Raw genomic sequence first — 144,179 nt, 5'->3', positions numbered from 1 at the left:
TTACGCTGCTGCTACTCTCTCTTTATCATATATGCATAGTCACTTTAACCATATCTACATGTACATACTACCTCAATCAGACCGACTAACCGGTGCCTGTATGTAGCCTCGCTTCTGTTACAGCCTCGCTACTGTATATAGCCTTGCTACTGTTATTTTTCACTGTCTTTTTACTGTTGTTTTATTTCTTTACTTACCCATTGTTCACCGAATACCTTTTTTGCACTGTTGGTTAGAGCCTGTAAGTAAGCATTTCACTGTAAGGTCTACACCTGTTGTATTCGGCGCACCTGACAAATAAACTTTGATTTGAAATACAATCTTGTTGGTCTTAGTTGTGATCAATGTGCAGTGTCCAAATTCTTATACAAATTATTTTCAATCCCCCCAATCATTCGCTCAAACAAAAATCAGCCACCAGCTGAAACTAGTTGCTTACCCCTGATCTACAGTATGAATAAACATGTACAATTTCTTTATTATGTCTAAAGAAAATGTAGAAGATACAAAGAATGTACAGACAGGAAAATTACTAAGTTAAACTGTGGAGACTTTAGATTCAAGCAAAGAACAGATTTGATTGAGTCATTGAAAAGGGAAGCAGTTCTGAGTCACAGGGAAGCAGTTCTGAGTCACATTTAACTCACATTGGCTTTCTCCACAGATTCACCACGCTTCATCCCTTTCTTCTGAGTTGCCTGGAAGTCCTTCTCCTGCTCCTCCTGATTGTGCATCACACATAATTGAACACTACCTCAGAGGCTACACCTAACAGTTCTGTATAGTTTGTTCTTGTGCTAATCTTATCATGTCCTAAATTTGTGCTTTGACATTTAAAAACATAATTTAGGTGGGGTGCATGTTGCACAGACTGACCTGCTTCCCACATGAGGATAAACTACCAGTTAAACATAGCAGAACTGATTTTAACTGATTCTCCTCAGACTGCAGGCCAGTCCTGCTGTAAGCCAGCAGAAAACTCACCCATTGTTGTTTCTCATCTTCTCTGCTCTCAGCTTCCTGCTGCTGCTGGTACTTCCTGTTAAACAAATGGTTGTTAAAAGGGGGAAGTAGACAATGCAAACCTGTCTGTCAATAAGGTCAGCTAGATAACCAACAGCTAAGTGAACTAACCACAGTTTTACTCACTTCTGCTGGTCGATCATAGAGGCCCTTTCCTTGTCTCTCTTCTCTCTGAGAGTTGCCTCCTTGGCCTCTCGATCCTTCCTGTCTTTCTCCAGCTTCTGGCGCTCCTCGTCTGCCTTGCAGCGCTCCTCCTGTCGCCGCTTCTCCTCATCTTTCTGAGAGACACACGGGCCATGAGCACAAGGTTAGGGTAATGTAAAATGTGTCATAACGGCCGCATGACACCAGAACACACTGAGCTATGATCAAGCAAATCTAACCAGTCTGTAGAGGATCAGTGAGTCCCTGTAGTGGGAGAAAGGTGTTGAAGCTGGCTTACCTCTGCCTGCGCCCAGAAGTTGTCTTTATTGGTGCGTTTGATTTCAGACATAGCGTTGGTCTTCTGATACACAGAGCCCTGTCATATCAAAATGTGTTGTGTTAGATAACAAAAATCTCCTATGCTCCAAACAAGTTGTCATTCCTGGACACCAACTCCTACCCAGATCCAATACTGACACAGCATGTTGGTTTATTATGGGGAGTTAACAGGCTTTAAACAGCCTGCCTTGTCTGGTTTCTCTGGCTCCAGCCCTAGCCAGCAATCATGAGCCCCAACTAAGCCACTGGATTCTACTGCAGACGAGTCATTGTAAAACAACCAGCTGCACCATCACAACAACCAACACATTGGAAACTAACTCACACTGAAAAACTCATCAAATCAAATTTTATTTGTCACATGCGCTGAATACAACAGTGAAATTCATACTTACAAACCATTAACCAACAATGCAGTTAAGAAACTTTTTATTCGTTGATTTAAAATTAAGATAAGAATAACAAATAAAAGGAACAGTAAATAACAATAGTGGGGCTATATACAGGGGGTACCGGTACAGAGTCAATGCGCGGGGGCACCGGTGTTGTTGTAATTTAGGTAATATGTACATGTAGGTAGAGTTATTAAAGCAACTATGCATAGATAATAAGAGAGTAGCAGCATCGTAGAAGGGGGGGGGTAGAGGCTGTTTAGAAGCATCTTGGACCTAGACTTGGTGCTCAGGTACAGCTTGCCATCCGGTAGGAGAGAACTGTATGACTAGGGTGCCTGGAGTCCGAATTTTTAGGGCCTTCCTCTGACACCGCCTGGTATAGAGGTCCTGGATGGCAGGAAGCTTGGCCCCGGTGATATACTGAGCCGTACGCACTACCCTCCGTAGTGCCTTGCGGTCGGAGGCCGAGCAGTTGCCAATCCAGGCAGTGATGCAACCCTTCAGGATGCTCTTGATGGTACAGCTGTAAAACCTTTTGAGGATCTGAGGACCTGTTCCAAATCTTTTCAGTCTCCTGAGGGGGAAATAGGTTTCGTCGTGCCCTCTTCACGACTGTCTTGGTGTGCTTGGATCATGTTAGTTTGTTGGTGATGTTGACGCCAAGGAACTTGAAGCTCTCAACCTGCTCCACTGCAACCGCGTCGATGAGAATGGGGTGTGCTCGGTCCTCCTATTCCTGTAGTCCACAATCATCTCCTTTGTCTTGATCACTTTGAGGGAGAGGTTGTTGTCCTTGCACCACATGGTCAGGTCTCTGCCCTGCTCCCTATAGGAAGTCTTATCATTGTCAGTGATCAGGCCTACCACTGTTGTGTCATCAGCAAACTTAATGACAGTGTTGGAGTCCGGTCTGGCTGTGCAGTCATGAGTGAACAGGGAGTACAGGAGGGGGCTGAGCACGCACCCCTGAGGGGCCCCCTTGTCGAGGATCAGCGTGGTGGTTGTGCTGTTACCTACCATTACCACCTGGCAGCAGCCCGTCAGGAGGTCCAGGAACCAGATGCAGAGGGAGGTGTTTAGTCCCAGTGTCCTAAGCTTAGTGATGGGCTTTGAGGGCACTATGGTGTTGAACGCTGAGTTGTAGTCAGTGAATAGCATTCCCAAATACAGTTGAAGTCGGAAGTTTACATACACCTTAGCCAAATACATTTAAACTCAGTTTTTCACAATTCTTGACATTTAATCCTAGTAAACATTCCCCGTCTTAGGTCAGTTAGGATCACTTTATTTTATGAATGTGAAATGTCAGAATAATAGTAGAGAGAATTATTTATTTCAGCTTTCATTTCTTTCATCACATTCCCAGTGGGTCAGAAGTTTACATATACCAAATACAAATTGAGTGTCATTGCCTTTAAATTGGTTAACTTGCAAGCATCCCCCCTTTTCCTCCAAACATAACAATGGTCATTATGGCCAAACAGTTCTATTTTTGTTTCATCAGAGCAGAAGACATTTCTCGAAATAGTACCATCTTTGTCCCCATGTGCAGTTGCAAACCGTAGTCTGGCTTTTTTATGGCGGTTTTGGAGCAGTGGCTTCTTCCTTGCTGAGCGGCCTTTCAGGTTATGTCGATATAGGACTCGTTTTAATGTGGATATAGATAAGTTTTTACCTGTTTCCTCCAGCATCTTCACAAGGTCCTTTGCTGTTGTTCTGGGATTGATTTGCACTTTTTGCACCAAAGTACGTTCATCTCTAGGAGACACAACGCGTCTCCTTCCTGAGCGGTATGACGGCTGCGTGGTCCCATGGAGTTTATACTTGCGTAATATTGTTTGTACAGATGAACAAGGTACCTTCAGGCATTTGGAAATTGCTCCCAAGGATGAAGCAGACTTGTGGAGGTCTACAATTTTTTTTCGGAGGTTTTGGCTGATTTCTTTAGATTTTCCCATGATGTCAAGCAAAGAGGCACTGAGTTTGAAGGTAGCCCTTGAAATACATCCACAGGTACACCTCCAACTGACTCAAATTATGTCAAATAGCCTATCAGAAGCTTCTAAAGCCATGACATCGTTTTCTGAATTTTCCAAGCCGTTTAAAGGCAGTCAACTTAGTGTATGTAAACTTCTGACCCACTGGAATTGTGATATAGTGAATTATAAGTGAAATAATCTGTCTGTAAATTTTTTGGGAAAAATGACTTGTGTCATACACAAATTAGATGTCCTAACTGACTTGCCAAAACTATAGTTTGTTAACAAGAAATGTGTGGAGTGGTTGAAAAACAAGTTTTAATGACAGCCTAAGTGTATGTAAAGTTCCGACTTCAACTGTAGGTGTTCCTTTTGTCCAGGTGTGAAAGGGCAGTGTGGAGCGCAATGGAGATTGCATCATCTGTGGATCTGTTGGTGCAGTATGCAAATTGGAATGGGTCTAGGTTTTCTGTCATTTAGGCAGGTTACCTTAGTGTTCTTGGGCACAGGGACTATGGTGGTCTGCTTGAAACATGTTGGTATTACAGACTCAGACAGGGAAAGGTTGAAAATGTCAGTGAAGACACTTGCCAGTTGGTACATGTCCTGGTAATCCGTCTGGCCCTGCGGCCTTGTGAATGTTGACCTGTTTAAAGGCCTTACTCACGTCGCCTGCGGAGAGCGTGATCACAGTCATCCGGAACAGCTGATGCTCTCATGCATGCCTCAGTGTTACTTGCCTCAAAGACAGTATAGAAATATATATTTTTTTTAAACAGAAATTTGCATCCTGCAGTACTAACTCAAAAAAGTTCTGGGACACTGTAAAGTCCATGGAGAATAAGAGCACCTCCTCCCAGCTACCCACTGCTCTGAGGCTAGGAAACACTGTTACAACCGATAAATCCACTATAATTGAGAATTTCAATGAGCATTTCTCTACGGCTGGCCATGCTTTCCACCTGGCTACCCCGGTCAACTGCCCGGTACCCTCCACAGCAACCCGCCCAAGCCCCCACCATTTCTGCTTCACCCATATCCAGATAGCTGATGTTGTGAAAGAGCTGCAAAATATGGGCCCCTACAAATCAGCCAGGCTAGACAATCTAGACCCTCTCTTTCTAAAATTATCTGCCGAAATTGTTGCAACCCCTATTACTAGCCTGTTCAACCTCTCTTTCGTATTGATACGGAGAAAACATTTCTGAAAATGTATTGAAAATGAAATGTACTGTAAGTCGCTCTGGATAAGAGCGTCTGCTAAATGACTAAAATGTAAATGTCTGAGATTCCCAAAGATTGGAAAGCTGCTGCGGTCATCCCCCTCTTCAAAGGGGGAGACACTAGACCCAAACTGCTACAGACCTATATCTATCCTACCCTGCATCTCTAAGGTCTTCGAAAGCAAAGTTAACAAACAGATTACCGACCATTTCGAATCCCACCGTACCTTCTCCGCTATGCAATCTGGTTTCAGAGCCGGTAATGGGTGCACCTCAGCCACGCTCAAGGTCCTTAACGATATCATAACCGCCATCGATAAGAGACATTACTGTGCAGCTGTATTCATCGACCTGGCCAAGGCTTTCGACTCTGTCAATCACCACATTCTTATTGGCAGACTCAAAAGCCTTGGTTTCTCAAATGATTGCCTCGCCTGGTTCACCAACTACTTCTCTGATAGAGTTCAGTGTGTCAAATCGGAGGGCCTGTTGTCCGGACCTCTGGCAGTCTCTATGGGGGTGCCACAGGGTTCAATTCTTGGGCCGACTCTCTTCTCTGTATACATCAATGATGTCGCTCTTGCTGCTGGTGATTCTCTGATCCACCTCTACGCAGACGACACCATTCTGTATACTTCTGGCCCTTCTTTGGACACTGTGTTAACTAACCTCCAGACGAGCTTCAATGCCATACAACTCTCCTTCCGTGGCCTCCAACTGCTCTTAAACACAAATAAAACTAAATGCATGCTATTCAACCGATCATTGCCCACACCTGCCCGCCCATCCAGCATCACTACTCTGGACGGCTCTGACTTAGAATACGTGGATAACTACAAATACCTGGGTGTCTGGCTAGACTGTAAACTCTCCTTCCAGACTCATATTAAGCATCTCCAATCCAAAATTAAATCTAGAATCGGCTTCCTATATCGCAACAAAGCATCCTTCACTCATGCTGCCAAACATACCCTCGTAAAACTGACCATCCTATCGATCCTCGACTTCGGCGATGTCATCTATAAAATAGCCTCCAACACTCTACTCAACAAACTGGATGCAGTCTATCACAGTGCCATCCGTTTTGTCACCAAAGCCCCATACACTACCCACCATTGCGACCTATATGCTCTCGTTGGCTGGCCCTCACTTTATACTCGTCACCAAACCCACTGGCTACAGGTTATCTACAAGTCTCTGCTAGGTAAAGCCCCGCCTTATCTCAGCTCGCTGGTCACCATAGCAGCACCCACTCGTAGCACGCGCTCCAGCAGGTATATCTCACTGGTCACCCCCAAAGCCAATTCCTCAATTGGTCGCCTTTCCTTCCAGTTCTCAGCAGCCAATTACTGGAATGAACTGCAAAAATCTCTGAAGCTGGAGATTCCCATTTCCCTCACTAGCTTTAAGCACCAGCTGTCAGAACAGCTCACAGATCACTGCACCTGTACATAGCCCATCTGTATACAGCCCATCTATCTACCTCATCCCCATACTGTATTTATTTATTCTGCTCCTTTTGCATCCCAGTATCTCTACTTGCACATTCCATCTTTTGCATGTCTACCATTCCAGTGTTTAATTGCCATACTGTAATTACTTTGCCAGCATGGCCTATTTATTGCCTTAATTCCCTTATTTTACCTAATTTGCACTCACTGTATATAGACTTTTTGTTTTCTTTTTTCTTCTGTATTATTGACTGTATGTTTTGTTCATTCCATGTGTAACTCTGTGTTGTATGTGTCTAACTGCTATGCTTTATCTTGGCCAGGTCGCAGTTGCAAATGAGAACTTGTTCTCAACTAGCCTACCTGGTTAAATAAAGGTGGGAAAAAATAAATAAAAAATGTTGCTTGTCTGTTAGGCTCGTGTCACTGGGAAGCTCTCGGCTGTGCTTCCCTTTGTAGTCTGTAATAGTTTGCAAGCCCTGCCACACCCCACGAGCGTTAGAGCCGGTGTAGTACGATTCGATCTTAGTCCTGTATTGCCTGTTTGTTGGTTCGTCGGAGGGCATAGCGGGATTTCTTATAAGCTTCTGCGTTAGAGTCCCACTCCTTGAAAGCATCAGCTCTACCCTTCAGCTCAGTGCGAATGTTGCCTGTAATCCATGGCTTCTGGTTGGGGTATGTACGTACAGTCACTGTGGAGATGAGACGTCCTCGATGCACTTATTGATAAAGCCAGTGACTGATGTGGTGTACTCCTCAATGCCATCGGAAGAATCCCGGAACATATTCCAGTCTGTGCTAGCAAAACAGTCCTGTAGTTTAGCATCTGCTTCATCTCACCACTTTTTTTTATAGACAGAGTCACTGGTGCTTCCTGCTTAAATTTTTGCTTGTAAGCAGGAATCAGGAGGATAGAATTATGATCAGATTTGCCAAATAGAGGGCGAGGGAGAGCTTTGTACATGTCTCTGTGTGTGGAGTAAAGGCGGTCTAGAATTGTTTTCCCTCTGGGTTGCACATTTAACATGCTGATAGAAATTCGGTAAAACTGATTTAAGTTTCCCTGCATTGAAGTCCCCGGCCACTAGGAGCGCCGCCTCTGGATGAGCGTTTTCCTGTTTGCTTATGGCGGTATACAGCTCATTGAGCGCGGTTTTAGTGCCAGCATCGGTCTGTGGTGGTATGTAGACAGCTACGAAAAATACAGATGAAAACTCTCTAGGTAGATAGTGTGGTCTACAGCTTATCATGAGATACTCTACCTCAGGCGAGCAAAACTTAAGAGACTTCCTTAGATATCGTGCACCAGCTGTTGTTTACATATACACATAGGCCCCCGCCACGTGTCTTACCAGATGCGGTTCATCCGCAGGCTTGTGCAGTAAATCTAACCAAAATGTCCACAGGCAGAGAAGTTATTACCGAAACAAATGAGCTATATGAGAGCATATTATTCGACCACAACACAACTTGCCTCACCGAAAAACTTTCCAACATAATGGATGTACAGATCCTGATAAAATGATGAAACAAACTCATAATACACAACTAAAATGTTTTAATCTCTAAAAAGGATAAGATGCTGTATTTGGTACATACCACAGGTCCCTGGGGACCAGCGTCTCGGAACTTGTTGGACTCTTTGTGGAAGCTATAGTTGGCCCCCGAGGCCTTGCCCACCTTTTGCATAATAGCCTCAGGTTCCACATCCTCCTCTGCACGGGCATTTATTGTGACATGGGCGCCCTGGAATTACAGCAGACATTTTAGCTACAAATAACACACATCACAAATTCCAGATAAGGCCATGAAAGGGCTGTCCGTAGGAGGGATATTTGATATCTGACAGCCACCACCCATAGATTTTGTTGACATGCAGTTAGCAAGGTGACTTTCATGATAACAACTAATAACTGAGACAACTTCAAGAGCCGATTTAGAAACCACAACTTCACCCAAAGCGGCCAACAACTGCTGCTGCTTAACTCAAACTAGGGCTGTCAAACGATTAAAATAATTGAGTTAATGGCATTAATGGCGATTAATCAAAATGTTTGGATTTGCTCAAATTCGGCCCTAACGATTTGGGCCTTTTTCCATTTAAAAAACAGTGCATTAAGTTACAGGCATACTACGCTTTGATTGTCAGAGACGGAAACACAAACACTATATGAGAATGTTTTAATAGCTTAACGGCGTCAAAAAACATTGTGCCAATAAACATGTCATGCATTAACTTTGACCGCCCTCTCTTAAACACCAACATGCTATTACTGGCACTTAAAGGGGTGTCTATTCCTTTCCTGCAATAGCTATACATTTCATATCCTGTTGAGGCCAGTGTTGCAAGTGTATACACAAAAAGTTGCATCCAATGGATTTTCTTCCTTAGCTAAACACAAGTTGTCTGTGTGGAGAAAATGTCTATACTATGCCAAATGAAATACCTTAAGAAAATTTGCCATGGAGCTGACATGATTGGCACATAGTCCTTTCCGGGCATCTTTCACACCTTCTCCAGTCTGAAACACAAATACTCATGAGCATCATTCAATTTAAATTTCAAAATACAGAGGAGTGCCACCTTCAGAAGAAAAGGGAGCGTAGCACAGCACTCACCCAGTTGATGAGGACATACTTGCACAGGCCAGAGTTTGGGTCCTGGACACGACAGAACGCGTACATGATTTTCCCGCTGCTAAGTTCCTCCACCAGTTCCTCCAGTCCACCATCTGAAACAGTATCGTAATGTTGTCACATTGTAGAACGTATGTTCTATGCAAAGTAATGTACATTACTGTGTAAAGCTTACATTTTGTATAGAATACGGTTACATGGCAAACAATACTGCTGTAGGCACATTCAACATGTTCCGTTTTTGACAGGGTATGTGCTGTAAGATTCTTCCTGCATTATACATGCTTTCTTTGCTACCTATCTTTTCACATATGAAAATTGTTCTTATTGAAACAATAAAAGACGCACCTACAGCAAACTACTTACTACCTTTGCTGTCATCTTTTAAATTGTCTTACTGTGCTTTGATAGCAATTCAGTGGCACACCATAAGTTAAGGTGATGATGATCTCAGACAACATTGCAGACTCGATTCCAAACGGAAAACATTTAAATGTTGGAGCCTTTCTAAGATCCGGTGTACCACACTCACCTCCCTTCTCTGCCAATCGGATATCATTAGTGTTCCCCTCGTAGGTGTACAATGCCCTGCAGAGAAGAATGCCAGGTTACAGGATCACACTAGCATTGAAAATAGTAGATTGTTGTTTACACTGCTTGTTAGGCTACCATACTGTCAACATCATTGTTCACAAACATGTAACACTTAGCCACTGCTTAAAAGGTTATTGCAGAATAGCATCCTGGTTAGGTGATGTGCACTGATCAAACACAAACATGACACTGGGTTGAACTGCATAACTTTGGAGCAGACCATTAACGTGAGCAACTGAGATCCTGTAATAGTGTACTATGTAATTATATGGTTAAAAAAAAACACTTCTGAGAGTCTGGTCCCCATTCAGCAACAGGAAGTGTGCTAAGAATGAAACTCTCTGGGTTTGATAAACCTCTTGAGAGGTAAACCAAGTTAATTAATTAATTCAGGTCATCTTGATCTTTAAACACTTCCATCAACAGGTTTCATTTGAACCTCAAATGACGTGTGAAATCATTTGCTCCAAGTACTTTTCTTTTGCTAAAATTTGCTGACTAACGTTAAGTGCATGCAATATTTAGGCATTGCAATGACCTAAGAAATCAACAAAATAAAAAAACACAAACAGCTAACGTAACTACTAATGTTATCTAGCATCCTCCTTACTTAGCAAACTTGCAAGCTAAAACGCTAAGGAAATTGGCAGGCATGACATGGTCATCCGATTTGTATAATTGGCTACTGTACGAACATGGCAATAATAATTATACTGTTTCGCTGATACAAAATGCGTTTTCATTGCACAACAAGCAAGCCAGCTAACTTACTTACATGATATGCAAGGGAAATTAAATGCTGTTAACTAAGGAGCTAACATAGCTAGCTAACTAAAAATAGCGGATGCACCATTTTATGGCGATGCAATTAGATAGCTAGCTAACGTTAGCGAGCTTTACTGCGATGCTACCGTCCTTACCAATTGGTGTTGGATTTCTCATCTACCACCTCTTTGTAGGCATTTGTCAGGGCAATGCCGTTTTTGCTTAGGTTCACTGCCATCGTTCAGTCACTGAAACAGTTGTGTGTAGCCGTGATAAGCCCGTCCTACTCGCGGAGGAGAGGCGGTAAAACCGAATCGAATTGACTTCTGATTGAGATCTCAGCACACAGGAAGCTCTCGCCTTCCAGCAGCACAAACGATGACGTCACTCGTACGGTAATGAAGAAAGCTTCCAAATAAAAGCCCACATTTCAAAACATTACAATGTAGATAACTCATTCAAATATATTAAAATAAAAAATGGGAAAAAAATATGGTTTTAAAAAACATTTATCTACCACCAGTAATGAATGAATGCAATGTTAACACTGATATGTTGAGAATATTTGGCTGTAGAGAGAAAACTATTCTTCCATTTTCAGCTAAAGTGAGGTCGGAAATACTCAGTAGGGTCTCTACTAACCAAATATGTGTGGTTTTTGGAGGCAGACTGTGTCCTACATACCCAGCAGCACTTCGTTCTCTGCCCACTCTATAGTGCCTAATGCATTATACTGTAATAGACTGTACATGGGGTACATATTGGCTTGTAGAGAGAAAACTGTTATACCTGTCTCACTTACCAAACACTTACCAAATAACGTTATGTGTAGTTTTGGAGAGGGACTGTGTTATAGACATATGCATTTAGTCCTATACATTATAGTCATTCCAAAACAATACATGAATGTACTGTTGTGTTTAATATCAGTTGTAAAGACAAAACACTTTAATCTTTTTTTTGCCTACCCTGTTTGCTTCCAGTGTGAAATGAAATGTACACAAAGACAGACACAATGTAAACAATGATGGACTGGCATACCTTTCAACAACCTAGATTAACCTAATGGTGATGGTAATGAGGGCACGTTTACACATTTAAATCAGCCTAATATGAGGATTAAATAAATGTTTCATCAGTTTTATACTTGATAAAATAATGGTTGTTTTAACTTGCGCTCCTTCCAACCTCCCAATTGCTGGGTAGCATTTCCTACAGCCTTGACAGGTCAAAAAAAAAATGCATCAGGTCGATCGCTTGGCCTGACAAATAAAGTCATTTTTGGCAGTATTCTGGTAAAATCATGTTGCTATTGGTTTATACAGTGCATTTGGAAAGTATTCAGACCCCTTGACTTTTTATACATTTTGTTACATTACAGCATTATTCTAAAATGTATTAAATTGTCCCCCCTCATCAAACTTAACACAATACCCCATAATGACAAAGCAAAAACTGGTTTAGAAATTTTAGCAAATTTATACAAATTAAAAACTGAAATATTACGTTTACATAAGTATTCAGATCCTTTACTTAGTACTTTGTTGAATCACTGACAGCAATTACAGCCTCGAGTCTTCTTGGGTATGACACTACAAGCTTGGCACACCTGTATTTGGGGAGTTTTTCCCATTCTTCTCTGCAGATCCTCTCAAGCTCTGTCAGGGTGGATGGGAAGCGTTGCTGCACAGCTATTTCAGGTCTCTCCAGAGATGTTTTATCGGGTTCAAGTCTCGGATCTGACTGGGCCACTCAAGGACATTCAGAGACTGGTCCCAAAGCCACTCCTCCCTTGTCTTGGCTGTGTACTTAGGGTCGTTGACCTGTAGGAAGGTGAACCTTAGCCCCAGTCTGAGGTCATGAGCGCTCTGGAGCAGGATTTCATCAAGGATCTCTCTGTACTTTTCTCCATTCATCTTTCCCACAATCCTGACTAGTCTGCCAGTCCCTGCCGCTGAAAAACATCCCCACAGCATGATGCTGCCACCACCATGCTTCACCGTAGGGATGGTGCCAGGCTTCCTCCAGATGTGACGCTTGGCATTCAGGCAAAATAATTAAATCTTGGTTTCATCAGACCAGAGACAATCTGAAACTTTTTGTCCAAAAATCATGAAGAAAAGATAATCCATGCTTGTATCACTTCTAGAGTAGACTACTGCAATGCTGTACTCTCTGGCTACCCGGATAAAGCACGAAATAAACTTCAGTTAGTGCTAAACATAGCTGTTAAGGCTAGGGCTGATTTCAAGGTTTTACTGCTAAACTACAAAGCATTACATGGGCTTGCCCCTATCACTCTGATTTGGTCCTGCCGTGCATACCTACACGTACGCTACGGTAACAAGACGCAGGCCTCCTTATTGTCCTTTGAATTTCTAAGCAAACAGCTGGAGTCAGGGCTTTCTCCTGTAGAGCTCAATTTTTATGGAATGGTCTGCCTACCCATGTGAGAGACGCAGACTCGGTCTCAACCTTTAAGTCTTTATTGAAGACTCATCTCTTCAGTAGGTCCTATGATTGAGTGTAGTCTGGCCCAGGGGTGCGAAGGTGAACGGCAAGGAGCTGGAGCGACAACCTGCCCTGGCTGTCTCTGCCTGGCCAGCTCCTCTCCACTGTGAATCTCTGCCTCTGACGCAATAATGGGGGCTGAGTCACTGGCTTACTAGTGCTCTTCCATGCCATCCCTAAGAGGGGTTCGTCAATTCAGTGGGTTGAGTCACAGACGTGATCTTCCTGTCTGGTTTTGCGGTCCCTCGGGCTTGTGCTGTGGAGGAGATCTTCGTGGGCTATACTCAGCCTTGTCTCAGGGTAGTAAGTTGGTGGTCTGTTGATATCGTTCTCGTGGTGTGGGGGCAGTGCTTTGGCAAAGTGGGTGGGGTTACATCCTGCCTGGTTGGCCCTGTCCAGGTGTATCGTCAGACGGGGCCACAGTGTCCCCCGACCCCCCGTCTCAGCCTCCTGTATCTACGCTGCAATAGTCTATGTGCTGGAGTCAGTCTGTTATATCTGGTGTCCTGTGTGAATTTAAGTATGCTCCCTCTAATTCTCTCTCCCTCCCCTCCCAGAGGATCTGAACCCTAGGACAATGCCTCAGGACTACCTGGTGTGATGAATCCTGGCTGTCCCCAGTCCACCTGGTAGTGCTGCTGCTCCATTTTCAACTATTCTGCCTGTGGCTATGGAACCCTGATCTGTTCACCAAACGTGCTAGCTTGTCCCGGACCTGCTGTTTTCAACTCTCTCTCTCTCTCTCCATACTGCACCTGCTGTCTCGACCTCTGAATGCTTGGCTATGAAAAGCCAACTGACATTTACTCCTGAGGTACTGACCTGTTGCACCCTCTACAACCCTGCTGGTCATCTATGAACGTTTGAACATTTTTAAGAACAATCGAGCCTTAATGGCCACATACTCTTATAATCTCCACCTGGCACAGCCAGAAGAGGACTGGCCACCCCTCAGAGCCTGGTTTCTCTCAAGGTTTCTTCCTAGGTTCCTGCCTTTCTAGGGAGTTTTTCCTAGCCACTGTGCTTCTACATCTGCTTTGCTTGCTGTTTGGGGTTTTAGGCTGGGTTTCTGTGTAGCACTTTGTGACATCTACTGATGTAAAAAGGGCTTTATAAATACATTTGATTGATTGATTAAATCTTGTTTCTCATGGTCTGAGAGTCCTTATGGTGCCTTTTGGCAAACTCCAAGCGGGCTGTCATGTGCCTTTAACTGAGTAGTGGCTTCCGTCTAGCCACTCTACCATAAAGGCCTGATCGGTGGAGTCCTGCAGAGATGGGAGAAACTTCCAGAAGGACATCCATCTCCACAGAGGAACTTTTGAGCTCTGTCAGAGTGACCATCGGGTTTTTGGTCACCCCCTACCAAGGCCCTTCTCCCCCGATTGCTCAGTTTGGCCAAGCAGCCAGCTCTAGGAAGTGTCTTAGTGGTTCCAAACTTCTTCCATTTAAGAATGATGTGTGTTCTTGGGGTCCTTCAATGCTGCAGAAATGTTTTGGTGCTCTTCCCCAGATCTGTGCTTCGACACAATCCTGTCGTGGAGCTCTACGGACAATTCCGTCGACATCATGACTTGGTTTTTGCTCTGATATGCACTGTCAACTGTGATACCTTCTATAGACAGGTGTGTGCCTTTCCAAATCATGTCCAATCAATTGAATTTACCACAAGTGGACTTCAATCAAGTTGTAGAAACATCTCAAAGATAATCAATGGAAACTTTGAGTCTCATAGCAAAGGGTCTGAATACTTATTTAAATAAAGGTATTTCTGTAATTCCAAAAATGTTTTTTTTAAAAACTGTTTTCGCTTTGTCATTATGGGGTATTGTGTGTAGATTGATGAGAACTTTTAATTATTTAATCAATTTTCCAACACATACCAGGAAGCTGAGAGTAGGGAGAAGGGAATTGGTCGCTGAGGTCTGGTGTTGGTGGAGGGACTGGAGGGGGCAGGCAGTAGGGTAGGGTCAGGCAGTGGTCAGACTCTACAAGCCAATATGTATCCCATGTTGTCTATTACAGTATTTTGCATTGGGCGCTATAGAGGGGGGGGACGAAGTGTTGCTGGGTATGTACAACACAGTCACAGTAGAGACCCTACTGAGTATTTCCCACCCCACTTTAGCTGAGACAGGTAGAAAAGTTCTCTACAAGCCAATAAGTATCCCATATACCATGTATTGCGTTTCATTGAAAGGAGTGGGTGGAGTAAGGAGTAACTAGTACTCTGTATTAAACCCATTGCCCAGCACAAGAGACCCATTTATGTTTTGAAGTCTTAAAAGTGTATTTCTTTAAATATAGCCTACACAATAGCTTTCAACATACCAGTCTTTGAGTAAAGTTAAAAAATAAATGCTGTATAAATAATACAATATTAAAATACGTCAAACTTTCCATAATTTTTTTCAGATGTGATTGCAATGCTGTGAAAAACAGTTGTACTGCACTAGGGGCTGCACACAACTGCTGGCTGCACTAGGGGCTGCACACAACTGCTGGCTGCACTAGGGGCTGCACACAACTGCTGGCTGCACTAAGGGCTGCACACAACTGCTGGCTGCACTAGGGGCTGCACACAACTGCTGGCTGCACTAGGGGCTGCACACAACTGCTGGCTGCACTAGGGGCTGCACACAACTGCTGGCTGCACTAAGGGCTGCACACAACTGCTGGCTGCACTAGGGGCTGCACACAACTGCTGGCTGCACTAGGAGCTGCACACAACTGCTGGCTGCACTAGGAGCTGCACACAACTGCTGGCTGCACTAGGGGCTGCACACAACTGCTGGCTGCACTAGGGGCTCTTATTATTATTATTTTTATCTGCGATCGTGCAGCCAGCATAATATCCTGCTGCTAAGAGAACGGTAATCAATTCGCCACATCATGAAGAGAACATTCCAATCCTCCACTCTTCCCATTAGGGATGAAGAAAAAATACAATGACCATGCTCCCTCTTCTGGAGGATTGAAGTGAATGTGGCCATAGGGACCAAGGGAGACTGGACATCTTCTTCGTGTAGCTTTCCGGCAGACTAGACGCTATATTGCATATTGCTGCCTTTCAGTTTGGAAAGTGCATAACACATTTGTTCACAAAAAAAGGCAAAGGGGAAATGGGTAAAAAAGGATACTGCACCTCCATCTACACTGAGTTTAGAAAACATTAGCAACACCTTCCTCATATTGTGTTGCACCCCCTTTTGTCCTCAGAACAGCCTCAATTCATCAGGCATGGACTACAAAGTGTCAAAAGCGTTCCACAGGGATGCTGGCCCATGTAGACTTCAATGCTTCCTACAGTTGTGTCAAGTTGGGTGGTGGACCATTCTTGATACACAGAGGAAACTGTTGAGTGAAAAAAAACTGCAGCGTTGCAGTTCTTGACACATTCAAACCGGTGCGCCTGGCACCTACTTCCATACCCCGTTCAAAGGCACTTATATCTTTTATCTTGCCCATTCATCCTCTGAATGGCACACATACACAATCCATGTCGCAATTGTTTTAAGGCTTAAAAATCATTCTTTAACCTGTCTCCTCCCCTCCAACTACACTGATTGAAGTGGATTTAACAGGTGACATCAATAAGGGATCATAGCTTTCACCTGTATTTACCTGGCCAGTCGATGTCACGGAAAGAGCAGGTTCTCCTAATGTTTTGTACACTCAGTGTATATACCACTATCCCCAACACATCGGGGAGAGAATGGTAATCATTCCCACTACTTTCCCACTACTTTGGCCCCAACAGAACCTACTCCAGGCCATCAGCCTAGGAGGCTGGAACCCCTTCTCTCAAAACCAAACCACCTGTAGTTCTTCTGCACTAAAATCTCTGATACCCAAAAACATATCTGCTACCAATTCAATCTTCTGGGATTTCCTTTCCATCTGTGATGTTCAATGAATAACCATAGCAATAAACGGCAACAAGCCAACCTTACAAACTGTTCAGGTCACTCTGTACTTGCCTACTTCTCACAGGGATCTTCTCAGGCTCCCTCACCCTTTGCCCACCATCCTCTACTTTCCTTACTGCCTCAGCATGACACTTTCTGCACTGCCCTCACCCTGGAAACTTAAATCTGTCTTACTTGCACAGGACATTTCTGATCCCCAGCAACATGGCCACCCCCACAATTGAAACGCTCCATCTTTTCCAACAAAACAACACACTTCTCACACCTCGCAATCTCCCTACTACATACTGCTGCAACATAACCATGAACTTGGCACATGAAACACAAGGTGGGTTCGGAACAAAATCTCTCACGGGATAACTTAAATACAGTGGAGGCTGCTGAGGGGAGGACGGCTCATAAGGTCTGGAATGGAGTCAATGGAATGGTATCAAACACGTCAAAGATGAGGTTTCCATGTGATTGATAACATTCCATTGACTCCATTCCAGACATTATTATGAGCCGTCCTCCCGTCAGCAGCCTCCAATGTTATATACCCTACCATGACTTTATCCAGCAAGCACATTAAAACTTAAAAGAACAGACAGGTTCTCCTCAGTCTCGCGCTCACCACCGCACCGGGTCTGCGTCGCACCAAAGGCGGGGATCCCCAACTTCAGTTGATCCACCTTAACACTCAACCCCACCCTTCATCACTCCTTCAGCGCTCTGCTCCGGAGAGCAAAGCAGAACACCACTTTCATCCCGAGTCTCGAAACATGCAGCGTCCTCTCCCACTGAGCAGCAGATACGCAGAAACTCTACACAAGTCCATCTCTGGATACTTTGACCGAATTGACAGAACCCAACTCCTTCTTTACCCAGCCTGATACAACAAACAGATCGGCCAAAAGGGATGGATCCACTTTCTCTATGAATCTTACTCGCACTGGGTCAAGGTCCTCTCTGGCATTTTCCTGATCATTGGGGTGAGGTTATGAAACCTTCACCTCACCTGATACAGGTTCTTTCTCCTCACTTTTGTCAGGATCAATTTCAAGTTCACTATCCATCGACTGCTTAGTGCATTCTGGCACGTAACATGCATTTTTCCTCTCCTGCACTTGTCTCGGCAAGGAGAAAGTACTTAGCTTGTCTATCAGTTGGTTTGGGTTAGCACCTCGTGCCGTTTTTCCTGTCTTGCTTCTTCTCGCCCGTTCCTATATCGCCCCTGCTGCCATGCCACAGGTCAGCTAGCTCAATTAACTTAATACCATGGCATTGTTGAATACTTGTTTCTAATTGGCTTGAATGGCATTCTAGAGTGCATTCTTTCCCTATAATGCATGGTATATTTGCACGGTAGAATACAATGGTTTTGAAAGAAAACGTCGTATTGAAAAGATTCACATTGTTGAATTTGATTTTCAAAATAGCAAGAAAGGACTGATGGTTTGGTTAGCTAAATGAACTACTGTAGGTATCTAGTAATCTTGCTAACTAATGCAGTGGATGTTTAACACATTTCTAGTGGCAAATGTGTTAAATTATAGGCATCGTAAAAAAGGCATATCCAACTCGGGGCTCTATGCATTCTCTGGAAAATGCAACTCCATGGAAGGTCAGTTCTACGTCATTCATTGTTTTCCATAGAACACAAAGCACATTTTCCAAGTCTTCATACTGTTTGTGTTTCGTGAAATCCACCGACTTGTTTCTGAAAAAATTGACAATACAACATCACCTTCAGCTGGTTCTCTTTGGCCATACTCTTTCTTAACCGTCTTGTCTGCACCGTATATGCAACCATGAAGTAGAAATCTGAACTCCCTAATCTCTGATATTTCATTATTTGTTACAAAGTTGATAAAACCCTGATAACAGCCCGTCAGACCAGACATGGAGAAAAAAATATACACTGAAAACTACACAGATGAGGTAACGGATATTTTACAATAGTTTTAGATGAGGCAAGAAATGAGTATGGAATTAATTTCAGAAACATAAAACAAAAAGGAGTTTTATTTTTCTTTAATTGACAACCCAATTGTTATTTTCTGTCATGTGTATGCAAGGGGAGATAATTGGTTATGGGAAGTCTTAATGACATACCTAGAAATTTGAGATGCATTTATTTATGAAGGCTGGTCCTGAATTTCAAGTTAGCAAGGCTGTACATTAAAAAAATTAGTTGTCCAATTTACATATTAATTGCAAGTCTCTAATGATATAATGAAATTGATTTCCATTTAGGGGAAAACAAGCCCTGATAGCAATTTACAGTATCTATACACAAAATGATGGTTAAGGCTAAGATTTTGTCAGAGGTGTCAGGCAAATGAAATGTAAAGAAATCCCTGATATCTGACAAATGGTTGTGAAAATGTTCTCCAGAGTACAAAGCATGCCAAGCTGCCTATCATGACCTCCATTGAGAACCCATTGGACCAATGAGATCATTCAGTTTGTATCTCTTTGGATCAAACCAGGATGTCATACTGAAAGAAACATTTGATGGATTGATGCTGACTGCACACAAAACGGACAACTGGAAGACAGATTACAAAAATAAATAACCAAACAAACAAAGCAATATACGGAGCAAAATCAAGCAAGCTGAAGAAATACGTTTTGTCCAGTGGCATTACTCACTGCCTCAGTCTTTTTAAGAAATGGTTTGACTGGCAGATGATTGACTGTATTCAGTGGATATTCAATTCGTTGCTGCTAAATTGTAGAACAATTGTGAAAAAGCATTGTGTCAAAATCATAGCCTCATGACCAATTCTAAATGTAATTCATAATGACAGTATGTATCGGGCTCCTAAATCAAACCAGGCTACAGTGTAGACTAGAGTAGAACCTCTTTTCCACCCCAATCAACCTAAATGATCTTTCACTAAATCCATGAAGCGTTTCGATGACCAAATTCCTCATATTATCCCCACCCAATACGTTTTATTCCCATTCCATGGCAACAGACAATTTATAGCTCAAGACAGATGCAGTCTAACTAGTCCAGCACCTCCACTGGATTATGTTTACTTCAAATTTGATATTACTAATGCCAGATTAATCACAACGGTGGTCATTTTAGTGGCATAAAAAAAACTACAATCAAGCTTGCAGAATACTAGGTTACAAATGTATTGCCTATGTGCACTATTGCAGACCCTCTAAAAATAAAGAGAAAGTAAAGTTCCAATGATAAGAACAAAATCAAGACCTGCGCTATAACAAATATGCAGCTGGCACGACCCAGGTTACAGCTCATGTTATGTTAAGATGTAAAAGGCATGGGAAACATTTGTGAAACACCTAATGAAACTTCACAATAAACAAAGATGAGTTCAAGTTACCCACTTGAACAAAACAAAAAAAACATGTTCATTCATAGATCTGCAACAGCTGTCATTAAAGAATGTATTTTTAAGCTCCCATCTAAATTAAAAATGACTCCAGTTTTAACCAATGGCATATTCAAAGCAATAGCATGTATGAACAAAAACTGTTTGAAAACATTCACATCATAGTGTTGTACAGTAAAACAATCTGTGATAACGGCAAGAAGTTGAGTAGGGAAAGCTAATGAATGACCCATGTCAGATAAAGTCTCCAAAGACAACTTCTGGATTAAAGCAGCATGTCAGTGTGCAACACAGATCTGGTCATTTTCATCACAACATAGGTCACTACAGTGCCCTTTCAGACAGGTGAGTTCAATATATACCTGAGCTACTGTATTTACAGGGTGGCACTCTAACGCCAGCCTCATGAACCATCCCAATCTCACAAGTTTACATTCTGTTATGCGTGTACTCAAGTGTATAGCTGGGAGTAGTTCAACTCAGAGATGAGCTTTACCAGGGTTTAAGTGCTACCTTACAGTAGGATTTTATGAAGTAAGATGCTAGCCCTGGATGGATCTAGGACAAGAAGCAGGGACGTAGACGACACAGGTGAGAGAAGTGGTGGAGGTTCCAGAACTTTCTCCCTGGTCTCTTGCCCATGAGCACAGATGCCAGTCCAACCCAGGGCAGCTCACCTTCAAAGCACCTCTCTCCAGGCTCTCCAAGGACCACCTGTCACTGCATTTGGGACATTTCCAAATACATTGACGGATAAAATTAAATTGGCTCAGGGGGATAAAGAATGACTGTCTGAATCGTCTCACATTTTGTCCGGGTGTGAGAGTTTGGGTAGAACCATCTCCAGAGTCTTAGTGAGCCATTGAACCAGGCTGCTGCATATAGCCATGCACCATTATGTGCTGAGCACTCCAACTCAATTTCACTTCTAACGTCTGAGAGGAGGTTGTTACAATAATACAGCAAGGCCACCGAATACATGAACATACAGTAATACAAGACATTCAGAGGGGCAAAGAAAGTACCTTTGAAAGGAGTGAGAACCAAGCTGCTAACTAGTCCCCTCCAAATTCAAAACCCAATGTTTCAGCATTCAGTAGAATAACACAATGATATCATTATAATAACAAGTGATCATAAGAATATGAATAGTAACACTGATGATAAGTCACAATAGAAGTAGTAATAGTTAAAGTCAGGGTGTGGTGGTCTGGACTATGGGGAGGTTCCAGTATTCCATAAGGGAGTGCTTTCAGGAGTCCCTTAGGCCTTGCTCAGCTGATCCATACAAGTCATGAAGAATGGCACATGGTAGCAGCTCGGCACTTAGCAGCCAGGTTGCACTGTCCCTTATTTTATCGCTTCCTTCTCCAACCAAAGTGTGTAGTTATGTTTCCCCTCTTGTTCATTTGCCTTGTGTTAATATTAAACATGTGTTTCTTCTTTTAGTGTTTTCATTTCACAGGCATTCTTACATTGCATACTTCTGTGTCCATTCTCTTGCTAGTCTGTTGTACCTGTAAAACAAAATGGAAGGTTTGCGCTATACCTGAAAAACACAACTAGCACACTGGTATTCTAGACCTTCACCAGGGTTGACTGAAACGTTGGTATCAAATGAAGGTCTACTGACCAAAATGTCAGCATTAAAAGATACATTTAACTGTTAGTGGAGTAGGCCCTATTCAGGAATACCAGTATGCTGGAGTTTCAAAGCAAAGGAATCAAACACTATGGCACACTCACTTTTCCCTGTCAGCTTTGTAGGTGTGTGCAATCTCTGGTACAAGAGGGTCATCTGGGTTCGGATCGCAAAGCAGAGAGCAGATTGACAAGAGAACTACAAAAAAATGGACAAAAAAATCAATATTCAATAACTACATCTGAAACCCCTCACACTGCAGACACCCACAACATGTCAATAAAAATGTTATTTTAAATATTTTATTATGCAAAAAGGAGGCCAAATACTTCTGTAACGGCTCTTAACCATGCATTTTCTTTAGGGGAACTAAGAGCCTTTAATACATCTACACACAGCTTACAGCTTTCACCCATATTGCTATGACAACAGTTGTTGTGTTGACCACCTCTTCACCTGAGAGACAAAGTGGCACATGATAACGATTTCACTTCAAGTCTAAGAATAATATATTTACTATTCTGACAACCATTTTAAGTAGAAAATAACAATGGATTGCTGAATTTGAACTAATTGTCTTGTACATTATTACCACACACACACCCATATACAGTACATTCATGATACACACATCACAACTGCTGCTACCAGACGTATTATTAAATACTGCACAATTTAAACACTTGCCCCCCAATACTCCCTTCCCAAAACACATAAATATTAGATTATAAATTGTGCCTTCCTGTACTATACTTATGCAAAAAAAAAGTGACATTCTACTGAGCAATTTACTTTATATTCGTATTCTTATCTTTTATTATTTCTTATTGTTGCATTGTCGAGAAGAAACCTGCAAGTAAACATTTTGTTGGACGGTGTATACCATGTGTATCCTTTACATACGAATAATAAAACTTAACTACCTGGAGAGACATTGACTAGGTCAAACAATTGTTTCTTAAAATGGTAAGCCTTACGGCTTGTAAACAAACCAGCTAAATGTGTATGCCTACAGTTCTAAAATAAGCATGTTTGGAGAGATATGCTGTTTCTCTGTCATTAAACAATGCTAACATTTGAAAAGGTCCTATGCATTATATTTAAATATATTTTCCCTCATCATAATAATAATAAGTTCTATTGAAGTAATCCCTGGAAATATTTAATTCCAACCTCATGTCAGATCCTATAGACTAGAGCTGGGCGATATGGACAAAAATCCATGATAAATTGACTGAATTTTCACAATAACGATAAATTGAACAATAGTTTATAGTGTGCATCGATATCAGTAAAATGTCTGAAATAATTGGTTTGATCGGTATCAATTTTCTACTCATCATCCCCAGCTCTACTGTAGACAAACATTCATAGGGGCTTACCTTTTGATACAGTGAGTGCAGGCGACCATTGAGATCTCAATATATCCAGACAAATACTTCCATTACTGTTGATATTGGGGTGGTAGATCTTTGTCGTGAACGCAACCTGCAATTGAATTGAAACATATTTTATCAACCAGTACATACTGCTAGCACTATGAATTGTTTCCTAATGTAAACTGATCTTATGTGCTTTTTAAACTCACCTTTGGTGGTTTGAAGGGGTAATCTGTAGGGAAGTGTATAGTCAAAAAGAACACCCCTCCCTGATAAGGACTGTCATTCTAAAAGAATAGAAGAAAAACATGTTTAGAAGGAGAAGAATACCCGTAAAAGCTTAATTGTTGCTAAGCTACATGTTAATAAGAGAAAAGGGAAATTAAATCACATACCGGACCCATTATTGTCGCCTGCCAGTGAAACACTAAATAAAATGTAAAATGGGTTACAATTAATACAGAACAATGCAATGTCATAGCCTAGCCCATTGCATGGGTCCCCATCAAAAGTTACCTCAATGTATGTAGTATAGGTGTGCATTTCACACTACTGAATGTCTAACAGACTGGCACAGACTGTTTTTAAAAACATGGCAAATATGTCCTTCATGTTATCAATATATAGGATTTATCACATAGTTACTTACAATCATCTCCAACTGGTCCCGCTGAGCACTGTGCAGGCGGATCCCTCTGCAAATCTGTCAGTTCCTAAAGAGATGAACAATAATAGATAAATTACCTTTTTAAGTCCACTTCTAGCCAATGTGGCGGATAAGGAAAAAAATTCTGTCATGGATATATACCTGTGTCATATGTTACAGATATACAGTACCAGTCAAAGCATGGACACACATACTCATTCTAGGATTTAGGGTTGCACATTTTGGGGAATATTCAGAGGTGGAGACTTTCCGTGGGATTTAACGGGAATACATGGGAATTAACGGAAATATATGCTAATTAATACCAAAAGATGTTTTTTGCATTGGATATATTTACCATATGGAGACAGAAACATAAACCTTTTACCTTATCATAAGTAGACAATTGCAAATGATTAAATCCTTCCAATAGAAAAAAATTTGGCAATTTAGTTATGAATTGGACTAAATGAGTTCACTCTTCACATGGGATGATTTCACTGAACAACAAAAGAAAGGGAATATTGAATGATCCCCAATGATCCATCGCATCTCCAAAAAACGTTTTCAACATACATCTGTAAAATGATAGTCTAGAAACTAAAGCTTTGGTTTTCTTCCTCTCAGGCCTCCATGTCTTCTCCCTGGACCTCCTCAATGTCAACCTCTTGAACATCAGACTGAGGCCTCATCTTCACTGTCACTTTCCAACCTTGTTGAGGATGGCTTATTGTCAGGCTCAAAAAGCCTCAAATCTGCCTGGATGGCCACCAATTTTCCAAGCCTTGTATTGGTCAGCCTGTTGCGTGCTTTGGTGTGTGTGTGTTCCCAAACAAGGAGCAGTTGCGCTCTGAGGCGGCTGATGTTGGTTGGATTTGGAGGATGATGGAGGCAACAGGGGAAAGAGCCTCAGATCCACAAAGTCCCTTCCACCAGGTGGCTGATGAGATATGTTGGCACGACTGCCATATTGCGTCTCCATCCCAAGCCCTTGCTTGGAAGTGTACTTCGCCAGACTGCCAAGAACTTTGCCCTCATCCAGGCCAGGGTGGCGAGACACAGTAGTGATGACACCATAGGCCTTGTTGATCTCTGCACCAGACAGGATGCTCGTGCCAGCATACTTGGGATCCAACATGTACGCGGAGGCGTGTGTGGGCTTCAGGCAGAAGTCTTCACGCTTTTTGATGTATTTCAGAACTGCAGTTTCCTCTGCTTGGAGTAACAGTGAAGTGGGCAGGACAGTATGGATTTCTTCTCTTACATCTGCAAGCGGAGTCTGAACATCAGACAGGATGGCATTGTCTCCCCAACCCATGCAATGGCTACTGCTATAGGTTTCAGGAGTTTCAGGCTGCTTACCACTCTTTCCCCAAATACATCATCCAGGAGGAACATGAAGGCTGCTTGGTCGAAAGTGGAGGAATCCTACCCTCACATCACACCCATTGGCTGTGCTGCTCATGCATTGAATCTGCTCCTCAAGGACATCATGGTAGTGAAAACAATGGATACACTATACAAGCGAGCCAAGGAAATGGTTAGGTATGCAAAGGGTCATAAAGTTATAGCAGTAGTCCATATCAGCAAACTTGATATGGCCATTTCTTGGAGACTCCTTCCCCTCCAGGAGACTGTCAAACATGATGACAACACCACCCCAACGGGTATTGCTGGGCAGCTTCAATGTGGTGCTCTTATTCTTCACACATTGCTTGGTGAGGTAGATTGCTGCTATAACTTTATGACCCTTTGCATACCTAACCGTTTCCTTGGCTCTCTTGTATTGAGACTATTAAAACCTTCCCTAACCAGAAACCGTGGATTGATGGCAGCATTCGCGCAAAACATTTAAACGTGTTAATCCTCGCAAGGCTGCCGGCCCAGACTACATCCCTAGCCGCGTCCTCAGAGCATGCGCAGACCAGCTGGCTGGTGTGTTTACAGAAATATTCAATCAATCCCTATCCCAATCTGCTGTCCCCACATGCTTCAAGATGGCCACCATTGTTCCTGTTCCCAAGAAACCTAAGGTAACTGAACTAAATGACTATCGCCCCGTAGCACTCACTTCTGTCATCATGAAGTGCTTTGATAGACTAGTCAAGGATCATATCACGTCCACCCTACCTGATACCCTAGGCCCAATCCAATTTGCTTACCACCCCAATAGGTCCACAGATGTCGCAATCGCCATCACACTGCCCTATCCCATCTGGACAAGAGGAATACCTATGTAAAAATGCTGTTCATTGACTATAGCTCAGCATTTAACACCATATAGTACCCTCCAAACATGTCATTAAGCTTGAGACCCCGGGTATCGACCCCGCCCTGTGCAACTGGGTCCTGGACTTTGATGGGCCGCCCCCAGGTGGTGAAGGTAGGAAACAACACCTCCACCCCGCAGATCCTCAACACTGGGGCCCCACAAGGGTGCGTTCTCAGCCCTCTCATGTACTCCCTGTTCACCCATGACTGCATGGCCATGCACGCCTCCAACTCAATCATCAAGTTTGCAGACGACACTACAGTGGTAGGCTTGATTACCAACAACAACGAGACAGCCTACAGGGAGGAGGTGAGGGCCCTCGGAGTGTGGTGTCAGGAAAATAACCTCTCACTCAACGGCAACAAAACAAAGGAGATGATCGTGGACTTCAGGAAACAGCAGAGGGAGCACCTCCCCCATCCACAGACGGGACAGCAGTGGAGAAGGTGGAAAGTTTTAAGTTCCTCGACGTACACATCACGGACAATCTGAAATGGTCCACCCACACAGACAGCAAGGTGAAGAAGACGCAACAGCACCTCTTCAACTTCAGGAGGCTGATGAAGTTTGGCTTAAACCTAAAACACCCAAACTTCTACAGATACACAATCAAGAGCATCCTGTCGGGCTGCATCACCGCCTGGTACGGCAACTGCACCGCCCTCAACCGCAAGGCTCTCCAGAGGGTAGGGCAGTCTGCACAACGCATCACCGGGGGCAAACTACCTGCCCCCCAGGTCACCTACAGCACTCGATGTCACAGGAAGGCCAAAAAGATCATCAAGGACAACAACCACCCGAGCCACTGCCTGTTCACCCCGCTATCATCTAGAAGGCAAGGTCAGTACAGGTGCATCAAAGCTGGGACCGAGAAACTGAAGAACAGCTTCTCTCTGAAGGCCATCAGACTGTAAAACAGCCATCACTAACTGAGGCTGCTGCAACAGACTCAAATCTCTGGCTACTTTATTAAATGGATTCAATAAAGGTATCACTAGTCACTTTAAATAACGCCACTTTAATAATGTTTACATATCTTACATTACTCATCTCATACGTATATACTATATTCTATACCATCTACTGCATCTTGCCTATGTCGCACAGCCATCGCTCATCCATATATTTATATGTACATATTCTTATTCATCCCTTTATATTTGTGTGTATAAGGAAGTTGTTGTGAAGTTGTTAGATTACTTGTTAGATATTACTGCACTGTCAGAACTAGAAGCATAAGCATTTCGCTGCACACGCATTAACATCTGCTAACCATGTGCATGTGACCAATAAAATGTGATTTGAGTTGCTCGTGTTTCTTGGCCCAAGCAAGTCTCTTCTTATTGGTGTCCTTTAGTAGTTTATTTTTTATATTTCACCTTTATTTAACCAGGTAGGCCAGTTGAGAACAAGTTCTCATTTACAACTGCGACCTGGCCAAGATAAAGCAAAGCAGTGTGACAAAAACAACAACACTGAGTTACACATGGGATAAACAAACCTACAGTCAATAACACAATAGAAAATATCTATATATAGTGTGTGCAAATGAGGTAAGATTAGGGAGGTAAGGCAATAAATAGGCCGTAGTGGTGAAGTAATTACAATTTCGCAATTAAACACTGGAGTGATAGATGTGCAGAAGATGAATGTGCAAGTAGAGATACTGGGGTGCAAAGGATGTAGTGTAGTGGTCTCTTTGCAGCAATATGACCATGAAGGCCTGATTCACACAGTCTACTCCGAACAGTTGACGTTGATGTGTCTAACTTGAACTCTGTGAAGCATTTATTTGGGCTGCAATTTCTGAGGCTGGTAAATCTAATGAACTTATCCTCTGCAGCAGAGGTAACTATGGGTCTTCCTATCCTGTGGCAGTCCTCACGAGAGCCAGTTTCATCATAGCGCTTGATGGTTTTTGCGACTGTACTGAAGAAACTTGCAAAGTTCTTTAAATGTTCCAGATCGACTGACCTTCATGTCTTAAAGTAATGATGTACTGTCATTTCTCTTTGCTTATTTGAGCTGTTCTTGCCATAATATGGACTTTGTATTTTACCAAATAGGGCTATCTTCTGTATACCACCCCTACCTTGTCACAACACAACTGATTAGCTGAATCGCTTTAAGGAAAGAAATTCCACAAATTAACTTTTAACAAGGCACACCTGTTAATTGAAACGCATTCCAGGTGACTACCTCATGAAGCTTGTTGAGAGAATGTCAAGAGTGTGCAGAGCTGTCAAGGCAAGGGTGGCTACTTGGAAGAATCTCAAATATAAAATATATTTTGATTTGTTTAACACTTTTTTGGTTACTACATGATTCCATGTGTTATTTCATAGTTTTGATGTCTTCACTATTATTCTACAATGTAGAAAATAGTAAGAATAGAGAAAAACTCTGGAATGAGTAGATGTCCAAACTTTTGACAAGTACTGTATATTTTTTCTAAACAGGCTGCTGTTGTCTCTGCAATTCTGCATATCTTGGAGAAAAAAAAACTTGGCATAGGTAGTCACATCTGGGTTCACTCGGTCGTATTATTGGACTGGTAGTCCCTACCTGTTTCGGTCTGTTCTCTTCTGTTTGTTTTATAGTGAATACGACCCTGATTCAGACAGTCACACACTGACTGAGGAAATTGATGTAACAAATTATTCAGATATTGTGAAATAGGCTACACCACATCGTTTGACAACGGTTGTCTGGTTGAGCACTGAGTTGGGGTGAAGGGTGTAACAGCAACATTAACTATCAGAGCCTCTTCTCAAATTTGACATTTAGGCTAACATGACCAATTACTACACAGGCCCCGTCTGTACCATACTGTGAAGTGATGATAATGTTACACCCTACAAATTGTATTACTTTGATTACAGTGAGAATAGAGACAAAATGAAAAACAGACCACTGTTTCAATTGTTTGCCAAATTTACTAAACTAATATCCCTACTAATGAAAACTTGTATTACAGTGAGAATACAAACAAAATAAAAACAGCCCACTGCAGTTTAAATTGTTCACCAAAGTCACGTTAGCAGTTATGGTGTTTACTAGCGGTGTACCATTTGAGTTTATATGGTATGACATCACTGTTATTGTTGTACAAAAATCAGTACACTAGTTAGTTAACTATTTATGCAAACGCTGTCCATTCTGTTATAAATACACTTGCCTGCCCCAGTGCCCCATTTGCCATTCCATATATGGCAACATTGACATTGGGGTTCAGTATTTGGCAACCTGCAAACAGCTGTCATATGTCACGCGTGCGCATTAGTTTCCAGCACACTCATTCATGATGGGGCAAAGATGGCAAAAGATAGCTACCGCTAGCTAGCATTAGCAAGCTAGCCCTAAATTGTACTCTCACCGGGTTCGTCTGACAAATAAATGACTAGCTAACTAGTGATTAAAAAAGAAAATACACACAATGTAGTTATATTACTTGTACCCCAACCAAATGTAATGGGAACAGGCCCCTTTACATTATCTAACGTTAACTAGATTGGAGGACCGCTAACTAGCAACAAAAAAAAAAATACTGTCCTGCTAAGCTAACGTTAGCTAGCTAACAGCTTACTAGCATGCAATGCGTCAATTGCAAAAGGCCACCATTGGTTACTCGTCTTTGTCTATATGTGAAGTATTCAAGGGGGGCTCAAATAAGTGTGTTACATGAAATGTGGAGAACTATAACGTTACTGATCGTAAGCATAACTATTTAGTTGACTAACGTTACCGTTAGTTGCAACGCAGGATGACAGGAAGAAATAAGCAAACAATAACAAACACTCACCTTTTGAATTCTTTTCAACGCCATTGCTCGTTTAATTAGATGTCTCTCTAATACACTGGTACAGATAATTTGGGTTAAATTACGATGTTTTTCAAACCAGTTACTTTGTGTATATAAATAATGCAACTATCGTGGGATCTTTCGAATATAACAGTAGTATCCACCGTAGAAGGTTGGCTAGCTTTCTCACCCACTGAGGTAAAATATAAGAACGTTCTCACCCCCTCTCTCCTTAGACTGCTGCTGGAGAGGAGTTCCGGAATATCGCGAGACGAGAAATGCATTGGACAGCTGACCCTAACCAGACAGGAAGAAGCGAAGCGAGCGGGATAACAGGGCCCAAATATCATAATGTTAGCAGTGTGGTTAGGTTTATGTTTAAAATCACATTTTCAGAAGATAAATTGTAGAAATAGGCGGGTTTTATGACTTTGTGGCTGTAATAACTAGTGACGACCAGGCACAACGCCGATATAGTGTTTTTTTCTCAAGGTTGGCGGGATAACAACCTATATCAGTACACTCTTTACAACCTAATCATTACAAAACGTATATTTGATCAAATAAGCCCACGTATCAAATAAGCTATTCAATGTTTTTTTAACCAAATTAAACACTCATTGACCTCCATACAAAAACTTAGGTGCCATACGGTCTTACATCCTCCCGACTGCCGTTCCTTTTTTGAAGACATTTATTTTCATGCTTAGAGTGGCCTCTAGAGTATCTGATCAATTTAATGGATATTTGTATCGTAAACAATTTTTTATACATTCTGAAATTAAAAATCGTTTTGGGGCGTCAGATGTGGCCTTATAGCCTTTTCCAAATTATTAGGCCTACGCTTTTTGGCCTAGCTACCTATCTGACAATGAAGGCAGTTATTTTATAGACATGAGCATCGATTTATTGACTGCCCTACTTTTGTAAGTAAAGAAAATCTATATGCTTCTCCTATTTTGGTTAATATTGATTCATATTTGATTTAGGTGTGGTGCAGATTATCATTGTGTTTTAGCTGATTTTCAACATGATTTAGGGTTATTCCAAAAATAGTCTGATCCTGCCAAGATGTGGTAGGTACAAGACATTCCAATTCATTTTAATGGAGAGCTCAAAAAAATTAACATATTAAGCATACATTTACAGGGGTAATCTGCAACCATTTAGCACACAGCAGCACATACAAAACTTCATAAACCACATGTGAGCCTCTGACCACAAGATGTCCCTGTTTGACTTCAAGGATAAGCAGGGCCCACTAATCTAAGGGCCCTGCAGTAAACTCACTCAGCTGACGAATCATGCCCACCATTATCAGAAGTATACTGATAGTGCTATTAAGAAGCTCCATATTGTTTGTCAACAATATTTGTGTATATTTCAAAAGTATAGGGGTCCACTCTCACACAGTTTGACAGGGATGAGAAAAATATTTTTGGATCCCAAATTTGTGCAAGTAATTTTTCTGCAGAGTTTGCATAAACACCTTGGATTTATATTTTTTTGCCATTTATAAGCATGTAGTAGAATATATCTAAATTTCTTATTTTTCGGTGCATCTATATTCTAGATGTATTCTATTATATTTCTTCAGCATGATACAAAACAACAGTTATGCAAGTTGTTAGGTTCTAAAGAAATGTATGAAACATTTAGCCAACAATAGGCTACACTACATAGTCACGCACATTCAATAGCAGAAACTTTTAAATGTATACATTTGCTTTAAAATTGATTTTTCTATATAGCTTTGTCAAGTACAATGGTGATAGACCAAGGGATTGTTCAGTCAATATCCAATCATTGTAAAGGCGTATTCATCTGTGAGTCAGCTGCATCCTCCAATTTCTGCACAGCCTTGTCTTGCAAAGCCCTATGAGTTTCCCTTTATATGTCTTAAACAAAGGTGAAAAAAGAGCTCTCATTATTTTAGTGAGTATCTATGAATGGGTGGCAGTGTTCATCCTTCTTAAATGAATGATTCAATGTCAGGTTGATGATCCCATCGTCAATGTGACACTGAGGACCATTTTCCTTTGGAAAGCTAGAGATTCCTTAAGATAATATCTATTGTTTGCTCATCTCCGCGCTCTCAATGACCTGCCTGTCCTCAGGGCATGCCTATAATCAGATTCAGCCAGCCCAGCAGTAGAGGTAGCAGTTCAGGCCTTGTGCAGCAGGGTCCTTGCGTGCTGACTCTGCCTACTTGCTAAGAACATTCAGCATGGAGTTGTTTCCCCCACACTCTCTGTTGGCGTCAAGCCTCAGCTCGAAAAACTTCCCACAGTCATTCCACCACTGTCTCCCTCTTAGAAATTTAAATGTGCACTGTTTGGCTACTTTGGGCTTTAAACTTAGATTATCTGGGTGACTACCACTAGAGAGCCCTAACCCATCATACATCCTGCACCAATAGCCGATCTACATTCTTAAAAAAAAAGTTCCTACAGTATCTAGAACCTAAAAGGTTTCTCTGACTGTCCTCATAGGGGAAACCCTTTGAATAACTATTTTTCGTTCCAGGTAGAACCCTTTCCACAAACTCAAAAGGGTTCTACCTGGAACCAAAAAAGGGTTGTACTTGGAACCAAAAAGGGTTCTCCTATGGGGACAGATGAAAAACCCTTTTGGAACCCTTTTTTCTAAGAGTCTAGGACGGTCTGTCAGGGTGATATGGATAAAAAAAAAATACTTTCTTGGCAGAGAATAAGTACAGTTTCCTTGTTTCTTGGGTAACCCATTACTAGCGGTTAGGGAAATCCCCACCTATCCCTTGTAGTGGGGAGTTTTTAGTTACAACGTTGGTGCCCCCAGACCTAAAGTTATGTATGTGTCTTGGTGTGGATGCCCAGGGACAGGTAGGATATGGGTAGGGTGGCGGGTTGGCTGACCTCTCTCAACTGAAGACAATGTAATATAGTGGTGTAATTTGAGAGCATGGCAGTGTCTGTTTCTTATGACATGTCTCTCTCGGACCAAGAGTCTTCATCAGAGGATTGTCCCACTGTCAAGAACGAAGGGTTCTTGTCATTTCATTTCTCATACCCAAGCTATATTTTAACATGTTCCTTTATTGAGTTAGTCTCCGCCAGCACCCCAAGCTAAATCTGCTGTGACAATGCACATATGTTCACAATCATTTTCACAATCATTTCAAATGGGTCCTGCTTATGTCTGATTTATCCAATAAACACTCAACCAATTAAAGTTGAGCTCAGCCTCTGAGAGCCCCTCGAGGTGCTCTACCTTAACCAAGTCCATGGCTGTTCTCAGAGGTTGTTATATGGAACAAAGATCCATAATTCCTACTTACAGAGAGATATGTGTACACTCCCTGTATTAATGTTCTTGATTTGATTATACACTCAATTGTGTGTGCAGCCAATTCTCGTGTTTGCAGCGAAGTCAGCATCTTTGGGCACAATCCCATCCTTCTTTGACTAGGCTATTGAAAAAGGGGCATTATGTGCAGTGCAATCACTGATTCATGGCCAATTTCCTTGACTCTGATTTTATTTGGTTTGTCAACGTTTAGGTGGCAGATGATGGCCCATTGACCCAGTCTAAAGGAGGTCTGAATCAGTTCACAACTATTCCTCATGACAGTGTAAGTACTCGTGTGGATGATGTTTGCCACAACCTACCAATCCGACAAACCAAATCCTTCTCAGATTGACTAAACCTCCCTGATCTATAAAGGTTCTGACAGGTAGACCAGACTGACTAGCAAGAGTTCCATGGGCACAGTTTTTCAAAAGTTACCTATCCAAATTTCATCTATCGGATAGGATTAAAATGCATAGAAATATAATGAATAGAATGGTTCTTTATTGAGCCTGGTTCTAACCTCAACAAACCACATGGACTCAGACCAGCAATCCAAACAATAGTTTTTTTGACCAAGCAGATATATTAATAAAGACCATGGGACATCATACCACACATTACTGTGAAGTATGAAAAATGAAAATTACAAAACAATAGAACAAATATTTCCAAGGCATAGATGACAACTTTTGTGGCACTGTATATATTTTCATATATACATTTTAATGGTGCAATATAAAAGTCTACAGTAGTTACTCCCTATCTTAGACAATGGAAATTCAAACCAGCTGGTGCAGGACTAAGCATTAGCCTGCATTGGTTTGTTGTGTGAGGGGCATGTTCAAATCTTATGATACAGTGGTGTAAACATTTATGGCCTCAGGGATGTACTCATTAAATGGCATTATTTGCTTTAACAGTTACCAGAGTGAACTGCAGTGTTTAATTGGATTAATTGGTGAACAGTTGAGGGGGTGTCTCATTTAGAAGCAGGGGTCCTTGCCCAATAACGCCTCATTTATTTGTTTACCTGATTAACATAGTTAAAAGCCCAGGATCCCAGACATGCCATTTATAGACATAACTCAGGGGTGAGACCTGCTATCTGCCCCTGGTATTTTCATAGTTTCAGCGGGACTGCTCCCCCTATAGGAGTGGGGGTATATTATTTACTTTGGAGATTCCAATATGGACATTTCTTAAGAAGGCTTTTCATTAATTCTTGTGCTTACCATTTCCTAATTGGATCAATCAAAAGCATTCCGATAACTTTTTAAAGTAACACTTTCTTCCAACCGCCTTTGTATAATGAATCTATATTGCGTTCTACTGCACCCATATTGCACTACAATGTAAGACTTCTTATAACAAATCATAACAACTCATGGCCTTTTATAATATGGCAATGCATTACACATTGGTAGTTCAAAGTGTTACAAATATGTTATGCAAAAAACAACTAGCCTACACACCGTTTGCTTGAAAGGTATAATCTATAACACCGTAACTGACAATGTGAAGAAGGGGATGTGCAGAAGAGGAGGTGGGCCAAGTCAAACAAGGCCATCAGAAACAATTTTAGCACCTTTTTGTTAAATAAGAGCCCATTGTCCTCTACAGGATTACATCAGCATGTTCATCAGGGAGACCATTGTAGCAACAATTAGAGCAGCCAGCCGCCCCACCCTCCCCCAAGATTATTTGACAGACCCTCATAGTCTCAGACAGACATGAGTACCCATCCCCCCAAGGAGCTATGCACATTACGGCCCTACACAGACCTCCTAGACATTGGATGAGACATTGGATGAGGAGAGAGGGAGCCAAATCCTCTCTATATACACTGCTGTTGAAAAGTTTGGGGTCACTTAGAAATGTCCTTGTTTTTTAAAGAAAAGCAAATTTTATGTCCATTAAAATGAAGGAAAAAGGAAACTTCACACAGCTCTTGATAGTATCACTGATATTTAATAAGCTTACGTTTCGGCCTCACGGCCTTCGTCAGAGCTTTTGTGAATTTTTTGAAAATAGCATCAAATTGATCAGAAATACAGTGTAGACATTGTTAATGTTGTAAATGACTATTGTAGCTGGAAACGGCTGATTTTTAATAGAATATCTACATAGACGTACAGAGGCCCATTATCAGCAACCTTCACTCCTGTGTTCCAATGACACGTTGTGTTAGCTAATCCAAGTTTATAATTTTAAAAGGCTAATTGATCATTAGAAAACCATTTTGCAATTATGTTAGCACAGCTGAAAACTGTTGTGGTGATTAAAGAAGCAATAAAACTTGCCTTCTTTAGATTAGTTGAGTATCTGGAGCATCAGCATTTGTGGGTTCGATTACAGGCTCAAAATGGCCAGAACCAAAGACCTTTCTTCTGAAATTTTTCAGTCTATTCTTGTTCTGAGAAATGAAGGCTATTCCATGCAAGACATTGTCAAGAAACTGAAGATCTCGTACAAAGCTGTGTACTACTCCCTTCACAGAACAGCGCAAACTGGCACTAACCAGGATAGAAAGAGGAGTGGGAGGCCCCGGTGCACAACTGAGCAAGAGGACAAGTACATTAGAGTGTCTAGTTTGAGAAACAGACCCCTCACAAGTCCTCAACTGGCAACGTCAACAGTGGAGAGGCGACTCCGGGATGCTTGTCTTCTAGGCAGAGTTGCAAAGAAAAAGTCATATCGCAGACTGGCCAATAAAAATAAAATATTAAGATGGGCAAAAGAACACATACACTGGACAGAGGAACTCTGCCTAGTAGGTCAGCATCACAGGGTCACCTCTTCACTGTTGACACTGAGACTGGTGTTTTGCGGGTACTATTTAATGAAGCTGCCAGTTGAGGACTTGTGAGGCGTCTGTTTCTCAAACTAAACACTCTAATGTACTTGTCCTCTTGCTCAGTTGTGCACCGGCTCCTCCCACTCCTCTTTCTATTCTGGTTAGAGCCAGTTTGCACTGTTCTGTGAAGGGAGTAGTACACATCGTTGTACATGATCTTTAGTTTCTTGGCAATTTCTCGTATGGAATAGCCGTAATTTCTCAGAACAAGAATAGACTGACGAGTTTCAAAAGAAAGGTCTTTGTTTCTGGACATTTTGAGCCTGTAATCAAACCCACAAATGCTGATGCTCCAGATACTCAACTTGTCTAAAGAAGGCCAGTTTTATTGCTTCTTTAATCACCACTACAGTTTTCAACTGTGCTAACATAATTGCAAAATGCTTTTCTAATGATCAATTAGCCTTTTAAAATTATGAACTTGGATTAGCTAACACAACTTGCCATTGGAACACAGGAGTGACAGTTGCTGATAATGGGCCTCTGTACGGCTATGTAGATATTCCATTAAAAATCTGCCGTTTCCAGCTACAATAGTCATTTACAACATTAACAATGTCTACACTGTATTTCTGATACATTTGATGTTATTTTAATGGACAAAAAATGTGCTTTTCTTTAAAAAACAAGGACATTTCTAAGTGACCCCAAACTTTTGAATGGTAGTTTATGTTGATATTCAACCCACCACATGCAGACTTTGAGCATGTTGAGAAAGGAGGAAAACTTGAAACACACTCAACCATAGCCAGTGATCCTTGGGGGGTTAAGCATTTTAGGGAGGAGCCTTGTTGTACCCCCTGTGTCTGTCTTTCTGTCTGTCTTTAACTGCAAAGCTGACAACGTGCCTGCTGGAAAAGTTGTTTTACTACACTGCCCTTGCTATGAGTAGTCTCCAGAGCCTTAGGTAAGGTATAGTCCTTAGCATTAACTAACACAGTTTTTGCTGTATCTGGAACAATCACAGCCTGAGCATTAGTAAATGCTTTCCAGCCGTTTGACTTCTGATGACTTATTCAGGTTCTCATTTCGCTAAGCTTCCTTGAGAAACAAAGAAGGGATTTCCTCTCAAACAGACAGACGGTGGCAGTACCAAGTGCTAGTCTAATCAGAAAAAACATCAGTCAGAGATGTAAACGGTTGACTACCTGAACCAACCCAGCCACGTGATAATAAAAAAATCTGTAACATGGGACCAGACTACATCTCATCTTCGTTTTCTCAGGCATGTTTTGGTGTTAGGCAGAAAGAAGGCGGTACTAGTACACTTTTCCGTGTGTTTATTGACACCATGCTGCCGCTCTCACCTTCCATTCTGAGAAGAAGATCTGTTTCTGAATACTACCACCACACAAGTGTGGAATTTGGAAGATTCTATTTACTTCTTTACTCGTATTTCCTATAGATGATGTATATATTCTTTCTAAAGGGTGGACAGAATTTTTGATATATGCATTGGCCGTTGTATTCGTCAACTTATTCAAATGTAGTGCTTGGACAAATGTAGTTCCCAACTGGATATATTCTATATGAACTAGGGGGGTTGGTAAGAAAAGGCACTTTATTTCTCCACAAAAGAAGTACCCTCTCTATTGACTGTGTCCATGACAGAGGGCTTTTTATGTCTTATTGAATAAAAACAACAAAAGATAGAAAGTCCAATTACTTCATGAGTCAACCTTAAAAAAAGGGCACAGTCAACCTATACAAAAAGAAAGGCAAAAGGCAAACAAAAAAGAAAATAACAAAAGTCCTTACATTTGTTTAGATGATGCACTCTGACGGATGCAATCTTTTGTGAGCAGAGACAAAATGGTCTTCCCTAGCCATGTCCTCATCTACTAACATCTCTCTCTCTCTCTCTCTCTCTCTCTCTCTCTCTCTCTCTCTCTCTCTCTCTCTCTCTCTCTCTCTCTCTCTCTCTCTCTCTCTCCCTCCCTCTCTCCCTCCTACACACTCCTTACCAGGGACCATCCCCCACATGAGCAGACACTGAATCCCACAGATAAGTGACGGGCGTATCCCTATTTAGTGTAACAATAGCACATCAAAACATGAAGTAATCTATAGCTAATTTCAGAGCAGCAGGTTTGGACGGTGCATACATCAGCTGACAAGACGTGTGGAGCTGTTCTTGCATTTTATGAATCAACAGGAGGCATTTGTGAGTGTGTATGTATGTGAGCATGTGTGTGTGTGTGTGTGTGTGTGTGTGTGTGTGTGTGTGTGTGTGTGTGTGTACGGGTTTGTGTGAAAGTAAGTGAGGGCCCTGTCCATCCTGTCGCACAATAAACAGTTTGTTTCCCAGGAGCACCCCTCATGTTCCTGTTGTTGGCTACGTCGCTGCTCACTGGGAAACGTCCTGGCCTCTATTGTCCAGGGGTCAGGGGTCACAGGATGCTTCTAAAGGCCCAAAGGGGGAGGTGAGAGGTTGGATGTGAAGCATGATAAAGAGCCTTCCCCTCTAGAGAAAAGAAAACATTAAAATGTACTCTTCTTGCTCTCGTCTTTCTCTCTTTTATTCTGAAACACCGTTATTTCAAGAGTTTTGTCGAACTAAAGTAGAGTTTCTGGTTAGAATAGAACGTCCGACTATTTCTTAATAAACTTCCTGACTTTACTGCCTTTAGTTATTTTTTCATCTGAGTAGACCACTCTTCCCTCTTCGCGTTCTATGTATGTCTTAATTAGGTACTTCAATATAGTGATTTCCTTCAAAGGGGGACATAGAATGGGAATTACATTTTGACCAAATTGGGGGTAACGCAGATCATTAAATAGAAAAAACAACTAAGAAAGGACTGCTTGTGTCTTGGGTTCTCTAGCATACAATGCTGCTTATACCTCAGCTACAGAACGACAGGCCTGGCAAAGTCTATACTGGAAGGTCCTGTCTGAAAATCATGCTGAATAGTTGATAAATTAACAGCTTTATCAACAGAATATTAAATACAATTGTGTGACATTGTGTATACAAAGCTAGTTTTTGAATCTCATAGTACGACTTGGAATTTTACATACAAAGAAGAAGCAGACATCCATTACAAAAATCGGAGAAATGTCTCAGACTTGCGCTCTCTTGAAACTGTTATGCTTTGAAAAATGAAGGTTGATGCACAGCAGCTGACCGTGACTGCTTGCGGTCATGCATACCTATATACAGTATGATAATGTAATGATCTCTCCCAATAATTAGCATTTATCTAAACAATAACGCATCATCCTCCCAGACCTTTCTTCAAGCTGAGGCGTATGCTAACGCTATTATGCTTGCACTCAACTGAAGTGTACAGGGGGATAGAAGTGCATAGGAGCTTTTTAGCCACAGTGGGTACCTGTGGGCACCTCAGGTAAAATTGGAATAATGGAAGCCAAGTATACAAGGGTAAGAGTCATTTTCTAAAGAGTAACAGAAGTGGCAGAAGTGTATGACAGCCAGAGGGGTTGTGGTGCAGAGGTTTAAGAATACATCTAAATCAGTAGAGTACAATGTTTAAATAGTTTATCGTAAATTGTTGTGCATATCCTAATCTAAATTAGTTTGATGTGGGATTCAAATGCCCTGCTTGCTTTACAGGGGAATAAGTGAATTATTTCTCTATTGCTCAGTGTACACATGCTCTTTCCCTTGAGCTTAGTGCACTTTAACCAAAGAGAGATTTAAGACCTCCAGTCTGTCCTCAAACCTTGTGTCTTGAGGGATTTGGACGAGTCTATGTGCGGTCTCTGGACATTCTCAGAGACACATCCATATTTTTTTATGGTACTAGGACTTGAGCTTTCTGTGATATTCCAGATGCTCTTTGGCCAGGATATTGTCAGGTTACTGCATGTTTATCTTGACATGTTATCTGTTGTGTCATCAACACACAGGTTGTTCTAGTACATTACAGTAAATTATAAAGATGCAAAATAGTTTGTTAACAGTATTTGTGTAATAATACTGCAGCTTTCAAAGTCCTTAAAGCTCTGACTGCTATGAACCAATTGCTACTCAATAGATTGAAATTCTACTTCGAACAAGCATTCAAACTTTTTGCAAACAGAAAATGATTCTGAGTGCTTTGTAGTTGTATCTGTGTGAAGGCTTAAAGTTATATGCAACTGAAATATGATTCAGTGTAGGTGTTACACGTGGCTTGTTTTTCATCCAACAGCGATTCGGAGCATAGTACTTGTAGTTTGAGTTACATATCTTGTATTTTCCTTGAGTCTCAACCCTCACCCCTTCTTGCCCTAATGGTATCAGATTGAAACTATTGGAGGGGGAGGTGACAGCTGGAAATGCATTCTTTTGGGGTCCATGGATAGTTTATTTTCATATCAGGCTGCAGGAAATGGATCTTGGAGACATGTAACTATTGGTTTCAGTACTTTGTCAAATGTTTTATGAGACAAACAACACTGTCATTGATGTCACTATTATAAAACCCGTATTTCTGCATGTTATCTGTTCTACACTGATAACAAACCCAGAGTAGTATTCATCATCATGAGTGGTCTGTGCTATCTGCCTAAAATCTCCAGGTATGCTAGTAATGTGCCACTATCTGAGCTGATTAGTCTATGTATGGTTTGAATATTCTGGGTGCACTTTGACCCCTCAGAATACATTTCCTGGCCCGTTGTGTTTCTTGTCTACAACTGGGTCTGGCATGACTTGGTTTCCCACTTCCCCAGCCCCTTCAGATGGTGGGGTGCTTTTACTCTCTTTATGACCAAATAAATCTGACCGGTGCCAAAGAACAAAAAAAACATGGGATTAAAATTCCCCTTTTGCTGTGTCTTGAAGAGCCCAGCTGCACGGCACTGTTTGTTTTTCAGAGCACGGTGCAGCTGCACAGCCAAGCATTTAAAAGTAAGTAGGCCAGTGCTAAGCAGAAATGACTTGTTTTTATTGGCACATACGATCCCTTTCACTAAGTGATAATTGCGTTGCAGAATTAGTGGAGAAAAGAACAAGTCTGGCTAAGACAATTTTAATGTGCGCAAATATGTCTTCTGTTTTGGAGTATTTTGTGCTGTTAGTATATATATATATATATATATATATATTTTTTTTTATATTTTTTTTTTACAGTAGCTCTTTTTAACACAACAGTGTGACCTTCACTATCAACTATTACTGTGGGGTGATTGGTCAGTGTGTCCATCATCAGATAAAGACAGAACGTGGTGAAGTAGTGGGAGGTATTGCGATGCATGTGTGATTCCTAAACACAAAGAAGGAATGTGGAGCAGCAGGTAGGACTATCTTCCATGCGATTGGTCAGACGGTTCAGACAGGTTGAATGTGAATGAGCATGACCGCTCAGCAGGTTTATGAGTACCTTCACATCTGAATGCACCCTCTCAATACTTGGCAAGGCCTTGGGAAGGACTGATCCGTCACAGAGGGAAAGGGGGTCAGCCTTTCATTGAATATCCTGGTTTGCTTTTTACCAAAACAGAATATCTATGCCAGCCCTAAAACACTGAAAAATAAAAACAAGTTGTCCATTCAAACATGATGACCTCGACATTTGAAGAGAGCCTTCAGTATAATTCCACATCACCAGAAAATAACCCCTGTATCTATTTTTCACCTAGAGTGTTTTCTCTCTGAGCTAATAAATAAAGATACTGTATTATCGTAGATCAGCATACAGAGATTTTTCCTGTGCCCATTAGTATAGTCTCACCGACGGTGGAGAGAAAAGCCTAGAAATAACATGGGCCTATTTTTCCACAACATTCATTCCTTCCACACCCAAATCACAGCTGTAGACACACGGTTGGTACCCAGGAGCACGAGGCAAATGCCTGAAGAAGGTTGCGTAGTAATTTTATGGTCCAGAGCTTTACACACTAACACATAAAAATGATGGCTTCCAGACTGTCCATTATATTGGACAGGATCTTATGTGAAAAAGGGAAAGAAAAAAAACTATAAAAAGTAATCCATGAGAGAAATGAAAGATCCTATAAACTGGGAATAACTGCAACTTCTCCTGTGGATTCATTCTGAGAAAAACAGCTCGGACACTAAAAATATGCAAAAGACTTGTGGTGCAGTTTCCCAAGGACAGAGAAAGGAAATAGTCTGACAGTTTCTCCCTGACCTTTTACTACCCCTGTAACCTCTAAACAACCCCCACGGGGGATCCTGTCTCTATGTGTAAAACAGACAGTCAAAAAGCATCCTGGAAACTCTAAACCCAAAAGAATCAGGGGACATGAGGAAGGCCAGTAAGCCTGTACATAGCAGGGCTCAGTCAAGAGATAATCCGTGGCCCACACAGACCAGGCGCCCAGTTTATGGTGTTGTAGTATGGCCTTGGCCATTCTACAGCAGAGCACCATGGTTATTGTTGTCTTTGCAAAGTCAGCAACTTTAGTGAGGGCAGTGGTGTGAAAACCATCTCTCTACTTCAGTGTCTGCTCCAGTCCCCTGTGCTGACATACAGGACAGGTGCAGCTGCTCTCTCGAACCCTATCAACTAACCCCCCTCAATACACACACACACACACACACACACACACACACACACACACACACACACACACACACACACACAGAGCTTGGATGTCACAAGATGCGGGTTTATGTGGACAAAGACATTTTCTTAAATATCTCTGCAACAATCAGCAAGGCATTGCTGGGTTAACACAGGGCCCACAGAGATGAAAACAATGGGTGAATTCTTCTTGGTTGAGGATGGCTATGGGAAATGGCAGGGATGCCAGTAGTGATAAGTGACTGAGAGTCTCGAGTTACTTCCAGCTGTCTACAGCTATGCATGCCTCTGCTCAACGTATGGTTCATGCATAATGAAAACCATCTCATACACGTAAAACTCCTCAAATCTGGTGGACATATTAAATAAAGTCAACATTCTTTCACTTGTATAGGGTTTACATCACAGGAAAGGACCTCCAATCCTCCAAGGAGCTCTGCTGTGCATCCTCAGCTGACAAAACACCAGACAGTTAAAAAGTGCTTGCCTTGCTAACTGGATCAATAAAATGTGTGATGGCAGAATGGGAGAGACTCAATTTATTTTGCACAGTCCAATACAGGGGACAATAGAGTATATTACATTTTTAACAGTGATTTAGGTAAATTACAGTAATCTTGCGTTGGCATGCCAACTGCACTAATTGGGAATAAACTAGCCAGAGGGTATAGTTGATACTACTGTAACTTTACATTTTGTACTGGATTGTAAAACTTAACATTGTGTACCAGAGCTTTTTTCCGTTTTTAAAATAATGAATTGCTTCAAGCAAATGTGGAAAGCATCAAGTAATTTTTACAGGGTAGTTAGTAAAATTGTTGTCATGCATGGCACTCTTCCCTTTTCAGTTTTCATTAGAGTGAAAATAGAGTTAATCTAGAATTGTATATGAATGATCTTAATAGTGCTGAGTACTGTACTGGCTCAGTCACCGGGGACAAACAGGGTTATGTGGAAAACAAGCGCTGCACTGCATTAACATTACCTCAATACCAGCGAGTGCCTCTTCCTGTCCATTTGGAAAATATAAGGATGTTTTTAAGAGGAGAGGAGAGTGCATTTGGCAGGCTTTGAAGTTCTCGGTAATAATGCTCCTTAAAAGAAACCTCTGCATTACAGAGAACACAAAAAGGTATTACAATCAAAGGACTGGGCACAATTTTAGGGAGCCATGTAAACCGTAAACACACAATGGAAGATGCACTGATACACGTTTCCTCTTTTTCCTCTTGACCGTGTTTTTGGGGAGTCTTATAAAGCAGAACTGTATAATGTATGACAGGATTATCAGTATGAACAATTAAAATGTGCTCATGTGAGCATTAAAACCGGCTAAATTGGGATTATATTCAGTGTTAAGATTCACTGAATTTAGACAGAGATAATGTGAATCTTGCGTGTGAACAAAGCACAGTTTGAATCAAATGTAGAAATAAACACCTTACTGTATCTTGAAAATATAGCTTTTGAAAATGAATACTTAAAGTGCAACACAAGAGAAACTGAATGAATAAAACGCTGAAACAGTATTTTATTTTCTCTTCTTTGCACAGTTTAGTGTTTCAGTTACACCCTCTTGGCAGAAAAAACTGTCATCTAATATAGTGTCATCATACAGTCTTAACTACCACGTACGCCCTACCAGCTTGAAAAAGGGGCCTTTCTTTAGACAAAACGGATATGAAGTTATTTAATAAAACATATGATTGCATGAGGCACTCCCACTAAAAGTCAGAGTGCTGTCTGTGGAGGAGATAGGAGGGGGAGTTAGACAAATAAATAAACATGGGGACATGGCTGTATGAGTTGCGGGTAGCCCTGTCAATCAACAAAACATCAGAAAACATTCTCAATGAAGTGGAAAAAATATGTGGTTGCCTCTGAATAACAAAGGGAAAATGCTTGAGTAACTTCCGGGCAACAATTCTAATAAACAAGATCTTTGAATAACAATAAAGGTGTTACGGAAAAATCCCACTTGAAGAGGGAACTTGTACGTTCTGAAGTATATCAAATCAAAGATCAGTATGACAGAAAAGAACAACTTATTATTTTTCCACCTGTGAAACCAGCTGAATAAGTTCAACCTGCTTTATATTCACAGTTGCTAACTGGCTTCATTGTTCAATTTGTGACACACTGAATGGCCCTAAGGGATAATAAAATGTGTCATGTTCATGTGTGGATCTACATGTACATTTAGGCAAGCTTTGAAGTTGTGGACAGTGGAGTGAGACTTGAACCTGTAAGGACTGAGATAGAGGGGACAGCCAGTGTGGAGTCGGACATGTCTCTATCCAGCCATATATAAATGTCACAGCGACTACGTGGGCTCTCATAATGTGCCCAACATAACACTGCAGATCAGAGCAGAGAAAAGAACACCTAGAAAACAGTGAGGCAAATTCTTGACTAGGAGGCTGGAATTAGCTCTGAATTAAACATTACTTTGATGGAAAACTGATTGAGTGAAGATCGGCAAAACATAAAAGAATGACCTTGAATTTGCTTAAGCAAGGATGGATAGGCGCAGAGTATCCCACCCCTTCTCTCTCTCCCTCTCTCGTACACACACACACACACACACACAAAATTGTTCTATTTCTCTCTTTTTGCTCGCTCTCTCTCTTCAGAAAGGAAAAATGGGCATAAAGTCACGTAAGACAAGCCAGAGTTGAGAGAACAACTTCAAAGTAAGGCAGATGCAGGGACAGCACCATCTGAATACATTTTCTGGCCACCAGTCGATCTGCCCTCAGGCTAAGATTGTGGCTGTTCGCATCTCTCCTGACCCCTCATGAGCTCCCAGTTAAAACGAATCGCTCACTAACAAGGAAGACATGGAGAAAATGAGAGATAGAATAACATGATAAGAGTGGATATTTAGAAGAGAGAGGGATTCTATTATCAACTGTAGAAGTGCTGTAATGGGTTAAACAGCCTTCAATTTTATTCAAGAATATATAGTACGTATTAATGAAGCACTACTGTATTAATCATTACCTTGCTGTATACTCCCTTGAGTTTTCACTTCATCATTCAGGTATAAGTGCTATGTCGCAGTGTGTTGCTTTTGGTTCTTACGTGTATAACCGCATGTTTTTCAGCAGTAGTACTTCATAGCTCAGTGACATTGATGCATCCATGAGAATTGTCAGTGTGTTGGAGATTTTTGGTTCAGGAGGATCTAAGACCTAAAATCTATGTCGTTGTAATTAATTTATTTTATATTTGATTTGGGTAAATTCTTCATAAGTGTGTGGTGTGTGAATGAGGGTAATTATGTCTACTGGGACACAGGATCAAAATCACATACACACATTCATTCACGCTTGGTCAACCCCCCCCACACACACACACACCACACACCACACACACACCACACACTCTGGAAGTAGTCAAAGGACTATTATGTAATGTGATGCAAGGTGCCCTTCAATTAGAAATTGAAATCCTTGAAAATAATTGAACAAAACAAAGAAAATCATTTGTACCTTTCCTCATGATAATTGACTTGTGTAAAATAATCTATGCCTGAAAAATTGTGTAAGCGCCAACAGTCGGTAGGAGTAAGTATTGTGGTTGTGGTTAGGTTATCCATTTGGACATACAATAGAGCAGAAGTTTCCTGTGCATCATGGGGAAAAGGTTTTGTGTAAGGTGCTGGGCATGCAGTAGGGCAAGAAGACACTGGGATGTAGCCCTTGGGGCAAAAATGAATCTGCGTGTGTGGAACTCTAAGCTGGGTCTATTGTTCATGATCACCATACCTGCAATTCATAGTGATATGGTACGCATGTGCAAAACGCGCACTCACACACACACACACGGGGGACTCTAATGAGGCCCTTGGAGACTGCTGGATTGTCAATCAAGCCTCTGCATGCTGACACGCGGTCGACAACATCAATGATATTTTTCCCAAACAGATAAAAGCCTGTCAGATTGCATCAGAAGAGAAGGGGATCAGAAGTCCATAGGAGTTTCAGTGAGAAAGACGAAGAGGGAGGGCTGAGAGAGGACATGAGGAAAGAAGAGTAAAAGCAAAAGGAAAGAGGGCAAGAGTAAAAATGAATAAGAGAAAAAAATGAATGAAAAGAAATTGTGGGCATGGAAGAGAAGATGATGGTGAAACTTTTCTTCCCTCCAAATGTACACTATACAGTATAGGAAAAAGTATGTGGCCACCCCTTCAAATTAGTGGATTCGGCTATTTCAGTCACACCCATTGCTGATTGGTATATAAAATCAACCACACAGCCATGTAATCTCCATAGACAAACATTGGCAGTAGAATGACCTTACTGAAGAGCTCAGTGACTTTTAAGTTGGCACCGTCATAGGATGCCACCCTTCCAACTAGTCAGTAGAGCTGTAAGTGCTGTTATTGTGAAGTGGAAACGTCTAGGAGCAACAACGGCTCAGCCGTGAAGCAGTAGGCCACACAAGCTCACAGAACGAGACCGCCGAGTGCTGCCTGTAGCGTGTTAAAATCGTCTGTCCTCGGTTGTAACACTCACTAGCGAGTTCCAAACTGCCTCTGGAGCAACGTCAGCACAATAACTGTTCGTTGGGAGCTTCATGAAATGGGTTTCCATGGCCGAGCAGCAGCACACAAGCCTAAAATCACCATGCGCAATGCCAAACGTTGGCTGGAGTGGTGTAAAGCTCGCTGCCATTGGACTCTGGAAACACATTCTCTGGAGTGATGAATCATGCTTCACCATCTTGCAGTCTGATGGACGAATCTGGGCCACTGGATTCCAGGAGAACGCTACCTGCCCAAATGTATAGTGCCAACTGTAAGGTTTGGTAGAGGAGGCTGTATTTCATGATCCAGGCTAGGCTCCTTAGTTCCAGTGAAGGGAAATCTTAATACTACAGCATACAATGACATTCTAGAGCAGGCCTGGGCAACTACAGTCCTCAGGGGTCTGATTGGTGTCACACTTTTGCCCCAACCCCAGCTAACACACCTGACTCAAATAATAAACTATTCACCTTTATTTAACTAGGCAAGTCAGTTAAGAAAAAATTCTTATTTTCAATGACAGCGGCCTAGGAACAGTGGCCTAGGAACAGTGGGTTAACTGCCTTGTTCAGGGGCAGAACAACAGATTTGTACCTTGTCAGCTCGGGGATTTCAACTTGCAACCTTTCAGTTACTAGCCCAAAACTAATGCAATTAGTTTCAATCAGGTGTGTTTGCTAGGGATGGGGGAAAAGTGTGACACCAGTCAGGCCCCCGAGGACTGGAATTGCCCAGGCCTGTTCTAGAGGATTATGTACCTCCAACTTTGTGGCAATAGTTTGGGGAATACCCTTTCCTGTTTCAGCATGACATTGCCCCATGCACAAAGCGAGGTCCATACAGAAATGGTTTGTCGAGATCGGTGTGGAAAAACTTGACTGGCCTGCACAGAGCTCTGACCTCAACCTCATTGAACACCTTTGGGTTGAATTGAAACGCCAACTGCGATCCAGGCCTAATCGCCCAACATCAGTGCCCGACCTCACTAATGTTCTTGTGGCTGAATGGAAGCAAGTCCCTACAGCAATGTTCCAACATCTAGTGGAAAGCCTTCCCAAAAGAGTGGAGGCTGTTATAGCAGCAAAGGAGGGATCAACTCCATATTAATGCCCATGATTTTGGAAGGAGATGTTCGACAAGCAGGTGTCCACTACTTTGCGTCATGTAGTGTATTTTCTGTTGTACTACTCCTCCAGAATAATATTGTAGATCTGTTTACTATGAATCATTCAGTAAATCAAATCTAATTGTATTTGTCACATGCGCGGAACACAACAGGTGTAGACTTAACGGTGAAATGCTTACGAGCCCTTAATCAACAATGCAGTTAAAAAGTAAGAAAATGTTGGTAAATAAGAAAAGTAAATAGTAACACAATAAAATAACAATTCTATATTTATTTTTTATTTAACTAGGCAAGTCAGGTAAGAACAAATTCTTATTTACAATGACGGCCTATGACGGTCAAACCCTAACCCAGATGACGCTGGGCCAATTGTGAGCCGCCCTATGGGACTCCCAATCACGTCCGGTTGTGATACAGCCTGGAATCAAACCAGGGTCTGTAGTGACACCTCTAGCACTGAGATGCAGTGCCTTAGACCGCTGCGCCACTCGGGAGCCCATATACAAGGAGTACCAGTACCTAGTCAATCTGCAGCGGTACGAGGTAGTTGAGGTGATTGATGTCATTTGTACAGTACATATAGGTGGGGATAAAAATTACTGGGCAATCAGGATAGATAATAAACAGTGTGAAAGTGTGTTTATGTGAGTGTGGCGTCAATATGCGTGTGTGTGTGTGTGTGTGTGTGTGTGTGTGTGTGTGTGTGTGTGTGTGTGTGTGTGTGTGTGTGTGTGTGTGTGTTTGTGTGTGTGAGCGAATGTAGTGTGTGTGTGTTGGAGTGTCAGTGTAGTATGTGTGTGGGTAGAGTCCAGTGAGTGCGCATAGTGCCAGTGCAAGAGAGTGAAGTATGTGCCTCAGATGAGGGCAACTTGCTTCTGACTTCAACTAGATGATCAGACAGATGCTTTTCTGACAGTTATAATCACTAATGCCCTTCCTCACTGACACTTCACCATTTTTGTTTTCAGTACAGATCAATAGATGCTGTACATAGATTCCATGCAGGGAAAAAATGACTATATAAAGTTGAAATTAATATATGAAGTTTTCCTTGGTCAGATTCAGCTTCACAGCTGTGCACTTAAATGCACTAGGCTACACCAGTATATGATGCTGAGCTTAGAAAAATGCACAGTTTCCAGGGTTAGGGAAAGATCGCATGCGACAGACAGGTACTAGAATATTAATGCACAGCGACAGGTATCATTTGACAATTTTTCTTCTTTTGCCACATTTCTGAACTGATCTGACAGTCACAGCTATAGACAGGATTCATAATAGGTCGTATATATTCGGCGTTCATAATAGGTCATAATAGGACAGGATTCATAATAGGTCGTATATATTCGACGTTCATAATAGGTCATAATAGGACAGGATTCATAATAGGTTGTATATATTCGACGTTCATAATAGGTCATAATAGGACAGGATTCATAATAGGTCGTGCACAATTCATAATAGGTGATGGTCAGAGGGGGAGGTGCATTTAAAAAAAAGATTAAATTACAAAAAAAAGCTATCTATTTATCTTCGAGAATATAGCACACCTCTTTGGAAATATGTAAGTATAGTAGAAAAATGTATTTAATTATTTATTTATCCTTATATTAGCTGGAGTGGGTATATGTGTTGGCGTCATCCCTGTTTATTAGTCAACATCACACATGTAGATTCCCCTCGATGGTACCTCCAAAAGCCCCAACTCACTGCAGAGTGCATCATGCAATGGCCAGGACAGTCCTGTCTAGGTGGGAGGGCTGGAGATCCAACCTCATAACAAGAGGATTTCATTACCAAACCAAACCTAAAGCTCTGCTAACAGACCATGCTTATCCCATGCTGCTGGGCCTTGCCTTTCCAAGTGTATTGTTCCAGGAACACACCAACACACAATTAGCATGGCACCGTGTAATTAAGACTCTTTTACTGAGCCTGTCATTATCACATGGCTTTAGCCCAACATGGTGGCTCCTTGCTGCTGCTGGGTTCACAGCTTGGACAGGTGACAGGGATGCATGGGATGACATGAGCATGAGAGATAGTGCTGCTGATGGATACAGCAGCACAAAGAAAATAAATACAGTGTTGATGGAGGATTAGGTATTTCTAAAGATTACTGTATAGTATTATCATATCATAATATTTGGTCTGCTTGATAGAAACCCCAACTTCTCTCTCTGTCAGAAAGTGAAATTCTGTCAGTAAGTGCCCACTAGAACAAATATTTATGAATATTACTTTCTCTATTTCCTAAAAAACAAGATACAACAAAAAGTAGCTACTGCAGGCCGGCTACGTTGAATTTTAAAGATTTAAAATTAAAGTATAGACCTATTAGTTGACATTGTCATGGATCTTGGAAGCATTGTTAGTCACATAATAACCATTGATATCTTGCTGATGTTGAAACAACAGGATACTATTTCCATATGAATGGTAACGTTGTAATGTATAATATGGTCAAACTGTTCCTTTAAGCATGCCCGTCTACATAGTGAATGAAGTGTCGTTTTTCAGCGTTAACTCCTCCTTTGCATTCTGAACAAGTTGCGCTGTTTCTTACACTTGAACAACCAAGTAGTTTCCAAGCGCATTCCCCGTTAGCTAATGTGGAGGGAAAGAGGGTTCTTTTTTTACCTACCCGAAAATATAGATTTGGCACCGGATATCATTTGACAGTTAATATAAGAACATACGAAGGTCGGTTATTAAAGGTAAACTTCCTCGAAGTAAATATAGTTTTGATCGAAACTCTTGACTGAACGAGAGTGTCCTGCGAAGAAAGCAATAGCTGTGGTTCGATTTCCATGCTTATAATAAGACTCATCTTTTGCTTGTCGAATTGAAACTCACATATGATATTAGGAAGTGAAATTGGACGTCATCCTTGAATTTAAATTGGTTCGTGCCCAGTTTGTTTGCCTGTGAGCGTCTCGGGAAGAATATCGAAGTTGCATTCTTCAGCACCCATACGGAGGGAGAGTGGGTTACAACTAACCCACTGGGTAGAGTGAAGAAGACACTTCTTGGGAAGTTGCTTTATCCGGCTATTGACGCCGAAATTAAAACAGTTGCATTTGCTGGATTATTGGAGAGTTCATCATCATGGAAAAGTTGGAGATTATTCAGTATATCAAAATGGAGATGTGAAAACGTGGCATTTTGTTTTCACACTGTCAGTTTTGGGTTTATTCTAGTGTGCAAACTGGACGGTCCCCCCCTTTGCAAATAGACGATTTATTTCGGTTTGTTGGAGCGATCGTGCATTCTTGTCAACTTTATCAAGGAGAAACTTTTTCCATCAGCAAAATGCCACAACTTAACGGAGGTGGTGGTGATGATTTGGGGGCGAATGATGAAATGATATCATTCAAAGATGAAGGCGAGCAAGAGGAAAAAATATCCGAAAATGTATCAGCGGAGAGGGATTTGGATGATCTGAAGTCTTCGTTAGTGAACGAATCGGAAAACAACAGTAGCTCGTCAGACTCCGAGGTAAGGCCGTTATATGCTGATCTGAAGTCTGATCTATTGCAACGCGTGTCTATAGCCTATAGGCTTTATACTACATTCCCATTTAAAAATTATTATTTTTGGTATAGCCTATTGCTGAAGTAGACTACTATTACATGTTTTCCCCTTTTTGTTCTGTGTGTGCCTCTGTCCTTGTCAGCAAGCAGAGCGGCGCCCTCAACCAAGACCAGACTTGGACAGTTACGAGAAAACCAGGGATTACTTTAGTGAAGGTAAAATCTGTCACTTGCAATGCTACATTGTTACATTTGCTTTACTATTGTTTAATGCATTTCATATGTAAGTGATGTCCCATCTCTTTACTGATATTCATGCGCTGTCCCTGCAGCACTCAGAAGACAGCAAGATGGTGGCTTTTTCAAGAGTCCCCATTATCCTGGGTACCCGTTTCTTATGATCCCAGATCTTACCAACCCCTACCTATCCAATGGGGCCCTCTCCCCTAGCGCAAGAACGGTGAGTGACCATAACAACATTCATCTACAATGCAGGCAACTCTTCAGTGTTGCCAGTTATCCGCGTTGCTTTCCACTGAAGGCATGTGTAAAAATTGGTTATGCACAACCAGACCGCCATATTCCCTTCGAGTGGCCTCTCAAGGAGTAGGCAAACTAGTTCTTTGTTCTTTTGGGATTTTTTTCCTCCTGTCAGCCTTCTGTAGGGTACTAACTGCACATTTTTAGGCTCGATCTCTAATTCAGATGAAGTGCATGATTTATCTATGTGTTGGGTCTATTTATGTCGAGGCAGAAGTGATTATGATAAATATGAGCAGTTAAGTGTTTTGTAAATGTGATTCTTCAACGGAAGCTGTGGCATTCGGGTGGTTATCAACGTATTAGGTACTAAGTACATACTACATTGAGAACCATGAATTCCAAAGCCCATCTAATGTTCCATAGAGCCCAAATTCAACAATAAGTATGAAGGGAAACTTTGTAATAATGATAACTTGTGGGTGATAGCCAACATGTACTCTTACAAACAGACACTTTATGCACAGGGCATCATCAGATGTTGCAGTCAAGAGACCTGAGCAAAACATGATGTAGTAGGCCACACTAGTGTCCAATAACCTGTCATTCTGAATGTGCTTATTTTCAGGAGTTGACTGTCCTGTCAAAATTAGTTTTAGCCCAGTTATTTACCCAAAATCATATGCCCATGACTTAGAAAGTCATTTTCTTCTTTAAAATTATGCCTACTGTAATTTTCCATATACCACAATGTATTCCAGGTTGTGTGGCATATTCTGAAAAAAATACTGAGACCTGCTTGTTCGGGCAAATTATAGTTTTCTGCATAAAATATATATTTTTAAGAAATAATATAACTTATCACCTTAGATATCTGTATGCATTTCATGTAGATAATGTTATCCATTGTGTATATAATTCACAATTAAATAATGTGCATCATTATCAACTAAACAATAGTGCAAGCGTCATTAAAATACCACCTAATGAAATGTTGTTGTTGTTAAGAGCATTTCCATCCCCCAGTCCTTCTCACCCTGAAAAGCGAGTGATTTGGATGGGACCAGTCAAGCATTTCAGTGAAAAGCAATTACCCCCTTTCTTTCTCTGCCTCCTTTGCACTGTTCCAAACCAACTCTCCCTGCCTCCTTTTCACTGTTCCATACCAACTCTCCCTGCCTCCTTTTCACTGTTCCATACCAACTCTCCCTGCCTCCTTTTCACTGTTCCATACCAACTCTCCCTGCCTCCTTTTCACTGTTCCATACCAACTCTCCCTGCCTCCTTTTCACTGTTCCATACCAACTCTCCCTGCCTCCTTTTCGCTGTTCCATACCAACTCTCCCTGCCTCCTTTTCGCTGTTCCAAACCAACTCTCCCTGCCTCCTTTTCGCTGTTCCATACCAACTCTCCCTGCCTCCTTTTCACTGTTCCATACCAACTCTCCCTGCCTCCTTTTCACTGTTCCATACCAACTCTCCCTGCCTCCTTTTCGCTGTTCCATACCAACTCTCCCTGCCTCCTTTTCGCTGTTCCAAACCAACTCTCCCTGCCTCCTTTTCGCTGTTCCATACCAACTCTCCCTGCCTCCTTTTCACTGTTCCATACCAACTCTCCCTGCCTCCTTTTCACTGTTCCATACCAACTCTCCCTGCCTCCTTTTCACTGTTCCATACCAACTCTCCCTGCCTCCTTTTCACTGTTCCATACAAACTCTCCCTGCCTCCCTGTACCTTCCATTCAATTAGGGAGGCGTTTGTTGACCATTGTTATTCTGAGCAGGCGCTTGATGGCTTCATTGGAGGTCTCCATTGGGGCTCATTAACTAAATGGCTACTCTCTACACACAAGTTGCATACCACTGTGGAGATCCTCTTTTGTTCCTCAAGCCATTTGTAGGGATAGGCAATTAGCATAATTGTTGCATTTAATTAGCATGCCTGTGTTTTTTCCATGTTTAATTTTCATTCTCATGGACATTATCTAGATCTATTCCAATTCTTGCTTTAATTTCGCTTCCTTCGATCTATGGTTTGAATCATACTCATTTTTTTGTACACTCCTTGCCTGAATTTGGCAATGAGATTAAAAAAGGTTTTCAAATTAAGATAAATGTTTTTTTACAAAATGTTGTATGGGCCATGTTTGTGCAAGCAATCCATGCTGCTCTCTCACGTCACAAAAATATTAATTGTGTGGACAAATATACAATATTTTCCGTCTCACTGCTTTTCTTAATGTTTTTTATCACTTCCTCTTTTTTTGTCTGTGAGTTGACCAAAATGTAAATCCTACCCAAGGTCAGTGATATCAGAAAAAAATCGGGGTATTTTTTGCAAACGTGCCAGGGCCTATTTACTAATAACCTTCCATGTTGTATTCCTTGCAGCACTTGGTATTTTAGCAGAACTTGTGATCAAATAGCCTATTTATTATGTTGAGTTAGTGAAATAATAAGTAAGTACATTTTACTTAACCCTGTCTTGACCTCACGTTGTTCCTCCATGAACCCTCACACAAAGCATGCTGGGACCTAGAGCTCCACCTCCGCATGGTTTTGATTTGGTTTAGAAAAACAAACTCTTAAACAAAAAGTTAGTTAGGATAGCTGTCAGTTTTCTTTCTCAATGTTATATGCTTTAGGGAGGGATCCACATTCCTTCTAAGCCTTTCCAATTTGGAGCTATATCCCCTTAATGACATGGGGAGGACAGAATCAGGTCAATGGGATGTATTGAGCCCACTCTGTCAATCAGCACAACCATGGTAGAGAAACTACAGTGAGACAATGGCTGGCTGGAATACTCAGGATATTTACTGAACAAGTAGTCCTAAACTGCACATTTACTGGTATTGCCCCATTGAGCTGAATAAAACTCATTGCCTGGGATCTAACAGAAAATGCTTTGAATTCGAATAATCTGATAATTTATCATCTTTTAAGCCTACAATGACAGTTTTTGAACCGTTATGCCAAGTTGGATACAGCTGCGTTTAATAGAGAATACTTGTCACTGGTCTCTGCTCAAACATTGGGTTAACAAGTTTGTTAAACTAATGAGTTCCACAGTAACATTTGCTCTGTACATACCTTCAAGGTTTCCTAATTGGTTAGTTAGCTGGAGAGTGTGACTGAGGTCTCTATACAGGCTCATATAGTAGATAATTAGTCTTGTTGAGTTTGACAGCATTGCTCCAGATTTGGGCAGAAATGAATTAAGGGCAGAAAGATATTCTACGGTACTTTTGTATACTTTTTAGCCATTAGTTCTGAAAGTAGCGCCCACGAGCCAAAAGTGGTCCCCGAAAATTGCATACTACGTCACAAATGTGCAGATATGTGCACCACATACTTTTTCTCTCTCTCTCTACTGTGTGTGCATCTTACTAGCTGTCACTCAAATGGCGAGGGCTGAAGCTCATTGGCTGAAACTCGAATTGCTAGGGGGCAGGTCCACGTTGGGGGAGTAAATGTTGCTTTCAAACTAGGGATTTTGTGGCTAATTGAGGTAAAACTGTAATTCTGCTCATAGATTATGCATGTATGAACTACACATTGGCACATCCCAGCCTAAAGCGGGAGGTTTAAAAAAATATTTACTAGTTGCCAAAGTACCGGAGCATGTCTTCAATTTCAAATCAGTTTCAAACAGTAGTTTGGTGTTGCAAATATTCTGTTCTCGAGCTCAGTTAAAACAGAGTTCAGAATTAGAATAAGGAATGTAAACACAGATATTGGATCGGTAAAGGTACATTAACAACATGGCCTTCCTTGCTTTGAACCAACCGATTGATAACAAGCGTAATGGATGTAGCATAACTTTAGCAGTAATTAGTGAGTGTTTCATATCTCTAACTTTTAGGTGGAATTGTTTGGGAAGTCTTGCTTTTTCTCCCCAAGGTGCATTCTCTCTGTCTCTGGGACAATGTTGTCGACAACTCCCCCTTCTGGCCTCCCCCAGTAATATAGATACTATGATAATACATGGGCTTTTTCAATCAATTGATATGCCATGTTTTAGAAGAAGTGTAATATCCAAACGAAGAGAGCAGTAACAGAGGCTTCCCAAGAGACCACCATGCTTTCCCAGAATACGCCTTGTTTCTTCCAGTGTTTCTGGTTTAATCTAGTATTGTATGTCAATTGTTTTGAGGCACAACTTGAGAATGTGGCTATGACAACCCTATCGTGAGCAATGGTAAGACACTTTGGCTCAGCACAACACAAATCCCTAGAGGGAGAAGCATAACTGATTTAGTGGCTGTTCTGAGCTGAAATTCCACTGTAATCCGCTGAGGGTTCAGGAGAAACTTTGCTTTTGGAATTCAGTTTTACTAGACTTTTGTCATGGGTGGAGGGCCAAGGAGGCTGTCCCCTGTGAGGTAGAATGTCAGACGGTGTTGTTTTTAGGCCTAGTGTAGATGTAATAAAGAACTCTGTGACGAGTGCTGGAGGAGTTGTTCCAGACTACGATGTTCATCGGCCCTATTATATTTTAGTCAAGATTGTTTTCTTTTTTTAAAGGGACACCCTTTGTACAATATTGTCATTGAACAGTGATTTACCTCTTGTGTGAGAGGTGTCCGTCATGTCGGCTAAAGTCAGTTGAATACAACTAAATCAAATGCATGTATGTTAGTCAATCATGGGCTTTGAAATAGGGGTGTTACTATGTCTGAACATGTCAGTTACTACGATTGCATGCTTCGCTGACGTCTTCATTTTTCCAGCCTTGCTGATGGTTTTGGTGTTTAAAAATTGGTAGACAAAGACAAGTAAACAGTGGCATTGTCCTAATGAATAAAAGGACCTCTCCTTGTATAAGCAAACAGTGTTTGTGTGGAGCAGTCTTTTCATCAGGTAGGACACTGCCTTTTCCACTAACCTTGCAGTCCCAATGGTGGAGGGGTGGTTGAGGAGACGAGCATCAGGGGAGGTTCTGTGGCTGCTCTGCTACAGAGGGAACAGTGTCCAGGGCGCTCATTCTGACAAGCCTTGATACTGTGCGACTGCTGAAAGTAATCTCAATGTTAGCTGGCAAATATTTTTTTACAAGGACTGTGTAAACAGAGCTAACATTTTTTTACTAGGTTTATGTTTTAGAAAAGTTTTTTTTTCTTCAAAGGTAAACAAATCTACATCAATTTAGTAGCAGCTTTTTGATTAAAAAAAGATTTCACGCGCCCTCAGGAACGCCAGGTCCAGCTAACATCTCACAACTAAAATTATTTATTTGTCATAAATGGTCTTATTGTTTGCAATGGGGGAAATGAAATGCTCAAAAAGCATTATTATTTGGCTAAACTGAAGTAAACTACAGATCTGAAGAACGGTGTTCTACTAACCCTTTAATATACAGCTCTAACCCAGATTAAGTTCTGATATGTCTTAAAGACGGTTTGAAAACCTTTCTCTAGTACCCACCCATATTAATTGAATGAATAGAGTATAAACCATGTTTTACACTTGTTTTGATTTTGGTTTCTACTGATTACTTCATGCAGTGGTGAAGGTGCTACTTAGGTCTTTGCTCTGGATTCTCAGCCCAAATCTCTTCCTGTGTCTCGGGGAGGATGGATATTTCTCTGTATTTCATCTTTCGGACTCAGGGTTGTTCATGTTCGGTTCATAACAGCACTTGTATTGAAGTGTGTGAAATGGTGCCAGTCCTGGTCTCTATTCCTCCCTCTTTGGTCTCTGTGGAAAGCATGAGCTGGCGTCAAATCCTCCCGCCATCCCTCGCCTGCTAGCTCACCACCTACCCACCCTCCCTCCCGCCTGCCATTAGAAATTCTGTTTATAGCACTCGCTGGCTTCTCAAGAGCAGGGCCCATCAGGAGCATCTCGGCACCCTTTGAGGAAAGGATAACCACCCACTCCCCCCTCAGCCGCAGACTCCCTACGTTCTGTGACATCAATGAATCCTTTTGAAGTGCCAATATGAATATGTGTGCAAATGTGTTTTTATCAATTTATCCCAGATATGTGTTTTGGTCTAACCAAAACTACTGCAGAGTTTGAGATGTAGTACAGTACTTGTCTTCATGAAAAAAATTGGGACTACTTTTTGTCAAACCTGATAGATATTTTGTCAACCAAAGCATGGATACCTTTCAAATCCACTTTGATAGCATCCGTTTTACTTGATACAGTAAGTAGAAATGTATATGTTATTTGTGAAACAAGTCACCTGGCCTAGTTTTCCAGGTTTAAGTTAGGAACAGGTTGGAAGGCATCTGAGTACGTGTTTATGACCATGAGTCAATGGCTTGAGTCAATGTAATGTTGTGCAACATCAAACCCCAGCAGCAGGTTTCAGGAAACCACATGTCGATCATATATACCTGTATATCACTCATTTCACCTAATATCTTCATCATTGTTACTGTGAAGGCAGTTTTCTGACCCTCTCCATGCCTGAAAAGAAAAGACAGCACAGCACTGTGGTGTACATGGGTGTGTTTATATTTGCAGCCCTCTTTTGGCAGATTCTCTTATTTTTCTAGCGTCTTTAGGATAGGCCGTGATGGGCTTCAGAGAGTCAGAGGAGTCAAGGTAGTAGAAATGCAATTTGATTCTCGTTGACAAACCTGTCATCTTCGGCATGAAGGTAAGGGCTAAGCCATGACACCACCATCGGGATATGTGGAATTCTCCCACTAAACAATGGAGCTCCCAGCAAGGCCATACAGCTGTTAACTGTATTGAAAGTAAAAAGGTTGCCATGACATGAGCAGGAGGTTGTGGGGGTTGGATCATATATCATATGAATGCCAGTATGTCTCATGCTCACTAATGTCTATGGTCTCCGTTATTAGGAGTAAGCCTCCGTTTAGGGGGGAGTTTTTCTCCCTGGTTTTATCAGGGGGTCTGGGTAATCAATCTGCCTCCCAGGTGATTGGGCCAATGGCTGATTGATGGGAACGGGGGCACAGTGACGACACCACTACTCACGACTTTGGGGTTCCTTGTACATGGCCCGCACTTTGCAGAGACTTGTTTATATTACATTAACTAAGGTTAGCTCTCAAACTGTACACTAAAGTTTTCATTCCATACTAATAAAACCTGATTGTACAGCAAAAAAAATCAAATCTAAATAGGTTTTATCAGTCTGGCATTACAAACAGCTGTTTTCAGTTGAAGTTGTGCATGCAGCAGAAGAGGGAGAGGGGAGCAGAGAAGGTAAGAGGAGAGATTGTTGATGAGATGTGGTGGTGGGAGCATAAACTGGGGCAGATATAGGCCTCACTATTCCTTTGCTTGTTATCCCGAGGTCGGCCAGCTTCCAGACCTTGAGGCTCTCTCTTATTTGAGGGATTCTCTCCCCCACAGAGCTGCAGTACTCTGCTATGGACCAGAATGCATTGCCCTTTCCTCACAGGCCAATCAGAGAGCTGCAGGATACTGTCAGATCCTACAGATCTAGATTCTCTGGTACTTAGATATTAATCTGGTCTCGCTTAAGTTCATATAAAGGCCATGGAAATTCTTTTTTAAGGCTTACTCTGCAACTTTTACTTTCAGGAACGCAGGATAAAGTAAGTATACTAACTACTGGTAGGTTACCATAGGTTAATTGTGTTTGTGAAGTGTATATACTAGTATGGCCAGATTAGACACCCAAACCTATACTATATAAAGAAATGGATGGGTATCTTTCCAGCATGAGTTTAGTTGTCAGTGAGAAGAGCAGCTGTTGTTCATGTTGAAGTTGTAAATCAGTGTGTCTCATTCCAGCACGGCTGGTCCCGGCTTAAGTCTCCTGGTGAAGGGCTGCAGAGCCATCACGTTGCACCTGCATGCATTCTAAAGGACCTAGATACCACCGTAACACAGTAAGATGAGGACATGTTGTCTTGGACATACATGGACATTGGACATAAGTGTCCCTCTGTCAAAAGACCAACATACTTGGTGATTACATGACACTGAAAGATTTGTGAGAAACGTGTGTTAGTGAACATGCAGTCCATGTAATCAATACAATGTCAAACAAGTTCACTAAAGTGTGAACTGGTGTGCTACTCCCATTTCAACTCTTATTACAATTTCATACATATTTACAGTGTAATAACACTAGTGTTTATAGTACACTAGTGTAATGTAAGCTTGCATACATTTACAAGCAGCAGATGGATGTATTGGAATGTTCCTTGGAAGAGAGTAGCTGCTACCCATTTTACTGAATGTCAACATTTATTAAATCACTTTAAGCTTCTGGAGATAAGGATTAACTTGTTCAGTGGAGGATGTCTGGGGAAGATGCAAGACTTTCAAACAAGGTTCTTTGGATAAGGCATGTAGGTGGAACATCGCTTTTGGACCTGTGACAGAGCTTTCAGTGTAATGCCATAACTGAAATGGTTATTTAGTTATCATTCAGCTTGTTGATGTGGATGTTGTCCTAACATTTAAATTCCCCATTTGCCTCTGGTTGCCTTAGCTGCCTCCAAGTAACCCCTGTAAACCAATTGTACTTGTTAAGGAGTCACAATGTTCTGCAGAGCATCACATTTGATTAAAGCAAAGACACAAGTCATCTGAAATGTGTAGCTTCGTTGTCTCCACTTGTGGATCTAGTTAGTCAGACGAGATGTAAAATTGTCACAGCTTTTAATTGTTTGATTTGTAGTTTTTATGGCCTTTCGTGGAATATTTCAAACCATTATGCAATGTACTTGATTCCATGAATAATACACACTGAAGAATTCCAGCTGAGATCGTCAAGCTTTGGTTTCAAGTGATTTTGGGATTTCCCCTTCTCCTGTCTTTTAGCAGGGACACGCACATAGGATTGTCTACCGTTCGCCAGCCACGAATAATTAGCACCTCTGAACAGTGTCGGGAGTCAATCTCTTTTGTGTTCACACAGCAAAGACCTTGGTCGTCAGTCACTCAGCCTGGTTAAAGTACTCCAAACCAGAAGGTGGCTGTAGCGTTGTTTGGAAATGCTTGTCCGTGTTGCTTAGTTTATGGTCTAGATTCCAATGTTAGTTAGCTAGCTGCGCTAATGTTGCTATTTTGTAGAAAGCCCTTGTTGATACTAGCCAGATAATTATCTACCAAGATGACGAAGAAACCATTTAATTCACTCTCCATAATCACATACTGCCAGTGCCAGCCCATAGCCAAATGTTTAGCTAGCTAATGTTAGCATATTCATTAGTTAGCACAACATAGCTGGTTAGCTAGCTAAGGACATTGCACCAACTCGGCAGCTAACAAAGGCAGTTGTTTCCAGGAAACTAATACACTGTGATTTAATTATAATGGCAATACTAGCTACTGTGGTTAGCTAGCTTGGAGGAAGTATTTAGTGTTGTGTGAAATGCGTCTGTGCACTTAGCTAGCTACCATCCCATAGCCTACATTTTCATATGGGGCGGCAGGTAGCCTAGCAGGCCAGTAACCGAAAGGTCGCTGTTTGAATCCCAGAGCCGACTAGGTGAAAGATCTGTCTGTGCCCTTGAGCAAAGCACTTAACCCGAATTGCTCTTGTAAGTCGCTGTGGATAAGAGCGTCTGTTAAATTACTAAAATGTCAAATATGAAGTGTGACTGGCTCATGACATTTAACCGTGGATGTACTGTGAATTCCCTCTTCTTTTTTGTTGTCACCCCTGTTGGCTCTCCTACGTGGGGGGTTGTGCTCTCTGATATGCTCAAAGTCAAGTTGTTTGCCACTGACTAGCATTGCGATTCTACAAGTGGGAACGGCAGATTCGTCACTACCAGGTCGGCACGCAGCAGGTATCACTTTTGTTCTAGCAAGAGTAGAAATGGCCTCCTACTGTGATACGTACCTATCAGCAGTGAGATTCTCTGTGTTTTTGATTCTTTAGATTATCCTTGTAATTTGTTCATTTGACGCTTGTCCTTATTTGGCTTAAAGATGTTTTCAAAACTTTGAAACAGTTGTCCCCTAGCATGATCAATAGTATAATAAAGGATAAGACTTCAAATTTATTCTGGAAAAATGTCCTGCATAGTTAGACCAGTTAGCTACATTAAAAAAACTCTAGTCAAGCCTATATGACATGGAGTAAGCCAAGGAGTCCTTTTGTTTGATTTGTACATGGGCTGGAAAGGCCTGCTATTGGAAATCCCTGAAACAGGCTTTGGGGGGCAGGTCTGATTCTCGTGTGAAATGGGAAGGATCTATAGCTGTGGGCTGAGTTGACTGGGGCTGTATGGGTGTGTTGGCAGCGAGAGCGCTGGTCATGAATAGGGTCTTTGACTACCTCAGACTTGCCCTAAAAAGCAGGACAAAGACCCCAGGGCAACTACTTCGAGCCTCACAGCTGAGCTACAGAATGCTGCCTTCGCCCAATGTTCCTCTCTCCTTGCCTGATTTAAATACTACAGTGGCTTTAAGCTTTCTGGAGACCAAGGCTTACATTCACTTCTATATGCCACATTTGCTATCAACACTCTGCAGTGTTTTTCTTTTACAACATGCTACTGCTTGGAGGCTATTTACGTGAGCTATTGTGTTGAATCTTTGGAAGAGCAGTGCATATGCCTCAGTGAGTTCCTTATAAACAGACTGGTTATTATTCGTTTGTTTCATCTATTTTTCGATAATGTGTTTTGCCATGTTATTCCATTTTTTTCCCTCCTTCTTTGCTATAACTCATATTAGTCTGGGCTTAGCAAAGCCCCTCGTTAAACATGTATAAAAACATAACTCATATTAGTCTGGGCTTAGCAAAGCCCCTCGTTAAACATGTATAAAAACATAACTCATATTAGTCTGGGCTTAGCAAAGCCCCTCGTTAAACATGTATAAAAACATGTATAACTAGCTCCATGGAACCTCTCTCTTGCTTGTTGTTGGTAACCACAGCTTCGCTTGGCGTCAGGCGGGTGAAGTTGTTCATTAGGGAACAGTTTTGTTTGCTCTCGGATAATACGGAGGTGTTGGCAAATAAATTAGATTAAATGAGATGAAGACTTTGACCTCTAATTAGTTGTTTGCTCCGTTATTTTGATTGAGCTGTGTGCTACCCATGGTTTAAGATGCGCATAAGGGGAAAAAAAGGCACAATCTTATCAGCAGCGTTAATGGGTCAGTTCAGCCCTGTCCAGACACTCTCTCCCCATAGGGTCTCCTGTTTCAGATGTCACTCAGAGCTTTGTTTGCCCCCCAAAGGTAAAGGGTGAGAGGTCAAGGTTCAGGGCCACTTGGCTGAGTGGGCACCAAACCCCACCGAGCACATCCGTTCCCTTTTTCAGACCAGTTCTAAGCTGTGAAAAGAGAGGGAAAAAGCCACTCTATTGTTTAAAAAAAAAAAATCAAAAAAATTATATCACAATGATTTATCTCAAATAAATGTTTGGGTTCACTCTAATCCATTGATGTGATTATGGTGGTTAAATACTTTCACATGGATGTAATGACATTGGCTTAGAACTTGTGCTTGAGATATGGATATGGTGTCTTATTGCAGGCTACGCTAGTGCCATTGTATAACTGTTATTGGTATTGTTGCTGGAGGCCTACTTTGTGGCTCTCCCTCAATAATTACCCTTCACCTCCATACATAATGGCATTTAGATTTATTGAGCTTTTCATAAACGTCTGACTTATTATTTGCATGTGAAAAGTCATATTGTGAGGTTTACGCAAGGACACTCCGTCTCAAGATCAACAATCTTGTTTTGCACCTCAGCAAAATTTCACACCACATATATAAAAGACTCTCAGACTTTTTTGTCCATAACACCTCCAAAGTTTGTGAGCCAGAGACCTCTCTCGTCAGCCCCCACCAACAACTCCAGCCTCTTTCCGTCCCACCACCCCCACCCCCAAAATGTCCTCCAGTCAGTATTATTATGCAGTTTCACGCAGACCAAAATTGCAGCTGCATGGAGAGCAATCTGGATCACATTATCTCAGGCGATGTGATTTATAAATTGTTTCTCAGGCCATAAATCCCTACTGTAATTGTGCACAAGCTCCCCTCTCCCTTCTCTCCCCCCTCACCCTTCTTTCCTCCATCAGCTTTCTCCCCCCCTCTCTCTCTCTCTTTCTGTCTCTGTCTCACTCTGAGACACAGCTTACAGTGCTTGGGTCATCTCCATTTTTTTGCAGGAGTGAGCACTTTGGATTTGGAAGAAGTTTGTTACACTGTAAAGTAGTATAGGTTTAGTTTAAAAACAAAAATAATATATCTGGAAATAAATATATTTTCTTCCACTCTCCATCAACAAACCTACTATGTGAGCTAAACAGTATGTGCGGTATTGCTATGGCCAGTGGTGATTGTGGAGAGTGGTCTGTGTTCAGGTCTGTGGCTGCGTGGTCTTGGCTCTACATTCCCGAACACTCTCAGTGTAATTGGTACACTGCCCTGTTCCTGCCTGGGAATCTGATATTTGCTGCAGCCCCTGATCATAATCACCTTGCCCCTCTCATAAGAATGTATAACGATTTGAATTATAGTAATATGCAGCGACTGGAATTGTTTTTGCAAAATGGCATGGTCAGCCTTTAGTTGATGTTGGTGTAGTTACAGCATCTTTATGGATTTAAATATCTTTCCATTGGCATTTAGTGGCCCTCCATTCTCCCTGATAAAAGTCTCCATGATATCATTGGCATTCATCAAGACTACTGGCTAACATTGTGCCTTTGGTACTTCCCGTCATTCCTCTCAGATACAGATCATTTTATTTCATTTGACATTTATTATCTGTAAAGATTTTATTTCTTTAAGATCACTGAATTTCATCCGCCTCCCTTTTCCTCCAAACCCTCTGAAAAGTATTTGTTCAAGAGGTTTTTCCTAAGTATTGACAGGGACTGAGAGGTTAATGTGTGCTTAGGAAGGTGAAGATTCCCCTGCAAATGTTTACTACTCCATTGTTTTGCTGTCAGGCGACTTGGTGATCCTTGAAGAGGTTTAAGGACCTTATGACCCACGCTCGTTTTGCTCCGTGTTCCTCCTAAAGGCTGATGGTTCTGGAATTAGGGAACCGGCAAGCAGGAGTATGTGCTAACTGCTTGCTCTGGGTTTAAATTGACTTTCTTAAGAAAGTGTCATTTTATTTACGTTTGTACTAGTGAACATTTGAATGCTTTTGTATGATAACCGTTGTTTGACCCGTTTTAACATTTTCGTCTTGAAAGGTGAGTCAGCAACACAGTCTAACTTTGTTTGATTAATAATTTTTACATGAATACGATTGTTTAAGTCCAAAATGCTGCCATATTAAACTTGAACAGTGTGACTTGGATGTATGGGCTGTAGTACCGCAAGAGGAACATAGTGTTCAGGCATGCATACCCGCAGTGTGTGTGTGTGTGTTTCAGAGGGAGAGAGAGTAAGTTAGCAGTGGGGTGAGAGGGATGTCAGGCAGTAAAACTGAGACAAGGCAGGGCTGAGACTTCAGGCCCTGAGATTTGTGCCTGCTTGCAGTGCAAAGACTGGAGGCATCTGCAGGCAGCTGTGTGTGTGTGTGTGTGTGTGTGTGTGTGTGTGTGTGTGTGTGTGTGTGTGGTGTGTGGGGGGTGGGGGGGGGGCTTGGGGAGGGTGGAGCTGGTGGAGGAGGCTGGGTGGCATTGGGGGGTGGCTGCAGAGAGAACACAATCATCCCTCTGTTTTCATAAGACTTGTGGTATGTGAGAGCAGAAACAAATGTGTTTAATTTAGGCCCTTTTTCTCTCTCCCCTTCTCCCCAGCACCCCACCCACTGACCCCACTTTTTCAAACGGCCTCTGTCAGCTGCTCTGAGGAAGTTTTAAAAGACTAGACAAAATCGGCCTGTTTGCTCTGTCAGAAAGCACTTATAGAAAAGTTGGCAGACTTATCATCGATTTAAGATCAAATTTACTCTGAGGTGTAAATATTTATCTACATTTTCTGTAAAAAGTTTATTTTTATGTTTCTCCCTCAGTTTAGAAGTGATTACTGTGTAGTGGTATTTTCCCTGTTGTGTGAGGGTGTATGGTGGACTTATTATTGCGTCTTAATCAGCTTGGCAGGCACCACACTCTCCATTATATTGGTAACCCATGCTGTCCATTTTAGTCTATGTGTTTTGGTTAAACATGAAAAATGCAGGTTTCAATGATGTGACATTTGTTTAGATGTTGCACTTTTATTTCCATCCCTCGCTCTCGCACGCGCACATGCACGCACACACATGCACACACATGCACATAGAGTTCATTTGATTTCTCTGTTGAGCTTTACAGTGAACATCCAGCCAACCACTGTTAACCACCACATGTTCTGGAGTTAATTACACAGAGGGTTACGGCTGTGCATTTCAATGAAAGTAGGCTGCTCCCCAAACAATAAAATGTTGTGTTCCTGCACAACTGGACAAACAATGCCAGTAGAAATGATGTGAAACACAGACAACGTCTTCTTCGTTATTGGTGTAGCATGGTTTGATATTGGACTGCATTAACACTAAGCTTAACAGAGAAGCCTATCACAACTGAAACCAGATACCCCAGGTATGGAAAACCACATAACTGACTGCAACAGCATGGCAGCCTCCTGTCCTCTCATGCCAGACGCATTATTATTTTCTTGTGGCTCTAATTATACATTCAGTTTTATTTGACCTACCTGTTGTTGTGTTCTGTAATACAATTGCTCACTTATTCCAAACTTTCACCCCAACAAGGCCTCACAAAGTGCTTATTTTCCTTAACCACATCTTATTGAAATGGCCTTAAAGTCAATTAAATAGAATAAAAACTATACTGTGCTTCCCTTAAACAGACATTCACTCTGCTGCCGTAGCAACACACTTTAAGCTCTGGCTACAGGAAGCAATAATTCAGGATCACATAAAAAAAAAAAAAATTAACCCTGAAATAACGGCATGAGCTGTAAAAATGCATAGTCTCACTAAAGCCACAGTATTTTCCTCTCTAGTAAAACCCCCAAGCCACTATTCAGAAAGGCCAAAATAAGAGTAAGCAAAATCCAACACATAACTTGGACTTGCACTTCATGTTCATGTAAAAAGAGATTGTGTATTCAGACTGAAGTCCAAATTCATTAGTGGGACTTTACAAACAAAACCTAATGTTTGCAGCCTAAATAACTCGGGGCTTGAAGACCAGTTTGGCATTTTTCAAAATATGCATGAGCTAGTCATACGACACGAAAGCTCATTGAGTTCAATGAAATTGAATCTCTGGTATGTTTGTGTAATATTTAGAAGTATTTTCCCTGTTGAGTAACAAACCAATACCAAAAGTGTGGATGAATTAGCAAGTTGTTTGTTGTAGCTTGTAGAGGACCGTGGCAGTGATGTCAGCTCTGTATTGGACTAAGACTGATAGTTGTGAGGAAGCATCGATGGATGTTATGTGGGATTTATCTGGGACTCTTTGGCACAGTCTAACTGGTTGAGAATCTCAGAAAAGCCCCTCCACTGTGTTTTAAGACCACCCTCAGCCTGCCTTCCCTCTTCACTCTCCTCTCTCCCTCTTTGCACTAATAGTTATTTTGTGTACAAGAGCATGTTAAGAGGCAAATGAGCCTGGCCTTCATAGGCCATGTTGCCATAGAAACCAGTGCACTCTGGATGGCTGACCTTTGACCCATTTTCCCTGGCTGTGAATAAGTGAGCAGGGCGACCAACCGGGTCACAATAGAGGCCCAACGAGCGGAGGGAGTGCCCCTGTCACAGTCACTTAACTTCACTCCTCTACTTACTAATGGATACTTCAAATGTGCTAGCCATTAGCAGGATGCTAGTGACACTGCTGGAAACAGCGGCCTTCTCATGGTTAACCCCACACATAAACTGGATGTTTGCTCTGGGCTGGGGGGCATTGAGAAATATCATTCTGTTATTCACATATCCTACCACACACATCTATAATTTTTTATTTACTCATATTCAAAATGGCCTAGTTGGTATTGTATCCATTTAATGGCATTTGGCACATCGTTTTTGGGGGGATTATGGTACCAACTCTGATAAGGACATTGAAAGGGATTTGATAATGTCTCTTTGTATTGCCTTGGAGTAGTTCATACATTTGTAGGAGACACCAAGATAAATGTAAACACTACATTGTTTAGTTTAAGAATATAACGGTTTAAGACAATATTTGTCTTTAATGTGAAGAGCATCTTGTTATTTACTGACAACCCTATAAAGGTGGCCAGTGTATATCTATGTTTAGGTATGACATGATAAATACAGTGTGTGGATATATTCACAGTAAAGAATTGTTATTTCCATAAATTATGTAGGCACCATAATATTTTCTCCATGTTTTATTTCTCCTTGTAAGTTCCTTAGTTTTCCTCAGGATTGTTTTCATTGACAACTTCCTCCTAAGGTAATCCACTTTACTGCGGAGAGTCAGACTGGATAATGGGCTGTTTTTCCGCTAGGGTCGTTCCATGTCATTTCAGCAAGCCTTGACACCCACCATCTCAGATTGTTCTGAAATCATTTCTGTAGTTACAAACAGATATTAGCATTCCCGCAACATTATTTTGTTGAAATATAATTTTCTCTAACAAGAAGTATACAGTATCAGTTTTCTATGTTTGACTAGTAGTATGTTTACTGAACAGAAATCTAAACGCAACATGCAAAATTGTACGGAGTTACAGTTCATATAAAGAAATCAGTCAATTAAAAAAATCCATTAGGCCCTAATCTATGGATTTCACGACTGGGGAAAAAAGACATGCATATGTTGGTCACAGATACTTTATAAAAAGGTAGGGGTGTGGATCAGAAAACCAGTCAGTATCTGGTGTGACCATGCAATGCAAATCATCTCCTTCACATAGAGTTGATCAGGCTGTGGAATGTTGTCCAACTCCTCTTCAATGGCTGTGTGAAATTGCTGGATATTTGCCGGAACTGGAACACGCTGTCGTACATGTCAATCCAGAGCATTCCAAACGTGCTCAATGGGTGACATGTCTGGTGAGTATGCAGGCCATGGAAGAACTGGGACATTTTCAGCTTTGTTTCAGAACATTCTGTTCTCTGCCAATAGCGCTGGTGGACATTCCTGCAGTCAGCATGCCAATTGCATGCTCCCTCAACTTGAGACATGATCTGTGGCATTGTGTTGTGTGACAACTGCACGTATTAGTGGCCTTTTATTTTGCACCTGTGTACAAGGTGCACCTGTGTAATGATCATGCTGTTTAATCAGCTTTTTGATATGCCACACCTTTCAGGTGGATGGATTATCTTGACAAAGGAGAAATGCTCACTAACAGGGATGTAAACACATTTGTGAGAGGAATAAGCTTTTTGTGCGTATGACATGGTACGAACACTTTACAAATTGCGTTTATATTTGTGTTCAGTGCAGATGCGTCTCGGAGTATTATTTATTTATCCTATGTAATGTATTTCGTTTTTTCCCCTGTACAGAGAATTAGTCATTTAAGTGATTAGGTTTATGTCCCATCCTTCATCCTGATGTTACCATGTTCTGACCACTACATGGTTCTGTACCAGGTGATTTTTATAAAAATGTTTAATCCCCCACACCTCAGTGTTTGGTCCAAATGTTAAAGGGATATTTCACCCAAATTCTAAAATGACATATTGGTTTCTATACCCTGCACACAGTCTATGGACAAGGTATGACAGCAATACATGCTTTGGTTTTGTTTAACTGGCCTTTGTTTCAAATGCTAATACTTTAGCATTTGGGTACAATTTACCTTAATTGGATTTGAAACGGTGGGCAACAAAACCAACACATGGATTGCTGTCATACCTTGTCCATAGACTGCGTGCAGGGTATAGAAACCAATATGTCATTTTCGAATTTGGGTGAAATATCCCTTTAACATTGAGGTGTGGTGATTCTTTAAAAAAAAGACTTAGAACAGCACCATCTAGTGGTCAGAACCTGGTAATATCAGGATGTAAGATGGGACATAAACCTAACTTAAATGACAAATTCTCTGAACAGGGGAAATAAACATCACCATACTACATGTGAGACATAGAGAATTCAGAACTGATACTATATACTCGTTGTTGGGGTGGGGCGTAGAGGGTCCGGGGGTGGCTTTTGTCCCTATCTTTGTATTCCTCATGTCTAACTCATTGTTAGAAAAAGGTTTGGTCCAAATCAGATATTAGGTATTATATTTAATTAATATTAAATTAATCCTATACATTTAAATGGTCATTTTGGGTGCAATAAATTAGCTTCTCAGATCAAATTATGTTTCATCAAAATAATGAAACAATTTCAGAACAATCTGAGATGGTGGGTCCTCTTTCTTGTGCTTTTTGAGGTGGAACGACCCACTAACAACTATTCCTGTGCCCAGTAGCAGCCAAGCTGACCAGCGGAACTGCTTGTCGTTTCCCCATCAATTAACCACTAATTAGCACAATGAGGGCTGGACTTTGCCTATGTCTATGTAATTGCCCGCAATGTCTGTAAACAATGGGTCTTAATTCAAACTCGGTGACAAGGTGGGACTACTTACAGCAATTGTCTTTGCTCTGCAAGCTTATAATTGTATGTCATGCATAGATCAAGTGGAGGTGTCAATGGCTCGCATAAGCAGGTGATTTGAGCGGAGAGAAACGGGGGGGACTATGGTGTAAGGTTTGACAAGGCAAATGTGTGGAGCTGCTATTCATATGGGTAGAGGATCATTAACACCTAACTCTAACAGCAAGCTGTGTGGCCCATTTGTTTTCTGTTGGAGGGCAAAAGAAAACCATAGGGAGGGGCTCACCACACAGTAGGTGATTGACATTATCTGCTGGAGCAATCCCTGGAAGCATTCCTCTGGCCCTGCTGTTTGGAGAGGAGAGGGGTGGGAGGGGGCTTGATGCCACAGTGCAAGGCAGCTTTAAGGCAGGTCTGAGCTGGACTGTGACTGCCAATTCATCTTTTGCCATTGGACTCTTAGAACAGTGTATTAACATTTTAAAGTCATTTGGTTAGTAATTTGTAACCATAAAAATGGGTCTACAATAGGGTTTTTAGTCAAGATTGCTCTTTAAAATAGACATTGTAGACACTCCAAAGACACATTTTTTTGTAGTTTTGTTTGACTAGAACAGAAGACCCTGAGGATGTGTCAGATTGACATCAGATTGATAACACTTTTTAAAACACTCCAAAGTCTGCAGATAGTTGGTGGAAAAGTTTTGGCCTGTTTTTTTCTCTCTCTGGCAGTGTCTGATTTACTTTGACAACAAATGTCCAGACATCTGCCTCTCCTCTCCTCCATGCTCTGATGTTGCCTGGCCAGCAGTATGGCACCACACACTTCAGAGATGACAAAGACACTTGGCCATGTTCCCCCCCTGCTCTGTGAGAGAAATTTAACAATTAGAACCCAACTCTGGCAGTCAGCATGCCCCAGAGCATATGCTGTATTCTCTCTGTTCGAAAAACCAAAGAGTTAATCTTGGCTTTTTGGAAATTTTCTGTGGCAACTTTGCCACCTTTGTTGCATCTGGGTCCCTGACATGTAGCACAGTATTCTACTGATGTCTATTTTGAGTTCTGGAGGCTGGAAGACAGAGAGGCATGGAAATGGATCAGATATTTGCAGAAGTTGACTATTTGCACAGCTCTCACAGCTTTCTATCTGACACTCTTCTCTAGAGCAGTCTCTACAGTGAAACCAGCATCTCAATGGAGGCCAACCATAGGCCTGCTCAAATAGTTTCTAATGAAATTAAGGACATCTGCGAAGCATTACAGGACTGCCTGAAGTTTACTGTAAAATGTAATTGCTGATTTTAGTTTGTCAGTGTTTTCAATCTTTTACAGACTATTCAATAAAACTGCAGCCATGGGAACCTCCTTTTCAATAGAATCTTCCTATTTACCGTGCCTTCCTTTCTGGGTTTTTAAGTACCTTTTATATTTTGGGGGGGATTTAATGAAGTCTCCTAACAAGGTTTCTGTGTTATAGTCAAAAACACAATTTGGATTTGATTTTGATTGAATGGGGGGGAGGGGCTCGATTCTTAGCCTAAATCGGGGACGCAGTAGATTCAGCCGCGGGCTGATTTCTGTCGGAGCGGATGGGCAGGAACAGAATTCTAATCATTTGTTCACTGCAAATTGACTACACCTTAGCCCCAAAATAGATTGTTTTGAACATAAGAATCATTTCATAACTAGATTACATTGAGACATGATCACTTGTCTCTTTTTTTTTCCTTTTTTCGTGGGAATACTTGGAGAACCAATTTTCGAAATGAAACACATTTTTAACAGAATTCCTGGTAATTGTAGCAACCTCTGGCCTAAATGTTCTGTTATTTTGCAGAGAGAACATGTCATTCCCATTTGGATTTGAAGCTTCCTCGCCGTACTTAAAGTTCTTCATGAGGAACACTGATCTTTTGCCAATATACAGTGCATTTGGAAAGTATTCATACCCCTTTCCCTTTTCCACATTTTGTTACGTTACAGCCTTATTCTAAAATGTATTAAATTACACACAATCTATACACAATACCTCAAAATGACAAAGCGAAAACAGGTTTTTAGAAATGTTTGCAACAAATAAAAATGTACGGAAATACTTTATTTACATAAGTATTCAGACCCTTTGCTATGAGACTTGAAATTGAGCTCCGGTGCATCCTGTTTCCATTGATCATCCTAGATGTTTCTACAACTTGATTGGAGTCCACCTGTGGTAAATTCAAATGATTGGACATGATTTGGAAAGGCACACACATGTCCATATAAGGTCCCACAGTTGACAGTGCAAGTCAGAGCAAAACCTAAAAATAAATACAAATAAAATAAAACCCATGAGATGGAAGGACTTGTCTGTAGAGCTCGGAGACAGGATTGTGTCGAGGCACAGATCTGGGGAAGGGTACCTAAAAATGTCTGCAGCATTGAAGGTCCCCAAGAACACAGTGGCCTCCGTCATTTTTAAATGGAAGAAGTTTGGAACCACCAAGACTTTTCCTAAGCTGGCTGCCCGGCCAAACTGAGCAATCGGGGGAGAAGGGACTTGATCAGTGAGGTGACCAAGAACCCGATGAGAGCTCCAGAGTTCCTCTGTGGAGATGGGAAAACCTTCCAGAAGGACAACCATCTCTGCAGTGCTCCACCAATCACGCCTTTATGGTAGAGTGGTCAGACGGAAGCCACTCCTCAGTAAAAAGCACATTACAGCCCGCTTGGAGTTTGCCAAAAGGCACCTAAAGGTCTCTCAGACCATGATAAACAAGATTCTCTGGTCTGACCAAGATTGAACTCTTTGGCCTGAATGCCAGGTGTCACGTCTGGAGGAAACCTGGCACCATCCCTATGGTGGTGGTAGCATCATGCTGTGGGGATGTTTTTCAGCGGTATGGACAGGGAGGCTAGTCAGGATCGAGGGAAATATGAACGGAGCAAAGTACAGAGAGATTCTTGATGAAAACCTGCTCCAGAGTGCTCAGGACCTCAGACTGGGGTGAAGGTTCACCTTCCAACAGGACAACAACCCTAAGCACACAGCCAAGACAACGCAGGAATGGATTCAGGACAAGTCTCTGAATGTCCTTGAGTGGCCCAGCCAGAGCCCGGACTTGAACCCGATCAAACCTCTCTGGAGAGACCTGAAAATAGCTGTGGATTAACGCTCCCCATCCAACCTGACCGAACTTGAGAGGATCTGCAGAGAAGAATGGGAGAAACTCCCCAAATACAGGTGTGCCAAGCTTGTAGCGTCATACCCAGGAAGAATCGAGTCTGTAATCACTGGCAAAGATGACGTAAATGTAAATGTGCTTCAACAAAGTACAGGGGGTCTAAATACTTATGTAAATGTGATATTTCTGTTTTTTCATTTTAATCCATTTTCAAATAAGGCTGTAACAAAATGTGGAAGAAGTTAAGCGGTCTGAATACTTTCCGAATGTACTGTATTTGTGTGTGTGTGTGTGTGTGTGTAAGAGTGTGTCAGGAAAGATTTACAAGAAGCATTTGAATAACTTAGGCTCCTCTGAGTTGATCCCTGAGTTGTTTTTCTCCCTCTTGCTCTCCTTGTCTCCCCTACCACAGCCCACTGGACTGTTCTTGCTCTCCTTGTCTCCCCTACCACAGCCCACTGGACTGTTCTTGCTCTCCTTGTCTCCCCTACCACAGCCCACTGGACTGTTCTTGCTCTCCTTGTCTCCCCTACCACAGCCCACTGGACTGTTCTTGCTCTCCTTGTCTCCCCTACCACAGCCCACTGGACTGTTCTTGCTCTCCTTGTCTCCCCTACCACAGCCCACTGGACTGTTCTTGCTCTCCTTGTCTCCCCTACCACAGCCCACTGGACTGTTCTTGCTCTCCTTGTCTCCCCTACCACAGCCCACTGGACTGTTCTTGCTCTCCTTGTCTCCCCTACCACAGCCCACTGGACTGTTCTTGCTCTCCTTGTCTCCCCTACCACAGCCCACTGGACTGTTCTTGCTCTCCTTGTCTCCCCTACCACAGCCCACTGGACTGTTCTTGCTCTCCTTGTCTCCCCTACCACAGCCCACTGGACTGTTCTTGCTCTCCTTGTCTCCCCTACCACAGCCCACTGGACTGTTCTTGCTCTCCTTGTCTCCCCCTACCACAGCCCACTGGACTGTTCTTGCTCTCCTTGTCTCCCCTACCACAGCCCACTGGACTGTTCTTGCTCTCCTTGTCTCCCCTACCACAGCCCACTGGACTGTTCTTGCTCTCCTTGTCTCCCCTACCACAGCCCACTGGACTGTTCTTGCTCTCCTTGTCTCCCCTACCACAGCCCACTGGACTGTTCTTGCTCTCCTTGTCTCCCCTACCACAGCCCACTGGACTGTTCTTGCTCTCCTTGTCTCCCCTACCACAGCCCACTGGACTGTTCTTGCTCTCCTTGTCTCCCCTACCACAGCCCACTGGACTGTTCTTGCTCTCCTTGTCTCCCCTACCACAGCCCACTGGACTGTTCTTGCTCTCCTTGTCTCCCCTACCACAGCCCACTGGACTGTTCTTGCTCTCTTGTTAGTGAGTGAGTGAGTGAGTTGTGTGTAGTTGACTACAGTGAGGTAGGGTGTGTACGGTTGAGTAGACATTTGTAGGGAGGGTAGTGGAAGATGGTAGTTTGAGGGTTTCTTTCTCTAACCAGCCGCTCCATAGAGTACAGTGGCAATTATTTAAAGGAGGCTGACTCTTCTGAATATAAAAGTGCCTTAGGGCATGTTCCCCAGTCCTGGCAGAAGCTGTCAAATAAGGGAAGGAGGGGGTGGGAGAGCTGGGGGAAGGCATGGTCAGGGTAGACCAAACGCTCACAATAGGGCTTGTTTCGTTTGTGGAGGGACTCGTGAATGACATAGATTAGACAGTGAAAACTGTATTGTTTTTTAGTTTTTTTTTCTCCCAGAAAGCAGCATTCATTAGGCAGTATGCACAGCGCATAATACATGTTCAATGGGGAGCTAGCAGCCTCTAAAAGCAAGGGCCTTCTGACAGTTGTATGGACTTGGGCCCATTAGTTGGAACCTGCGATTCAGCCTTGAGCAGTGTGGTGAAAATGAAAAGGGCTGATGTCAACTCCAAGAATTCCCCCCTTTTAGATGGAATAAGGGTCCCCCTCCCTCCTCCCTCAGTACTCTATTGGACCCCAGCTGTCAGGAAACAATACCCTCTGCCTGCTCCGACAAACTCATTCCTGAATGTTTTTTTCCCTTCTCTCCCTTTCCCCCTGCTGCTATAATGTCTGTTCCATTTTTAACCCACAGTCATCCAAGTTTCCTTCCTCTCTACAAACTCGGAGTGATGAATGAAGCTTTAAAAATCAAATCCTGCACAGATGATTGATAACTCTTTTAAGCCTTGAATTGGCTTTTGCCATCTTTCACATGCATGCAGTGAGTTTTCCCCACCATATATACATCACTTTATGCAACAGTATAATTTATTAATGAAAGTGCACAGCCTTGGTTTATATAATATGAGGAAACGTGCCATGTCTTATTGTACAATATGGCCGTTTCCCATGCAAAATACTATTTTTCATTTGTTTGATTCTGGGATGTGGATTTGAGAAGTTAAACAGCAGGACACAATGAGGGTGTGAGTCGTGTGTGTGTGTGTGTGTGTGTGTGTGTGTGTGTGTGTGTGTGTGTGTGTGTGTGTGTGTGTGTGTGTGTGTGTGTGTGTGTGTGTGTGTGTGTGTGTGTGTGTGTGTGTGTGTGAGAGAGAGGGCATGTATGTTTAAGTGCACTAGCCCCTGAAACAGCTGAGCTGTTAAAATGGTCTTAACCTTTTAGATCAGTGCAGTGAAACAGTCAAAGGTCCACTGATAAGACCTAAGCATAGGTGGCTGAGGTTGGTTACAGGGACCATCATTCTCTCTCTATGTAGCCCGCTTCTGACCTCGCCATTTTGGGGAGTGTCACACTCAACATAAATTCAACTACTGAGTAATGTGCTAAACTTCTGGCAACTAGTGGATCCATTACTAAACAGCAATGCTGCTACATTACTAATGACACATGCAGAGGTGTTGGAATCACGTTGGTATTCAGATGAACTTTGATACCACATGTCTATGTGTGCTCGCACAAATGCAGCATACGCTGAAATGAAAACCCTTTTAATGAATTTGAAGTCGTTGGATACCATGGAGAAAATCCACATGCATGACAATCTGCTGTATCCGGTATTTAAACTGATTCACAAACCAGATGGTGGAGCTCTGCATCGAACAGATCACCAGCTCCACACAGCACCAGCTCCACACAGCACCAGCTCCACACAGCACCAAGACTGATAGGGAAAATATATTTGAAACATGTTGCTTTCAGGAGATAAAACAACTCCTGTATACATGATCATGTTCCAAAGTGAGGATGCATGGGCTGGGCTGCTATAAAATAACAATTAGTGTTTTCCTTTCCCCCCCAAAATGAAAGGAAAACACTAATGCTCCATATAATGATAACTATGATAACAAGGAAAGTGGATTAGTTTGGTTTGGGTCAAAAGGCCAAAACAATTCACCAGGATGCCATAGGCTTAGTGTTGAGACCCCACCCCTGCCTTTCCCTCCCGTTCTGATGGAGCTTCCTTCCAGCTGTCCCTTCCCACCCGCTAGTCGATGGGCGCCCACAGCTGGACTCTTGTTTTTTCTCTGACAAAGGGCGATTTCACAGTCCCCCTCCAGTCTGCTGTGTTCACTTCCCTCTCCTCCGCGCTGCCGAAAGCCGGTGTCTGACTCCAACAACATGATTCTCATACAGGTGTCTGTCAGAGTTCTGGCTCTCTGCTGGCTCCCACACCATTTATGACATGGTCTGCTCTGGAATAGATCAACCATATTTCATGCAATTCAGTCTCATCAAGTATTAGCGAGTTGGTCTAAACACATTACAGCAAAGCCTTTTCACTCTTTTCACCCCCCCCCGTCCCCCTCCCCCTTACATGTTTTTGTATGCTTGTCCTTACTGTATTATTTCAATGTCCAGACATGTGTGTTTCATGTTACTTATTCTTCACCCCACAGTACCTGCAGATGAAATGGCCTCTACTGGATGTCCCTGGAGCTGCCGGACTCAAAGACCCCCGCTCCCCCACCCCAGGACACCTAGTGAGTACACCACACCATCCATCCAGCCATCCCCGCTCCCCCACCCCAGGACACCTAGTGAGTACACCACACCATCCATCCAGCCATCCCCGCTCCCCCACCCCAGGACACCTAGTGAGTACACCACACCATCCATCCAGCCATCCCCGCTCCCCCACCCCAGGACACCTAGTGAGTACACCACACCATCCATCCAGCCACCCCTGCTCCCCCACCCCAGGACACCTAGTGAGTACACCACACCAGCCATCCAGCCACCCCAGGACACCTAGTGAGTACACCACACCACACCATCCATCCAGCCACCCCCGCTCCCCCACCCCAGGACACCTAGTGAGTACACCACACCAGCCATCCAGCCACTCACTGTGTCTAGTAAAGGCTCCCAGCACCCTCTTCTACTACTACTACATCATTACAACAGTCATCTAGTTATTCCATACCATGAAGTGGGGAGGAAGTAGAGCAGCGTATCGTGCCTCATATCTGGGGTTAGGGAAGTGATCTGTAGTTGTGCTCAGCCAGCCACCCATGGTTACCACACTGTGGTTAAATAATCACAGTGACTCAGCCTGTGACCTTAGTGATTCCGGCTAGACGGGTCTGTTTAGTTTGTGGTGTGTTTGTCGGATCGCATAAACACAATGATGCACTTGACAAAGTCTTCATTGAGTGGCGTCAATGGGAAGCTGTTGTCAGTGGGAGCAGTGCATGTCTTGCCCTGGGGAATCCAGAGCTTCTCTGTGGCTGACTTCCCTCTCAATTGGAAGCCAATTAAATATATTTTATTACAGTGCTGACCTGTCAGTGATGACCTGTCAGTGACTCTCTGTGAGTATGGCTCGTTTGTCTGCGGGACACAGGGCTCGCTGTGCCCTGTTTTGTTCCTGCCAATGGATTTTATTTTATTTACTTAATATATGACATTATGAAATGCATGGGCCTGTATTGTAGGGCAGCAAAAAAATGTGAATAAGGAGCAGAGTAATTGCATTTGAAGTAGGAGGAAATGAAAGGGGCTATTGAAGAGTTGACGAGGAACCTGAGGTCTTTGGCTTGGTTCCATGCTGCCCTACCTTGGCTGAACTCAAGATTTGCATAAAAGAAACCTACGAATGTTTCTCTGCGACGAGCCTTCTATATCTGTGCAACCTTCATCTTTATTGAATGTCCATTGAACCAGGAAGGTTGATAGAGAGAGACTTATAGTGAATGAGGACCAGGACTTTGACATTCAGACGTGAAGGATTTAGTTGATTTTGAAGGAGAATATTTTACTTATTTTAATTGCATAACTTTAGATTTTGTAGTGGACAGTTTGCTTGTTCTGATTTCAAGTCACGGTCTCCTTTCTCGTTTATATTTTCTTGCCCTTCAGCTACATCTCTTCTGGCAACAGCGTATTTTACAGTGGTCATGTTAACCAGAAGAGGAAGTAGCCAAGAGAAAATCCGGTGATCTGAGAGACAAGGTCATCAGATGTGTGAGCAGAAGCGTCCTCTGATACCCAGGCCATTCAGACTGAAACGCCCCACTGTGCCCTTACCCCCACCATCCACCACCTCCCTCCCACCCACACACACACACCATGGCCATAAGCCCACATGCCCCTCTGGTGAGCTGCTGCCAGGGAGCCAGGCTGATTATGTGCTCATTACCCCAGCAGCAGAGAGGGGGAGCAGGAGGCAGGCACCCCAGGCCTGCAGGGCCCAGGCACTGCACTAATGAGAGCAGGGGGAGCGGATGGGGTCCGTGGGGGTCCAGGGATTACTGCCCAGGGGCCAGGGGCCAGAGCCAGCCAGCCAGAGGGACCTGAGGAGAGGGAGCCGGGGGACAGCAGCATCTTTATGTATTCTTGCTCTCTTCTGCAAGCACTCATTACATGTTATAATTGTATATTCATGACGGCTGGTGTGGAGACGAGTTTTTGTCTGGTATTGATTATGTGGGACTTCTGGGGATGACCGTCAAGTATCTTCCACTGTTCATGCACATATGGCTCTTAATTGATATGACTTATCTGCCCTCGAATGTGTTTGTTGAAAGGCCTTCTCCTCCCTTAGTGTCTTTGCTGATTTAATATTTAGCTGCAGCACTACAGCAGTAATGAGATGATGATGCCGTTGGTTATGATCAGATTCCTGGTGCCTCAGATCATTAATTGTCCCTCACGGTGCCTGGCCTGCAGCAGACAACAATGTGCATTGTAATGAATGATGGAGCTGGTCTCACTAGGACTCCTCTCGTTGTGTTAGTGGACCAGGAGTGAGAGGAGTCTGAAATAGAAATGAAACCCTTCTGTGCATTTGAGAAGCCCGGGAACAGGGAAGGCTGTCTGTCCTGTCGCTGCTGTGCAGATTGGGTCCATAAGGCCTGTATGCTAATCAGAGCCTGCTCCGGCCGAGATCCTCAATTATTCACGAGACAGGTTTATTTAGCATTCAGTTAGTATTGCTTTTGGAAGTATGGGGGCGGGGTTTGGGGTTGGGGTGGGGGGCTGGATGTGGAGAAGGGAACAAGCTTGTCTGTGAATACCACCCCACCGCCCCAATATCACACCCTGTGTTCAGAGAGCTGCCTATTCATGCATTATACATCAAAGGCGATGGAAGGCCAGGTGATGCATTGTGGGTGTCAGCCTCAGCCTTGTCAGTCACCAGTAGAGGTATGCCAGCCGGACTAGACTGGACAGGGAGAGAGCCGCCTGCCTTCTGGCTCCTCAGATCACAGCAGCAATAACACACTCCTCAGACTAGACTAACTCTGCCTAATCATCACCATGGTGATCAAGCTGTGTCAATAGCACACACATCTGCTCATTCAAGTCATTCTACCATTCCTACTGATTTTTCCATGTTAGACATGTCGTTGGTAACAAGTGACTCACTGTTAAGCAAGTTTACGAAGTAATGTGACTTCCTAACGAGGTCTTATAGTCCTGACTTCAGTGTCTATCTGCCCGGTTCTGTCTTCAGATGAGCAGCACTCACAGCTCAAATATGGCGTCCTGTTCTGAATTTGGCGAAGGTAGAATAATTGTTTTCTCTGTGTTTCAATGCCCCATTACAGCGCAGTCATGATGACAGGAGCGCTGTCTTGGTCCCCGTGTGTCAGCAGCATGTCATAATTCACTTAGTGGAGTATGACGGTCACCTGGTTGCTTGTTAATTGAATTGAAGGGGTAAGACCTCAGCATTGCCATGGATTTCCATTCCAATGATGGCTTCTCCATGAAGTGCCCGTGCATTTTAACACATTAGACTGAGTAGAAGTTTTTGTAAAGACGTCGACAGAGAACGGTACAGGTTGGGTTTGCCAAAGATACTTTCTGCTAGCTCGCAGTCCAAAATAGTTTGAAAGACCTTTGACTGGGTGTCCTCTGAGATTTGCCAGTGTTGCATTACGCATTGAACAACCAGAGTCCATCATGAAATCAAAGGCTTTGGGAAGCCTGAACTGAATACTGATGGGAAGGCTGCAGTCCTTCCATGGCTCTGCGGAAACACTGCTTTTATAGACACACACCGATAGGAATCAGGTCCCAATATCCAAGTACATAGCCACTAATAAACAAGAAAGTGCACTTGTTCCCTCAATATTTGGGGGCACTGAGCAAATTTCAGGTCTGCTGAGCGCAAACTTGAACGTTGTGAAAATTCTGTGCAACTTCTGGGACGCGTTTATTGTGAAGACTGAGGCTGTACTTGCTTTAAGTTACAGTTATAACAGTGGCCAAGTAGGCTACTGTGGTCATAATGTAGGCCTATCAAGTGGCCTACCATCAAAAACAATAGAGAAAATGCATCCCATAACATTTTAACATGGAAATAGCTGTTCTATCATTCAGCCTACAGTAGCAGCCAATGTGGGGTGTTCATTGTAGGCAAACATTCCGTAATACTTTTGGAAAAAATATGCAGGGCTTGACATTTATCCACTTGTCCTTCAGACAAGGAGGTGACTGAAAATGTGCTGTTTGATGCAAGAAACCACTTTACAAAATAAAGTTAATTATTATTCCCATACCATTATTACAGAGAATCAGAAAAATTATGCTTCCTTCTGCCTATTGGCTACTTTAGTCTCAAAGTACAACACTGTCCCATTAAGACAGAAAAAATGCTCTTTACCTGACTCGCTTTTCAAAGATGGATAGAAATGCTTTTTGTGTTCTTGTAGGAAGCAACCACTCCCCCATTGCTGATTTAGAAATGAGCTATAACTGGGCTAATAACTCACTTATTAGCAATGTATATGAACAAATGTGCACGTGTGGCTACATGCTGCTCTCGCTTTGATCTCAAAACAAGCGCATTTACTCACCACCATTAATGCTGTAATGTAACACTGTCCAGTTAAAAGTGAATTTCACACATCCATATATGGCAATGGTCTATTTGCATATAGGGATAGTGCAGCTCTGATTGGTTATGCATCACTGGTCTGTAGAGTATGGGCTGAGTCGTGCCTGTCAATGCAATAGAATCCTACTCCGGTGCGTTCTGCCTACAAGAAAATCTCTTGCATAGTTATTTTTGTTTCGGTATGTTTCATTGAAAGTGGCTAATATTCGCAATACCCACAGTAGAGGGAGACGTTGACAGTGTTAAAGGGGAAAAATAGAAAGTTGAGTGAAGTTCAACCTCGTGCTTCTCTGCGCTGGCTGATATTTCTTCTGAAAGGCAGTCCCAGGGGAGCTGCACGCCCTCCCGCAGATTAGAGGGAACATTGCATAGAAGGTATCTTTATCAAAAGGTCAAACGTATAGGAATTTGATTATATAATTATATATTATTTGTTTATATACCATGTTAATGATTTAGACGTTGATGAATAATTATTCTCTGCTACCTCTTTTAACCTCTCTGGTTTCATTGGGACGCTAGCGTCCCACCTCGACAACAGCCAGTGAAATTGCAGGGCACCAAATTCAAACAACAGAAATCCCATAATTAAAATTCCTCAAACATACAAGTATTATACACCATTTTAAAGATACACTTCTTGTTAATCCAACCACAGTGTCCAATTTCAAAAAGGCTTTACGGCGAAAGCACACCATGCGATTATGTTAGGACAGCGCCTAGCCACAAGAAACCATACAGACATTTTCCAGCCAAGGAGAGGACTCACAAAAGTTAAATTTATTACTTACCTTTGATGATTTTCATCTGGTGGCACTCCCAGGACTCCATGTTACACAATAAATGTTTGTTTTGTTCGATAATGTCCCTCTTTATGTCCAAAAACCTCAGTTTTGTTGGTGCGTTTAATTCAGTAATCCAAAAGGCACAAAGCGCGCACTCAACATCCAGGCGAAAAGTCAAGAAAGTACAATAAAAGTTCGTAGAAACATGTCAAACCATGTTTAAAATCAATCCTCAGGTTGTTTTTGTCATAAATAATCAATAATATTTCAACCGGACAAAAGCTTCGTCAATAGAAAAGGAGAAACAAGAAAGGCGCACTTCCGATCACGCGCTGAACTCATGTCTGGAAATTTCCACTGTCCACTCATTGAAAGTGCTGTATCTCCCTCATTTTTCAGAGTAAAAGCCTGAAACAATGCCTAAAAACTGGCCACATGTAGAAGAAGCCATAGAGATCGTGAACTGGGTCCTAAGTCTTTGTATGGTGGATAGGCTTTCAATGGAAAAACAGCCTTTCAAAATAATAGTACTTCCTGGATGGATTTTCCTCGGGTTTTCGCCTGCCATATCAGTTCTGTTATACTCACAGACATTATTTTAACAGTTTTGGAAACTTTAGAGTGTTTTCTATCCAAATCTACCAATTATATGCATATCTTAGCTTCTGGGCCTGAGTAGCAGGCAGTTTAATTTAGGCACGCTTTTCATCCAGAATTCCGATTGCTGCCCCCTACCCTAGTGAAGTTAATCAATTCACCATGTTTTTAGCTTGCCCTCTCAATTCTTCAGGTGACCTAGGTGAAACACTAAATGATTTATTGGTGTCTAGCCACTGCAAAGTGACACAGCCATTTTCTTAACCTTAAACATTATTGCCATTGACCCTTTCAGAGGGGATGACTGGTCAGACAAACTGGCGTAGCTTCTCTGTGATTAATTGCATAGTATTTGGTGGGTTGATTCTAAAATCATGTGATACGGTCAGTCAACTCTTAACGTCTGTTTCCTTTTGTCATTGACAAACAAGGCTTGGATTTCTCAGCATGCCATGCAATCTTTTCACTCTTTCTTTCCTGGAGTTTTGAAAGGCCTCTGAACTTCCCAACCTGAAGTGATTGCGTAGTAGAAAGGCATACACATAGTTTGTTCTGCGCTCTCTTCCCCATCGGCGGTTTGTGTAGTAATTCAATTCAGATGTGCAGGATCCAAAAACATGTTTGCTTGAATGAAATCCACCCCTACACCCATCTGCACTGGCTCAGCAACTTTTCTTCCTGTTACCGTGTCGACTCAAATCTAATACCATTAGTCAGTGTTGCCACACGCCATTTGTGAAGGCATTGTGTTTTGGTACAGTGGATTGGGCAGTTTTCAACATGTAGGCAGGTCACTGCAGAGCCCATCTGGCTCCAGATTGCTCTTTCTCTGTCCCGGCCGTCACGTAGATGTTTATATTTGAAACATGGCTTATGTTCCATGTGGTTTCCTTAATACGCAATGCCCATGTGATCATGAAGCCAAGCTGTCATGGGTAGGAGGGTTATTAGAGGATGAATAGAGGTATTGATGGGCTAGAGTCTATTGACCTAGAGTCTATTGACACACCTGGAATCTAATGCTGCGTTTAGGGATGCAAAACCACCTGTTGGCAAAGCGGGACAAGAAAGCAAGAATGATGGTGACAGCAAAAGCAAGAAAAACGACAGTATGCGTTGCTATGGAGATTTCAGTAAACAAACAGTGCAAATCAACATCCGGTAGAAAACAATGCTGCAGCAGACGGCAAAACTTTAAATATTTTAACTCTGGGGGCAAGTCTCGTCTTCCGCCGCCATCCTCTACAGCATTTACATTCGGGGTCTCATTGAAAAGAATGACATCTGGTTTGCTGTCTACCTCGTACCATCTAAACGCAGCATAAGAAAAAAAAATCCCCATCAAAATCAGTCAGTTTAAGCTAGAAATATAGTATCTAGCTTTTTGAATGGGCTGCATCTCAATCCACTGCATCCCCATATGTCGCCCTTCCACTCCTGCGGTGGAAAGTGGCAGAGCTACAGCGCTGTTTGTCAGACGAGGAGACTTCTTGGTCTTCTCACAAAAAGCACTGTAGCATCTAAACGGTTTGGTCTTCAAACTGATATGACCACTCTATAGAAAGACTCTATAGAAAGGGAAGACTCTCACAAACACGGTGGTGTTCTCCGTTTTGCTCTTGCAAGCCCCACGGGACTCATCTAAAGTTGATGTCCCAACATTTGTCTGTTGCGTCCGAACCGTTTGGGCTACAAACTAATATGACCCCACTGTAGAAAGGGGAGACACTCTTGAACACAATGGTGTAGTAGTAGTAACCAAAACCGTGTTAAACAATTCAAAATATATTTTCTATTTGAGATTCTTCAAAGTAGGCACCCTTTGCCTTGATGACAGCTTTGCACACTCTTAGCATTCTCTCAACCAGCTTCATGAGGTAGTCACCTGGAATGCATTTCAATTAACAGGTGTGCCTTGTTAAAAGTTCATGCGTTTGAGCCAATCAGTTGTGTTGTGACATGGTAGGGGTGGTATACAGAAGATAGTCCTATTTGGTAAAATACCAAGTCCATATTATGGCAAGAACAGCTCAAATAAGCAAAGAGAAATAACAGTCCATCATTACCTTAAGACATGACGGTCAGTCAATATGTAAAATGTCAAGAACTTTGAAAGTTCCTTCAAGTGCAGTCGCAAAAACCACCAAGTGCTATGATGAACTGGCTCTCATGAAGACCGCAACTGGAAAGGAAGACCCAGAGTTACCTCTGCTGCAGAGGATGAGGTCATTAGTGTTACCAGCATCAGAAATTGCAGCCCAAATAAATGCTTCAGAGTTCAAGTAACAGACACATCTCAACATCAACTGTTCAGAGGAGACTACATGAATAAGGCCTTCATGGTTGAATTTCTGCAAAGAAACCACTACTAAAGGACACCAATTAGAAGAAGAGACTTGCTTGGGCCAAGAAACACATGCAGTGGACATTAGACCGGTGGAAATCTGTCCTTTGGTCTGATGAGTCCAAATTTGAGATTTTTGGTTCCAACCACCGTGTCTTTGTGAGACGCAGAGTAGGGGAATGGATTATCTCTGCATGTGTGGTTCCCACAGTGAAGCATGGAGGAGGAGGAGGTTTGATGGTGTGGGGGTGCTTTGCTGGTGACACTGTCTGATTTATTTAGAATTCAAGGCACACTTAACCAGCATGGCTACCACAGCATTCTGCAGCGATACGCCATCCCATCTGGTTTGCGCTTCGTGGGGCTAATCATTTGTTTTTCAACAGGACAATGACCCAAAACAGGCTGTGTAAGGACTATTTGATTCAAGAAGGAGAGTGATGGAGTGCTGCATCAGATGACCTGGCCTTCACAATCACCCGACCTCAACCCAATTGAGATGGTTTGGGATGAGTTGGACTCCAGAGTAAAGGAAAAGCAGCCAACAAGTGCTCAGCATATGTGGGAACTCCTTCAAGACTGTTGGAAAAGCATCCCTCATGAAGCTGGTTGAGAGAATGCCAAGAGTGTGCAAAGCTGTCATCAAGGCAAAGGGTGGCTACTTTGAAGAATCTCATATAAAATATATTTTGATTTGTTTAACACTTTTTTTGGTTACTACATGAATCCATATGTGTTATTTCACAGCTTTGATGTCTTCTATTGTTCTACAATGTATAAAATAGTAAAAATAAAGAAAAACCCTTGAATGAGTAGGTGTGTCCAAACTTCTGACCGGTACTGTATATTTCCTGAGTTTTATAATATCTCTTAGATATAGGACAGACACTTCAAAACCTTCAACTTTATGATGTATTTTTTGACTGTCTATTTTGCAATTCATTAATGTATTATTCTATGGGCTATAGTAGTAAAGGCCGAATTCAATATTTTATCAAATTCATGTTTTTGAGGCCTACCTAAAGGGGTCCTAAAATTCAAAATCAAATGGCTAAATGATCCATGGTATGACCTTCATAAAACAATTCCATATGTCAGCTTAGAAAGCCCCCCCCCCATCATCTTAAACTAACTTAATCAGTATTTCTTTAATCACTTTTACATGTTAAGACGACTTGTTGTTGTGGGAAATTCACATTTACTAACTGGTAATTACTGTTGAACTGCATTCCAGCTGAACGTTCAGGTGACTGAAGAAGCGTAATACCATTGCCTTAATTTTTTTAAAGTATTTTTATTTAATTGTAGCCACTCGTAATATTCAGATCTAGAGGGAGGTACTTACTTTTCAGTCAATACCTAACAAGCCAGTCGAAGCTAATGAGGTAACCATCTATGTCCCTTAAGGTAGACCACAGAGGGACCTCTCCTCTGGAGATGGTTTAAGCAGGTAGGCCGATGGCCAAAATGGTTTTGAATGTGAACAGCCCACACCTACAGTACATATTTCTGTTCCACACTTTTTTTGGCAACGCTTTGCTAAAATGCAGAGTCTGGTATCCATGTTGAAGCTGGCGCTGTTAAACTTAAAAATCCGTTCGAAGTGAACACGCGATTGGTGTATTCCAAAGGACTAATTATTAATGCCGATCATTTCCAATTCTCACTGAAGTGCTTCCCAAAATGTGTTGGCACTCAGGTCCAGAGGTCTCAAACAGCATCCACAATATAGGGGAAATTTTATCACATTGTACATGAAGTAGAACAACAAAGCCTGCATAAAGTATACATGACATTTGAGCACTGGGTTTTCTACATAATGCTTTATGCAACCATCATATAATATGATAGCTTTATCCGTATCATGGGTTCTTTGGTTGTTTACACACATAATGTGCACTTTGAACAAATGTATACTCCCCTTTTTACAAGGCGTTAAACATTTTAAGTTAATTTTATCTCGCTTTGCATTTGTAAATATTATCCTCGTCACAACTGGCATTTCAGAAATCAAAGCAGGCTTTGGAAGCAGGAGAAACAAGTTTGCTAAGACTTTAAAAGGGGGAAAGGTTGGAACTGATATAAAAAAAGGGCAGAAAAGCATGCCTGATATTTGGAACAATTCTAAGCAGCGTGAAGTAAGAGTGTACAGCCGTCTCAATGCAAACCTTGTTCCCTCCTGGACCGCATTGGTTAGACGAGAGGTTGAGAAGGAGTTGGGGAGGGATACTGAAGAAAGGTTAGGTTGGAGGAACAAGATTCCTTCCCCCCCCCCCCACCCCTGACCCTCCCATGTGACGAGTTGGGCCAACAAGCGTTCCATTGAGCCGGGCAGCCAGGGGAAATGACTGAGGCTGAACGCTGCCTAATGAAAGTAGAGACGCTGGTTATTATTATCATCATCATCATCATCGTCCTCCTGGCTGTCCTGGCCAGCTCTAGTGAAGTTAGCTAGCAGGCTATGGGGATCTGGAGTTTCTTTGGCACCACACAGCTCTATTAAAAAAGCTGAAATAACAATAAGTCTGCTCCAACAAAATCAAAGTCTAACTTCTTGAAGTGTATATCCCAACTCCCATTGTGATTTATGCTGTATTGTGAGTGCTTTGAGTGTATATAGGATTTTATTCTCGTAGACCATATAGATAGATCTAATGCCAGTGTAGTGTACTCAGACCAAATCAATGAGAGATCCTAAAAATCTGTTTAGGGGTAACGTCATCCTACACTCTGATCAACTGAGGGCTGAATATTGTGTGGGTGAGTTAGCGACGTGAGATAAGGGATCTAGTCATGTGTATGGGCATTGAGGTACCTAGAGTACTTACAGGTGTGACTTTTGGATCTTGGACCCTGTTGTTTTGCCTGTTAGGCTGAACAAACAGTTCTCTCCGCCACTAAATGGCCGTAATGGTGTTGGCATGTATCCGCAGGCTTTCACTGTGCCTTGGTAGGGATCCAGATTGCATCATAGGGCCCATCACACGCACAGCCACAGCCAGCTTTGTTTACCAGGGAGGAAGAGCGACAGGCAGGCACAGACATAGGGGCTCACCATCACCATTACACACATGACTCAGTGACACGGTGACTACCAACAACATACAGTGCATTCGGAAAGTATTCAGTCCCATTGACCTTTTTCAACATTTTGTTACGTTACAGCATTATTCTAAAATTGATGAAATTATTTACTTTCCTCATCAATCTACACACAATACCCCATAATAACAATGCGAAAACAACACAAGTGTCTGTCCTATATCTAGGAGATATTATAAAACTCAGGAAATATACAGTACCGGTCAGAAGTTTGGACACACATACTCATTCAAGGGTTTTTCTTTATTTTTACTATTTTCTACATTGTAGATTAATAGTGAAGACATCAAAGCTATGAAATAACACATATGGAATCTTGTAGTAACTAAAAGTGTTAAACAAATCAAATAATATTTTATATTTGAGATTCTTCAAAGTAGCCACCCTTTGCCTTGATGACAACTTTGCACACTCTTGGCATTCTCTCAACCAGCTTCACCTGGAATGCATTTCCAACAGTCTTGAAGGAGTACCCACATATCCTGAGCACTGCTTTTCCTTTACTCTGCAGTCCAATTCATCCCAAACCATCTCAATTGGGTTGAGGTCGGGTGATTGTGGAGGCCAGGTCACCTGATGCAGCACTCATCACTCTCCTTCTTGGTCAAATAGCCATTACACAGCCTGGAGGTGTGTTGGATTATTGTCCTGTTGAAAAACAAATGATAGGCCCACAATGCGCAAACCAGATGGGATGGTGTATCGCTGCAGAATGCTGTGGTAGCCATGCTGGTTAAGTGTGCCCTGAATTCTAAATAAATCACAGACGGGGTCACCAGCAAAGCACCCCCACACCATCACACCTCCTCCATGCTTCACAGTGGGAACCACACATGCAGAGATCATCCATTCACCTACTCTGCGTCTCACAAAGACACAGTGGTTGGAACCAAAAATCTCAAATTTGGACTCATCAGACCAAAGGACAGATTTCCACCGGTCTAATGTCCACTGCATGTGTTTCTTGGCCCAAGCAAGTCTCTTCTTCTAATTGGTGTCCTTTAGTAGTGGTTTCTTTGCAGAAATTCAACCATGAAGGCCTTATTCATGTAGTCTCCTCTGAACAGTTGATGTTGAGATGTGTCTGTTACTTGAACTCTGAAGCATTTATTTGGGCTGCAATTTCTGATGCTGGTAAGTCTAATGACCTCATCCTCTACAGCAGAGGTAACTCTGGGTCTTCCTATCCTGTGGCAGTCCTCATGAGAGCCAGTTTCATCATAGCACTTGAAAATGTCAAACATCATGCATAATGTGTTACAAATGCCAGACTGTGTTATCTGTAAGTTATGAATGAGCCTATTTCTGTGAGAGTGTTTGGAGACCCAGGGATACCAGTAAACCCCTGCTCTAACCTATCCTCTCTCTCCCATGTCTAAAGTCCCTCTGTGTGTTCCTCTTGTCTCTCCTACAGTCCAACAAGGTCCCAGTGGTGCAGCATGCTCACCACGTCCACCCGCTGACCCCCCTCATCACCTACAGCAATGAACACTTCTCCCCCGGAACCCCTCCCTCACACCTCTCCCCGGAGATCCTTGACCCAAAGACAGGTACACATAACCTCATGGAATATCATGTTGCTGCCTAGTACAGCCTCTAATCCAAAAGCATGACATGGTGTGCATTCAACTTTAACTGAGGTATGTCTGACTTAAATCATTGGCTAATTTCTTAGAGAAAATGACCTTGACTGGGACTAGTAAAATGACCTAAATGCTTAAACTGTCCCCTTTTGTGTTCCCTTCAGGCATTCCTCGGACTCCCCACCCATCAGAGCTCTCTCCGTACTACCCCCTGTCTCCAGGTGCAGTGGGACAGATCCCTCATCCTCTGGGCTGGCTGGTACCACAGTGAGTAACACACAGCGTTAAATCATACAGTCCAAATCTCATATTGAAGTTGAAGTCTGAGGTTTACATACACTTAGGTTGGAGTCATTAAAACTCATTTTTCAACCACTCCACAAATTTCTTGTTAACAAACTATAGTTTTGGCAAGTCGGTTAGGACATCTACTTTGTGCATGACACAAGTAATTTTTCCAAAAATTGTTTACAGACAGATTATTTCACTTATAATGAATTCACTGTATCACAATTCTAGTGAGTCAGAAGTTTACATACACTAAGTTGACTGTGCCTTTAAACAGCTTGGAAAATTCCTGAAAATGATGTCATGGCTTTCGAAGATTCTGATAGGCTAATTGACATAATTTGAGTCAATTGGAGGTGTACCTGTGGATGTATTTCAAGGGCTACCTTCAAACTCAGTGCCTCTTTGCTTGACATCATGGGACAATCAAAAGAAATCAGCCAAGACCTCAGAAAATAAATTGTAGACCTCCACAAGTCTGATTCATCCTTGGGAGCAATTTCCAAATGCCTGAAGGTACCACATTCATCTGTGCAAACAATAGTACGCAAGTATAAACAGCACGGCACCATGCAGCCGTCGTACCGCTCAGGAAGGAGACTCGTTGTGTCTCCTAGAGATGAAAGTACTTTGGTGCAAAAAGTGCAAATCAATCCCAGAACAACAGCAAAGGACCTTGTGAAGATGCTGGAGGAAACAGGTACAAAAGTATCTATATCCACAGTAAAACGAGTCCTATATCAACATAACCTGAAAGGCTGCTCAGCAAGGAAGAAGCCACTGCTCCAAAACGGCCATAAAAAAGCCAGACTATGGTTTGCAACTGCACATGGGGACAAAGATTGTACTTTTTGGAGAAATGTCCTGTGGTCTGATGAAACAAAAATGGAACTGTTTGGCCATAATGATCATCGTTATGTTTGGAGGAAAAAGGGGGAGGCTTGCAAGCCGAAGAACACCATCCCAACCGTGGGTGGCAGCATCATGTTGTGGGGGTGATTTGCTGCAGGAGGGACTAGTGCACTTCACAAAATAGATGGCATCATGAGGAAGGAAAAGTATGTGGATATATTGAAGCAACATCTCAAGACATCAGTCAGGAAGTGTAAGCTTGGTGGCAAATTGGGTCTTCCAAATGGACAATGACCCCAAGCATACTTCGAAAGTTTTGGCAAAATGGCTTAAGGACAACAAAGTCAAGGTATTGGAGTGGCCATCAGAAAGCCCTGACCTCAATCCTATAGAAAATGTGTGGGCAGAACTGAAAAAGCGTGTGCGAGCAAGGAGGCCTACAAACCTGACTCAGTTACACCAGCTGTCAGGAGGAATGGGCCACAATTCACCCAACTTATTTTGAGAAGCTTGTGGAAGGCTACCCAAAACGTTTGACCCAAGTTAAACAATTTAAAGGCAATGCTACCAAATACTAATTGAGTGTATGTAAACTTCTGACCCACTGGGAATGTGATGAAAGAAATAAAAGCTGAAATAAATCATTCTCTCTACTATTATTCTGACATTTCCCATTCCTAAAATAAAATGGTGATCCTAACTGACCTAAGACAGGGAATTTTTACTAGGATTAAATGTCAGGAATTGTGAAAAACAGAGTTTTTAAATGTATTTGGCTAAGATGTATGTAAACTTCCGACTTCAACTGTTGTATAGGAGAAACATTGACTACAGTCTGATGCATTTCTTAAACGTTAAAGCACGTTCTGATATTAAAGTATTAAAACACTGTCATATTTGAGATATATATGATAAATACTTCACATTCGATGGGTTTTGCCATGGGTCTTGTAATCAATTTGAATGGTGCTGTTCCTCACGCAGGGGATTGCAGTTGATGAGGGCTGGATTAGTGCTGTTGCGTTCTCTCTCAGCTGTGTCTGATCCTCTTCTCACTGTTGCCTCCCTCTCGTTCCCTCATTCTCAGGCAGGGCCAGCACATGTACTCTATCCCCCCAGGGGGGTTCCGTCACCCCTATCCCGCCCTCGCAATGAATGCATCCATGTCCAGGTGAGTCGATCTCTCTGCTTTTTGTCACCCAGTCTCACCAACCCCTAACCCTCCCTAGAAATTGAGATATTTAATATCTAGTGGTTACATTACATTCTGTAGTCATGTTTCTGATCTTGTCATTGCTCATTAGTTTATAACAGTATTAGGACAGGGGTATCCAACCATGGACAGCCAGTGGGGTAGGGACTACAAAGGAATGTGGGGGCTAAGTCTTCTAAAGATGAGATCAGCCTTCCATCCAAAGAGAACAGACTATTGGCATTCAAAACCCTACCCCGTAGACGGTACTGTGTTTTCTCACTCAGGCCAATGTTCTGAGTTACTCTGCTACACACACACACAAAGATGAAAGGGCTAAGAATCGATTAGGACAAATCAAAGCTAATCTGAACCGACAACTCCCATCTGATTTAACTCTCTGCCCCACTGTCAAAATGTGAAAGATTTGTAGCGAGCCTTCCGGTGCTAGTATGGGATGAAATATTAATCAGGGTCTCAATGGGATCAATAGTACTCTCAGATCCTGCCACATTGTTACAAAGTTTGTCTTACCGTCCGCCCCCCTTGAACAAGACTTGATACGTGTGTCAGGTAATATTTGACAGTTTCGTCATAAATATATTACTTTATGTACTGTATCTCAAACAGTATGTAGCAAAATGACCGCTTGACTTTTTATGTTTTTTATATTTTTCTTTTCCTCATTGTTTTTTTGGGCTGCTGGGTTGGTAATGGTTGAAGAGGCCCCTCTTACGTATGATACTATAGTTTGAGTCAAAAAATATTGAAGAGATTATTTTCATCAAATTTACCCTATTGGGTTATCCTCAGTTTCACTTGTTACTGTTATAGGGATACTTCGGAATTTTGGCAATGAAGCCCTTTATCTACTTCCCTGGAGTCAGATAAACTTGTGGATACCATTTTTGTCTGGGTGCAGTTTGATGGAAGTTGCTAACTACCGTTAGCGCAATTGCTAACTAGCATTATCGCAATGATTGGAAGTCTATGTGAACAGCTTGCAAAACAACCTCAAACTTCATACTGGACGCAGAGACATAAAAATGTCATCCACAAGTTCACCTGACTCTGGGGAAGTATAGCAAGGGAAGCGTCTGTGCACACTCACAAACTTACAGTACAAGGCTATAGTAAATCATGGACCATATCTGTCTTAAATGTTATGAGATTTTAATGAAGCGTTAAAGGATTTTCCATTCAATCATGTATTTAACAGGAATGCGTGGCAGAGGAGCACGGACCTTAATATCCCCCTTTGTCATGTACAATGTACCATTGTGTTGTGTTAGCACCACTCTCATTTTCCGACAGTTATCTGAATGTTCTGTTCTGGTAGCTGTGGAAGTCCCTCCATGGTTTGGAACACAGGGAGGAAAGTGGTTTCAGGTGTCAGGGCCCCTTGGTCACCATGGTTACCACACACTCCACTTTTCTCCAGGCATGGTCGGATAAAGGGGCTTTTGAGCCTTTATTTGAAAAAAATAAAAAAATAATATGTAGCTAATTTTGGACATTACTTGAGTCTAGACTCCAGACAGACAGTCAAAGCGGTCGAAGTTGACTTGACAGGGCAGACAGAAAGTGCCTGTGAAAAGTTTAACAGGTGTTTGTCTTTGTTGTTTTCCAGCTTGGTGTCCAGCCGTTTCTCCCCCCACATGATGCCCCACCACCCCCACGGCATGCACCAGACTGGCATCCCTCATCCTGCTATCGTATCACCAGCCATCAAGCAGGAGCCCAACAGTCATGACCACATGAGCCCCTCTATGCATTCGTAAGGACCATTAACTAACAGATTCTTCACATTTACTTATACTTATAGGCAAACATATAAACTCTTTATACTCTGATCTTATTCAAATGGATTATTGACTGAGTATCCAGTCTCTATTCATAATTCCGTTTAAAGGGCCAGGATTCAAGAATATCCTGACTCTTTGTAATGGGTCAGCCAGGTCTTCTGGAAGGGAATCAGACCTCACACAAAAGGACTATTTTAAGTGACATTTGAATGTGTGTTTTGTTGTCTCAGCCGGAAGTCTCCTGGCCCGGCGAAGAAGGAGGAGGACAAGAAGCCTCACATCAAGAAGCCTCTGAATGCCTTCATGCTGTACATGAAGGAGATGAGGGCCAAGGTGGTGGCTGAGTGCACTCTGAAGGAGAGCGCTGCCATCAACCAGATACTGGGCCGAAGGGTGAGCACAGCACACTGCCTGACCACACAAACACAACAGTTTGGGAATGTGTTTGTGGATGTAAATTCTGTACATGCTTCGACTAGTTCTCTGACTTTTGTCATGTTTGTGTTCACAGTGGCACTCACTATCGAGAGAAGAGCAAGCGAAATACTATGAGCTGGCAAGGAAAGAGAGGCAACTCCACTCCCAACTCTACCCAGGCTGGTCAGCACGAGATAACTATGTGAGTAGGACATCTTTCCATGGATCTTTCAACAATGAGGGAAATGTGGGTTGCTTAAGCGCCCCCTCATTTCCACTTGGTTTGAAAATGATTCAATACTGTATCTGTAATAATAACTGTACTGTTGTTCTCATACACTGAAGTTGTATGAGGTAGTGTTGAAGCATGTTGCTGTCACTTGGATAGAGACCAGTTTTTTTCTAAATACATTGTTTTGTTTATCTGCTCAGGGAAAGCGGAAAAAGAGGAAGAGAGATAATAAGCCAGACTCAACACCAGAGGGTAAGGGGCCCCTTTCTCTCTGTCCTTCTCTTGGACTGTTCTTCTCGGTTTAGGGCAGAAAGAACTCCATCTATAGGCCTGTGTGAAATAGTACCTCAAGCTTCACTTTGCTGGTCATGTGACTTGTCATTGGTCCAATACAACATGCAATATGCAAAATAACACCTTTTTATGTTTTTGACTTCAGTTTTTTTCCTTCTTTACTAACTCCTTACTAACTCCTCTCTTCCCTCTATACTATGACAAGCAGCATATGAGGTTCAGTGCTAATAGTGACGTTGTGGCAGGTATGTCTGCTGTTATGAACCAGTGTGGCTGAACTGCAGGCCACTGCTCTCCACTCCACCCGCAGTGGTTTGGTCTGTTGCAGCACAACACTCAAACCTCATTTACATGCAGGCATTTAACGTGTCATCGACTTTGTTTATATGAGCACAGACTTTTTTCCGCCCGATTTGTTTTATTTATAAAAGCATATACCATTTTGTTGTTAATTTCACTTCAGCAACTTCGCCTTTTTTTTATACATTAATTCAAAGTTTATCCGTTTGTCCCAGACCTTTTGGTTTTCCATGTTCTGTACATTGTCTGTGAATGTTTTGTATTTTTTGGCCAGCTATCATGTGTACAAGAGAACGGGCACTGTTGAAGGACACGATTGTCGGCTTCTTTAACAGCAATATTGACCAAGCCCCTTCCTTTTGTTTACCCAGACTTCTCAATCAGGAACAAGAATCAGTGTGTGCAGTACCTACCCTCAGAGAAGATGTGTGACAGCCCTGCCTCGTCTCACGGCAGCATGCTGGATTCTCCAGCCACACCCTCTGCAGCTCTGGCCTCCCCGGCTGCGCCCGCCGCCACCCACTCAGAGCAGGCCCAGCCCCTGTCCCTCACCACCAAACCAGAGGGACGCCTGCACCATCATTTCCTAACTGGCAAGCCCTCTGGATCGGCTTCTTCTTCGTCATCTTCATCCTCTTCCTCTTCCTCCTCGTCCCACCCAAGCATCTCTATCCCTATTGGTACTTCAGGCAGCCACTCCAGCCACTCCGCACCAATTTTCTCTCGGCCAATCCCATTCAGCTCCCTACACCACTCGATGCTCTCCCCGCCCTCTCCTTTCCATCAAGCAGCCCTGCATTCCCATCATGCCCTGTTCCAGTCACAGCCCCTCTCCTTGGTAACCAAATCGTCTGACTAAATCTACAAAAGCAATTCCTTTCTCTTTTATTGTGCTGTATATTGCTTTTACTTTTCAAAAAATAGATATTAGAACAACTTTTTTTAAATGATGAAAAGGAAGAAATATTATTGGTCAATATTTGATCCCGTCCTTTTCTACTCTCAATGAAACAAAATGTATTTTTTTGTAAAGTTTACTACAGAACTGGTTTCTCTTTTTGATGCATTTATCCAATGAACCAGTTGTATAAAATAACCCATGTATAAAATGTTTCTTTAAGAAAAAACAAGGAAAAGAAAAAACACCCTCTCCTTTTAACCAAAACCTGATTTAATGTTAGTATTGAGTTTAATTCATAGTTTTTGTCAATTATTTCAGTAATTTCAACAATCCCTTTTAAATTCCCAAGTGTGTGACCTTCCTTTTGACATGTTAAATAAACCTTTGAGATTGTTTCTTTATAAATGCCTGCTTCTCTTTTCTTCCATGCACTCTGCAAGACGAGTGTTATTTTCATCACTCTCTGATCATGCACATTCATTTGAATATGAATCAATAACATAATTGTCACATTATATGAATTTTGAAGCGATGTACACATTTCCTACAGATTCAAACCAGGTAGATGTAAATACAGGTGCAGATGCTAAGTTGGAAGGAGCCTATTTGCTGGGAGTTAAATCTTAGCAACAGCTGATGGAGGCACTATGAAGTTCTTCAAGATAAATATTGGAAGTGGTCATTCATCAGTTATGTTGTATTTTGGGCACTTTAGTTGTGGATAATAAATATATCATGACGATAGTGGGGGAAGAATCAATAGTTGATCTTTAATAGGGTGAATTTAGGCTAAACACGCTGGAAAATGAGAACCTGTGCCAAGGTAACAACATTTTAAGCCAAATATAAATACAAATAAAAAAATAAGACATCCTGGAATGTAGAGTTCCATAACAAGCACAAACAAGCAGGTCAGCCTCCTCCCCAGCACACCAAACCCCTTTCCCTCGCACAGTTTTACTGCATCTTTATTCACCATTTGGCACAGTGCTGAGGCTTAATTAACTCTGAGGTAATGGGATGTAGCTCCTGGGACCTCATTAGGCTATTCAGTTAGTCAAAAATACACAAGGTAGGTTACAGTTGTTGGTGGCTTTGGAGATGAGGACCAGTGCCAGGGATGGTCCAATTAGCCTCTAGCTGTGGTACTAGCCTGGACGAGCACATTGAAGTTCCTTCGCCCTGTGACTCTGTTTTAGACCTTACCTTGTCCTTACCCACACTTCGCACAAAGAAGAGAGAGGAGAGGAGAGCTACAGTTAGATTGCCATTGAGATAATTGGTAGTTTCGGTATTCTAAAAATCAAATAGAAGAAGTAAGCAATTAGTCATTGTATTCCTGCAACATCCAGATGGTAGGAGACTGACCAGCCTTCCTGTCCCAAATCCACTCCTCGTTGGTTTCCCCAGGGTATCCCCTCCTGTGTAACACTAACAATGGTCGACAACATGCACACTCATTTGCTTGCCATGCTCAGCATCCTTATCAGCTCTGATTGAGAGGCTATGAACGTACAGATTAGCCTAGTTCTGATGGAACAGAGTAAAATAATATGGCTCTGTACACAAAATGATGAGTTTTATTCTAATTCCATATGTATGCAACCAATACCAATAGCTTTCATTCATTAGTGTTGTCCATAATCGATAACTTGAACCATTTCCTCAACACAGCTGTAGGACAATGCCGTCTCGCTCTCTCTCAGACTGGGTTCTTTATGGCCTGAACTGCGAACGACAGACTGACGGACGTGTGCACACAGAGGATTTGTTTCCATTTTTGCCCTGCGGTGAGATACTGAGATGTCAGTCTCCCAGCAATGTTTTAACTCATTATTAGTCTCTCCTTGTTTTCCTCTGTCTTACTTCACCACAGGCAGAGGCTGTGGTCTCGGGTGCCATGCCTGCCTACCCTCAGCTACTTCTCCAATCCATCACTGAAATGACAGGTAATGAGTTGTCAAAAACAGCTGATAAAACTCTCTCCTCAAGGCTATACATCTATTGTAATGTTGCATTCTCTATAGTCAGTAACATATAAAACTGAGAGACTCCAGGTGAATGATTTAAAATATGCTGGCTATTCCAGGTTGGCTTCAAGCCATTTAATGCTGCTTCAAAACATGGCTGCGTCAAGCAATGTCAATGAATGTCAGTCAATATCCATCACTGCATTCTTGTTTCAAAATTATCATAGGAATACAGGTGCACAATTTGTGATGAGGCAATAGTATTAGATGTACCTTGTTTCATACACTATATATACAAAGGTATGTGGACACCCCTTTAAATTAGTGGATTCGGCTACTTCAGCCACACCCATTGCTGACAGGTGTATAAAATCGAGCACACAGCTATGCAATCTCCATGGACAAACATTGGCAGTAGAATGGCCCATACTGAAGAGCTCAGTGACTTTCAACGTGGAACCGTCATAGGATGCCACCTTTCCAACAAGTCAGTTCGTCACATTTCTGCCCTGCTAAAACTGCCCAGTTCAACTGAAAGTGCTGTTATTGTGAAGTGGAAACGTCAAGCTGCAACAACGGCTCAGCCGCGAAGTGGTAGGACACACAAAGTCACAGAAAGGGACCAGCGAGTAGCGAGTAAAAATCGTGTGTCCTCGGTTGCAGCACTCACTACTGAGTTCCAAACTGCCTCTGGAAGCAACGTCAACACAAGAACAGTTCGTCGGGAGCTTCATGAAATGGGTTCCTTGGCCGAGCAGCCAGACACTAGCCTAAGATCACCATGAGCAATGCCCAGCGTCTGCTAGAGTGGTGTAAAGCTCACCGCCTTTGGACTCTGGAACAGTGGAAACGCGTTCTCTGGAGTGATGAATCACGCTTCACCAGCTGGCAGTCCGACAGGCGAATCTGGGTTTGGCGGATGCCAGAAGAATGCTACCTGCCCGAATGCCTACTGCCAACTGTAAAGTTTGGTGGAGGAGGAATAATGGTCTGGGGCTGTTTTCCATGGTTTAGGCTAGGCCCCTTAGTTTCAGTGAAGAGAAATCTTAATGCTACAGCATACAATGACATTCTAGAGGATTCTGTGCTTCCATTTTTGTGGGAACAGTTTGGGGAAGGCCTTCTGTTTCAGTATGACATTGCCCCCATGCACAAAGCGAGGTCCATACAGAAATGGTTTGCCGAGATTGGTGTGGAAGAACTTGACTGGCCTGCACAGAGCCCTGACCTCAACCCCATCCAACACCTTTGGGATGAATTGTAACACTGACTGTGATCCAGGCCTAATTGCCCAACATCAGTGCTCAACCTCACTAATGCTCTTGTGGCTGAATCCCCGCAGCAATATTCCAACATTTAGCGGAAAGCCTTCCCAGGAGAGTGGAGGCTGTTTTAGCAGCAAAAGGGGGACCAACTCCATATTAATGCCCATGATTTTGGAATGAGATGTTCGACGAGCAGCTGTCCACATACTTTTGGTCATGTAGTGCATGTAGCTGCAATGTATAAAATACATATTTGAACAAATGCTATCGTATTTGTTGCTTCATACATATAGGCTAGAAACAGAATTTATTTTTCTTGATATTAGTATTTTAGATTTTATTTGCACAACATTGTAGAGTCTGAATCGTTAGCCCCTCGTTGATTAACTATAATAGAGTGACAATTAAATCTTATGACGTAACTAAAAATGTAGCAATAGCATTCTACCTATATACATTTTCCTGATCCCATTTGAAAATAACAGATATTGGTACTGTATATTTATTCAAAGAGGGGGGGTTATTGTCACCCATTGTAAGTGTGCATCCCTAGCGCTTACTCGTCACTGTTTATCCAATAATAAGTATTGTATTTGGTTGCCTCTACTAGATATCTGCCATGTGCACAAGGTCAGATTTAATACATGTTCATTTTGATCATTAAATTCTTGCAGTCTCTTGTCAAGGTTCTTTTTTGGGCACTCCTTTGATCTCAAATTTATTCCAGGTTAACCCTTTGATATTTCAAATGCATGACATGGAGACATTACATAGACAAGTCTCCACTGTAGAGACCCAAATAAGAACCCCATTAGACAGAGAAGTTAATACGATTTCTCTCAGGTTAGAATATCAGCGGTTAATTCTTGAATTAAATAAATAATACTATTGGATTATAGAGAAGGATCCATTCAGATTGGCATTCAGCAGACACTGTAACATCCTGTTATTATATGCAGGTAGCATGCTGTCAAAAGGATATCAAATCCTAGTAGTGGCTTATAGGCTACAATATTCAGGTCTGGCTAGCACATTGACACATTGACTCTGTACCGGCACCCCCTGTATATAGCCCCGCAATTGTTATTTACTGCTGCTCTTTAATTATTTGTTATTCTTATCTCTTACTTTTTTTGTTGTTGTATTTTCTTAAAACTGCATTGTTGGTTAAGGGCTTGTAAGTAAGCATTTCACTGTTGTATTCGGCGCATGTGACAAATAAAATTTGATTTGATATATGAGCCATAATAACAGTCAGAATGAGTAAGTAATCCACATTCTACATGGACTGTCTAGGAGGGGTAGGGCTGCAAAAAATAAATGTAGTGCTGCTTATCTCAAATTTCAATTATGCTATTGTCTACAGACAGAACGGAAAGAGTCTACCAGATTATCAACTAAAGTAATACATGCATACAGGGTTCAAATATGGGTTCAAATATGTCATTATTTCTGTACTTATACAATCACGCCTGCTTTTTCCTTTGCTATCATTATCTTGGTGCTCATATCGATAGATATCAGGATGTTGGAAGTGTCTGGAAGGTTCCAGTGTGTTTGCTTCTACCCTGCTTTCTCAACGTGATATTAATTGATTGTTTCCCCCCAGTTTGACAAGACTCAGCTGGCACCTCTATGAAGACAGGTACCGCTTGCTGTGAGCTTAAGAACCCCCGGCTTAATGTATTATTCATACCCATTTGACCTTAAAGAAGGGAATGCAAATGTAACTCAAGAATGAGATAGATGATCCAACTTTCTAAATGTCAAACACCATAATGAAGACACATTCATGACAAGAATCCACAGGTCTCTCGTTTCCAGCTGAAATGTAAAATACCTCTCATTAACATTTGGATGATTATCACTCCCACAATCTTAGGTCATGTGCTCAAACAAGTTGCATTTTATTGATGATTCCGTAAGGAGGAATATCTCAAGGCTTTTGCACATATTGAAATATGTTTATTTTGCTATGCCTAGGAGGATCGAGAGCTTTTTAATCGCACAAATTGACAAACAACTCCACGGTACTACTCAGACCCCACTGAATCTCTCTGCATTTGTATATGAATGTCTTCACAGTAAGATCGGCATGGATCCCAATGTAATTTAATATGACACCATAAAATAATAATTATATTTGTCCTATTTCACGCAACTAGCAACTTTTCGTTCACTGGCCCAACACTCCAACCGCTAGGCTCTGCTGACAAAATACATAAGAAACCTTTACCTAATGAAAACAATGGATTTCTTAAACCAAACCACCTTGAAGGATCAAAAAATGCTCCTTATGGGATTTGAACCAACAACAGTGTGCAACCTGATCTCAGCACATTTCGTTTTATTCTGTACGTAAATCCGGGACACTCCATTTAGTATGATATTTACATTTATATGTATTAAATTGTATGATATGTTACGAATTACAATTTGTGTTATATGTTAGGAATTTGCAAAACTTGATATACACTGAACAAAAATATAAATGCAACATGTGAAGTGTTGGTCCCATGTTTCATGAGCTGAAATAAAAGATCCCAGAAATGTTTAATACACACAAAAAGCTTCTCTCATATTTTGTGCACAAATTTGTTTACATCCCTGTTAGTGAGCATTTCTCCTTTGCCAAGATAATCCATCCACCTGACAGGGGTGGCATATCAAGAAGCTGATTAAACAGCGTGATCATTACACAGGTGCACCTTGTGCTGGGGACAATAAAAGGCTACTCTAAAATGTGCAGTTTTGTCATACAATACAATGCCAAAGATATCTCAAGTTCTCAGGAAACGTGCAGTTGACATGCTGACTTCAGAAATGTCCACCAGAGCTGTCAGATGATTGAATGTTTATTTTTCATAAGCCGCCTCCAACATCATTTTATGGAATTTGGCAGTACGTCCAATCGGCCTCACAACTGCAGGCCACGTGTATGGCATCGTGTGGGCAAACGGTTTGCTGATGTCAACGTTGTGAACAGGGTGCCCCATGGTGGTGGTGGGGTTATGGTATGGGCAGGCAGGCATAAGCTACGGACATCGAACACAATTGCATTTTATCAATGGCAATTTGAATGCACAGAGATACCGTGATGAGATCCTGAGGCCCATTGATGTGCCATTCATCCACTGCCATCAACCTCATGTTTCAGCATGATAATCCAAGGCCCCATGTCACAAGGATCTGTACACAATTCCTGGAAGCTGAAAATGTACCAGTTCTTCCATGGCCTGCATACTCACCAAATATGTCAACCATTACGCATGTTTGGGTTGTTCAGGATCAACGTGTACAACAGCGTGTTCCAGTTCCCACCAAAATCCAGCAACTAATGCACAGCCATTGGAGAGGAGTGAGTGTGACAACATTCCACATGCCAAAATCAACAGCATGAGGCAAATGGTGGTCACACCAGATACTTACTGTTTTTCTGATCCACACCCCTACCCTTTTTTTAAGGCATCTGATGCTAACAGATGCATATCCGTATTCCCAGTCATGTGAACTCTATAGATATAGGGCCTAATTTATTTATTTAAATTGACTGATTTCCTTATACGCATGTTGCGTTTATATTTTTGATCAGTATAGATTTGTACAATATGTTACGAATTTGTTAAATGTATGGTATGTTACGAATTCTAGCTAGGTGGCTAATGTTAGCTTGCTTGTTAACGTTAGCTAGGGTTTAGGGTTAGTGGTTAGGGTTACATTTAGGAGTTAGGCTAAAGGGTTAGGGGTAGGGTTAGGTTTTGGGCTCCCGAGTGATGCAGCAGTCTAAGGCACTGCATCTCAGTGCAAGAGGTGTCACTACAGTCCCTGGTTTGAATCCAGGCTGTATCACATCCGGCTGTGATTGGGAGTACCATAGAAAGCACAATTGGTCCAGTGTCGCTCAGGTTTGCCCGGGGTAGGCCGTCATTCTAAATAATAATTTGTTCTTAACTGACTTGCCTAGTTAAATAAAGGTTACATGAAAAAAATTAAAAGTGAAGGGTTAGCTAAAAGGGTTAAGGTTAGGGTTAGCCAACTTGCTAAGTACTTGCAAAGTAGCTAAAAAGTAGTTGGGAAAGTTGTTTGTGATGAAATTTGAATTCACAACTTTTGGGTTACTAGACGTTTGCATCATACACCCACCCAGCCAGCCAGCCAGCCAGCCATCCATCCATCCACCCACCCTGACCAAGTAAACATCTGTCTTATGTAACCATACCAGATGTAACATATTATACTAAATGGAGTGTCTCGGATTTACATACAGAATAATACGAAATGCTCTGAGACCAGGTAGCATTTGGGTCTGCAAACATCTCCCATTAGACCTTAGCTGCAAACTGGCCTTTCTCCTATACAGATTGTGACAGGCTCTAGTAGCTATCAGGCCTATGCTGATTGGAAATGTATCACAAATGTAATATGAATCTGTATATATAGGCGTCTAAACAGACCGGTATAAATTTAAACCACTTCTAAGACATACTGGAAAATATGGTTTAATGTGATATTCTGTGATACTGGTGATCAACTTCAAGGTTCATCACATCATCAGTAGGCCTGTACTGATCTCTGCTGGAATCCTTTAAATATTGCAATTGGCCGACCAAAAAAATTGACATTTTGGAGCGATTGGAGTTGTGTGAACGCACATCACATTGTTGCATAGCCAACTGTTAATGTACAAAAATCGGATTTTGGAAATCGTGAGTTTATCATCTCAGTTTTATTTGACAATGATTCAATCTGTGACGTAAAATCAGAGGTGTATTCATTACGCCTATTCTGTTGCAAAACGTTTCTTAGACGGAAGCAAACGGAAAGAAACGGGCGGGATCTAGCTGAATTTGTCCAATAGAAACTGTCGTTTTACTCGCAAAACGGAACTGTTTGGACTAATGATTACACTGGATTACACTCTGGGTTTTGGCAGACATGAACAGTAGAAGGAGGAAGTGTTTATATCAGGTTTTGAGTCATCACCTGTGAGCCAGGCATTATTTGGAAAGATTTCCGTAGTAATTTCTTATATCTGACTAGGTTTGTGTTGCCTCAAAGCTACAATGAGAACTATATTTATCGTGCTGGTTTATTTGTCTGGTGGTGTCAGAGGTGAGAGTTTTTGTCAAATATTTAAAAAAGCTAGCTAGCTAATTTAGCGCTCAATCTGCTAATCTTAGACCACGTGCATACCATACCTCCTATATAACGTTACTTAAACAAATGTTTTACCTCAAGTAACGTTACAATAACTTTGAGCAGCCAATCTTTGTTTTTGTGTGTTTTGTGTACCGAGACTGGCTATACGTTAGATAATCGATTTGATCTGAGGGATATTGGAACATGACACAGCTAGCTAACGTTAGCTAGCTACCCCAATGACGTGGGCCAATGACAGTTTTTCTACCCCAAACACGGGTTGGGCCAAACAGACTGGGTTAGTTTAGGGTGTGTTCTTAAATTGACTGGCTATCTACTTCAATTTCAGAGCACTCTCGTCTGATGCCGTATGCCCACCAGAGGCACATGCGTGTTGTTGTTTGTTTTTGCCAGATGTCTGTACTTGCTGCATATGTGCTTCACAAGGCTTCAGAGCGGTTTGAAACATGGTTGAAATAATTTTTGCCATGTTCGACCAAAACTAATAATTAGAACAGATGAAAGTTGTTATCCTATTCACCTACAATTTTTTTTTAGGCCGGTAGAGCTACCAACAGGCTGGTAAACAGAAGGGTGCATTGCAACAATTCATCTAGTTTGTTTCTATTCTTCTGTCACTCACCACTGGAGACATCAATAAATTAAACTGGTTGTTCACATAGAGTACTGATTTCAAATCACTTGCTTGTCCTGCATGATGGCAGGCTAAATTGTGCACAGGACAGTTCTGTGCTTAATTAATTTTTGCACACCATTCTGTTTGCTGGTTTCCTGAAAACTAGCCAATAGGGCGCACTACCCAAGTGTAGTAATGATGAATTGTCTGTCATTCTTACCTGAGACAACTTTCCAGTCGTTCAGCCGGTCTCTTCTCTAACTACACAATAGTCATCATCATTTGGCCTCTGTATGGTGTCACCTCCGCCATGGGAACTTTTATGATCTTGCGTTTGTACCACCGCAAAGTCATGCAGCGTTCAAGTTGAAAATATTGAATGCATGCGGTACACGGAATACACCGCACCCAAACGTAGCGTTGCTGACTGCTCCATTGACAATGAATGACGCCTTGATCACACTGACAGCATCATTACGCAAAATGGTACACAGCATCATCTGGATATGTGTGCAACAAAAGTTCAACATTTACCTTCAACCGTTTCTGTCAAGCCGTTTGATGCATATGTTTGATAAATCCAACGTATTCACCACACGGAACAACTGCTTCTGCAATGCAAGGCAAACGTAACGTTCCATTGAAATCAATGTACTTCTGGTGTACCAAAATGTAAAAACGCTGTTGGGGTGATCGAGGCGTGACTTCCGCAGGAACGCAACAAGTCGAACGCATCTGCTGGACATGAAGCTTGAGTTAGGCTGGACAATAGAATAAGTCAAAATTCACCCAAGGCTGAAAAACGGCTTTAGAACGTTGGCTAAGCTGGAACACTAGTGCGAGCCCATAGCAAATGAATGGAATGGAACGTTCGCAGGGCCTGTTTTGACTAGAGTGAAGCTTAGAATTCCATTTAGCCTAAATGGCACCAAAACATGTATCCCTTTTTATTTTACCACTACAATCTGTTCTTAGGATGAAACTGAAAAATAACAACTTGTGTAGAAAGTAAACATCCGCACCTCAATGGTGCCAAGTGTGCTTATGTCTGCATAACGAGGAAGTAGGAAAAAAAATGGCAACTTCTGACTATTTCTGGTCTAGCGTTTGATGACAACGAGATACACTGCCCAGCCTCACATAATTAGAGAGGAGATTCTCATGATTAAAATGGTGTCCAATTAATTAAAATCAAAATATACACATTGCGAGATATTTGGCAAAATAGACAGACATGCCTATATTTCCGACCTCAGAGTAACATGAGTAATTGTTTGTTTACATTTGAACTATAAACAACGTGAGCAGGTCTCCATTGCCAACTATAGCGACGCTGCCATTGTTACATAGTACAACAAAATTGAATTAGAACGTTCGGAAGGCGAGTTGGTGCCACAGTGCTCAGAACTAATAGGAGCTGGTAGGGTGAAAAATGCCCTAAAATAAGGCCTGTTTTTTTTCGTGATTACTTCAAAACTATGGCAGGCAGCTGGGATATGGTAATATTATGAAACTGGGCTTCACTGCAGATGCAATGAACTACTTTTTATTAGAAAAAAGCTTTGTTAAACATTTCATGTGTCCAGCCTACTTGAGTGTGCCAGAGCGTAGAATAACTGATGAATTTACAACACCCGTTGAATATGGCTGGTGTGAGTAAACACTGGCAAAAAAAGTAATTATATTGTTGTTAGCAACACAGTTAGTCACCAACGCTGTAGATAACATGAACCACCTCTGCTAGGGGTAGTAAAATGGCCAGAGTGAGGTGTTCTCTAATTTGTCTGGAAGTAGGTAGGTAGCAAGGTAGCCAACTAACCAGTTAGCTTGGGTGCTTGACTGCTGTTGTGAGGTTAGAACCCTCGATCAACCCGACTCCTCGGCCAGAGCGTCCAGTGTGCGCTCTTAAAGCGAAACACAGAATTTATGAATGGACAATCTGACAACACTCTGAATTTACGAACGCCCAGAGCGTACTCTGACTCTACAGAGTGAATTTACAAACACACCCTTAGATTGTTGACAACATGTAAGCTATATTTCCTCTCCAATATTTATTGAAAACATAAATACATTTGCACAATGAGCACGCCTCTAAAATACATTGTCACAGTTGTTAGTTAGCAAGCTAGCGAATATTAGCCATATTAGCTTTGACATGAAATCAGTCAAAACACCTCAAAACAAGACATGATATCAATAACGAGCTGAAACGAGCAATTTACGATTTCCCACATGACAGTTTCTTGTCATTCTTGCTAGAATTCTGGCCAACCAGAATAACAACACGCTGACTTCTGTCCGATAGAAGCGCACATCGTTTTTGTGATGTCAGCTAACCCATCTGTAGTATCTTCTGTCCAGTGTAAATTTATTAACAGCCCAGACGCTCCATCTGACCGTTAAAACGCATCGCTTGCGGTACGGTTTTGGAAACATTAAGGAATGTATCTTTCAAATTAACAATTTTGAAAAAGCTAAAATTACTACGTCTTTTTATATTTTTGTATTAGATGTATATTTTTTTTGTACACTGCTCAAAAAAATAAAGGGAACACTTAAACAACACAATGTAACTCCAAGTCAATCACACTTCTGTGAAATCAAACTGTCCACTTAGGAAGCAACACTGATTGACAATAAATTTCACATGGTGTTGTGCAAATGGAATAGACAACAGGTGGAAATTATAGGCAATTAGCATGACACCCCCAATAAAGGATTGGTTCTGCAGGTGGGGACCACAGACCACTTCTCAGTTCCTATGCTTCCTGGTTGATGTTTTGGTCACTTTTGAATGCTGGCGGTGCTTTCACTCTAGTGGTAGCATGAGACGGAGTCTACAACCCACACAAGTGGCTCAGGTAGTGCAGCTCATCCAGAATGGCACATCAATGCGAGCTGTGGCAAGAAGGTTTGCTGTGTCTGTCAGCGTAGTGTCCAGAGCATGGGGGCGCTATCAGGAGACAGGCCAGTATATCAGGAGATGTGGAGGAGGCCGTAGGAGGGCAACAACCCAGCAGCAGGACCGCTACCTCCGCCTTTGTGCAAGGAGGAGCAGGAGAAGCACTGCCAGAGCCCTGCAAAATGACCTCCAGCAGGCCACAAATGTGCATGTGTCTGCTCAAACGGTCAGAAACAGACTCCATGAGGGTGGTATGAGGGCCCGATGTCCACAGGTGGGGGTTGTGCTTACAGCCCAACACCGTGCAGGACGTTTGGCATTTGCCAGAGAACACCAAGATTGGCAAATTCGCCACTGGCGCCCTGTGCTCTTCACAGATGAAAGCAGGTTCACACTGAGCACGTGACAGACGTGACAGAGTCTGGAGACGCCGTGGAGAACGTTCTGCTGCCTGCAACATCCTCCAGCATGACCGGTTTGGCGGTGGATCAGTCATGGTGTGGGGTGGCATTTCTTTGGGGGGCCGCACAGCCCTCCATGTGCTCGCCAGAGGTAGCCTGACTGCCATTAGGTACCGAGATGAGGTCCTCAGACCCCTTGTGAGACCATATGCTGGTGCGGTTGGCCCTGGGTTCCTCCTAATGCAAGACAATGCTAGACCTCATGTGGCTGGAGTGTGTCAGCAGTTCCTGCAAGAGCAAGGCATTGATGCTATGGACTGGCCTGCCCGTTCCCCAGACCTGAATCCAATTGAGCACATCTGGGACATCATGTCTCGCTCCATCCACCAACGCCACGTTGCACCACAGACTGTCCAGGAGTTGGCGGATGCTTTAGTCCAGGTCTGGGAGGAGATCCCTCAGGAGACCATCTGCCACCTCATCAGGAGCATGCCCAGGCGTTGTAGGGAGGTCATACAGGCACGTGGAGGCCACACACACTACTGAGCCTCATTTTGACATGTTTTAAGGACATTACATCAAAGTTGGATCATCCTGTAGTGTGGTTTTCCACTTTTATTTTGAGTGTGACTCCAAATCCAGACCTCCATGGGTTGATAAATTGGATTTCCATTGATTATTTTTGTGTGATTTTGTTGTCAGCACATTCAACTATGTAAAGAAAAAAGTATTTAATAAGATTATTTCTTTCATTCAGATCTAGGATGTGTTGTTTAAGTGTTCCCTTTATTTTTTTGAGCAGTATATTTTACCCCCTTTTTTCGCCCCAATTTCGATCTTGTCTTATCACTGCAAATCCCCAACGGGCTTGGGAGGCGAAGATCGAGCCATGCGTCCTCCGAAACATGCCAAGCCACGCTTCTTAACCTTTTAGGGACAGACGTTCCGCTAGCGGAACACCTCACCAATATCCAATGGTTGAGCGTGGCGCGAAATACAAATACCTCAAAAATGCTATAACTTCAATTTCTTAAACATATGACTATTTTACACCATTTTAAAGACAAGACTCTCGTTAATCTAACCACATTGTCCGATTTCAAAAAGGCTTTACAGCGAAAGCAAAACATTAGATTATGTCAGGAGAGTACCCTGCCAAAAATAATCACACAGCCATTTTCAAAGCAAGCATATATGTCACAAAAACCAAAACCACAGCTAAATGCAGCACTAACCTTTGATGATCTTCATCAGATGACAACCCTAGGACATTATGTTATACAATACATGCATGTTTTGTTCAATCAAGTTCATATTTATATAAAAAAAACATATTTTTACATGAGCCTGTGACGTTCAGAACTAGCATACCCACCTCAAACTTCCGGTGAATTTACTAAATTACTCATGATAAACGTTCACAAAAAACATAACAATTATTTTAAGAATTATAGATACAGAACTCCTTTATGCAATCGCGGTGTCAGATTTTAAAATAGCTTTTCGGCGAAAGCACATTTTGCAATATTCTGAGTACATAGCCCGGCCATCATGGCTAGCTATTTTGACACCCACCAAGTTTGGCCCTCACCAAACTCAGATTTACTATAAGAAAAATTGGATTACCTTTGCTGTTCTTCATCAGAATGCACTCCCAGGACTTCTACTTCAACAACAAATGTTGTTTTGGTTCCAAATAATCCATAGTTATATTCAAATAGCTCCGTTTTGTTCGTGCGTTCAGGTCACAATCCGAAGGGTGACGCGCGAGCGCATTTCGTGACAAAAAAAAATCAAAATATTCCATTACCGTACTTAGAAGCATGTCAAATGCTGTTTAAAATCAAATTTTATGCTATTTTTCTCGTAAAATAGCGATAATATTCCAACCGGGCGACGTTGTATTCATTCAAATGCTGAAAGAAAAAAATGGAGTAGTCTCGTGGACGCGCATCTCCAGTGTCACTGTTCCCAGCCTGACCACTCACAAACAGAGCTGCTGTACTTCGCCCAGAGACTGCAGACACCCCATTACACTTTCTGGCGCCTTCTGAGAGCCAATGGAAGCCTTAGAAAATGCCACATTACAGCATAGATGCTGTATTTTCGATAGAGATGCTACAGAAGGACGACAAATTGTCAGACAGGGCACTTCCTGTATGGAATCTTCTCAGGTTTTGGCCTGCCATATGAGTTCTGTTATACTCACAGACAACATTCAAACAGTTTTAGAAACTTTAGAGTGTTTTCTATCCAAATCTACTAATTATATGCATATTCTAGTTTCTGGGCAGGAGTAGTAACCAGATTAAATCGGGTACGTTTTTTATCCGTCCGTGAAAATACTGCCCCCTATCCCAAACAGGGCTTCTTAACATCCGCCCGCTTAACCCGGAAGCCAGCCACACCAATGTGTCGGAGGAAACACCGTTCAACTGACGACCAAGGTCAGCCTACAGGCGCCCGGCCCGCCACAAGGAGTTGCTAGAGCGCGGTGAGCCAGGTAAAGCCTTCCCCTAACCCGGATGACCCTGGGCCAATTGTGCGCTGACCTATGGGACTCCGATCACGGCCGGTTGTGATACAATCCGGGAATGAACCTGGGTCTAGTGACGCCTCTAGCACTGTGATGCAGTACCTTAGACCGCTGCGCCACTCAGGTTGCCCCTTTTTATAGGGTTTTGTTCCCACACTGGCCATATCATGTTACAGTGCTTGTTTACTGCAGACAGACTGAAGACAGTGGCTGAATCCCAAATCACCCTCGCCCCTCCATTTGCACATTCACTCAGGCATCTGCGAAAGCTGAGGGCGTGGAAATTATTGAGGGTGCAAGGACTAATTAGCCCCTCCGGTATGAACTTTGACTGAGCCTGCAACGCTGCCGGCTTCTTAGTAAAGTGGAATCCCATGAGTTTGCACTACTTGATGCAAAATAATGGAGAGGTCGTGCCTAATTATGACACATGCATTTGTTTGTCTGATGTCGAGGCTTGACACATGTAAAAGATAAATACCTCCCAAATTAAATGTTTAACTCTTACTGAGGTTTATATTTTGTAAAACGACAGGATATTTGTTAATTTGAGTTTCATGCTCGTTTTATTATTTAAAAGTGGAACATGAATTGCATCATTTAAGTCATGAGTGTGTCACGGGTTTATTGATCCCCGCCATTCTCTGGAAGTTACCCTCAGAGTTTCGTCAGCAACGGGTGACAACAGAGGGCTCTCTGAGAGACTTGGTAGGGGCAAGGCAGTAGTCTGCGATTCACGAGAGGTGCTCACCTGTACTATCTAGCGTGCTCCGAACACCTGTGTGTAAGCGTAACTGGGGAGGAAGTGTAGTTTGTCAACTGGAGGCACACACAGCTTGTGGATCTGTACAAAACTGCTACATGAAGTGTATATTTTTTTTATTTGAAAGTATCTTTCTCGCTGATATGAAAGATAAGGGGCATATCAGCACATGTTTCGCAAGTGGTGATTTTTGATGTTTCTAAACGTTAAAACACAGCGTCTGAATTGTAGTTCACACACAGGCAACCGTGGGCAACGCTAACAGCTGAAAACCCTGCGGAGAAGGGTTTTTGAAAGCTAGATTTGCTAGTGTCCTAATGTTATACTGAACTGGCTATTTAATCTGATCAAATAATTGTTGGATGGAGGGAGCTAGCTAAATCAGACACTATACTGCCAGTGCCACATTATTTTTTTTATTCACATTTTGGTTTAAACACTCTGTACTCTGCTGCAGATTTCTTCCTGGGGGCGCTCCAGGTTTTACTATAAATAAGTGCTGCAGTCAGTTTAGTTTTCACTAGGCAGTTCAGCAAATAGTTTTTCAAAACATTTGAAATCAGCTCAAAATGTTCATTTAATCTGTTAAATCTATAATCTATCTGCTCTTCAAGGAGAATCAAAGGATCTGGTACCAAATTCTCTACATGTAAGCGATATGCCAGCACAGATCATTTCTGCAAAGGACATGTCAGCACCAGGAGTAACTATTGGAAATAAACCAGAAGCAGGAGTATCTGCTGGAAAGGAAATGACAACGGCACCAGTAGACTCTCCTGAAAAGGAAACATCTGCACCAGTAGACCCGGCTGGAAAGGAAACGACACCAGTAGACCCGGCTGGAAAGGAAACGGCACCAGTAGACCCGGCTGGAAAGGAAACGGCACCAGTAGACCCGGCTGGAAAGGAAACGGCACCAGTAGACCCGGCTGGAAAGGAAACGGCACCAGTAGACCCGGTTGGAAAGGAAACGGCACCAGTAGACCCGGCTGGAAAGGAAACGGCACCAGTAGACCCGGCTGGAAAGGAAACGGCACCAGTAGACCCGGCTGGAAAGGAAACGGCACCAGTAGACCCGGCTGGAAAGGAAACGGCACCAGTAGACCCGGCTGGAAAGGAAACGGCACCAGTAGACCCGGCTGGAAAGGAAACCCACGTCACACGTGATGAGGCAGAGAGCAGTCACTTCTTTGCTTATCTTGTGTGTACAGCTGTGTTGGTGGCAGTGCTCTACATTAGCTACCACAACAAGCGGAAGGTACTTGGCTAATATCGATTTACACATTACAGCTTTTGATTCTTGGTCATAATCTGGGTCATAATGAGCGTCTTTGAGATTCTCTATGTAATGAAAAGCGCTATATAAAATACATTCACTATTATACTGAACAAAAATATAAACGCAACCTGTAAAGTGTTGGTCCCATGTTTCATGAACTGAAATAAAATATCCAAGAAATGTTCCATATGGACAGAAAGCACATTTCTCTCAAATGTTGTGCACAAATTTGTATACATCCCAGTTAGTGAGTGTTTCTCCTTTGCCAAGATATGCCACACCTGTCAGGTGGATGGATTATCAAGAAGCTTATTAAACAGCATGATAATTACACAGGTGCACCTTGTGCTGGGGACAATAAAAGGCCACTCTAAAATGTGCAGTGTTGTCACACAACACAATGCCACAGATGTCTCAATTTTGAGGGAGCTCGCAATTGGCATGCTGACTGCAGGAATGTCCACCAGAGCTGTTGCCAGAGAATTTAATGTTTCTCTACCATAAGCCGCCATACGTCCAATCGGCCTCACAACCACAGACCATGTGTAACCACCCCAGCCCAGGACCTCCACATCCGGCTCCTTCACCTGCAGTATTATGAGACCAGCCACCTGCAGCTGATAAAACTGAGAAGTATTTCTGTCTGTCATAATGCCCTTTTGTGGGGGAAAAACTCATTCTGATTGGCTGGGCCTGGCTCCCCAGTGGCTGGGCCTGAGTCCCGAGTGAGTGGGCCAATGGCTGCTCTCCTGCCCAGTCATGTGAAATCCATAGATTAGGGCCTAATTCATGTATTTCAATTTACTGATTTCCTTATATGAACTGTAACTCAGTCAAATCTTGGAAATTGTTGCATGTTGCGTTTTTATATTTTAATTCAGTATATGAATTAGTCCATAAAAAGATACCTCCAGAACGAGCACATCCAAGACACTAGTGATATGAATGTGTTAGCTAAAAACATGTAAGAGAACAGTCAATGAAACAAGTTGTGACACAGGCCTATTATTGTCTGTTTTTGTCAGATCATTGCCTATTGCGTCGAGGGAAAGAGGTCGAGATCGGGACGTCGGCCCAAAGGCGCAGAGTACACCAAGCTGGAACAGAATGTAAGTATGAAAAATATGGATTCCATAGTCAGTTCAATCCCTTTTTATTGTTTTATTTATTGCTCTGTCCATACATGGAGGGTTCTGAATAAAGATATGACGCTCCCTATGTGTGTTGCAGGGTTTCAGAAGCAGATTGTATGTTCTTTCCCTGTCTGGCACTAATTTTGTTTATTTTCTTCAGTAGTGAAGGTGCATCACTGTCATGAAGTCATTGCCAGAAAACTGGATATAGGTGTTAAGATGAAATAAGGCACCAAACTGATTCCTGGTGAAAGAAGACTTGCTTGGTTTAATCAATATAGATTTTTTTTTTTTTTTAACAAATGGGTATTACTTAATAGATGTTTGTCTTTGGATGCTTATTGCATGACTATGCAGAGGATACTGTTGCTGAGAAAGATAAGCATGCTTGTGTTTGCACTCCTGTGTTATTGTGCTACTTTCGGGAGTCCTTTGTGTTCTCAGTCAGTCCATCTGACTGATATAATACCTTGATGTACTGACTCAGGAGGATTTTTTTTGTCACAGAAGAAGTTGTTATATTGTGAGGATTCCAACTGGTCCCTTAGTGTTCGCAAGTACTATTGAACAGTAGTTGGACACCTGCTATGATGACCACAATGTTGGCCAGATGAATGTAAATGTACTTCTTGTATGTTTTGGAGTGTTGTATTTTCTTTTTAGCTTAATCCCTTCTGAGATGGCAGAGGAAAGGGACGTTTTAGTTGCATTGTGTTGGTTGGAGTGGAGTAAGTGAAACAGTGAAAGTGATTGTGTGACTGATAATGCATGTGGATGAATGATACTGAAGTTAACCTAGGCCTAAGTTCCAAATATATTAGAGCAGGGGTGTCAAAAGCATTATCTTCACGAGGTCCGGAGGGCCACACGTAAAATGTTATGTTTCCTAGCTGTCAGAATCAGAAAAAAATATTCCCATATCCATCAGTTTGGTAATTTTTGATGCTCTCTGACTGTCTAGCATTCGATTACATCAGGGTTTCCCAAACCCCCCCCCAACTCATCATCAAGCTTTGATTATTTGAATCGGCTGTGTAGTGTTAAGGTAAAAACCAAAATGTGCACCCGGGGGATCGAGTTTGGGAAACCCAGGTTTAGATCACTGTTAGCAAGCTGGACAGACTGAAGAGACTATATATATGTAGATTCATTATAATTTTTCCACTTTCGATTTGGTTTTAGTAAATCTTATGTCAATTGAAGTCGTTTAAAACAGTTAATTTAATATATATATAGCATTTTTTATTCAACCCCCCCGCGGGCCGGATTGAATGAGCTTCTGCCCATATGTTTGTCACCCCTGGATTAGAGCTCTGCTACCTGACCCAAGCCCGATGGGCCCCAACATTATACATCGGTTAGAGCCGGGTAGGGCCTGTTTTTTTCCCCCATCAATAACTAGGGTACGGGCAGGGCTCGGGTATCACTAAATTGATCAGTAACATTTTGAAGCTGAGCCATTTGCTTGTGCTTTTCTGCTCCGTACAGTCATATCTAAGATCATAACATGGTGTCAGAAGAGCTTCAAATATAACAGGAGAGCTTATTTCACAAATAATGTTCCTTAAGTTTTGTAGAAGTTTAGTGACAAAAAGTAGCTAAAAGCCGATGTATGGTTAATCTGGCATCTGAATTGGCCGTAGAGCATTTACTGCGATGTGGTCTCTGCAGAAGTCAGGGCATTCATACTTCTTGAGGAGTAGAGCAGAGTTGTTGTCAAGGAAGTGTGTTTGTGTTTATACGGGATGTGCCACCCCCACCTACCATCAACCAATCATGTCAATGTGGAGCTGTACGGCGCTCCCAGCATTGTTACATGCGGCCTCCGGAGGCTCTGTACAGAGGGTGTGATGCAGCTGCGGCTCATCCGGTGTCTTGCAGAGGCCACATCGCCTCCCAGATTTTGTATCAATGCGGAGGGCTCCCTATAGCTTTGTATAGCTCTGCATTGACATGATTGGTTGACGACATTGCCGGATCAATGGCTTTAACACTTCTCGCATGTCTCGTCATTGAGCAGAGCAGCCCAAACGGAGCCGTTGCTATGGTTACACAGACTGAGCCACCATGAGCATAGCGCATGCAGAGCGTGCTGCTTGCGCGCAGGGAGCGAGAGATGGACAGAGAGGAGCAGCTAATGGATTTACTAAGTGAGGAAGTTATTTCTGGTTTCGGGCAGGGCTGGGCCTTTAAATTTTGCGAAGTAATTGGGCCTGGGTAGGGTAGTGCCTGAATGTGGCGGGCTTGGTTAGTGCTAAAATTCATGCCCAGGATTTGAGCTATCTAGCATGTGAAGGGTGGCATTATGTAATTTATGTTCTTCCTAAAGAGGGACAAAATGATTTTTTTATTTTACCTTTATTTAACTAGGCAAGTCAGTTAAGAACAAATTCTTATTTACAATGACTGCCAAACCCGGATGACGCTGGGCCAATTGTGCGCCGCCCTATGGGACTCCTAATCACGGCCGGATGTGATGCAGCCTGGATTCAAACCAGGGACTGTAGTGATGCCTCTTGCACTGAGATGCAGTGCCTTAGACCGCTGCACCACTCGGGACCCAAAAATAGCTGATCTGTCCCAAACTTCATGGTCTCAACAAAGTTGTCCTTTGAGGGCTTTAGGTAGGGTAGACGTTTTGACAAAATTAAGAGTATTGATTAACATTCTGAGGAATGTAGAAGATTGAAGAATATCTATTGGATAATATTTTTAAGACTGAGCCAGTGTATATTTGTCTCCTGTGCCTGCGTCCTAAATGATCACTATATTTCTACCCAGGGCCTTGTTTCCTAGAGATCTTTCCGTACAATGTGCTTTTCAATAGTCAATAGTTGAGTATATGGCAAATGGAAGTAGTCATTTTGCACAGATCCTTTTTGTATGCTGGACCAATTTAAGATAAATTGGATTAGAAATGACATTTTATACTATACTTGCTGTGGTTTGGTCACTGTCTCACAACAATGCAAATGTTTTTCTTTTTTGGTGGGAGTTGAAATGAATAAAATGTATTTAACAATATTCATTGTCATTTGAATGTATTTATTTTATTTTTTAAACTTTTCTACCTGTGGACACTTCTTACCCTGGATGACACTATTGAAGTTGTAGCCTTTACAAAACAGACAAACCTTTTTATGTTTAGTTGTAAATCGTAAAGTGACATTGTACAACAAATTTTTATTTCTGAATCAAAGTTTACAAATACATTTGAGAGGACCACTTCCAACTCAACATACTGGATATAAAACAAGAGTACTAATGCATTTTTACAATGGGGTTGACAATCATTTTAACAAACAGTGCATATCAAAGAGGAAGCATATCTTTGGTCTCCTCTTCATAAATGTCAGGTATTTCACCCATGGGGGACGTGATCATTGTGACTGTGGCACAACCACGGAGCTTGCGTTCATACTGGATGAGTTGCTTCCAGAATCCACTGTTTGGTCTAATAATAGGTCGACAAGATTTGACCTTTTTGTGGGCCTCCAAAAGTGTAATTCCATGGTACTTCATTAGATACACCAAGCATAACGTAGCTGAGCGACTCACACCTGCATTGCAGTGAACCAATGTGCGTCCACACTGCTCCCCAACGAGCTGGATTTTATCCGCTACCTCATCAAAGAAGTCGCTCAGAGAAGAAGATGGAGAGTCTGTAACAGGAATATGGACATATTCCACCTCTGCAGTGGAAGTGTTTGTGATGTTTTGTGTGGCATTGATGATGCAGGTGATGTTGAAACGAGATATGACAGCCTTATCATTTGCAGCTCTGCCGTTGCTGAGGAAAAGGTGTTCGGTAACTTGACACAAACCTGCAAGTCTCTGTTCACCAGATTGATGCATGGAAACAGGTTAACCAAAGGAAGTACGTAGGCAGTGTTGTGTGTGGACCATGGATAGCTGACTGGCAGACAAGATGACACTTAAAATAGATGGGAGAAAGACACTTGTTAGGCAACTACACATGAATTGATAGAATAATCTGTCTGCATTCCAAGCACCTGCAGACTACTTAACACATCTAAAAGCATTGGCTTGGTGGAGACATGGGTTCCATCTTCCACAAATCTCCCTATATAGTGCACTACTTTGATCAAGGCCCATAAGGCTCCTGTCAAAAGTAGCTACCTATAAAAGGCAGCTAATAGGGTGCCATTTGGAATGCACAATGGGCTGGGCTAGGGGAAGTTTCCACTATATTTCTTAGACCAGTCATTTCCTTTCAAATTATTGAAGGGAAGTAAATAAGTGTGTCATGGCCATATGTAGCGGACATCACGCTGCCTGCTTAGCAAGTACCGCCTACTCCTGATTAGGCTCATGCCAATGCTCGAAACCAGGACCTCTGCCTTGTTAGCACATGTGACCAAGTGTCTTGCCAGTTGTGCCACGCAAAAAGCTAGTTATTCAGCAGTGCATGTGGACATCCCCATGTGCTACACTCACCCCTCAAACTTACTCCACAGCAATCCTAGCGTTGAGCTGAGTGCAACTGCAGATTGGAGACAAAGTGCCATTCATCACGCAGCTTGTAAATTCAGGTAGACCCCTCACCGTTTCGTTTAAGAAACTTTTTGCAACAGAAATGGCGTAATGAATACATGCCAGGTGTTGAACATCACAGGTAGGCCTACCATATTGGGGGCCTTTCTTTGCAGCTGTGCCTTAAAATGGGCAGCACCATTGAGGGCTTTCTCCATTTTTAAAGTAGTCAAGGGTGTTTACTGCCACCTGAAGTGTGTTGTCTGAACAGGTATAAAAGACAAGGTTGCTGATTTACTGCCCTCTTCAGTTATGGAATGTTTATTCAGGAGTATAATTCATTGGCTGATCCCTTTGACAAGTCTTCAGTGGCACTGCCCATGCTAAAACAGGCTTTGGGGCACTAGAGCTGATATTGTGCTAGAGCTGTGTAAGTCGGCCTTAAAGTATATATGTTGCGACTTTTTAAACAATATTTAGGAACTCAGTCAGTGTCTCAACTTATTTTTGAGTTAAAATAGTAGACTACACAAGGTGCAATTTCGAGATGTGGTTATGGTCTTATGTCAGTCACTCAACAATATTTTAGATTGGTAAATTAGTCTAGCCATCTATCTAAACTTGAAGTAATTATGGCCGAATACCGACCGGGCTTGGGACCCCCATTGATTTAGTCACTCATCTCAGATAACATTAACATGGCAAGTGTAGAACTTCAGGAAATTAGCTTTAACTGATTATTTTATCACCATGTTCGAGGGGAATTGGACTGAGCAGAATCACTAATAAACAAATCCCCTGACCTTGCATCCCAAATACTAACAACATGTATGATCAGCTCTCTGTATGACTGACCTCGTAATAATTTGTGCAACGAGTCTGAAATATTTAGCTAACTGCCTGGAACGTAGCCAGAATCTCTAGCCCCAACCGAACGGCTGACTGCGCGATTCCTTTTTACGTCGTTTGTCATCTGCGTCCAACTGGAACGTATGCAGCCCGCTATACACACACGTGGCGACCGGCTCTGCATAAAACATGCTCCATTCAATTGCAAGGGCGTCGGTTGCCCCTTTAACGAGCTTTAATGGGGAGCCGCCGGGGGGATGGAAAAATATCTCCATGCAGCTAACATAGCCAGCCAGTTGCTAGGAAGCGGCTAATCAACAGCAACTTGATCATAGCTCTCGGTTTATTAAAATAGTTAAATAGTTATAACAAAATATCCTTTACCAATTATAAACATTGAAAAAATAAATACAAACCACCCCAATTCAGTGCGCGAGCTCACATTCTTTTCAGGAAGAAGCAAAGTGACGTCTGTTTATTTTCCTCAGCTACGGAATCCCGAAGTGAGCACATCATACAACGCGTTTCTTTTAAAGGGATAGTTCACCCAAATTACAAAGTGTTGTGTGTGCGATGAATGAAGTAGATCATGTATAATACAGGAAGGTCCAATTTATAGTATAATATTTTCACATGTATCAGGGAAGGGGGGATTGGGGGGGGCAAGTGTTTCAATTGTACAGTATTAGCAATAGTTAAGTTTGTTAGCAACAGTTGATATGTGTGTATATGTATATACAGTACCAGTCAAAATTTTGGTCACACCCACTCATTCAAGGGTTTTTCTTTATTTGTACTATTTTCTCCATTGTAGAATAATAGTGAAGACATCACAACTATGAAATAACACATATGGAATCATGTAGTAACCAAAAAAGTGTTTAGTAGCCACTCTTTGCCTTTTTGACTTGAATTTATCCTCTGCAGCAGAGGTAACTCTGGGTCTTCCTTTCCTGTGGCGGTCCTCATGAGAGACAGTTTCATCATAGCGCTTGATGGTTTTTGCGACTGCACTTGAAGAAACTTGCAAAGTTCTTGAAACTTTCCATATTGACTGACCTTCATGTCTTAAAGTAATGATGTACTGTTATTTCTCTTTGCTTATTTCAACTGTTCTTACCATAATATGGACTTGGTTTTACCAAATAGGGCTAACTTCTGTATACCACCCCTACCTTGTCATAACACAACTGACTGGCTCAAACACATTAAGAAGGAAAGAAATTCCACAAATTAACTTTTAACAAGGCACACCTGTTAATTGAAATGTATTCCAGGTGACTACCTCATGAAGCTGGTTGAGAGAATGCCAAGAGTGTGCAACGCTGTCATCAAGGCAACTTTGAAGAATTTCAAATATAAGATTCTTCAGATTCTTCCAAAACACTTTTTTTTGGTTACTACATGATTCCATATGTGTTATTTCATAGTGTTGATGTCTTCACTATTATTCTACAATGTAGAAAATAGTAAAAAATAAAGAAAAACCCTGGAATTAGTAGATGTGTCCAAACTTTTGACTGGTAGTGTGTGTGTGTGTGTGTGTGTGTATATGTGCATATAATTGCTTTATGTATGAGATTAAGCTCTTATTTAGATTAGGTTATAGGGGGTCACAGACAGGAGTGTGCTTACATTTAATTTCTCCATGGCGCTGTGCAGGCAAGGCTATTAATGTGATCATTTCATATTTTTTATTTTTTGTTACCAAACTGGACACTGGGTTTACATTGTGGCATAGGATAGGCCCCGTATTTACAGTATGCTTCATTCTATTCTATCTCACCGCAGAGATTATGTTGTTGTTGTAGCCCATTTGAAAAGGTTGGGACAGCGCATACAGACACGTTTCGATTACAGAGGGGACGCAGATGGTGGAGGAGACCTACGGGCATTCTGTCACGAGTTTGCAGTAACAATAGGACGTATATTTATGGCAGCTGGAGTCCGTAGCCTACACGCGCTTGCATACAAAATACAGACATCTGCATACTGGTTAATTCCTCATGCCATCCAAACACTCCTTTGTCCAGGCTTCTGTCTTTTTATTTACTCTCTTTTAACCGCCCATCAAAGGCAGCTGCTCGCCAGACCTCAGCTCAAGCAACGTGACGCACTCCACAGCTCGTCCTCATTTTAGAGGAGATCGATGCATGGGTAAGTTGGAATAGGTTTTTGTGCACTGCGCATCACAAAACAATTGGTAAGGATTCGTTTTTAATTTAGTATATCAACACTATATGAGTGATAATTTTGCACATCTCTCATCCTACCCGAAGAGGATCGGACACAGCTCGAGCGCTTCATCGCACCCTTACTGACACAGATGCTGCGAGACTGGTGCATTTTGGACCGGTGGTCAAACTTACATAATTGCAAAAGGTAGGAGTCCACTGACCGATTTTCTGATATTCGTTTAATAACATGACATTTCATTCAACATTTTAATATGTGATTAGCTTTTAAGACCGTAGCCTCAGACATACAATTGTTGTCGCATTTGCATCACGCGTATGAGAACATAGGGTATAAATAAGATGAGTAAAACAATCATAATGTATGGTGTTTAATCATTCAAGCTGGGTTTGACAAATCGTCATTGCGAGGTACATTTTGAAAAGATGTTTTAGGATGCGCTCGTGTAGCTCGACAGATATATAAGAGCTAAATACCCTTTCAATACCCATTTCAGTGAAGTTTAAAGGCAAACGCCAAATACAAGCAGACAAGCACACACAAAGCTCCGCAGGACCAACTAGTCTAACCCTACATTAATAATTGAGACATTTGAATGCAGCAACTGCGCAGTGAGTGTGAGTGAGCCACCACAGCATCCTATGCCTTGTCCGTTTTGGCAATCTGCTGTTCCACGATGGAGTTTAAAAATGTAATCATAGGATAGGAATAATCAACATGTATTTTTCTTTGGGCAGACATTTATTCTTGCAGCCCCTCTATGGCATCAGCATGTGATGATGATGCACACTAGCCCTGCAATCTAGATTTATTACAAACATTTCTTATCTCACCCTGTCCACCTCCACTGCTGCTGTTTAAATAGTGCTGCTGGCTAATGGATGCCCTCTGTATACAGTGGCCAAACCCACAGCCCAGCTGGCGGGATGCAAGTCCCCATGATGACTGGGGTTCCCTGGTGTCCCTGACTGACTGGTGAATACAGGAGTTGGGAGAGACAAATGGGTATGTGTCCAGTATATCCTCATACTGTGGAGGGGGTTCTTGTAAAGGCAGAGGTTTAACAGCCGTTATTGATGGTCATTTTGTCTTGTGTGCTCCATTCCTTGATATTTTTTATTGACTATTGTTGGTATGAGGGGAGTTGCCGTAACAAGTTATTCATTTAAATTAGGTTAGTTCAAGGTAAAAAAAATGTCAAATAAGTTAGAAAAAAAGGTTATTCAGGTCCATTAGATACTGTTCCTCAACGCCTATGATTCTTGGTGATTTTGCAGATTCATTTAGTAACCCTGGCCTACTGCAGTTCATAGTATCTATTGGCAGTACATTTACATTTACATTTAAGTCATTTAGCAGACGCTCTTATCCAGAGCGACTTACAGTAGTCAAGGCCAATGGTCCAGCATGTCCTTGGTAGGGTTTTGGGGACAGGTGTTCCAGGGGGTTGCGTTCCACTTTCTGCTGCTCTCTGCTCTGTGTTTATCTCCAGATATATCCTGAGGAAGATGCTGGGATGGTGCCAGACCTCAGAGCCTATTTAGACGAGTCAACAACATGTCCTGACCGACAAGGCTGTCAACAAAGCTGTTTTTAAACAGGTAACACTATTTATCAAGCTAATGTAGATTTCCATTGAAGTCATTGACTAAGAAGGCACTATTTTTTGCTAAATGACCTTGTTAAGGAGACCAACTGGTAACCGACACTGAGGTAGACTGTTTTCTCTGTTCTCTAGATATGACATAGGCTTTGTTAGGCGTTTGAGCAATGAGACATCTCGTTACACACTGGTTCAAGGGCCTTATACTCACACAAAGAACAGTGCTACCATTGAGGTACTGCTGTACAGTATCTCCTCGTGCTGAGAGAGGGGGTATATGAAAGGGAGGGTGAGGCAGAAATTAAGGGATTCGTTTAGTGTGTTTATACAGTTGAAGTCGGAAGTTTACATACACTTAGGTTGGAGTCATTAAAACTTGTTTTTCAACCACTCCACAAATTTCTTGTTAATAAACTATAGTTTTGGCAAGTCGGTTAGGACATCTACTTTGTGCATGACACAAGTCATTTTTCCAACAATTGTTTACAGACAGATTATTTCACTTATAATTCACTGTATCACAATTCCAGTGGGTCAGAAGTTTACATACAGTAAATTGACTGTGCCTTTAAACAGCTTGGAAAATTCCAGAAAATGATGTCATGGCTTTCGAAGCTTCTGATAGGCTAATTGACATAATTTGAAACAATTGGAGGTGTACCTGTGGATGTATTTCAAGGCCTACCTTCAAACTCAGTGCCTCTTTGCTTGACATCATGGGAAAATCAAAAGAAATCAGCCAAGACCCCAGAAAATAAATGGTAGACCTCCACAAGTCTGGTTTATCCTTGGGAGCAATTTCCAAACGCCTGAAGCTACCACGTTCATCTGTACAAACAATAGTATGCAAGTTTAAACACCACAGGACCACGCAGCCGTCATACCGCTCAGGAAGGAGACGCGTTGTGTCTCCCAGAGATGAAAGTACTTTGGTGCAAAAAGTGCAAATCAATCCCAGAACAACAGCAAAGGACCTTGTGAAGATGCTGGAGGAAACAGGTACAAAAGTATCTATATCCACAGTAACACGAGTCCTATATCGACATAACCTGAAAGGCCGCTCAGCAAGGAAGAAGCCACTGCTCTATAACGGCCATAAAAAAGCCAGACTATGATTTGCAACTGCACATGGGGACAAAAGATCGAACTTTTTGGAGAAATGTCCTCTGGTCTGATGAAACAAAAAGGGAACTGTTTGGCCATTATGATCGTCGTTATGTTTGGAGGAAAAAGGGGGAGGCTTGCAAGCCGAAGAACACCATCCCAACCGTGAAGCACGTGGGTGGCAGCATCATGTTGTGGGGGTGATTTGCTGCAGGAGAGACTGGTGCACTTCACAAAAAAGAGGGCATCATGAGGAAGGAAAAGTGTGGATGGAAAATTCTGTAGATATATTGAAGCAACATCTCAAGACATCAGTCAGGAAGTTTAAGCTTGGTCGCAAATGGGTCTTCCAAAAGGACAATGACTCCAAGCATACATCCAAAGTTGTAGCAAAATGGCTTAAGGACAACAAAGTCAAGGTATTGGAGTGGCCATCAGAAAGCCCTGACCTCAATCCTATAGAAAATTTGTGGGCAGAAAAGCATGTGTGAGCAAGGAGGCCTACAAACCTGACTCAGTTACACCAGCTCTGTCAGGAGGAATGGGCCAAAATTCACCCAACTTATTGTGGGAAGCTTGTGAAAGGCTACCCAAAACGTTTGACCCAAGTTAAACAATTTAAACGCAATGCTACCAAAACTAATTGAGTGTATGTAAACTTCTGACCAACTGGGAATGTGATGAAAGAAATAAAAGCTGAAATAAATCATTCTCTCTACTATTATTCTGACATTTCACATTCTTAAAATAAAGTGGTGATCCAAACTGAACAACGATAGGGAATTTCTACTAGTATTAAATGTCAGCAATTGTGAAAAACAGAGTTTAAATGTATTTGGCTAAGCTGAATGTAACCTTCCCGAATTCAACTGTAAATCCACCGCATTTTAACAGTGCAGTCAACCTATACTGCCAGAGAAAAAAAGCGGAGAACAAAACAACCTGAAAGCAGAACCATAACTTAATCAGATTAATCTAATCTGCTTTCATGGCTGATGAGTTTTAATGTCTGACGTATGCCAGATCGGCCTATAAAATGTTTGGTTGGGTCAGGTCAACCAAGAGCTAGAGAGAAATAGAGGCTGCATTTGGAAGGGTAGCCTACATATGTGGTTTACCAAGGTAATACATATGTCCTGGAACTGTAGTAATTCTTAGAATCCTGCCCATTGGCAAAAACCTGATTGCACACACACAAGCCCTCTTGCTTATGACTTGAAGTTTGTGACAAAATGAGTGACATTTCATGTGCAGACTGAAACAGTAAAGTGCAGACTAAATGTCTGTTGTCCTCTTCACCATAGCACCATGTCAGCCTGAACCAATGCCTGCTTCTCTGCTCCCTCCATTTGTCTTAGTTGAGGTGTCCTCAGTACAACTGCCACAATGACTATTTCTCCGAGCCTGTCAAACAGTCTACTACTCAGTTCATCATCCTCATCTTTCTCTGCTGCTCAGTTTTCTACACATCTTACTGTGTTGTGTAGAACAGAACTCAGTGACTGTGTTGTCATGTCATTCCCCCTGCAGTTGTCAACGCGGTTCATCCTTACCGAACTGGGACGGGAACTGGGACCTATGGCTTTCACCCACTGAGAAAGGGGCACAACATTGGCATTCACCCACTGCTGATGGGGCACAGCCACACTTCTTTAGCTATCAATATGTGTTAGAAGTGTATCACCTTGCTGTGATTATTTGGATATTTTACTTAGCCTACTTAAAATGGAAGTGTCATTGGCACATTGCTGGTTCCCCTTTAACCTTTTACTGTAATGCGCTAAATCAGTCACAGTGTTTCTTGGTTGTCTTAAACAAATCTGCTATGAAACAAGAGCATACACCTCACACACATGGTTATGGGCTTAAAAAAAGACCTGTACCATATCAGATATACATTTGAAATGTATTCAATTGTGAGTTTGCATCCCAATATTACAGTTTATATACATCAAAGAAGACTGAAACATTACGAAACCATAGAAACACAGAATTCTCGGCGGGTTTTTGAAATAATGTTTATTAATGATGAAAGATATGAATAACATTCCACCCATGAGTCCACTAGAGGGTGATTTGGTCATTTGACTGCAGCAAAGGGCTACTTGTAGTCTTTTATGCCACATTGTTCAGGACTTTATTGGATAGGACCACATTTCATGCCATAAGAGAGACTCATAAGGGGTGGGGTTGTAGTGTTGTGTGTCTGATGCTTTGGTGCTTTGCATTTCCTTCCCTGAAATACTGTTTAACTGAGGGATGCTTTCTCTCCCCTCCTTTGTAAAATAACTCTAACACGTTCTGATCCCCCTTCCACACTGTTCAGCTGATCAAAGCACTGACACTGCAGTTGACTAACACCTCTCTCTGATGCCTGCTTCTCCTCATGCTGTCAGCACTGTCCTTTCTCTTCTCTGTAACCTTGGCAACACTTTAACGCCTTACTCACCTCCTCCTATCTCGGACGTCTAATATGACTAACAAGATTGAGTCTGCTGAGATGGCCTTGCTGTTCATTTCAATGATGTGCTCCTAACCAAGCTAGCAGGGAGCATACCCATGACAAGCCTGTGCGGCTGGTTTGGTAACATTAGTCTACCCTAACGTTACAGGAATGTTGAGGATGTTACAGTTGTGTCAGTGTGTGTAGCTGTGTTTGTGTTGGAGGTGTCTCTCAATCTTACCGCCGTAGTTTTTAGATGGTTTCCTGAGGCCTTGTTTGTCTTGTGATTGCTGCATGTACTGGTAACTCTGAGTAACCTTAGCTGGAGTCGCAAAGAACTAACCAACAGTGGGGTAATCCTGGTTTACTAACCTGGACTAACAGTCTAACATTCACTAATCAACCAAACTGAAACCCAAGCACTGGAGAAGTGCCTTGTCTGACTCTCCCTGGTTAAAACCTAATGGTCTGTTAAAACCACTGTGTGTGTGTGTGTGTGTGTGTGTGTGTGTGGGTGTGGGTGTGTGTGTGTGTGTGTGTGTGTGTGTGTGTGTGTGTGTGTGTGGGAAGGTGTGTGGGTGTACATTGTGTGTTTAAGAGTGGGGCTGTTACTGTCATTAATATTCTTACACTCTGAAACCAAACCCCCAACTGTCAACAGCTCTCTTGGCATTCCTTAATAAATACACTAACAATACCCCTCTAATACCTAACAGTACTAACGTCTGCTAACAGACCTATTGTTACTAATACTCAACTGTACTATGGATGATGTTGGCTGGACTTGTGATTTCTAACACACTGACTAACCCTTTGCTTTGTGCCCTGAGTCTGAGACAGAGTCCTCTCACATTTTCCTGAAACCCTTCTCCCGCCAGACACAGATCACCCAAAATCATATACAAGAACTATGTATTTATCAATCTGTTATAACCTTAAGTGTGATATGTTGCTTGAGACATGTTACTTTTGGCCCCCTAAAGCACAATGGTGAGTGATTCCAGGATCTGGGATGGAAAACTGGATCAACCAATAGATTTAAAGAAAAAGCGCACCTAGGTTGACCACACACTTCTGCTCAGGGTGACGATTGATTTAAAAAAAATATATATTACAAATCGTAAAGTAACTATGCTAAAGAATTGTATTTCATTAAAGCTAGAGAATTGTATTTCATTAAAGCTAAAGAATTGTATTTCATGTATTTCATTAAAGCTAAAGAATTGTATTTCATTAAAGCTGTAGTATTCTATCTTAAGAAATAATGGCTGACAACATTTTGTCCCTCTGTCCATTGTGTGGCCAACCTCCAAAAGGTGTTGCAGCTCAGTGCTTGGTTTGCAGTCTGCATAGACACTGGTGTGTATTATCTTATAAGATAAACCAAAGGAAATAGCAACCCTTTCCTGCTTTACTACTAACTGAGTGGTGACTGGTATACTAACCACCCCATATGAGGCTTAACAATTTGGCCATTGATTCATTGCTCTTACTAACATACTGTATCTTCCCACATAAAACAATGCTACATTTTACTATAGAATACTATAGTACACTCTGTAGTATCCCTGGATCATGTGTAGAATTACTATATAATTTTGTGTTATACTATAACGGTATACAGTAACCGAAAAGACACTGGTTCGAATCCCTGAGCCGACAAGGTGAAACATCTGTCGATGTCTGTCGATGTGCCCTTGAGCAAGGCACTTAACCCTAATTGCTCCTGTAAGTCGCTCTGGATAAGAGTGTCTGCTAAATGTCTAAAATGTAAAAATGTAGAATAGTATACTGCACACTGTAGTATCCCTTGATTGTGTAGTGCTTACTATATACTTTTGTAGTATACTGTGGAATATTATACTACACACTGTAGTATACTGTGGAATACTATACTACACACTGTAGTATCTCTTGACTGTATAGTGCTTACTATTGGATTGTGTAGTATACTGGCGAATACTACACTTCACATTGTAATATCCCTCTATCGTGTACTGCTAACTATATAATTTTTTTGTATACTGTAGAATACTATACTACACACCGTAGTATCCCTCGATCATGTGTAGTGCTTACTATATATTTTTATTGTATACTGTATAATACTAGATTAAATAATACAGCATTATCTGAAAAAAACATTAGTAAATACTACAGTAATGTCCACAAAAACAGTTTTTTAAAACTATAGTTATACTAGATTATTTTAATTTGCGTATGCTTCACATTCCCATCCCCCATACAGTGGTGTAATGTACTTAAGTAAAAATAGTTGAAAGTACTACTTAAGTAGTTTTTTGGGGTATCTGTACTTTACTATTTATATTTTTGACTACTTTTACTTTTACTCCACTACATTCCTAAAGAAAATAATGTACTTTTTACTCCTTACATTTTCCCTGACACTCAAAAGTACTCGTTATATTTTGAATGCTTAGCAGGACAGGAGAATTGTCTATTTCACAAACTTATCGAGAGAACATCCCTGGTCATCCCTACTGCCTCTGATCTGGCGTACTCACTAAACACATGCTTAATTTGTAAATTACGTCTGAGGGTTGTAGTGTGCCCCTGGCGATCTGTAAATAAAAAAAAAACAAGAAAATTGTGCCATCTGGAATTTTACAATATTTTACTTTTGATACTAAAGTACATTTAAAATCAAATACTTTTAGACTTTTACTCAAGTAGTATTTTACTGGGTGACTTTCATTTTTACTTGTCATTTCTTTTAAAGGTATCTTTAGTTTTACTCAAGTATGAACATTTGGTGCTTATTTCATCATTGCCCCCATAGCGCAATTTGAGATAACTATGAGTGAGATACCTACATGCCACGTATAGACCATATATTGTCTTCCCTACAGATTATAAAAAAGAACAGATGCTCTGAACTATCTGATCAGACTCCAGTTCTATCTACCTACCTACAGGTTATGGAACATTTGCTATTTTTGCCCAGCAGGTTTCCTCAAGGAGAAATCCTCCATTTCTATGAGCCTCTCCCGAGTCCAAACGTGAGTTTGCAGCGAGGGGTCAAGATTGTAAGTACCAATTGGATGTCACAAAATTGGGGAGAAAAAGGGGTAAAAAGTACAAAAAAATACTACAAAAAAACCTCATAGTAAATACTAGAGCAATATCCGTAAAAACGACACTAATTACTATATTATATGCTATTGTTTTTACTATAGTAATATTTTCAGTATTTATACTGTAGTAAGCTTTACTACAGTATACTAGAGTTATGTCCACAAAAACACTATAGTGAAAACCTATAGTATACTTCTGCAAAAACTACAGTGAATACTATAGTATATTAGTTATGTCCGCAAAAACACCGCAGTGAATACTACAGTATACTTCTGCAAAAACACTACAGTGAAAACTATAATATACTTCCGTAAAAACACTACACTGAATACGATAGTATATAAATATAGTAATATACAGTATTTAGAGCATAGTATACTATAGTATTTTTTTCATATGTGACTCTTTTAATCCTGTCACCCACTCCACCCTGCCCCTTGGTGAGATCAAACAGCATCTAGTAGGCCATGCAGTATATTGTCTTTACTTCCTGAGTCATCATGAGCATAGACATCCTTGTGTCCTTGATCGTATGACATTTTACTAACCTCCTGAAATGGAGTGAGAACACTAACTATTGGGCGATCCCACGCCAGTGGGAGCAGAAAATATTTTTGTTATCTCAGATTGTTCTCGCAATTCTCACATAGAAACTTCATTGGGAGGAAGGATGTTTGAAATGCTTTTATTTGTATCACAAACTGTTTGAGAGAATCATGATGAAAGTAGCCATTTTAAGCCTTTTTTTTTAGACCTATACATGCCTCCTGTAAGACGTATGATCTGTGAACCGTACATGATACAGATATCTTAGTCAAATAAAATCAAATGTTTTTTATTTGTCACATGCGGTGAATACAACAGGTGTAGACTTTACCTTGAAATGCCTACTTACGAGTCCAACAATGCAGAGGTAAAAAGTAAGAAACATTTGCAAAAAAGGAAATAGTCACACAAAATAACAAAACTATATACAAGGAGTACTGGTACCGAGTCAATTTGCAGGGATACGAGGTAATTGAGGCAATATGTACATGTACAGTTGAAGTCGGAAGTTTACATACACCTTAGCTAAATACGTTTAAACTCAGTTTTTCACAATTGCTGACATTTAATCCTAGTAAAAATTCCCTATCTTAGGTCAGTTAGGATCACCACTTTATTTTAAGAATGTGAAATGTCAGAATAATAGTAGAGAGTGATTTATTACAGCTTTTATTTATTTCATCACATTCCCAGTTGGTCAGAAGTTTACATGCACTCAATTAGTATTTGGTAGCATTGCCTTTAAATTGTTTAACTCGGGTCAAAAGTTTTGGGTTGCCTTCCACAAGCTTCCCACAATAAGTTGGGTGAATGTTGGCCCATTCCTCCTGACAGAGCTGGTGTAACTGAGTCAGGTTTGTAGGCCTCCTTGCTCGCACATGCTTTTTCAGTTCTGCCCACAAATTTTCTATAGGATTGAGGTCAGGGCTTTCTGATGGCCACTCCAATACCTTGACTTTGTTGTCCTTAAGCCATTTTGCCACAACTTTGGATGTATGCTTGGGGTCATTGTCCATTTGGAAGATCCATTTGCCACCAAGCTTTAACTTCCTGACTGATGTCTTGAGATGTTGCTTCAATATATCCACATACTTTTCCTTCCTCATGAAGCCATCCATTTTGTGAAGTGCACCAGTCTCTCCTGCAGCAAAGCATCCCCACAACATGATGCTGTGCTTCACGGTTGGGATGGTGTTCTTCGGCTTGCAAGCATCCCCCCTTTTCCTCCAAACATAACGATGGTCATTATGGCCGAACAGTTCCATTTTTGTTTCATCAGACCACAGGACATTTCTCCAAAAAGTACGATATTTTGTCCCCATATGCAGTTGCAAACCGTAGTCTGGCTTTTTTATGGCGGTTTTGGAGCAGTGGCTTCTTCCTTGCTGAGTGGCCTTTCAGGTTATGTTGATATAGGACTCGTTTTACTGTGGATATAGATACTTTTGTACCTGTTTCCTCCAGCATCTTCACAAGGTCCTTTGCTGTTGTTCTGGGATTGATTTGCACTTTTTGCACCAAATTACATTAATCTCTAGGAGACAGAACGGGTCTCCTTCCTGAGCGGTATGACGGCTGCGTGGTCCCATGGTGTTTATACTTGTGTACTATTGTTTGTACAGATGAACGTGGTACCTCCAGGCATTTGGAAATTGCTTCCAAGGATGAACCAGACTTGTGGAGGTCTACAATTTTTTTTCTGAGGTCTTGGCTGATTTCTTTTCATTTTCCCATGATGTCAAGCAAAGAGGCACTGAGTTTGAAGGTAGCCCTTGAAATACATCCACAGGTACACCTCCAATTGACTCAAATTATGTCAATTAGCCTATCAGAAGCTTCGAAAGCCATGACATCATTTTCTGGAATATTCCAAGCTGTTTAAAGGCACAGTCAGCTTAGTGTATGTAAAATTCGGACTCACTGGAATTGTGATACAGGGAATTATAAGTGAAATAATCTGTCTGTAAACAATTGTTGGAAAAATGACTTGTGTCATGCACAAAGTAGATGTCCTAACCGACTTGCCAAAACTATAGTTTGTTAACAAGAAATTTGTGGAGTAGTTGAAAAATGAGTTTTAATGACTCCAACCTAATTTTACTTCCGACTTCAACTGTAGGTAGGGGTTAAACGTGACTAGACAATCAGGATGGATAATAAACAAGAGTAGCAGCAGCGTATGTGAAAGTGTGAGTGTGTGACATCAGTATGCGTGTGTGAGTGTATGTAGTCTGTGTGTGTTGAAGTGTCAGTGTGGGTGGAGTCCAGTGAGTCTGCATAGTGCCGGTGCAAGAGAGTCAGTACAAATAAAAAGGGGCTCAATGCGAATAGTCAGGGTAGACATTTTATTAACTGTTCAGCAGTCTTATGGCTTAGGGGTAGAAGCTGTTCAGGAGCCTTTTGGTCCCAGACTTGGCACTCCGGTACCACTTGCTGTGCGTTAGCGGAGAGAACAGTCTATGACTTGGGTAGCTGGAGTCTGGCTTATTTTTAGACATTGTAACAATATACTCTTCAAACCATGTCGAATTTCCAGAGTGGCTTCTATCGTACTTTTAATGATATGATCCATTTTTATACATAGATATTGACATAGGTCACTAACCAATTCCAGTCCTCCTTTAGGTCACCGACAGAGTTTCCTTTTTCCCATTCACTGTGTTAGTGATGCTCATAAAATTGACCATACCTTCAGAATTAGCAGAGTCCACTCCGGAAATTTGATTTACTTGTAGAGCAGGGTTCCCCAACTGGTGGCCCATGGGCCGAATTAGGCCCGCTGGTGGTTTTATTTGGCCCCCTACTTTTTTTTATTTTTTTTGAATTTTCATTGTTGTACATAAAATACTGCAAAAACACCAGGAAATCAGCTCCAAGTGAGTTTTCATTTAGGAAATGTATTCCCACACATAAGAGAGACAGGTAATCGTATACAAATATAAGCAAGGTTTGAAATTATTGTTTTAGTCAAATATTATATCCGTTTAGGTTTCTTACGGTCAATTTGCAGTCTACAAATGATTTGTAATTATGTTCCGACTTTCCTCTCAAGTAAAATCAGCCCACAGCTGAATCTAGTTGATGATTCCTGTAGTAAAGTATATTGTTCCAAACAATATGTCTTAAAATGAAACAAATTCTAAAAAGGTAGTTTTTAGGTATTCATATTAATAGTTGTGAAAGGTTTTATTTCAGAACCAAGACATACATATTTTACAGTACACTATAAGAAGAATAATGACACCAAGATGTCTGTGTCATGTACTGTTCAAGGGGTCTTACAGGAGGCATGTATAGGTCTAAAAAGGATCTAAAATAGCTACTTTCATCATGATTTTCAACAGCAACAAAAAATGATGATACAAATGTAAAAAGCATGTCAAACATCCATCTCCCAATGAAGTTTCTGTGAGAATTGCCAGAACAATCTGAGATAGAAAAAATATTTTCCGCTGGCATGGAATCGCTCTATTGGGACATGACAGCTCCCCACAATCTAACTAACAAACAAACCTACTAATTATGTAACTAACTAACTAACCTACTAATTATCTAACTAACTAACTAACTAACTAACTAACTAACTAACCTACTGATTATCTAACAAACGAACTAACCTACTGATTATCTAACTAACGGACTAACCTACTGATTATCTAACTAACGAACTAACCTACTAATTATCTAACAAACTAACTAACCTACTGATTATCTAACTAACTAACAAACTAACCTACTAATTATCTAACTAACTAACTAACTAACTAACCTACTGATTATCTAACAAACGAACTAACCTACTGATTATCTAACTAACGGACTAACCTACTGATTATCTAACTAACGAACTAACCTACTAATTATCTAACAAACTAACTAACCTACTGATTATCTAACTAACTAACAAACTAACCTACTAATTATCTAACAAACTAACTAACCTACTGATTATCTAACTAACTAACTAACTAACTAACTAACTAACTAACTAACTAACTAACTAACTAACTAACTAACTAACTAACCTACTGATTATCTAACTAACTAACTAACTAACCTACTGATTATCTAACTAACTAACCTACTGATTATCTAACAAGCTAACTAACCTACTGATTATCTAACTAACTAACCTACTGATTATCTAACTAACTAACCTACTGATTAACTAACTAACTAACTAACTAACTAACTAACTAACTAACTAACTAACTAACTAACTAACTAACTAACTAACCTACTGATTATCTAACTAACTAACTAACTAACTAACTAACTAACTAACTAACTAACTAACCTACTGATTATCTAACTAACTAACCTACTGATTATCTAACTAACTAACTAACCTACTAATTATCTAACAAACTAACTAACCTACTAATTATCTAACAAACTAACTAACCTACTGATTATCTAACTAACTAACTAACCTACTGATTATCTAACTAACTAACCTACTGATTATCTAACAAGCTAACTAACCTACTGATTATCTAACTAACTAACCTACTGATTATCTAACTAACTAACCTACTGATTATCTAACTAACTAACTAACTAACTAACTAACCTACTGATTATCTAACTAACTAACCTACTGATTATCTAACTAACTAACTAACTAACTAACTAACTAACTAACTAACTAACTAACTAACTAACTAACTAACCTACTGATTATCTAACTAACTAACTAACTAACTAACTAACTAACTAACTAACTAACTAACCTACTGATTATCTAACTAACTAACCTACTGATTATCTAACTAACTAACTAACCTACTAATTATCTAACAAACTAACTAACCTACTGATTATCTAACTAACTAACTAACCTACTGATTATCTAACTAACTAACTAACTAACCTACTGATTATCTAACAAGCTAACTAACCTACTGATTATCTAACTAACTAACCTACTGATTATCTAACTAACTAACCTACTGATTACCTAACTAACTAACTAACCTACTGATTATCTAACTAACTAACTAACTAACTAACTAACTAACTAACTAACTAACTAACTAACTAACTAACTAACTATCTAACTAACTAACCTACTGATTATCTAACTAACTAACCTACTGATTATCTAACTAATTAACTAACCTACTAATTATCTAACAAGCTAACTAACCTACTGATTATCTAACTAACTAACCTACTGATTATCTAACTAACTAACCTACTGATTACCTAACTAACTAACTAACCTACTGATTATCTAACTAACTAACTAACTAACTAACTAACTAACTAACTAACTAACTAACTAACTATCTAACTAACTAACCTACTGATTATCTAACTAACTAACCTACTGATTATCTAACTAATTAACTAACCTACTAATTATCTAACAAATTAACTAACCTACTGATTATCTAACTAACTAACCTACTGATTATCTAACAAGCTAACTAACCTACTGATTATCTAACAAGCTAACTAACCTACTGATTATCTAACAAGCTAACTAACCTACTGATTATCTAACAAACTAACTAACCTACTGATTATCTAACAAACTAACTAACCTACTGATTATCTAACTAACTAACTAACCTACTAATTATCTAACAAACTAACTAACCTACTGATTATCTAACTAACTAACTAATCTACTGATTATCTAACAAACTAATCTACTGATTATCTAACAAGCTAACTAACCTACTGATTATCTAACAAGCTAACTAACCTACTGATTATCTAACAAACTAACCTACTGATTATCTAACAAACTAACCTACTGATTATCTAACAAACTAACTAACCTACTGATTATCTAACAAACTAACTAACCTACTGATTATCTAACAAACTAACTAACCTACTGATTATCTAACTAACTAACTAACTAACTAACTAACTAACTAACTAACTAACTAACTAACTAACTAACCTACTGATTATCTAACAAACTAACTAACCTACTGATTATCTAACTAACTAACCTACTAATTATCTAACTAACTAACCTACTAATTATCTAACAAACTAACTAACCTACTGATTATCTAACTAACTAACTAACCTACTGATTATCTAACAAGCTAACTAACCTACTGATTATCTAACAAGCTAACTAACCTACTGATTATCTAACAAGCTAACTAACCTACTGATTATCTAACAAACTAACTAACCTACTGATTATCTAACAAACTAACTAACCTACTGATTATCTAACAAACTAACTAACTAACCTACTGATTATATAACAAACTAACTAACCTACTGATTATCAAACTAACCTACTGATTATCTAACTAACTAACTACTGATTATCTAACAAACTAACCTACTGATTATCTAACAAACTAACTAACCTACTGATTATCTAACAAACTAACTAACCTACTGATTATCTAACAAACTAACTAACCTACTGATTATCTAACTAACTAACCTACTGATTATCTAACAAACTAACTAACCTACTGATTATCTAACAAACTAACTAACCTACTGATTATCTAACTAACTAACCTACTAATTATCTAACTAACTAACCTACTAATTAACTCTAGCAAACAAACCTACTAATTAACTAATTATCTAACAAAAAAACGAACCTACTAATTATCTAACAAACAAACTGAAATAATGTGCTCAGAGTTATAAGGTTTTGAGGTTTTGGTTCAGCAAACCATCACCTCACTTTGGTGTGTGTGTCCGCGTGCATGTGTGGGCATGCATGTGTGTACATTTATTCTCAAACTGTGTGCATGACGAGGTGATTGTCTGTGTCTGAGTGTTAATGAGAACGTTTATCTATCAGTTTTCTGCTGAGTAACATTATGGCATAGCGAGGTTGTCCTCATCCCCTATTTACAAGGGATTTAGCCTAAAAATGAGACCACATTTTATGATAACGAAACAACTGTCAAAGCTTGACTATGAAATTGATCAAACTACTATATGAAGCAGTTTTTCAGAATAGCTCAGTCATAGGATTTAAGGATGACCAACCTAACAAATCAGTGACCACCACAGTGTAGAAGAGGTCTTACTTCCTTGGCTTCTCTGTCCTTTATGTACTGGCATTACTGAATACTGAATTGATGAAACACATTTCCCATGTCCTTTTCTCTGTGGAATAAACTGTCACACATTTTGAAAAGTGCCTCTTTGTCTTGTGTTTTAGCGCTACGGTATTTATTTTTAGAAAACGGCTAAACATTCTCTAGGCCTGGTGTTTCTTGGACCAATTTTAAGTCCAAGAATGATCTTTCTGTATGTATATTATCGCTCTGTGGGAACAGCAGGTTGCCACTCAACCGTACTGCGTTATCACTCTGTACTCCAGTGTGTGAAAGGCTCCCATGGAGGCTCTCTCATTCTGTCTGCAGTAGGCAGCTTTCACTCAGCCAGCCAGTCACTGCTCCCCTACGCCACCCACCCCACCCCAGCCTGCCTCTGTAGAGTGACAGACAGGTGACTGGGGCTATGTGTTTGGTCTTCTAATTGCAGTAATCATAGCGGCGTGTGATTACTACCACAGTGTATTTGACACATGCAGAGCCCTTAATGTTCACAATGCTGAAAAACACCTGTGCTTAACAATCCTCCTCAAACTGTGGAGAGCACTTCAACAACAATTTCCTGTCCAATGTTTGAATTGGAGGAAATATTTGTCTTATCAATTCAAGAAAGCATACTTTCAAGACATCGGATTGTCCAAATGTTAACATAAGTATAATATTTGTAACATGTTATAATGGTAAAAATGTCCACAATAAATTAAATATCTTGTGTCCTGTGAAGTGAAATGAAATATTATCTTGTGTCCTATGAATTGGGTAATAGTATAAAGTTGCTATCAGAGTGGCATTTTTGTGTGACATCATCTGGTTGAATTACTTATAGTATAAATAAATCAGGGAATATGTACAGTACCAGTCAAAAGTTTGGACACCTTCTCATTGAAGGATTTTCATTTATTTTTACTATTTTCTACATTGTAGAATAATAGTGAAGACATCAAAACTATGAAATAACACATGGAATCATGTAGTAACCGAAAAAGTGTTAAACAAATCAAAATATATTTATATTTTAGATTCTTCAAAGTAGCCACCCTTTGCCTTGATGACAGCTTTGCACACTCTTGGTATTCTCTCAAACAGCTTCACCTGGAATTATTTTCCAACAGTCTTGATGGAGTTTTTTTATTTTAATTTTATTTAACCTTTATTTAACTAGGCAAGTCAGTTAAGAACAAATTCTTATTTACAATGACAGCCTACCAAATGCAAAAGCCTCCTTCGGGGACGGGGGCTGGAATTTACAAAAAGAAAATGCTGAGCACTTGTTGGCAGCTTTTCCTTCACTCTGTGGTCCAACTCATCCCAAACCATCTCAATTGGGTTGAGGTCGGGTGATTGTGGAGGCCAGGTCATCTGATGCAGCACTCCATCACTCTCCTTTTGGGTCAAATAGCCCTTACACAGCCTGGAGGTGTGTTGGGTCATTGTCCTGTTGGAAAACAAATGATCGTCCCTCTAAGCACAAACCAGATGGGATGGTGTATTGCTGCAGAATGCTGTGGTAGCCATGCTGGTTAAGTGTGCCTTGAATTCTAAATAAATCACTGACAGTGTCACCAGCAAAGCACCATCACACCTCCTCCTCCATGCTTCACGGTGAGAACCACACATGTGGAGATCATTCGTTCACCTACTTTGCGTCTCACAAAGACACGGCGGTTGGAACTAAAAATCTCAAATTTGGACTCATCAGACCAAAGGATAGATTTCCGGTGGTCTAATGTCCATTGCTCGTGTTTCTTGGCCCAAGCAAGTCCCTTCTTCTTATTGGTGTCCTTTAGTAGTGGTTTCTTTGCAGCAATTAGACCATGAAGGCATGATTCACGCAGTCTCTGAAAAGTTGATGGAATAGCCTTCATTTCTCAGAACAAGAATAGACTGACGAGTTTCAGAAGAAAGTTATTTGTTTCTGGCCATTTTGAGCCTGTAATCGAACCCACAAATGCTGACGCTCCAGATACTCAACTAGTCTAAAGAAGGCCAGTTTTATTGCTTCTTTAATAATTTTCAGCTGTGCTAACATAATTGCATAAGGGTTTTCTAATGATCAGTTAGCCTTTTAAAATAATAAACTTGGATTAGCTAACACAATGTGCCATTGGAACACAGGAGTGATGGTTGCTGATAATGGGCCTCTATACACCTATGTAGATATTCCATTAAAAATCAGCCGTTTCCAGCTTCAAGTCATTTACAACATTAACAATGTCTACACTGTATTTCTGATAAATTTGATGTCATTTTAATGGACAAAAAATGTGCTTTTCTTTAAAAAACAAGGGCATTTCTATGTGACCCCAAACTTTTGAACAGTAGTGTAACTCTGGATCTTCTTTTCCTCATGAGATCCAGTTTCATCATAGTGCTTCATGGTTTTTGCGACTGCACTTGAAGGAACTTTCAAAGTTCTTGGAATTTTCCATATTGTCTGACCTTCATGTCTTAAAGTAATGATGGAATGTCATTTCTCTTAGCTTATTTGAGCTGTTCTTGCCATAATATGGACTTGGTCTTTTACCAAAAAGGGGATATCTTCTGTATACCACCCCTACCTTGTCACAATACAACTGATTGGCTCAAACTCATTACGAAGGAAATAAATTCCACAAATTCCACAAATTAACGTTTAACAAGGCACACCTGTTAATTGAAATGCGTTCCAGGTGACTACCTCATGAAGCTGGTTGAGAGAATGCCAAGAGTGTGCAAAGTTGTCATCAAGGCAAAGGGTGTCTACTTTGAAGAATCTCAAATATAACATATATTTTGATTTAACACTTTTTGGGTTACTACATGATTCCATATGTGTTATTTCATCGTTTTGATGTCTTCACAGTTATTCTGCAATGTAGAAAATAGCAAAAATATAGAATCCCTGGAATGAGTAAGTTTGTTTAAACTGTTGACTAGTACTGTATATGAGTAGCACCTTACAATACGTTTGTGTCCAATGTCCCCCCCACCTTCCCTCCATGTTGTGTTATCATATTTTATTCCTAGGGTTTAACGGCAGGGGGCAGTAACGCCCCACGTAAGACAGTGTTGCTGCTGTCTGCAAATTAAGCCTCGCCTGCTTAGATTCCTCTTCTGGTTGTGATTGTTCAACAGCTTGGTGATAAAGGTATGATTGTGCTTGGTTTAGCTCATGGCATCAGGTGTGTCAACCAGGTTAGGTATTAGGCCAAAATAAGACTATGTTGTTCTCCTGGACCAATATGCCCTCCCATCCGTCCCTATACACATACCAGGCCAAGGTCTGCACCACTGCAGATAAGGATGATAGTACTGTAATTTGATATTGAACACACTTTCCATAGATGGCACGTCAAGGGGAAATATGCAGTTGCTACATACATTTTTGGACTTAAATAAATTACATAATTGAGTTATATGTACCCAATGATTCTTGAAGAATATAAGTTACAAATGCCTCATGAGCTTAGTTCAACTCATGTACCCCATCAGAACCCCCAATATATCAAGGCTATCCAAACACTGTATAGCCTCAACATGGTTAAGACTATACTTTTAATATCATAGATGGTCAGTCCTTGCATCCACAGGTCTGTCTATGATTTTGAGAGTGGTTACATTTCTCCAGCCCCATCCTTCAGCTTTTTACCAAAACAGTGGTGGGGAAACACTTTGTTTAAAATGCGGACTGCCCCTTTGAAGTGATATCATATATTATGATTGGGCAATACCATTCTGAACCAGCACTGCATGTACTTTGGGGATATATGTGAATTTGTACACTATTATGATGTAAGAAAGCTCTATTTTACTCAGAATTTTCAATCACATTACAGGAGTCATTTATTCCACTTTAAACATATGTGTTTATCCTGGACTAAGTTACAATTGTTGCAGTAATGCCTCCCACCAGGGATGTTTAGGACTAATATTATATGCAATCGCATGGCCTTAAATGGCTATACAAGTCATAATAGCAGATCTCACACGCAGATTTCTTTTAATTACATTTCAGGACTTTTTTGGAAGTAAAAATGTTTGACCATTAAAAATAAAATGTTCCCTTAACCCTAACCCCAAAAACCCTAACCTTGACCCAAAACCCTAAACCTAACCCTTAAGCTTAAAATAGCATTTAAACAAATTCAGGACATGAAAAAAGTTGTCAGAACAAAAAAGTTCTACGTTGTCAGGACATTCGGGTTAATTGTTAGGACATTGGGGTCCTGATAAGGTAGGAAAACAACTATACACACACACACACTGGCCTAAAATAGCCTTTTTCCTTTTGGGGACCGACGAAATGTCCCCAGTTGTCCGAATTTTCCTTGTTTTACAATCCCTTGTGAGGACTTCTGGTCCCCACAAGGATAGCAAAACCACACACACACACACACACACACATAATTGTGACCATTAAATGATGTAGATGATAATGATTCTTTCATACTCTGACTTTTCTGACTGGTGATAATACACATTGTGAGACGATTAATGAAAAACAGTTCAGGAGTGCTCACAAAAAAAGTTTACCTGGAATACACTTCTTCCTCACATCCTTGTTGCCATGGAAACCATGGTCAAAATGTCAGCTGTCTGCATTTCTCTGAGACTGAGAGACTCTCTCTGATGATAAAGCTATGCAGCCACCATTTGTACAATGGTAACCAGTATCCATTTGTCCACAGAGACGTTTGTGCTACTTATATCTGCACATGCGCAGGCCCTCTTGGACCTTTAGTTGTCAGGAAGAAAGGTCCAGGAATAGTCTGATCCACAGCCACTCCGTATTATTTTCTTACTTGGTAATTTATTTGCTTCGGGTAATTAGAACATTGAAACTTGCACACCATTTCAGATGTTAACTGAGTTTAAGGACACACCTGTCTCTCATTCTCCATACTGAGAACGTGACGTGCGTGTGTGTGTGTGTGTGTGTGTGTGTGTGTGTGTGTGTGTGTGTGTGTGTGTGTGTGTGTGTGTGTGTGTGTGTGTGTGTGTGTGTGTGTGTGTGTGTGTGTGTGTGTGTGTGTGTGTGTGTGTGTGTGTGTGTGTGTGTGTGTGTGTGTGTGAGTGAGAGAGAGAAAGAGCCCAAGATATTGTATTGCACATTGATACACATAGAGACAGGCTTGAGTAGAAACAGCAGTGCCCCCACCCTGCTCCCTCCCGATAGACCCCTACTCCCACCTCCCCTACTCGCACCTCCCACCTCCCCTACTCCCACCTCCCCTACTCCCACCTCCCCTACTCCCACCTCCCACCTCCCACCTCCCGATAGACCCCTACTCCCACCTCCCCTACTCGCACCTCCCACCTCCCCTACTCCCACCTCCCACCTCCCCTACTCCCACCTCCCCTACTCCCACCTCCCACCTCCCACCTCCCGATAGACCCCTACTCCCACCTCCCCTACTCCCACCTCCCCTCTCCCACCTCCCACCTCCCGATAGACCCCTACTCCCACCTCCCACCTCCCACCTCCCCTCTCCCTGTATCAGAAAAAGGGGTTCTGCTTTCCATTTGAACCCAATGTGATCCAGATGAGGGGTTTCCATAGGTAGGAGCGGCGAGGCCGGGCCCAGGGTCTTCACGGGTCACTTTTAATTTACCACAGAGCTCAGCACACAGAGTCAAAACACACAGGACCCGTTCACAGAACAGGCCAGGAAAGAATTTACACGTTACACCTTTATTCATTACCATATCAAGTGGTAACTCAAGGGCTTACAAGATATCATTTTCAAT

The 144,179-nt window shown here is 41.6% G+C and overlaps 5 protein-coding genes and 1 long non-coding RNA gene across 13 annotated transcripts in view; 3 read left to right on the top strand and 3 right to left on the bottom strand.

Moving 5' to 3' along the window:
- dbnlb (drebrin-like b) overlaps positions 1-10,925 on the bottom strand; it is a 16,384-nt gene extending 5,459 nt beyond the window's left edge. For both annotated transcript variants that reach the window (XM_014172026.2, XM_014172028.2), the window contains exons 1-9: positions 10,706-10,925; positions 9,724-9,779; positions 9,174-9,286; positions 9,002-9,076; positions 8,154-8,300; positions 1,466-1,543; positions 1,150-1,301; positions 985-1,039; positions 648-722 (exon numbers count right to left, since the gene is read on the bottom strand). In XM_014172026.2, coding sequence (XP_014027501.1) covers positions 648-722; positions 985-1,039; positions 1,150-1,301; positions 1,466-1,543; positions 8,154-8,300; positions 9,002-9,076; positions 9,174-9,286; positions 9,724-9,779; positions 10,706-10,788 — 834 coding nt within the window. In that variant the 5' untranslated portion in view covers positions 10,789-10,925. The remainder of the gene's footprint in view (positions 1-647; positions 723-984; positions 1,040-1,149; positions 1,302-1,465; positions 1,544-8,153; positions 8,301-9,001; positions 9,077-9,173; positions 9,287-9,723; positions 9,780-10,705) is intronic.
- An 8,051-nt stretch (positions 10,926-18,976) lies between these two features.
- On the bottom strand, positions 18,977-30,351 carry ube2d4 (ubiquitin-conjugating enzyme E2D 4 (putative)). The gene is made up of 7 exons (XM_014172029.2): positions 30,082-30,351; positions 24,011-24,074; positions 23,757-23,788; positions 23,571-23,648; positions 23,365-23,470; positions 22,087-22,180; positions 18,977-21,857 (listed from the first exon to the last, which is right to left on the bottom strand). Exons 1-7 carry the CDS (start codon positions 30,103-30,105, stop codon positions 21,812-21,814), a joined length of 444 nt encoding a protein of 147 aa, XP_014027504.1. The 5' UTR covers positions 30,106-30,351; the 3' UTR covers positions 18,977-21,811.
- A 20,640-nt stretch (positions 30,352-50,991) lies between these two features.
- tcf7l1b (transcription factor 7 like 1b) lies at positions 50,992-97,436 on the top strand. 2 transcript variants are annotated; one of them, XM_014172031.2, is made up of 13 exons: positions 50,992-51,917; positions 52,096-52,168; positions 52,285-52,412; positions 77,896-77,979; positions 90,586-90,721; positions 90,919-91,021; positions 92,982-93,065; positions 94,717-94,863; positions 95,122-95,284; positions 95,403-95,510; positions 95,741-95,792; positions 96,043-96,079; positions 96,506-96,636. In XM_014172031.2, the coding sequence occupies exons 1-12, from the start codon at positions 51,732-51,734 to the stop codon at positions 96,060-96,062; spliced, it is 1,284 nt and encodes a 427-aa protein (XP_014027506.1). In that variant the 5' UTR covers positions 50,992-51,731; the 3' UTR covers positions 96,063-96,079; positions 96,506-96,636. The 2 variants fall into 2 exon arrangements, with proteins under 2 accessions (XP_014027506.1, XP_014027505.1); XM_014172030.2 differs by lacking the exon at positions 96,043-96,079 and having other exon boundaries at positions 50,993-51,917; positions 96,506-97,436.
- Positions 97,437-105,142: 7,706 nt separating this feature from the next.
- Positions 105,143-118,087, top strand: tgoln2 (trans-golgi network protein 2). 3 transcript variants are annotated; one of them, XM_045706593.1, is made up of 5 exons: positions 105,143-105,382; positions 113,266-113,498; positions 113,529-113,909; positions 114,956-115,039; positions 115,224-118,087. In XM_045706593.1, exons 1-5 carry the CDS (start codon positions 105,334-105,336, stop codon positions 115,224-115,226), a joined length of 750 nt encoding a protein of 249 aa, XP_045562549.1. In that variant the 5' UTR covers positions 105,143-105,333; the 3' UTR covers positions 115,227-118,087. The 3 variants fall into 3 exon arrangements, with proteins under 3 accessions (XP_045562549.1, XP_014027508.2, XP_014027507.2); XM_014172033.2 differs by having other exon boundaries at positions 105,144-105,382; positions 113,266-113,909; positions 115,227-118,087; XM_014172032.2 differs by having other exon boundaries at positions 105,144-105,382; positions 113,266-113,909.
- Positions 118,088-118,198: 111 nt separating this feature from the next.
- Positions 118,199-120,928, bottom strand: zgc:153044 (Dual specificity protein phosphatase 18). 4 transcript variants are annotated; one of them, NM_001141881.1, is given in 3 exon segments: positions 118,204-118,997; positions 119,522-119,567; positions 120,413-120,855. In NM_001141881.1, a coding segment is annotated over 1 exon segment (543 nt). In that variant the 5' UTR covers positions 118,919-118,997; positions 119,522-119,567; positions 120,413-120,855; the 3' UTR covers positions 118,204-118,375.
- Positions 120,929-122,121: 1,193 nt separating this feature from the next.
- On the top strand, positions 122,122-130,879 carry LOC106585619 (uncharacterized). The gene is made up of 4 exons (XR_001323993.2): positions 122,122-122,563; positions 122,686-122,788; positions 123,501-124,203; positions 126,840-130,879. It is a non-coding gene; the product is annotated as an uncharacterized lncRNA (long non-coding RNA).
- Positions 130,880-144,179: the final 13,300 nt, after the last annotated feature.

The sequence above is a fragment of the Salmo salar genome, chromosome ssa24 (assembly GCF_905237065.1).
Source record: "Salmo salar chromosome ssa24, Ssal_v3.1, whole genome shotgun sequence".
NCBI lineage: Eukaryota > Metazoa > Chordata > Actinopteri > Salmoniformes > Salmonidae > Salmo > Salmo salar.
This window is presented reverse-complemented; position numbering and strand designations above follow the sequence as displayed.

What these genes read in the sequence shown, in the direction of transcription:
- tcf7l1b (XM_014172030.2), top strand. Translation starts at nt 51,732, where the DNA reads ATGCCACAACTTAACGGAGGTGGTGGTGATGATTTGGGGGCGAATGAT. An exon ending in GATCCTTGACCCAAAGACAG is followed by an intron (nt 90,722 to 90,918) that starts GTACACATAACC and finishes TGTTCCCTTCAG; the next exon opens with GCATTCCTCGGACTCCCCAC. An exon ending in GGTCAGCACGAGATAACTAT is followed by an intron (nt 95,511 to 95,740) that starts GTGAGTAGGACA and finishes TTATCTGCTCAG; the next exon opens with GGAAAGCGGAAAAAGAGGAA.
- ube2d4 (XM_014172029.2), bottom strand. Translation starts at nt 30,105, where the DNA reads ATGGCGTTGAAAAGAATTCAAAAG. An exon ending in ACCCCTTCAAACCACCAAAG is followed by an intron (nt 23,471 to 23,570) that starts GTGAGTTTAAAA and finishes ATTCAATTGCAG; the next exon opens with GTTGCGTTCACGACAAAGAT. An exon ending in TGCACTCACTGTATCAAAAG is followed by an intron (nt 22,181 to 23,364) that starts GTAAGCCCCTAT and finishes ATTTTTTTGTAG; the next exon opens with TTCTCTTGTCAATCTGCTCT.
- zgc:153044 (XM_014171389.2), bottom strand. Translation starts at nt 118,918, where the DNA reads ATGCATCAATCTGGTGAACAGAGACTTGCAGGTTTGTGTCAAGTTACC.
- tgoln2 (XM_014172033.2), top strand. Translation starts at nt 105,334, where the DNA reads ATGAGAACTATATTTATCGTGCTGGTTTATTTGTCTGGTGGTGTCAGA. An exon ending in TTTGTCTGGTGGTGTCAGAG is followed by an intron (nt 105,383 to 113,265) that starts GTGAGAGTTTTT and finishes CTGCTCTTCAAG; the next exon opens with GAGAATCAAAGGATCTGGTA. An exon ending in GCTACCACAACAAGCGGAAG is followed by an intron (nt 113,910 to 114,955) that starts GTACTTGGCTAA and finishes TGTTTTTGTCAG; the next exon opens with ATCATTGCCTATTGCGTCGA.